General features: G+C 43.9%; 5 protein-coding genes across 7 annotated transcripts; 3 read left to right on the forward strand and 2 right to left on the reverse strand.

The window, feature by feature from the left end:
- The first annotated feature begins 2,119 nt into the window (after nt 1-2,119).
- LOC128408388 (netrin-4-like) lies at nt 2,120-53,225 on the forward strand. Its single transcript, XM_053378033.1, has 10 exons — nt 2,120-2,871; nt 12,305-12,846; nt 23,113-23,376; nt 37,319-37,445; nt 38,890-39,078; nt 44,927-45,140; nt 45,455-45,591; nt 46,627-46,695; nt 48,064-48,234; nt 51,575-53,225. Exons 1-10 carry the CDS (start codon nt 2,784-2,786, stop codon nt 51,709-51,711), a joined length of 1,938 nt encoding a protein of 645 aa, XP_053234008.1. The 5' UTR covers nt 2,120-2,783; the 3' UTR covers nt 51,712-53,225.
- Nucleotides 53,226-57,340: 4,115 nt separating this feature from the next.
- On the reverse strand, nt 57,341-67,687 carry CHCHD4 (coiled-coil-helix-coiled-coil-helix domain containing 4). The gene is made up of 3 exons (XM_053378039.1): nt 67,556-67,687; nt 63,114-63,212; nt 57,341-58,530 (listed from the first exon to the last, which is right to left on the reverse strand). The coding sequence occupies exons 1-3, from the start codon at nt 67,575-67,577 to the stop codon at nt 58,232-58,234; spliced, it is 420 nt and encodes a 139-aa protein (XP_053234014.1). The 5' UTR covers nt 67,578-67,687; the 3' UTR covers nt 57,341-58,231.
- A 288-nt stretch (nt 67,688-67,975) lies between these two features.
- Nucleotides 67,976-81,673, forward strand: TMEM43 (transmembrane protein 43). The gene is made up of 12 exons (XM_053378038.1): nt 67,976-68,355; nt 71,215-71,364; nt 72,687-72,821; nt 74,074-74,168; nt 75,010-75,059; nt 75,895-75,964; nt 76,330-76,400; nt 76,633-76,754; nt 77,365-77,439; nt 77,561-77,662; nt 79,483-79,600; nt 80,926-81,673. Exons 1-12 carry the CDS (start codon nt 68,344-68,346, stop codon nt 81,126-81,128), a joined length of 1,203 nt encoding a protein of 400 aa, XP_053234013.1. The 5' UTR covers nt 67,976-68,343; the 3' UTR covers nt 81,129-81,673.
- A 778-nt stretch (nt 81,674-82,451) lies between these two features.
- XPC (XPC complex subunit, DNA damage recognition and repair factor) lies at nt 82,452-104,868 on the reverse strand. 3 transcript variants are annotated; one of them, XM_053378035.1, is made up of 16 exons: nt 104,479-104,868; nt 102,551-102,755; nt 101,217-101,359; nt 100,799-100,913; nt 99,643-99,727; nt 97,768-97,925; nt 96,510-96,627; nt 95,555-95,644; nt 93,145-94,098; nt 91,073-91,233; nt 90,391-90,472; nt 89,338-89,472; nt 88,533-88,702; nt 87,188-87,281; nt 86,272-86,361; nt 82,452-84,854 (listed from the first exon to the last, which is right to left on the reverse strand). In XM_053378035.1, the coding sequence occupies exons 1-16, from the start codon at nt 104,594-104,596 to the stop codon at nt 84,630-84,632; spliced, it is 2,943 nt and encodes a 980-aa protein (XP_053234010.1). In that variant the 5' UTR covers nt 104,597-104,868; the 3' UTR covers nt 82,452-84,629. The 3 variants fall into 3 exon arrangements, with proteins under 3 accessions (XP_053234010.1, XP_053234009.1, XP_053234012.1); XM_053378034.1 differs by having other exon boundaries at nt 89,338-89,523; XM_053378037.1 differs by lacking the exons at nt 102,551-102,755; nt 104,479-104,868 and adding an exon at nt 102,382-102,485 and having other exon boundaries at nt 89,338-89,523.
- Nucleotides 104,869-114,584: 9,716 nt separating this feature from the next.
- Nucleotides 114,585-117,031, forward strand: LSM3 (LSM3 homolog, U6 small nuclear RNA and mRNA degradation associated). Its single transcript, XM_053378040.1, is given in 5 exon segments — nt 114,585-114,611; nt 114,613-114,717; nt 115,690-115,800; nt 116,241-116,336; nt 116,664-117,031. Coding segments are annotated over 5 exon segments (420 nt in total). The 3' UTR covers nt 116,745-117,031.
- The last annotated feature ends 26,550 nt before the right edge of the window (nt 117,032-143,581 follow it).

Consider the following 143,581-nt stretch of genomic DNA (forward strand, 5'->3'; position numbering starts at 1 on the left):
TCAGTATGCGTGTATGCAACATGCAAACATAACCACACGCATGGTTGTGGAAACATTTTGTGACTGTGGGTAAGCCAGGGGTGGGGGAACTTCAAATTGGCAGGGCCTGGTAGTAGCCCTCTAGGGCTTCTGTAGATACTCTTCCCAGGCCACAACCTCTCTCCTCAGGCTACACTCATCACTGGCCTGCTTCCCACCCCAAATATTTGTGCCCAGCAGGAAGGTGACCTTGAGCTCTCATAATGCCTTCTGCTTGTCTGGGTGAAAGCTAGAGAGGGTGAGTGTGAAAATCAGATAACCACTCTCCCACTTTTGCCTCTGGCTGCACAGACTTGGTGCCTGCCAAGATCCCCTGCCCCTTATTATTGTTTAGGGAAGCTTTTAATGTTTAATAGGTTATTGTATTTTAGTGTTTTGTTGGAAGCCGCCCAGAGTGGCTGGGGAAACCCAGCCAGATGGGCGGGGTATAAATAATAAGGTATTTTTTATTATTATTATTATTATTATTATTATTATTATTATTATTATTTGTAATAAAAAATAAAGGTTGGCCTTGCTTGGAAGGGGCTTCTCTGTTGTGTGAGGGTTTTGTTGTTGTTGTCTGTGTTAGAACATATGGACAGCCTGCTGAATCAGTCCAACACCCTTTGGCGGGTAGGTATTTTTGAAAGCAGTTCTGAGCACCATCAGTTTGTTTTGTTTATTTTAATTTGGCAATGCCCACAACAGTTTCTTACATTTCCAAAGCTGTCTCCATACGCAAAAGTGGCTGAGGATGCCTCTAGTCTTTTTGCTGTAAGCGACTGTCCTGGCTCTCCTTCTGGAACTTTGCAAGGAGAAAACACGGAGGACAGATTACAAAGTTGTAAAGGGCTGGGCTGAGTTTCAATATCGTGAAAGGGCAGCTAATGGTTATGTATTTTACTTGCAAAGACACTTGTGGGATAGTCTGTCTCAGATGCAAACAAACAAACAAAAAACCCCACCTTGGCTGGTCTTGGGAAGGACACACCTTGACTTGGAGTAGGGAAGTGATATACTGTTTTGCCTCTGGCAGCAAAATAACTTTGCATGTGCCTGTAAACCCCAGGGGGATGGAGAAACCCCGGGCTGCACTGCAACCAGTCGCCCAAAGCATTGCTTAGTTTCCAACCAGCTGCAAAAATTCAATCTTACTTTTCCCTGCTTAAATCCAACTTCTACTTCTCCTCCCAGACAGGCTCTGGCAGGTTATTAACGCTGCTCGTTAATCAGCATCCATCCTTAGTGGTCGAAGCCACTAAGCAGGACAGCACATGTCCGATCACAGCAGCAATTTGTTAAACCCTCCTCCTCCTGGACCACTTTGCCTCTGTCGCCTGCCCGCCTCGGTGCTATGCGCAGACGGCGCCTGCTGCTGTTCGCCGTTATGCCTGAGGGGGGCGCTGCGGAGACACGAATCGACCCCGAGCCTGGCCGGCGCGAAGGGGGGAGCGACGGAGGAAGGAGCGCTTTCCCCGCCGGGCATTTGGTTTTAAAGGCCCAGGACAGGAGCAGCGTCGGAGCCGGAGGCTTGACGGGCTCTTGCGAAGTGGGGGAAAGGAGAGGCTCTGCGAGCGAGCAAACGCGGACACGTGCGTCTGGGGAGCGGCGCAAGCAGCCGAAGGAGTGCGCAAGTGAGATGCAAAACACAGACACGCACACGTATCAAAGGACAGGAAGAGGATCACATGTCAGAATAATCCCTTTTGCAGCCAGACGGGGCTAGAGGGGACCGAGGTGGCCGGCAGAGGCGATCGCCGCGGGGTTGGAGAGACGCGAGCAGCTCGGCGCAAAGAAGCCTCGCCTCCAAAAAAAATTAGCTCATCGTCATTTTTTATTTTATTTTATAGAAGGCACTGATCCAAGGCACCTGAAAGTGAAGGAAGGGGCTATTCACCAATCCCCACAAAAGCCACCCAAGCCCAGCGCTGTCCTGAATAGTAGTAACAATACTACTACTAATAATAATCCATTTTCTTTTAAAGACTGTGGAATACATAGGATCGCCTCTGAGACACCGGCGATAGTCCCAAGGGGGTGGGGGAGAAGGCCGTGCTTGGGCGACCGAGGAGGGGGTGGTTGGGGGGGTGAGAGGGTGGCAAAACAAAGGCGGCTTTGCCCTCGATTGCACTCGCGTTAGAGGAGCGCCAAAGCGCGAGTCAGTCCGGCGCGAGGAGGAGAGCCGAATGGAAACATTCGGGCGGCCAAGGGAAGGTCCGAAGTGAAATCGAAAGTTGAGCGAACTCCGAGGGAACTTTCGCCCTCCGAGCCGCGTCGCCGCCTTGACCCTGCGAAAGGTCGACGGGCGAGGAGGAGGAGGAGGACTAGGCTTGCTCCGCTCGGCTTGCTGTGCCAGACGTGTGAACTGCACCTCGTCTCCGGGGGGGGGGGCGAAGTTGGGAGGGGGCGAAGGGGCTCTATCTCGAAGCAGCCAGCCAGCGCTCTGACTGAATCAACTGGGAGGCGATGGGCGGCTGAGGTGGACGCGCCGGGGGAGGCGAAGCGGCCGCGGAGCTGGGAAGCACGCCTTAGATCCGAAGGGGAGAGAGAGAGGAAAGATACACAGAGACACGCGCGGCGGGTTCCCACCCACCCCTTCAGGGAAAGAGAAGCACGAGGAGCCCGCAGTCATCGCTGCCCTGAAGGAAAGTGTTTTTGTTTTGTCTGCTCTGCCCCCGCCCCGAAAAGAAAGGTCATGTGGGCACCAAGCTTGTAGAAATATCACCATTATTATTATTATTACCCTCGCGCCTCCGGAGAAGATGGATTTCCTAGGCGGAGTCATGCAGCATAAAAGCATAACGCTGATCGTATTCCTGGAGTATATTATTTCTGGCCATCCTGGAGCAGGTAAGCGGAATTACGCATAGGTTCCCAGTCAATGGTAGGGGAGAGCTTTAAAGCCTCTTCCGAGTGTTTATTTGTAGGAAGAGGAGAAGTCGTCCGTTTTCTTTTTAGATGTCTAGCCCACTCTGTCACCGAGTCCAGAGGCAGGCAATACCTGTGTCTCATCCCCGCCTAAGTCCCGGTTGTTCCCATTTCAAAGCCAGGAAACTGAGGCACAGAGAAAGGTAATTCTCCCAGAACCATGCTGCACTGGGATTCAGACCAGGTTGAAATGGGATTACTGGGAATGGTTTTTTCAACAGTGAAATCTTATGCAAGAAATTTTGGCTTGCACAAATGCTCAGATGCCGGGCTCTACTATAAGGAGAGCCACACAAGATTGAGAGTTATGATTCAGTATTCGCACGCTGTCTGTTTGCAAGTACTTGAGATGGGCTGTGACTTTGGGTGTATAATGTATGTGCATATCAGTGCTTTGAATTTGGACTTAGCGCATAGGATAGTGTTGGGAATAAACATATCCTAATAAGAGCAGCTTTCAACTCATGCCACAAAACGTGTCTCGCTCACCAATATGCACTGTTTCTCAGGAAGAGCATATCTATGTTTCTAACCCTCTCTGGTGAGGACTGAGATGCATTATTGACGTAGAGCATGAACCTTCCCCTCCCATCTGCATGTAGAAGCCCTCCAGTGTGCTCCTGTCTGTAAGCATGAAGCTGTGCCCTTGATGGGTCTACCTCAGTGCCAGCGACGCGGACTTATAAAAAATATTGGGGGGGCCCGGGAAAGCTCATGAATAATAAATAAGCTCATGAATATGCAAATAAAGTGGCGCCGCCTCCTCGTGAGCGAATAGGGGAGAGCGTGCTGCGCCTATTAATCAGCTCCAAAGGAAATTGGGTGGAGCTTTTGCTCGGGAGGGAGGGCAGGAGGCATGCAGCCCGCCCCCCCTGTGCATTTTGGGCTGGGGGAGGGGCGGCGATGGCGCTCTGCTGGAGGGGCGCCGGAGATTATTGGGGGGGCGGAGCCCCCCCAAACGAATTTTTGAGGGGGCTCGGGCCCCCTCAAGCCCCATGGAGTCGGCGCCTATGCTCAGTGCTATCTTACACTGACTGGCAGCAGTCCTCCAGGATGTCAGACAGGAGTTCTTGCTCAACCTGACATGGGCATGCTAGAAACCGAACACAGGACTAATGGGCCGAGTTATGGGTGGTGTCACTCCTCAGTGATCTAAGGAGAGATAACGATGGTCGTTCACAATTTGTGACCCAAAACACTGAATGCAGTCATGTTTTTGGCATTACAAGTTGTTCAGGAACATAGGAAGTTGCCTTCTACAGAGTCATACCATAGCTAGTCCATGTTGCACAGTGATGTCTGCTTGACGCTGACCACCAGTGGCTCTCCAGCCAGGACTAATAATAACAATAACAATAACTTATTTATACCCTGCTCATCTGGCTGGGTTTCCCAAGCCACTCTGGGCAGCTCCCAACAGAATATTATTAATAATAAAAAAGTGATAAAATATCAAACGTTAAAAACTTCCCTAAAGAGGGCTGTCTTCAGATGTCTTCTAAAAGTCAGATAGTTGTTTGTTTATTTCTCAAACCCACCTGGAGATGCAGGGGACTGAACCTGAGTTTTTCTGCATTCAAAGCAAGAGCTCGGCTACTGAGCTAGAACAGTGTTTCTCAATCTTTTCCCCCGACCGTGACCCCCTTTCAACCTTGTTTCCTTCATGTGGCCTCCCCTGCTCTACTGGTAGAAAGGTAGCTATATTGTTTGTAAACAGAGCATCTTCTATTTATATTTTTTATAATTATATAATTGCACCTGGGGGCACCCTTGGAATATCTTTGGAATATGGCCCCCGACTGAGAAACACTGAGCTAGAGCCCCACCACCTCCACCTGCAAGGGAAGATGTTGCCACTAGGGTGAGTGTGCCGTAATGCACTTAGCCATTCCCAAGAACACAAGGCCCCCCCCCACTTTTCATTGGCCAGTTCCACTTCTGTGGGAGTGGTCAGCGCCCTAAGAGCCTAAAGAGACAAGTGGACTGGTGGATAGAGCATCTTATCATTAAGAGTAGGTGGGCATATTGGCCGACGGTTGGCGCAGCAGTAGCGAGAGCTCAGTGGCTGTGGGGATCCTCTCCTCATACACAGCGCTGCATTGGGTGAAGCCCGATTGTGGCTTAGTTTTCAGACAGTATGGCTCTTGATCAAGGAAAGCTGCATGGTGGTAGTGAGCCTGTTGTAAACATTGAGTAAGAAAGGAAATGAACTCCAATTTGATGCTCTTTAGCAAGGAGTCCATTTACTCTACCAAACAGTAGGGCAGGCTATGTTAGTTTTGACCATGATACTCAAATTGTAGAGGAAATTGTTGAGAGGCAATCAAGGGGAATTCCTGGTTCTCAAATATACTTGTGAAAACCTAGATATCAAGGTGCACGTATGAAGTTTCAGATATATCCAAATTCCATTCAGCTGCATTTTTTCAACTCCAGATCTCTGTAGGGCTTTCTATCCGCTGCACCACACCAGGCTGCATCTTCCGTCTATATGCAGCTTCATAGCCCATGCTTGCTATTTTGGTTCTGTTGAAACAGCAGATAGGATGCAACCCCCCACCCTACCCCTTCTTGCCAATGATTACATTGGGTGGTGGATTATACCCCTTAGCTTGGTTGTTCCTTCTTCTTTCCCATTTGTTCAACAGCTCTACAAACCGGTGAAACTGGTGTGTGTTTTGCTTTTTACCTCAGCGATGGCAAGCAAAGGGAAGCATTTAGTAGTTTGGTTTTGTGTTAGTGAAAAGCATAAAATAATCTTGTGATGTACAATAGATGACAGATTATGAAACAGATGAATGCATCAGACAGTGGCTTCTCCCATTATCTATTCTCATCAGAATTGTTGTCACTTTCCATCAATCATACACGGCAACGATCAAATTACCCCTGATCCACTTTATTTTCAGCCATTTCCCCTTTATCCTGTAACCAGTGTAAAAATGTGTTACCATATTAACATTTAGCAGCTATATAAAGTTAGAAACTGCCCAGTCTTCATACATTAGGAGTAGCATGCCTTGCTAGGTTTGTGTTACTCTGTCCTGGACTGTCAGATGTTATTGAAGATGTGCCACTGTGGGACTGCATTGTGTTGAGAGCTAAAACCTCTTCACTGACCCTAGTGACTCGGATGACCTCAGCCACTGAGAATCAAGCCCGGCCTTATTTGCATAGTTCCACCCTTTCGTGATCTTATGGCCAGCAGCAAATTTCAAAGGGGATTAGACAAATTTAGGGAGGATGAAGCTACCAGTGGTTACTAAAGCCGATGGCTATGTCCTACTTCCATGGTTGGAGGCAGCGTGCTTCTGAATTCCAGTCGCTGGAAATTGCAGCACGGGAAGAGTGCTGTTGTGCTCAGATCCTTCTTGCGGTTTCCGCACAGGCATATGGTTGGCCATACTGAGAACAGAACGCAGGACTAGATGGGCCATTGGCCTCATCCAGCAGGCTCTTCTTATGTTTTTATGACCAAACCCTGGCTCTCCCTGCTTGATCCCACTGGGTGCAAAGCTTTTGTACAATAGTGATGCAGTATTGCTGAAAGACTGACAATCAGAAATTGAGGGATGAAGTTAAATCCAAATGGTTGATATCATTGGGATCATGCTACAGTAGTTGGTTACTAGACTAAGTAGCATGGCTGTTTCCACACAATTAAATATGTTTGGCTGCAGTAATTCCCCCCTCACTTCCCTCAAACAAAGCAGAAGCAGAGTGGAAAGTGGGAAACCATTTCAGATCCATTTTAATTTTTCTTTAAGGGTGAAAGGTTAAATCAGGCAATAGGAGAGAGGTGATTAGATCAGAGGACTTTGAACTAAGAAATAAGCTAGCATTCTGGTTATATGCCTCCTTCAGAGGTTAGATAGTAGGCTTATATTTCAGCAGTTTGTGGTGAAGCTTTAAACAACCTCACTTTCCCATTCTACATTTAAATACCCTACAGTCTCCACTGGGAAGAATAGCTCTCAAGATAAGTTTAGTTTATGTTATTTCATATCATAAGCTTTCTATTTTAAGTGATACCACAGATCCATCCATTCATTCGTTGGTTTTGTATGCTGCTTTTTCCACACACACCAAAAATGTGTGGCATCACTGTGTGGCAGATTCTGACCTTGTTTAGCCAAATATTCAAAGGTGACCTCTTTGGACCTTCTTCTTCATCATTCAAAGGCCTTAGACTGAAGCAGGCATGGACTGGGATAGTGGGAGAGAGGGCTGAACACCTGGACAGAGCTTAGGTGTTATATCACTATAGAGTAGTAAATCACATCTTCTGCTCTTACCTCTCTTACCAATATTAGCTAGATCAGCCTTCACAAATCTGATGCCCTCCAGATGTTGCTGGACTACAACTCTCATGACTGATGGGCGTTGAAGTCCCAAGAACATCTGGAGGACACCAGCTTGGTAAAGGCTGAGCAAATTTTCCCCCAGAAGCTTCTTTACACAGTAGCACATAAACTATGAAATTTGTTACCACAAGATGTGTTGATGGCCATTCAAAAGGCAATTAGAATTATTACGGGACACATGGTGCATTGCATAATTATATCAGCAAACAAGAAAGATTACCATTTCAAAGAGCCTATGCATTTCAACAGTTATAAAGGAAAGGGATAAAGGGAAGAGGCAGACTGCTTTAAGGAGTTAGGCTTCATGGAACAGATTAGCCTACTAAAATGTATATATAAAGAGGAAGGGACACATATAAAGAGCTTTTCCATTGCACCGTTTAGAATTAAAACTAGCAGCAGCAATTCTTTTTTCAAAGAGTTGGTTGTAGAAAGACTCCCCTGGTTTTCCATTGCTCTCAAGCAGAACATGAAGCACCCTCACCATGGGTGTGGTGTGACAACAGGAGCCTATGTACCATGGGCGTAGCCAGGATTTATTTGGGGGGGCAGGCTTTATGTTGGGGAGGGGAAGAACCGAGATATCTGCAATGCAATTGGTCAGTTAGTTAAGTATTTCTATTTACAGTATTTACTTTATCTTGGGGGGAAGCAGTATTCCTACACCCCCCCGACTACACCCATGCTATGTAGCAAATGTGCTTGATGTCAGCAGTTATTGAGGAGCAGTGGTGGCCCTGGCAGTACTCTTGGAGGACATACCATTATCAACATCCCATCCAAGAGGATGAAGGAGAAGCCAACTGATCGCGATGAGCCATAGTTTGGATCTGCCCAATTCTTTGCATATAAGATTTTTTAGGAATGGGAGCAGGAAGGTCATGGATGCCTACTTCCAGTTGAACACACATACTTGGAAGAGATTCTTCTGACAGCACAGAGGAAGAATGGCAGAAAGTAGATTGTGATCCACTCCACTGGTGTGTTGCTAGCCAATTTCCAATGCTTCACCTAACATTGGCTGGTTACTGGGATCATTGCAGGGCTAGGTTGACCTCAACTATGGTAATTCAGCAATACATTTCTTCTGTCCTTAAGCAAGCGTGCCTAGTCAGGATCCCTTAACACAGAATAGTTATGCCACGCGTGTGTGTATTTTTGTGTAAAATACACTTTACTAAATTCTAGTAAAGAATTTAAAGTGCTTTCCAGTGGCATTCCACTCTTTCAGTGGAGCAAGAAACCTGGCCAGTCTTCTCCCTATATACTGGTTTGTTTATTTTTCCATAGTGCCTGTGGTTTGGTTTGGTTTTTTCTTATTTCATAACATGGCATCAATGGGTGAAAGGCACTCAATAGCAAGGGCAGACCCACTAACTTGAAACATCAAATAAGGATAGGTTTGCATAACTACTAGCTTGGAACATGTGGCGCTTTCAGTATATCATGCAAAGGTTGCTGCAGACCCACTTTTCAACCCACATGCAGCCAGCTGAACTCGGTAAGGCAAGGCACACACACTATTGACTTAAAACACAGCTGGGTCATTCTTTTTCTCAGTGTGGTTTGAAGCTGGTTTGGGGGCAAACATATCAAAACACAGTATTTTCCTAGATCTGGATTGTGGCTAATGCCATGTGTATAAAGGTAAATGTAAAGGGACCCCTGACCATTAGGTCCAGTCGTGACCAACTCTGGGGTTGCGGCGCTCATCTCGCTTTATTGGCCGAGGGAGTCAGCGTACAGCTTCCGAGTCATGTGGTCAGCATGACTAAGCCGCTTCTGGCAAACCAGAGCAGCGCACGGAAATGCCGTTTATCTTCCCGCCAGAGCAGTACCTATTTATCTACTTGCACTTTGACGTGCTTTCGAACTGCTAGGTTGGCAGAAGCGCGGACCGAGCAACGGGAGCTTACCCCATTGCGGGGATTCGAACCACCGACCTTCTGATTGGCAAGTCCTAGGCTCTGTGGTTTAACCAACAGCGCCACCCACCTCCCACCCCCATCCCACCCACGCCATGTGTATACCACGTCCCAAACCAGCCAACCTACTTTCAGCCATCAGCCATCTGAAAGGTTTGCCCAGCTTTTCAATGACTATGTCACTGCCAGACGCTCCAAACATTTGCCAGAAGCCCTTCGACAAACAGCCACCTTGCTGAGCGACTCCCATGGGATAGCAGGGTAAATGCATAAATAGTTGAGTGGCATCGATTATTGCGCAACGCCATCTATCAAGAGCCAGGCACCATCCACCTCAGTGACATACAGCCCCCTGGGAGCGAGAGGAGGAGGGCGCACTGCAGCCTTGATTGTTTAGCCTGGCATGAATTATTCAAGGAGTCCCTTTTGGCATTCAGGGTAAGTCCCTGGTTGCCGGAATGCTCTGCCCCTTTGCCCGCCATGCCCCACTTCTATGACCCCGCGTTTCAGAGAAATAAACCAAGTGACGGATGGGCTGCCTTCTTGGCACATTAATTGCTTCCAATGCAAGACTCTTAATCAACTGCAGGTTTTGATCCGACTCTTCCCACCCGCCCCCCTCTCCACTCATTTGTCACATGTGCTCTCCTACTCTGCCGTTCCTAATGACACAGCAGTTCAGACAGGAACCATTTATTGATGTTGCTGCATTAGCAGGCACAGCAGATAAGCCTCCTTGTCATCACCACTGATTAGAAAGCCAACTGTGCTCTTCCCCACTCTGCCTGCTCCATAAAATGCATTTAGAAAATAGGTGGAGGGGGGAGTGGAGGAGAGAGAGAGACAGGCAGTGGGATGCTTTCCGATTCCATCTCTAGGAATGAAAAGAAGCAGAGTTCCATTTTAATTTTGAGCCACGGGGCGAGCGTCATCTGTATTCATCTCCTGTCATTCTTGCATTCTGAGGATTCATTGGAAACCAGGGCAAGTCTACTTTTGAAGCAGAGCCATGCAAACAGAGCAATTCCATAGTTCTTGGGTTAGACCCAAAGGTTCCCTTCTGCACGGGGAAAGGCGCAGCTGATCACCCAAGGCCTGTTTTACAGCTCATGCTGGAGCAGAAGAAGGTGGGAAGTAGATCGGGATCTATTGGCGATTTGCAGCACAGCAGCAAGGGTTTCTGACTCGCAGTGGTTGGACAACAGCAACAGCACAATGACTCCCACCACAGCAAGTTGGACTGCTGAAATGGGAAAGAAAAAGAAAGCTTGGAGGAACCAGACTTGGATTTTAGTGTTCAGAACTTGGTTCAGTTCTGAACACTGATCTCACTGCAAGTTCAGAGCACTCAAGTTATTCAATTCTAAGTTCTTCAGTTCCTTTTGCACCTGGCTCTGGTTGTTTGATCTCTAGTGAAACACAGAGTAGATCCCACAAGGCTGAAGTCTGCCTTCCCCTGGGCTAGAGGACAGTGCAAGAAAAGTGAACCTAAATCCAAAGAGGCGCTTCCATTTCCACAAGCAGACATTTGAGAACCACTATGGGATTCTTCCACTAGTTCAGCCGTCCCCAGCCTGTTGCTGGACTACAGCTCCCATCATCCCTGAACATGGTTCGTGCTGGCTGGGGCTGATGGGAGCTGGAGTCTCAACCATCTGGAGAGCACCAGGTTGAGAAGAGGGTGCTCCAGTGCTTGCACAAGCAACTGCAGAAGACAATTAGCTGCTCTCCCTCTCCCCAATTCCAAAAACCTTAAATCCAACCCACAAATTTTAGTTGATACACTTTAGACATAAATAGTGTGTTCTGCCTTTTAAAAAACTTTCTGTAGGTATGAAAAGCATAAAGCCATAGAACTGTGAGAAGCCCTAGTTCAGCATGATATTCTGCAGCAGAAGCATCCTGTGAAATTGTGACAGAGGTAATGGAAACGAGCATGGAAATGGATTTGGAACAGGAACAGAAAATGTGTAGCCTCTGGTTAGAAGAACTGGAAGTGAATTCTGATTTTGACTACCTTTAGAACGGAGCTATCAACCACTGCTTTGCTACTTCCTACTTGTATTTATTATTGGAACTCATTTTTTCATGCACTTAGGGCCATTTGATGCAATATTTCTTCTGATGGCTTTATGGCACTGTTGAGGCAGGCTTGATCATTTTCTCTCAGGTCAAGTTCAAGCATTCAGGTCTTGTTATCAGCTGCTATATGAAGTACCACTGGGCTGCCACTGTCTTAGGACTGTTGCCCTAAGTGTGGCCATGTGGGGGCCTCTCTAGCTTGCTCCTCCTGCTGGCAGCTGCTTCTAATAGCAAGTTTTTGTGTGTGTGCTGTGTGACTCATGGTACAAGTGCTCCAATTTTCTCCTTTTTCTGTCATCCTGCCCTGTTTTCAGGAGGTCTCACAGCCACAGTAAATTATGCACATTCTTCTCCATAGCAAAGGGTTTCAATCAATGCATGCACCATTTTTTTAAACAATGATTTGAGACGCAGAAGGTAGTTCTGTACGAAGACATTTAAAAAAATGTTTATCCTGCTGTATTTTATCCTCTGTATTTGTTTTTAAATGACTGGCAAGCTTGACTTGCATTATGATCGTATTGTGCACCAATTAATTTGCCAATTAATTTCTCATTTCACAACTGTTCCTTGCAAATATCTGATCTTATCAGCCGAATTGATCCTTGGTTAAGCAAAATCTCTTTTTGGCTTTTCCGCACATTTGATAAAACCGATTCAGTGGATAGGATCGGATTTTCGCAAGGCACAGCTGTGGAACGAAAATATGTCTCAGACCCAGGCAAATCAATTGGTACACAATGCCATCCATCAAATTTGGGTTAAATGAAACTGATGGATGGGCCATAAGTTTCTTTGAGACTTTTTGTTTGTTTGTTTTGCAGAAAGCAAACAATAAATGCAAATAATAATAACAGTTAATAACGGTGTTAAGTGCTTGGTAGGGAATCCAGGGCTAGGGAGGGACTGGGTGATACACAATGGGGCAGAATATTGATTTTATGCAGTTTTGTGTTGTTTTGTTCCCTGCTGCTCGCACTGCAGATTCAGCGAAGCTACGAGCCTTCCGATGCGACGGGCACTCCTGCAATCCTGCCGTGGGGAACCTTGCGACTGGAAGAACGCCAGTCACGCTTACCACCTGCGGTCAGAACAGCACAGAACTTTACTGCTTTTACCCAGACCACCATCTTCTCCACCACGGCCCCCAAGGGTGTGGACAGCCCAGGTGCACCAAGTGTAACGCCAACCAGCCTGATAACTCTCACCTTCCTTCCGCTATGACGGACGACTTCTTCCTAAACCCTGCCTCCTGGTGGCAATCTGCGCAAGGGGTGCACAGGGAGGAGATCCGGCTGGATTTGGAGACGGAGTTCTACCTGACGCATGTCATAGTGGTGTTCAAGTCGCCTCGCCCAGCGGCCATGGTGCTGGAGAGGTCGCAGGACTATGGGCAGACGTGGAGGCCGTACAAATATTTCTCTGCCAACTGCACGGCCACTTTTGGGCTCCCAGACGATACCACCCAGGAAGGGTCTCTCTGTACCTCCAGGTATTCTGACGTGATGCCTTGCACTAGAGGAGAGGTAGGTGACAGTGACTGAAATATGCTTCACCTTTCTGTGGTCACTGAGAGATTATGGTAAACAAAGGTTAGAAGCTGCTGTGGAAGAGAGCAGCCCTGGTGTAGTCGTGGGCAACACATGTCGTGTAACCTTTGACAGCCCCGGATATGGTCCTATCCTTCCCTATTTGTATCATCCAGCCAGTTTAGCAGAGTTTGGGTGAGCATTGCTTCAGAGAGATGGAAATGAGCATCAAAATGCACATTGCATGAAGATGTTTCTTGTGGAACTGGAACTATGGTTTTTTTTTTGTTTTTTTAAAAAGGCCTAATCATATAATTTGTTTTCCAAAGAAAGAGAGATTTTAAAAATACACACTCAGAGAAACTGTTCTATTTTCAGCTGACAGTTTTTCTATATAAAGCAAAGTCATTTGTCATGCTGTCAGTGTGCATAGAGTACTAAGAACATTGCCAGTGCCTCGTTTTCAGAAACCTGGATCCTACACTTCTACACGTGTGTGTGTGTGCGTGCATGCCAGTGACTATTTTATGCAAGTCTGATTGACGCACGATCATGCCCACGCTTGTTGCTGCTGACCCGGAAATGGCTAGAAAATGGGGCAGAATGGAACTGGGCGGGGCTTATGCATGCTCTGCCAACATGCCAGGAGGTCATGAATGGAACCCCTGCGTAAAATGGTTGCCATAGCTATCTAGCTATCTAGCTATCTAATATATCTATCATCTATCATCTCTCTATCTTAATGTTTTATTTTTTTTCTTATTATAATATATTTGTTTATGGGGCATAAAAAATATATTATAACAAGAAATCTCTGTAGCAGAATCCTGTGCAAGGCAAGTGGGCGATTCATCTTCTAATGGTACTGACTGACAGCTGGAATTCTCTTATAATTGTTTAGCATAGTATATCAGGCACGTGTGGCTATGTTGACATATCCCGCTCTATGGCATCCAAGTGATTTTTGATGCCTCATGAACCATGTTCAGGTTTTCCCACTTGTGGAGCCTCTATTCAGGTGGCATCATGCCTTATGAGCACCCAATTTAGATGTTCATAGAGGGAAAGGCAAAGGACTGGAAGCCACCGCTACCAACGTAGCCTATCCCTTACAGTTTCACATTACTAGCTCACGCTCTGGCTCCACTGCCTTCCGCTCCTTCCTGATCAGAGCAATAGGGGAGAAACCCAGTAAGTCACCTTGCCTGAAACTGTATGGGAACTCAAATGCAGCCAGGCTTCAAAATCCACACTTCTCTGGATTTTATGATGAAGCTCTCTAACTAAAAGAAGTGTGAAATAATTGTGCATATCAGGAGGACGCATTCTCTCCCCCCCACACACAGTTTTTTTTTATTTTCCACAATTTTAAACTAACTAACAAACATACATCATAACTGTGCTTAATCCAATCTTAATAACATTGTTAGGTGACTTCCTCAAATTCCCTTGACTGAATTTCAATATATATCATTGTAATGGTTTTCCAAAACAAATTCTCATAAAATTTACTTAATCCTCTTAATATCTTTGTTTCTTTTCATCTTTAAACATAATATTCTATAACTTCACATATTTATATCCTTAGCCTATCTAATTTTTTGCAAGTATTTATAATTAATTTATCTTAGCATATTTAAGTAAATAATCTTTGAAGTTCTTTCATTCTTCCTGGTGCTCCTCCTCCTTCTGGTCACGGAGTCTTCCAGTCAGGTCAGCTAGCTCCGAAAAATCCATCATCTTCATCTGCCATTCCTCCACTGTTGTGTTTTCCAATTCTTGGCCAATAAAATTAAGAGGATGCGTTCTTAAAGATGCACATATTAGCCAAAAGATGCATATATTAGTCAAAATAGCGTACAAAAATGCACTCTATCAGGGGAAATTTCTTGCAAAAATGTGCAAATTAGGCAAACTGGTATACAACAATGTGTATATTTAGGATAAATGCTCACCGAAATGCTGGCGAATTTTCATGAAGAATTTTAAATTAATTAATAAATGGCAAACTGATGCAGAAATGTGGTAAACTGGATTTGAAAAATGAGAAACTGAATTCAAACAATTGTTAAGAAGTAGGTTTTTTTTCAAGGGTGCTGAGAGTTCTTAGGAGATGCCCTATTTGCTGCCAGAGCTACGAGCCTAGGGTGCCCTGGGAAGTAGGATTGATCATTAAGACACTCTGGCAACTGTCTCTCTCAGCCACTCTCAGCCCCCATTAACAAACTACAGTTCCCAGGATTCTTTGGGGGAAAGCCCTGACTGTTTAAGGTGGTATGATGCTGCTTTAAATCTACAAATCTTTGTAAAAACAAACAAACCTCAAAACAGTTTCCAAAAAGATTTCAGCCTTGAAAGTAGAGTTATCTTGATGATCCAAACTGGTTGTCCAAATGAGTTGCGTGACTCTCAGCTTACTTCCCTTTCCAAGGTGTAGGATACAGCAGTGTAAGCAGTGTAAGTACTTGTTTTATTTTTCATCTTCTGAATGCCTTCCTAAGACGTGGAAATAGTTACAAAAAGTGGCACCGCATTCCTATTTTACAGAAAACAAGAGAGGCAAATAAATTCAGTGGTGGAGCAAGTTCTGCTGGTGGAAGAGAATGCAGGCATAGATATATGCATACTGAACTTCAAAAGCTTGCATTTTTCATTTCTTTGTTTTGCTACCCATAGAAGTTGATCTAATAAAAAGCCTTCATCTGGCCTGCTTTAAGAAGATCTTCAGTCGCATGTGCCCCAGTTTTTAGTTTTACATTCACCTGCATTGTGCCAGTTAAACAGAAGGTGTGATCAAAAGCAGACACTTAGGTTAAAATGCTGGTGCAGATTTGTACCAAGGCTAAGGTCTCAGATTCAGTGTTCAATTTTTTTATTTTGATTTTTGTATCCTCCTTATCCTGCGCTGGAGGGATTTGGGAAATTAGAAGCATGTTTTTAATAAAGCAGAGCAGCCGGAAATGAAAATAAGCCTGCAGGAGGAAGAGTTTGGAGCATTGGAAGGGTGGCAATTGCAATGCTCCCCTTTGCCGTCGCAGGAACTGTAGGTCAGAAAAGTCTGATCCACCAAGAATTTATCGACTTGCTTCTCTATTTATGTTCCTGTCAGAATCTATAGGAGGCCAAACTACCAAAAGTCCTTTCATTCCATGTGAGCGTCTCTTGTGACAGATGACACCAAGGGAGTGTGCTAGAATGATTACTGGAATGCACTGGGGAAAGAGGAATTGTGTATGCCTGAACAAGGTAACCCGTTGCTGTGGCAACAGGTTAGATGTGCCCTGCTTGATGGACCTGTTCGATGATGATAATAAATAATAATAATAATAATAATAATAATAATAATAATAATAATAATAATAATTTTTTATTATTTATACCCCACCCATCTAGCTGGGTTTCCCCAGCCACTCTGGGCAGCTCCCAATAGGATATTAAAAACACGAGAAAACTTCCCTAGACAGGGCTGCCTTCAGATGTCTTCTAAAAGTCAGATAGTTGTTTATTTCTTTGACATCAGATGGGAGGGCATTCCACAGGGTGGGCGCCACTACTGAGAAGGCCCTCTGCCTGGTTCCCTGTAACCTCACTTCTCGTAGTGAGGGAACTGCTAGAAGGCCCTCAGAGCTGGATTTCAGTGTCCAAGCTGAACGTTAGGTGTGGAGACGCTCCTTCAAGCTTTGCTAGACAACCAATGTGGTTTGGTACCACATGCTCTCTTTTCAAACCACACCAGTGGATCAAACGCTAGATTTTTCTAATGCTTTCCTTCCATAAGACTCAGATTCAGATCTGGTTCAATCGTAGCTGCCTCAGAACTCACAAACATGAAAATAAACCAGCAAAAGAACCTTTTTCTGGTTCTAAATCTTCCATGAAGCCACTGCTAGTTGAAGGACAAGAGCTCTCACACTTAGAGCCGGTCCTGCCATTAGGCAGTGGAGGCAACTGCCTCAGGCAGCATATGATGGGAGGTGGTGGTATCCCTCGGCTCTTCCTCCTGAGCTTCCTGACAACCCATTCACAATATTAAGTCCCTGTCTGGAAGCCCCCATTGCTGTGATTAAGAGGGCGGGGATTCCCATAATTGCAGCTACATATATTTAAGCTGTTGTGATGATAGTCATCATGATTTGGGAAAATGCAAGAGGTTAAGCCAGGACACCCCCCCCCCGCCCCCCCAAAAGATGGCAAACTCCAGGGCCACCTATTGAGTCTAACATGGTCCTGGAGTCAGCAGATCTGCTTTGGCCACCATGACAAAGAAAGCTCATCATTCATGACTCTTTAGTTATTCCAACTTCCAGCTGGAAGAGATCGGGGAAGGGATTAGTTGCTCATAGAGGCAAGTGCCCAAATGTTATGACTAGGGCTGTCTGTTCAGCATTTCGTTGAACTTGAGCTGCAGAGGAGATAAAATGCAGAGGCAGGGGAGGGGGAAGCAGTTAACTCCAGCAGAATAAACATGCAGATAGCACCGCCAGGTTCTGCTTCCCCAGAGGAAAGGGCTGTAATGCAGTGTGAGTGTGTTGGGGGAGTGCGCAGAACCAGGCAAATATGGTTTTGTAGGGGGGAAAGCAGAATGGAGAACAACTCAGAGGCAGCTACGATGGAAGAGGAATCCTCTTCTAACCTGCATTTTAATGAGCCACATCTGCAGGCTTGCATTCTCTTTTTCTTCTTCCTTCTGTTTTTTTTCAACTTGTAAGCTAGCCAGGAAAAGGCACTGTTTTTCTAGCATTATTTCTGCACTTCCTGACATGCTGGACAGCAGATACTGAATAGATTTATCATCCTCTCGTCGTTATATAAACGCCCAGTGAAGCTCCTGCTTCATTGGTCAGACCTAAATGGGAAGGGACCTGGGGAGCTATCAGAAATTGTTGACTTTTAAAAAAAAAAGTTACTTCTTTTTTATGTATAGATTTGACATTTATTAGGCTACTATCCCACCCTTCTTTTAGAAAGTAGGAGGATCAGAGGGGTTCGAGTAATCCTGGGTCCAGGCACTAGTTAGCATCAGGTGCTTCCAACTCCATTCAAGGCACTCAGAAGAAGCACTTTTCTGAATGGTCCTCTCTGTAAGGACAATGGCTGATAAGCTTTCTTCTTTTCCCATCTGAGTTCATTCTAGGAAACTGGTTCAAATCTAACTGAGATTGGCAGGCACCGAAAGCAACTACTATCTGATGGCAGGGTGTGAGCACTGAGCTTGATGGTTCACAATCCCAGGGCCCAGACATCCATACCGCATTATCATCACCATGACTTTGTCAAGATAAATTTGCTACTTTGTGACAAACTCAGTGTATTCATACCTAGTCAAGTCAGTTATACTGTTGTAACTCCATTGTAAAGATGCAACAGCAGGTGGCGCTCTAGAGCACAAAATTTATCTACGCAATTTTACATAGGGGTTTTTTTCTTGTTATAACGATCTAATTTATGACTTATTTATAGTGGTTTTCTTCCTGTGTGTAGATCCAGCCATAGAGTTCATTCACAAGTTCTGTTGGGTGCTTCTGAGGTGGGGAGAACTAATGGTGTGATCCCAACCCCTCCTCTGCATTCACTGTGTGCACCTGTTATCAACTGCTGATGGTGCTGAAAGGAGCCAATCTCTTTTGCTGTCTCTTCTGCTATCTCTTTGCTGTGTCAGAAGGAGGGGACAAGACCATCCCTCCAGTTGTCCTTCCAGCAGTGGCCTCTCCATGTCAGCAGTTGCCAGCAGGTGATAGAGGGGTTCGCTCTAAATTTTATTTCAGCTTATTAATCATCATCATCACAATGTTCTGGTCTTTGATTGCTTTTATTTTGCATTGATGCAGGCTAATTGCTTTATGCAACTTTGTATTAGTTGTTTCATTGCCTAGAGATCCTGGTGATTAGGATAGGGAGGACATAAATTTAATATGGTAAATGAATAATAGTGCCTGGAATCTTCTACCTTGGATGGATGGCGGCTAACAGGTTGAGGTTGAATCCTGACAAGACAGAAGTACTGTTTCTGGGGGACAGGAGGCGGGCAGGTGTGGAGGATTCCCTGGTCCTGAATGGGGTAACTGTGCCCCTGAAGGACCACGTGCGCAGCCTGGGAGTCATTTTGGACTCACAGCTATCCATGGAGGAACAGGTTAAATCCGTGTCCAGGGCAGCTGTGTACCAGCTCCATCTGGTACGCAGGCTGAGACCCTAACTGCCTGCGGACTGCCTCGCCCGAGTGGTGCATGCTCTGGTTATCTCCTGCTTGGACTACTGCAATGCGCTCTACGTGGGGCTACCTTTGAAGGTGACCCGGAAACTACAACTAATCCAGAACGCAGCAGCCAGACTGGTAACTGGGAGCAGCCGCCGAGACCATATAACACCGGTCTTGAAAGACCTACATTGGCTCCCAGTACGTTTCCGAGCACAATTCAAAGTGTTGGTGCTGACCTTTAAAGCCCTAAACAGCCTCGGTCCAGTATACCTGAAGGAGCTTCTCCACCCCCATCGTTCTACCCGGACACTGTGGTCCAGCACCGAGGGCCTTCTGGCGGTTCCCTCACTGTGAGAAGCCAAGTTACAGGGAACCAGGCAGAGGGCCTTCTCGGTAGTGGCACCCTCCCTGTGGAACTCCCTCCCACCAGATGTCAAAGAGAACAACAACTACCAGACTTTTAGAAGACATCTGAAGGCAGCCCTGTTTAGGGAAGCTTTTAATGTTTGATGTATCACTGTATTTTAATATTCTTTTGGAAGCCGCCCAGAGTGGCTGGGGAAGCCCAGCCAGATGGGCAGGGTATAAATAATAATTTTTTATTATTATTATTATTATTATTATTATTATTATTATTATTATTACCTTATAGAAGGTGCAGTGTGCCTTCATTGTTCTAATTTTCTTAAAAGGAGGATCTTAAGATCTTTTATTGGGTAGCCTGCCATAGGAGATCATGTGTAAGAAGTGCCCTGACTTCATGACTCACTCATCCTTCTTGACTCTGGGCATGAATTCCCGATAAGAGGAGCTTTTGTTGTGGCCGCATCATTTCACGTCAACTCCAGACTGGGAGATCAGGCTGTAATAACAGAATTATCTGCATTGGGGAATGGAGAATCAAAACACGGACCCCACGAATGGCAGGAAATCAAAAATCTGAGACATTGTCTCTGGAATGAAGATGACCCTCTTGGCCGGAGATAAAATATCAATGAGATGAAGAACTGCCAGCTGCTACTGAATAGGGTGGCGGAAATACATCCCCTTCATGATGGTTGTCAGCTTGCATTTTCTGTTGCTCTAAGGCACTCCTAAATTCCTTGCTGCTAAAAAAAAAAAAGATAAAGGGGGTCAGGGCAGGCAGGGATAATAATATTCCATTTATGATGAGTTGCAGCTGAGCGACTGAAAACAATAGCATGTGAGAGGTGAGAGTGAAAGGAATTCTCGCAAAGCACAGAGCTCCAGCATCAATTGGGATTATGCAAGAAAGACAGAGTTTAGCTCTCTTTTCTGTGGGAGCATTCAAAATAATTCAGAGGACACCTCCATTCTGTAAGTTCTTGAAAGTTAGCAGCCGAGCTCCAAAGTCCTAAGAGGAACTGAAATGAGGCTGGAGCTAGGATGGTGTATTGGGGTAGTATACATCAGGTTGAAGCCAAAGATGTCCACGGTTCGACTCCCTGCTTGCCCCACTTGTTGTGGGGAAGACTCTCACAGCAGACAGGCAGAAAAGGAGGGAAGGTGAGGGAACCACGACAACTTGGCAATCCTAGCTGGGCTAGATCTCATAGGAGAGACCAGTCAAGCAACACCACATAAAAAGAGCAAAAGATAGTCAATCAGAGGCAGAATTGATTATTGGGCCGGCATGGTGGGCAGGAAGCCAAAGGTTAGGTGCAAATGAGATAAACAGCAGCAAAGTGAGCTGGCGGGAGAGACCAGAGCAAGTTGTCTAAGCAGCCAGAATTTTACTGGCCTGCCTAGAATTGTCTCCTCTTGGCCAGTTGCCAAAATGAATGTATTTGTTATGAGCAGCTAACATCCCTGCCTTCCTTTCCCAACAAATTCATTTTTACAGTGGTCCGTTGCCCCCTTCTACTCAGCAGCATTCTACGTCTTTTGCTCAATTCAAGAGAGCTGAGGAAACTGCTCATCCCAGAGCTTTATTTCTCAAGCAGAAAGAGGCCGTGAATTAATCATAGAATTGCACTTTGATGTGGGAAGCGGAAGTTCCATATAAGGATATTCAGAACCGGTTGGGACAAGCCTTTCATACAATAAGCTTTGTTGCTGATGGATCGATATCCAACAGCTCGTGGGGACCAAGAGATGGCAAAATAATATGAAATATGAAAGACAAGGCCAGAAATACATATTTCCAAAGTAATGGAAAGTACTGGAAACCTTTGCTATCTGTCTTCTTCTTTCTATAAACTAGAGTCAAATCAACTGTTTACTCAACTTAAAACAGATCTTAGGAAACATTTATAACAGGGCAGAACAATGAAGGAACAAATTTGCCAGTTTTTAAATGTTGCATTTTCTTTGTTGTTGATTTAATTTACAAAGAACCATATAGCACAAAAAATATTGTTATTGTATTGAGGAATGCTCTGAGCAGCTGGCATCCTGTTCTAAAAATATTCCTCAAATGATAACATCTCAGTAGAGTTTCAAGGCCCTAATTGCATCTTTCACAACTGGGAGGACTTCAGAAATGTTTCTGTCTCCAAACAAGTAGCTTGGTTCCAAGAGGGCAATGCCACTGCAATGGTCCATAATAATGTGCTATATGGTTTTTTGTAAGCCTTGCTGAGATGTACACTTGTCAACTATAATGCTGTTTTGTCTACCTTATTATAAACACCTACTTTCACTGCAATGATTGACTATGCTTTTGGGTTTGGCTGTGATCTTTCCAAAGCCTTCTCTGATATTGATTTCTCAGGTGATGGCTGAGAGGAAGATGTGTGTCGGTACCCAAAGACACTTCTTTCTTCTGTTAAGAGACACCAGAGACTGTAAACCACCCTGTGATCCTTGGATGTAGGGCAATGTCTAAATCATCACCATCATCATAAGGCGAATATAGAAATCAGGGGTTGTGTTGGTTTCAGTGGGTGTCCTTAGGTATTTCATGCCATCAGCAAAACACCAGAAATTAAAAGCAAGCAAAAAATGTAAAGAAATGCTAGTCCACATACACATCTCAGACTTTCTTGATGGCACCTAGAACCACAAAAAACTGTTTCTTCTAGGTGCAACAGTGAATAGGAAAAAAAAATTGTGCATGCGCTCCTGATACCCAACTTCAGGTGTTGATTTCAGGATCATGTGACTATTTGGGGCTCTTGGATTTTGAACTTCAGAAGAGGAAATCTCAGTTCCAGATATATTCTCTCAGTGGCTTTTGAATTCATATTGAATTTCAGTGCTTCTCTACCAACAATGGAATGGTGCTATCTGAGCTAAATAAGCTTGTCGGTTAGCCTTTGTTTCCATTAACCAAGCTCAGGCAGGCACGTGGATTGAGTAAACTTGGTCACTGGGCTTTAATTCTGTCCATCGAAAGAATGCTGGGCACCTGTGCTAAACAGAATGGGCTGTTTGCACATGGTTCCTTTCCTCGGGGGAATGTGGACAGCTGGCCGGAAGGGGCCTCTGTTGTTTCTTGTGCTTCCATTGATCAGGGAATGTGTGAACACCTGCACTGGGCGGCCTAGGCTGGGCAAATTGCCCATTGCTCCCAGGAGCAAGGGACATCTCCAGTTTGAACCCTGGGCCACTTGCAAATCGGTGTCCTCTAAAGAGATGGGAAGACGATGGGGAAAAGAACAATAAGGTGATGTCAATGGAAGCCCTGATAGAGCTCCAGACAGAGTGTGTTGTTGCCCAAAACCCAGGATGAGAGAACTCAAAGTACTTTTTGCTGGCAGGACTCAAGACAAAGCAAAAATAAAGGTTTCTGAATCTGCAAAGTATTATCCATGAATAGTAGCTTTGAAACTAATGTAAACAGTGGTTTTTAGCGTTCTGCCTTGAGGGAACAATTGTCCCATTGACTTTTAAGCTGTCGTGAAATTCTTCTGTTCTAACAGGGAATTTTCAGCATCCTCCCTAAATCACAATTCCTAGGATCCTTTGGGGGAAGCCATGTGAGTTAAATTGCTAGAAAAACACTATAAATGGGCTGCATAGCTAAATAAAACCTCTGTTGATCACATGTGGAAAACTCGACTTCACGGTAGATTGTTTCCTCTCTCTCTCTCTGCTTCCAGGTGATCTTTCGTGCCTTAACTCCTGCTAACAAGATTGAAGACCCATACGGTCCTGAAGCACAAGACCTCATGAAACTCACCAATCTGAGGCTCCTCTTATTAAAGAGACAAGAGTGTCCTTGCCAAGGCTCAGGGCTGCTGGAGAAGCCCCACAGATTCTCCCATTATGCCATCTATGACCTAATTGTCCGAGGCAGCTGCTTTTGCAATGGCCATGCGGAAGAATGTCAACTTGCCAATGGGACAGTTGTTGTGGACAACATGGTAAGTGTTCAAGTTATGCCTTCTTAAAAACAACATAAAACAACTCTGCATATCTAGTGCATTAGATTTATCCTTTTGCATGGCTAATAGACCACAGGTTGTTGAATGTGGCCACAGTGTGTATCTCCAAACAATTAAAATACCTGTTTCAGGCTTCTCTTATCAGAACCTAGGCCCGGCTCAAATGTTGCTGTGGTGACAGGCCTGCTGCAGAACTTCCACACAACCAGGCTCTGTGCCACAGTGGTAACATTTATTTTATTATAGCTTTTGACACCTGAATTCTTTTCAGCGTTGAGCACAAATGAAGTCAAATCAGATATTACTAAAATCACAAAAAAAATAAAATAGCCAAGGCCCTCTGGTCATTGGTGGGGTCAGTCTAGCTACAGTAATCTGAACAATTCATCTACTGTTGAGACCTTCCTGTAGAACAGGCTTCCCTAACCTGGTATTCTCCAGATGTTTTGATGTTATCCAAATTTCCTTTAGCGTGGGATGGGATGGGATTTTTCTGCACATGCAAGTTCCATAAGAGTTACCAGGTTGATATACCTTGGTACTTGTTACTTGTGCAGAAAAGGACAGTCATCACAGGATGGCAACTCTGTTCTAACATAATGTCTCAATCCCATGGAATATCTGGTGAAATTAAGTTGGAGAGATGTCTGCTTCTGAGGCAGTATGCCCATGTGACTTTAAAGCTGCAGTTCTGCAATTATGAATGAAGAGCTAAACATCTAAGACATGTGCTTTCATTATTCCTGGCCATACTCAATGGATGTGAAGTGTTAAACTATTAATATTTAAACACTGATGAAATACTAACAATGCACAGGGCACTGGATATTTCAAATAATTCCCTTTTTTGAAATGAAGGAAGGAAAGAAAGACCTGGAGGGAATGTTAAATCCTCTTCTGATTAACAGCGGCTCTCAATTCCAACCTTATTTTAGCCTCTAGAGAAATGCCAGATTTACAAGGAGTCTGGGAATTAGTCGTTTTTTGGATAAGCTGGGAACAAGTTTATAATTACATCTAAAACAAAATGACAGAATGAGGGCAAATTTGCAAAGCTCATTTGGGTTTTGTGACTTACATTTACCTACATGTTCAAAAATTTTTTTTGTAAGAACCCTTTTCTCAGTGTTTATCTTTCCCAGCAGTTTAAAATGAAGTTGATTAAAATGGGTTTGGCAGGTGATGATGAAACTAGCGAAAAGCCTATTGCTGTGTCAGGTGGGATGCTTGGAGACAGAAGCAGCGCTACTGCTAAGGCCTTCTAAGCCAGGGGTTGAGAAGAACCTCATGCACGCCAAGCCCCTTTGGCCTATCCACGCCCACCTCCCGATCTCCGGACATCATACATGGAAGACTGTTTAAAAACCCAACAGAAATTAACTGGACAAAATAAATACAAAAATAAGAAGTGACATAAGAATAACTAGGATGGAGCCAGATAGATCTTTTGGGGCAGGTACAGCCTGGGCACATCCATGAACTAATGCCAAGAGTAGCCACCATGGACCTGTTCAGATGTTGTTGGACTACAACTCCCATCAACCATGACTGTTGGCTGGGGCTGATGGGAACTGCACTCCAGCAACATCTGAAAGGCACCACATTGGCTACCCCTGGGCTAGGTCCTCCTTATAGATCTTGCAATCCAGTCGCAGCCTCCCTCCACACACATCCTTACTCAAATGGGGAAATGTGCACACAGCACCAAGGAGTGGTTTTTGCCGGTCTCTCCTATTGGGCTCTAGCACCTTTCCCTATGCCTGCTGCTCACCTCCCTGCTTTTCGCAAGGTGAGTTTACTTGTCCTTGAGAGAAGAAAGGAAGGCAGAAGAGAGAGGGAGTTTCCCCCCTCAAGCGTTCTAGCTGAACACTTGGAGAACCCCTCAGGGGTTTCCGAGCGCCCAACTTAAATGTTTCTGGGGCACAATTAATTTTGGGGTAAACACAAGATTGCTTCCCCATCCCTCCTGCTGATATGGTTTGTAGCCCCCAGAACCTATGTGAGTAAATCTGTTAGGCCTCAGATTGCCAGAGGCCAAAGGAGAACTTCCCTAGAACGAAACATGGAACAGTGTCCAAATAACTTTTGTCATGCACACACAGTTATTATACAGACATGACCTCCTGCCATGCCTACTATAAATACAAATCAGGTAGAAAGAAATATCAGTAGTTTAAACAAAGAGAACTGAAATGAGGCAAATAGGTGTCTTATTTTACAGAGGAAAAGCCTCTATTTTGAAGGCCTGTCAGAGGACAGTCTTATACTTGGAGTTGTCCTCTGCTTGAAGAGCTTTCCACTCCAAATCCGGTTTAAAGATCAGGAACCATAAAAAGGGAGATCAAGAAACCTGGAGATGCTTCTTAACAGTTAGCCACACTTGGTCAGCAAACAGAGCAGGCACATTAAGTTCCCTGTTGTCTTTGCCACCACGGTGAAATACCGTATTTTTCGCTCTATAATACGCACCCGACCATAACACGCACATAGTTTTTAGAGGAGGAAAATCCGTAGGCATGCCACCCGTACGCATTCCCTCCATAACACGCACAGACATTTCCCCTTACTTTCTAGGAGGAAAAAAGTGAGTGTTATGGTGCAAAAAATACGGTACATTGTATTTCTATTTCAATAACAATAAGCAAAATTTTTACTCTCTTTTTGTGAAGGAAATCCACCCCCACCCCCCAATTTCTCTCAGCAGTGCATGAACTGGTCATTCTAGACACCAGCATACCCTCCATTTCCCCCCCAATGAAAATAGTGATGTCCTTATTTTATAATGATGATGACGCCCCAGTCACTCTGGGCAGCTTCCAACATGTATAAAAACATCATGAAACATGAAACATATACAGGGCTGCCTTCAAATGTCTTCTAAAGATTGTATAGTTATTTATCTCTTTGGCTCAGGTGCCACATAACTCCATGCGCTCCAATATTTCTCCATTGAAAATAGGGACGTTCTAAGGAACAGCGGGACATTCTGGGATCAAGTCAGAAACTGGGATGGCTTCTGTAAATCTGGGATTGGAAAATAGGGACATTTGGGGGGGGGTCTCTGCCAGTCAACCTTTTGGTTTTTCAAAACAGACAGGGCCTTTCGTGGGAAGAAAGGGGAAAGAAGTTCTGAATTACAAGTTTGTATCAGGCCCAAAGAATTCGTGCTTTAGCCATGGCTCATGGTTATCAGCTGTGCAGTGTGGGCCAGAAAAACCGAAATGCATAAGGTTCTTGCATGACAAGCATTTGAATCAGAGCTCCGGGTATGTGTGGAGGAAGGGAAATGGAAAGAAAATTACACACTGCAATGAAGACAAGGATGGTAGGGAAGTAATGATAACTAAAGCCCCTCACCCTGAGATATTTAGAAAGTTCTCCAGATTCAGGTTCCAAAATCAGAATCCAGCCCATTTAACCAGAAGCGAGCAGCACCAATTAACAGCTGAACTCTGCCAGTTTCCTTGTTTGGCTCTCTAAAGAAATCTAAAAGCCAAAGTAGTTTAGAATCCTTCAATCTTGGTGATACATGACATTACAGAGTCCAGGATTCCTTTCACAATGTAGCTTCATATACCTCTAGGTTTTTGTAATCTTGCCTTGCTTTCTTCTGAGGTGGAAATTCCTTGCTTCCATTTCATTGTTTTAGAAGTCAGGAGGACAAATAACAACTGTATGAGTTCCACAATATTTTAAGAAAAATTCTGAACCACCACAGCTCTGGCATACATCTAGGATTCACCCCCGGTATCCTAGCAACAAAGGATGTTATTAAACTCCACCCACAGGAAATATGGGTCCACTTAAGGAATGAGTCAATAAGAGGAAAGCAAACAGCTAAATATGCAAGTGTTGAAGCCTCACAAGATGAATAACACATTAAATTAACGCAGCTGGTTGAAGAATAAACACACTGCCCAAGAGAAAACACATTATGGCCCACGCTCTTGGCACAGTGATTGTAAACCTTAGCTGGATTTCTCTTTTATATTTTCCTCTAAATGTTGTGCCACTAAATGACTTCATCCAGCATGGAACGGAATTCTTTTGTTTAACTAAAATTCATAAATTCCCCAGAATTTAATAGGAAGAATGCATCCAGATACATTAAGACTTTTTTTTTTTAGAATTAACTTTGAGTTTTCAGCTTGTTTTCTTGAATGTGGAAAAATACCTCCCATTTTTGTCGCTGGTTCATCTTTGCCTTTACTCTGAAGTTTCACTTGCAGATGTTGTGATTTGATCAGATTGGCTGTGATGACCTGCTTGATTTTGTCATCAGTATTGCATACAGCGCATATGATGTGATTTCTGCATCCTTGGGACTGGATCCAATTGGTTTAAGTTTCAGGGTGATAGATTTCCAGTAGGCAGTAGGAGAAACATTTTCGCAGTAAGAACAGTTTGACAATGAAACCGAAGGTCTTGAAGTAGAAGGTGGTCAGGCATCTGTTGGAGATGCTCCAGCTCTGGATTTCCTTTACTGAGCTGGCCTGTACCATCTCTATGATTCTATGATGTCATGGGACACACATAAATAGAATCACATAAGTGGCCACAGCCAATAGCATTAAATAGCAGTAGATTAAGCTGTGGATTGTTTGTTCATCCAATAGAGGTTGGGTGTTTTTTTTAAAGAGGTTCACAAATTGTTGCAAGTCAGGGTAATTACCACAGGAGCTCTCCAATAGGTAGCTTGTGGTATTTGTGCAGCAATACATTGCAGTTTTGAGTGCAAGGAAGGTGTGGTGTCCTCACTACAGGACAATTTAAGAGGAATTGAGATGTTTGGACCTACTAAAAAAAAATGAGTAACAACTTTGCATTCATTGTACAAAGACACCGTGGTTTGGAAAGGCCATGGTATATAATGGATCATGACAGTCAATGACAGCAAAAAAAGGAAAGGGCCTCATATCTGAAGCAGTAAACAACACCATAGAATTTCATATAACCAGTCCTTAATAAAAATCCTAGTCTATAATCTCACTTTTGATGGCACAAGCAGGGTAATCACTTAGTTTTGTTAATGTTTATATACCAAAGAAAATGGACAAAAGAGAGTGTCATTATTAAAGATGTGAAATATCCCTTGAAATCAATGACTGGGATATCATGGAACATCTTATTTTAAGCAAGCAAGAACACTGCTTGTTAAAGATATTTAATATATCCAAGATTGGCTCTGAAGGAAGTGGTCCTCCCTCTGTCTGATCAGGCACCTAGGGGTACTTGTGGAGAGACAGGTATTAACAGTGGTGAGGAGCACCTTTTGTCAACTTCATCAGTAATATAGGTTTTGCATCTTACTGGAGTAGGAGGAGTTTACTAAGCTAATTCATTCTTTTATAACTTTTAGGATTGACTACTGTAGAGTAGAGCTGCCCTTGAAGGTGCCGTTGAAGCACAGCACTGCTTTTTGCCACTTCTTAGACTTCCACATTTGCAATGTTTCCAAAGCACTTTCCCCAAATATAATTTTATTTTATTTATTATTATTTATTTATTAAACATACTTGTTGCTTATCAAGCAACTTATAGCAAAAAGAATTTATATATATATATAATATTAATATATAATATAGGGGGAGGCATATAATACATTAATATTTAATTTAACATAACATTTATGGGGGGAAAGAACATTCCAGCCTTATTAATAATAGCAAACAACATTAATAATACTCAAATAATAAACAAAGCAATACTCTGGCCCACTAATTGGCAAATAAACAAAACCCTCAACCCTGCCTCCCTAGTCCAAAAATCATTCACCTCAAACCAATAATTCCCCCCCTTTAACCTCCTCACCCCACCCATAAGTCTGGTGTCAAGGCCAGCTGTTACAAATCAGTGGTGGGTGGGTCCAGTGTCCTCCAAGAATGGTCCAGCATCTTTTTTCTCCCTTCATGGGGGAGCAATAGCAAAGCAAAGCAGGAAGATGGTAACAGAGGTTTTAACTGCTCCTCAAGTTGCCGGTGTAATGCATTTTTGTATGTTATCTTCATGAATTTGTGCATCATTATACACCCTTTACCCTATCATACGCACACACACACACACACACACCAACACCACTATTCATTTGGAAAACAACATTGTGAAACAACATCGGAGATCTGCAAATTTTGAAGAATGGCTGTATTTTGATTTGTGTATTGCTTGAGAAAGGGCAACTTGTGTAGGTTCGCCTTTAAATGCAAACTTAATCAAATGTCTCCCCCATCCCTACTCACTGTGGAACATGAATGGGAGAGTGCTAATGCTATCACATTCTGCTTATGGGCTTTGTTCTTATATGCCATCCACCTCATGTAGAATTGTTGGTTGGGGTAGCTGAGCAAAAACCTGGGTTGTGTAAGGTAAAGCTAGTTTTTCTCTATCTCGGCCTTCATCTTGGTGACTTGGCTGTCGCTTTCCCTTGCAAACATTATCTTCCTCTCTGAGAAGTTTTGTTCTGTTCCCTCTCATAATCCCACAAGCAACTGAATTTGTACACTATCTGATCTAAGCTTTGCCAGTCTGTGTGACCTCCAAATACCACAGGAGCTACTGTGTGTTGTAGCTTGCAATTCACCGAACATGTTTTTATTGGGAGGGAAGTTTGACTGTATATGCCAATTAGCTGACTAACCCAAGAAATAAAGAGACATTCAGCTTGTGGAATGATTCAGACTAGTTTCTGCTAGGGTGAAAAGACTCTGAGTTGTTATATCTGAAAAGTTGCCCACATAAACCTTTGTCCATGAAGAGGAAACTTATTTGTTGCATGAAAATACATGTAACACTGGGGTTTTTTTGTTGTTGTTAGGAAAAACATACTCAGAAGAAGATTCTTTTTTTAGTGGAAATGTAGCAGTTGGTAATACAGATTTTAAACCCTTCCTCTGGTGGCTGTTTCCCCACTCCAGATCACCACCTTTCCCAGACTGCTTTTATTCCCATGGGAATCCAGATTAATTATAAATGTGCATTTGATTTCTATCTGGAACAGGTGGAAAGCAGCTGGAAAAGTGTTTGTTAGAAAAACCCGCAACCTACATACTAGCCTGGTAAAAGAAGGACAGTAATGGCTCCTCATGATGTTCCTAACAACCAGGTGTAGGTTTATGCCTTATTATAATGTGTGAACAAGCCCTGAACAAGGACCAAGTCCTTATAATTGTAATGAAAATGATAGGCACCAGAGTCACAGTAGTGTGGCTGAGTAAAAAAAGTATGAGTTCTTCTTTGGCAATTACTTGTAGCTGAGTAAGATTGTCTTTCATGAACATGGTTTTAACAGTGAGTCCGTAAGTGACAGTGGAGGCCAATTCTGGATCCACACATCCTTCCACAGTGGGGACATAGGTTTCCGGGTGGGAGTTGATCCCAGTGAGGGTTTGCCAAATGTGCCTTTTTCTTAGCTCGTTTCTCCTTTTCGGCCTGAGTTTGTGCTTCTTCAAAGTCCATGACACCTTTGGTAAAAGCTGTTCTCCAGTTGGAGCACTCACAGGCCAGTATTTCCCAGTTATCAGTACTTACCGGTATGTTACTTTTTTGCCTTGAGAGCATCTTTAAACTTCTTTTGTTGTCCACCAGTATTTCTCTTTCCATTCTTGAGTCAGGAATCAAGTAGTTGCTTTGGAAGACGATAATCAGGCATCCAAACAACATGACCCGAAAGTATGAGTAGTCCAGTCACCATGCAGGAATGTACCCAAGCTGGAATTAGAGTGGTCCATCCATTAGCAGTTGCAAGGTTACAAACAGTTACCAAAGTCATTTAGTCCAAACAGAAAAGAAAGCAAACGACCAACTCATATTCAAGAAACAAAACAAAACCAGGGCATAGGAGAAGTGAGAAACCATATTGTGGCCATTTGGCTGCAAAGGCAACCAGATACCAAGCAGAATGTCCACTCCAAAAGAGCTATCAAAGCCTGGAAAGCTATATAGAAATTTCAGCTAATAAGAAGGCCAAGGCGAAAACTAGATCTGAAGTAGCACATGGACACAGGATGCCCAGTAATGTTTGTATGCATCCAAAGATATATATATAGGCACAAGTCTTTGAAAGATAATATAGAAAATGAGCCCACAGACTTAAATTTGTGCTTTTTAACATAGTGGGTTCTGTGAAACTAAACTTCCTTCTTTTGTCCTGTCATCATTCCATACATTGGAGTCAGAGCCCAGATTCACTTATTTTCTTTCCTAATATTAACTTTTAGGCAAACCCTCTTATTGCCACCCTTAGCTCCTTCAGGAACAAAAGTGAGATATAAATTGATTAAATAAATAAATATTCAAAGGAATGTCTATGGGACATTTAAAAGGGGACTGATTTGATTGCTTAACCGCTTGGCTACTGGTGGGTTTGGGTTATTTTAATCATTTAATTGCGACCTTGTAGCTACTTTCATCTCCTGTGGAAAATCAGCACTAATCCTGCTGGTAGAGAGACATCTGATTGGAAACACTTGTAAAGGCTAATAAACTGGTTTAATTGGCCTTGTGTCTTTGTTAAAGGAATTTTTTTGCTATTAAACACATTTTTTTTAAAAAAATGAAGCAATCAATTTAGTTTGGAACAGTCAAAAAACATTGGAAACAAGAATTGTTCTAGAATCTTCTGGAATGACAAAATGTCAAAAACTTGGTGGGTTATACCTACATTTCCCCCCATTGTACTCTTCAACTAATGTGTTGTATCGGGGTCATTGTTACCTGTTGCTTTTCTCTGCAGGTGAATATGACTGTGTAGGTCAGGCATAGGAACAGAGCGAACAATCCCAACCCTGCTTACACACATAGACAACACATTTACTGAATATCTGCTCAGGGCTTCAGACAATGCCTGATTCTTGAATATGTAAAAAGGCCCAAAGTTTCCCTTTCATTCATCCATGTTAGAAGACAGGAGCTCAGGTAACACTTCCATCCTGTCCTACTGAATATGCCTTTTCAGCTGGAAGAAGTTGCTGCCCAACTCCCGGGCAGGTGAGAAATTGTATTGGTTTGCATGAAACCCAATATGAATTCTTGCCCGTTCCTTGGGGCCTGCAAGTGACTTGCTGATGATGATATGCAAATCTCTCTGTGTCCAAAATTGCTTTGGCAGCAGTACAAAGTGAACATGTAGCCAAATGACAAACATTTTCAGTGAATCGGCATCAGATGCCCAGTTCTGGAAAGGTTCCAGTACCCAAACTTCAGTCAATGGAACCTACCCCCGCCCCCATTGACTAATGACAGCCAAGAAATAGCACCAATGGTAGCAACAACAGTAGGAATCATCAGCAGGATAAAAGAGGCTAAGTGAAGAAACACAAGAGGAAGGAAGGATAAGATGAAACCAAATGGAAACACAAGTCTGCGTTACAATAGCCTGCGTCACAAATGTTCCAGCCAATCTGCTCCTTCCCACCCCCACCATGAAACTGTAGTTTCCATTCCTTTACCATCATGATTATGATGGCTGGGAACAAAAGGAATTCTTGATCGAGGTCCAGAAATCAAAACGTTGTGACAAGAGCAGATCACAGGGAGCACATTAATCCTCTTCTTGCTCAATTCCATTTGCTGCCAGTTAGCTTCTGGGGATTATTCAAGATGCTGGTTATTATATACCAGTAAAATGCCTATCGTTATGGTGAGTGTGTGTGTGTGGAAGGAAGGAAGGAAGGACATGCATATTTCAGGGATGTCATGGGTGGAGAGCACTGGGTCTCTGCTTGCCTTGACTTCAACATATATAGAGTAGGGGTCTGACACCATCTGCATAGCCCTTGCATCTGCTAAGCCAAATCCTGGTTCTATTTCTTGGGTGCTCTAAGCCAACCCCAAAAAGTCAGAGGGAATCTGATAGTTAAGGCCTGAAATGGGCCGGGCTAGAGTATACACATGTAAAGGTATAGGTAAAGGGACCCCTGACTATTATGTCCAGTCGTGGCCGACTCTGGGGTTGTGGCGCTCATCTCGCTTTATTGGCCAAGGGAGCTGGAGTACAGCTTCCGGGTCATGTGGCCAGCATGAGTAAACCGCTTCTGGCGAACCAGAGCAGCACACGGAAACGCTGTTTACCTTCCCGCCGGAGCGGTACCTATTTATCTACTTGCACTTTGATGTGCTTTTGAACTGATAGGTTGGCAGGAGCAGGGACCGAGCAACAGGAACTCACCCCGTCACAGGGATTCGAACCACCAACCTTCTGATTGGCAAGTCCTACGCTATGTGGTTTGACCCACAGCGTACATACATGCTAAAGCATACCCAGGGATGACCTGTCCTTTTTTGCCACCTGAGGCAAAATGGGAAGGTACTGTCCCCATCCCCCCAACCATGCCTGTTGAACCAGTGCCTCACTTGCTGGGGTCACATGGCTGCAGGAGTGCCTTCCAGTAGGATATCATAAGATCTTGTTGAACTCTTTTGAGAGCTCTGTAAAATCTCACAGTATAGAAGTCTTGTTCAAAAAATAGACTAAACCCATGTAGCTTGTGGGTTGGGCCTACTGTTGTTATCCTGCCTCCCCACATCCCAGCACTCAAACATAAAAAGAAATCTGCCAGATTTTACCAAGTGTTCCCTCTTGTCCTGCTGTGGTAAACTTCAGTGACATAGCTGTCAACTTTTCCCTTTTCTTGCAAGGAATCCTATTCAGACTAAGGGAATTTCCATTTTAAAAAGTGAAACGTTGACAGCTATGTTCAGTGATCCTTGGATGAAGTGAGGTATAGAAATACAATAAATAATAATATTTATAATGCTGTTAAGTACAAATTATGTAGGAATGTTAGTCCTATCAATGCTGCCAAATTGCTTCCCAGTTTTATATCACCTGCAAGCAAGCAAGCAAGCAAGCAAGCAAGCAAGCAAGCAAGCAAGCAAATATCGTTTTTGGTTTTTTAAGCCACCAGTTCTTCATCCAATCAAAAAGATACAGGAATATTTCTCTTTCAAAGTGTCTGTCATGCCAGACATACAGAGGAATGAAGTCTACATGGTTCTCAAGGCTGTTTGTTGTTGTTTTTTTAAGTGATGCATCTGGCTTAAAATGTTTTACTTCTGAATTAACCAGAAAGTCCCTAGCATTCAACAGGACTGAGTCATAATTTTTTTCCTTGGCACGGAATTGTGGTTTTCTTGTTCCTGTTTTATCCCATCCAACTTTTTTTTCAGTCCTGCACTTGTTATTAGGGATGGAGGAGAAATTTGATTCAGTTCACAGCTGACAACAAACTTATTTGATTTGCACTTTCTGAAACAATATGCAAATCGAAACACATCCATCCTTTGAAACACATTCTGCTCTGAATTTTGCAGTTCTCCAGCCAAATGATGTGTACAAAAATGCATATACTTGGGTTGTTGTTGGTGTCTGTCTGTCTTGAGAGACAATGGAGTGTGCCTTCAGGTGTGAAGTCAAGTCTCTGTGTTAGCAGCACCAAAGTGACCTCCCTAGGGAGCAAGACTGCGCAGTGTGTATGGAGGTCCTGGGCTGCCCAGACAACAAGACCCCCATCTCAGCCTTGCTGATGTGATCCAAAGGAAAACAGAGCAATACATTTGGCACCAGCTTGGCTGCAGGAGTTGCTGGAAGGAGGCCTACAAGGCACAAGTAGATAGTCATGAAAACAACACATGAAAATGCATTATATCAGGAAACTTGACTTTCTGTATAGTAGGCATAATTGTTTGCAAACATGTATTATCCATGCTAAACTTTTTGAGAGGGGTGGAATTGATTTAGAAATGTAGAGAACCAAACTTAAGACTGGAAAAGTGAGAAACTGTGAGAAACCAAAATCGACCCATTGACCCATCTCTGCTTGATATACAGTCGTACCTTGGATCTCAAACACCTTGGCTCCCGCACAAATTGGCTCCCGAAGGATCTAAACCCAAAAGTGAGTGTTCCAGTTTTCGAGCAACTTTTCAGAAGCTGGACATCTGAAGGGGCTTCTGCGGCTTCTGATTGGCTGCAAGAGCTTCCTGCAGCCAATCAGAAGACGTGTTTTGGTTTTCAGACATTTTGGAAGTTGAATGGACTTCCGGAACGGATTCCGTTTGACTTCCAAGGTATGACTGTATAACTTATTTGGTTTAAAAGAAGTCTTCACACACTGAAATACTAAGGTGACAGTGATGCAGTTGTTCTTTCTTTCTTTCTTTCTTTCTTTCTTTCTTTCTCTTTCTCCCTTCTCAAATTATAAGCAGGTTCAGGGTTTTGAACACAGGCATTCTTCTACGATTCCCTAGAGGCTTCCTGTACAATGTACTCTGTCCCCTCCATCCTCCCCTGAGGCTGACTACAGCCAAGTGCAGAGAGGGAGAGAAATGCATACCCCGAAGTCTCTGCTCAGTCTTCCGTGAGGAGGCAGCAAACTGCTCTGGGCACAGAAAATCTGCCAGCTGGCTCTAGAGGAGCAGTGGCATCAGCCATGTAGCCTGTGTCCTCATATCTGATCTGAAGGGATTAGGAAAGAGGGAGAGGGGGGGGGGATTGCTGTAGGGAGCAAGCTGGTGAAGGGTAGCAGAGAGGAGCGTAGAGGAGATGTATCTATAAATTTATTTTTTAAGAATATGTCTCACCAGTTTCTCACCTGCAACAACATGTATAGGCCTTGCAGCAGATGAAACACAATTGCCCCCCCTTTAAACACCATAGAGAACTGCCAGTGGCATTAGTAGCAAGATTAAAGGGATTTAGATTAGATTCATGCCTCAGTCAGAACTGAAATCTCAGGCTCCACTTTTGTATATAATATGCAGTGAGGCAGAAGCATGGCTGCACGGCTGCAACATCTGGTACCCCAACCCCATGTGCAAGAGAGGGCGGTGGAAGGAATTTAGGGGTGCAGGGGGGGTGTTTGATGACTGGAAAATTGAACTCAGTGGGGCCCATTCAGCTCAATTTTCATTCATCTCACAACCAATACAGAGGGGGGTGACTGGGAGACCTCTTCCATATTTTAAAAATCACATTTGAAAACAAAAGAGAGAAAGACATTTGAAAATGTGAGGGAAAAGGAAAATAAAGTGAACTAAACCACAGAGCCTAGGGCTTGCCAATCAGAAGGTCGGTGGTTCAAATCCCCATGACGGGGTGAGCTCCCGTTGCTTGGTCCCAGCTCCTACCCACCTAGCAGTTAGAAAGCACGTCAAAATGCAAGTAGATAAGTAGGTACCACTCCGGTGGGAAGGTAAACGGCATTTCCATGTGCTGCTCTGGTTCACCAGAAGCGGCTTAGTCATGCTGGCCACATGACCCAGAAGCTGTATGCCAGTAAAGCAAGATGAGCACCGCAACCCCAGAGTCGTCCACAACTGGACCTAACGGTCAGGGGTCCCTTTACCTTTTATTTATTTATTTTTTAAGGCTTTCTGCAATGAAAACAAACGCCCACTAAATAATTATTTTAGGCTGTCAGTGCCTGTGTGTCCTGCTAAAACCCAAGTAGGCTTGCTCTCAAAGAGGTGGCCAGGTGAGAGCTAGTGACACACTTCTGCATTAAAGCATTAGGTGCAGATTCACATTTTTGCAGATTTTTCAGACCCTCGAGGTTTCATTTCTTCTCAGAAGGAAGAATAGGTGCACATTTCTTTCAGCATGTCACCTGTAAGCCTGTAGCTAGGCCTTCTCCAGTAGAACCAGATCAGGCTGTTTCAAGATATTGCCACTGCCATCCATCTTGGAACTGCTGGAAGACGCTGTGGCCAATGGGGCCTGGAGCTTTGGGCTTGGGAAAGGGGCAGGAGTCACCGTCGTCTCTCTACCCCTTCCAAATTTTGGACGTCCAAGTGGAGAGGGTTCCAAAGAGCAGCCCTTTGGGATGCAATGAATGCGTGTTCTTCCACCAAAAAGACCTCTTAGCTAGTGCATTTTAGCGCTTTATCGTTTTCTGAATGTGTGTGTTGTTGTTGCTTTCTTTGACAGGTCCATGGGAAGTGCATGTGCAGACATAACACTGCAGGACAGCATTGTGAGAGGTGCGCGCCATTGTACAATGACCAGCCATGGGAGCCAGGCGATGGAAAAACGGGGACACCAAATGAATGCAGAAGTATGTGGGTATGGCGAAGAGAGGGTAGAGATGAAGGGTTGCAATGTAATCCATCTTTCCACCCAGCAGCAAAGCCCGATAACAGCCAATTCATGGAGTTGGGATTTACGATGCTCTAGCGACAGATGGGGAACGGGATTGCCAAGCAACTGCCTGAAACTCCTTTCAGTCTCTCTCTATATGTGTGTGTGCATGTGTGAGCAAATGTGGTTGGCCTATGTGATATATTGTAAAATAGGGTACAAAGAGCAAAGCTCTGGTTTTCAAAGAGATTTTGCCCTAGCATTGCCTACTAGAGTTTTGGCCTACGATGAGAGTAGGGGAAAATATATAGATTTTAAAAAGTCCATCTGTTTCTCAGCAGGTACCATTGTAGATTTATTTATCTATTATTATTTATTGGATATATATACCGCCCTATACCCGCAGGTCTCAGGTCGGTTCACATAATTTAGAGGCTTTCTAGTTTTATTTCATTTCGTCAAAAGAGTAGTACTTCATTTCAAGGTGCTTTTAAAAATGGTAAAGGTCCTACCATCGTTCCTCAGAAAATAATATATTCAGAATGGGTATGTTAGTTGAAATAGTGATTGAAAAGAATACATTGGATAAAGCAAAACTCCAGTTACAGTGAGGTTTTTAAAATCAGAGTTAAACTCTAGAGGTTTAAGGTTTCCATAATCAAAATTCTAACCTCTAGGGATCCTTTTGCCTTAAAACTATGGCGCAGTTAGTGGCCTAGATGGAGATGTGTCTATCATTGCCCAATTTTACTTTTATTGGCCTAATGTACAAGTCACTCTTCCAAAAAAAGATTCTGGTTTAAACTAGTTGAGGTGGAGTGGGGTGGGGTATTTGAGGGACGAGGACTGAACATCACAGATACTTCAGGCTAGATGCAGCCCCAGAGACAATATTTACATCCCTTTTATCAGAATGGGGTGGGGTGGGTGAAGCTCTTCTCATGTTTTACATCTTATATACTAATAAAAGGCAACAAACTTTATGTGGAATCAGTTTTGCAAATATGATTACAATAAGTGCTTGGTTATCAGCACAAAAGAGGTAGGTTTATCACTTAAATTACTCAGTCTCTTCCCTACCCCTGCAAATCCTGCCTTTTCTTAACTCATACTGATTGAGGGAAATGTAAAAGGAATAATTTGTTTGTTTGTTTCATAGAACTCGTATAGTCCTTAGTTGTAAAATAACAGCAACAATAACCCTCAAAGCGGCTGACCAGAAAACACCACTCACGTCGCTGGATTTTCTTTACACATCTTCCCAGCATTTCCTTGCTCTTAACTAAAATGTTAGGACTAAATAAATCCATGCGAGGGAAAACCCCACATTTAAGTTCTATTCACTTGTACCACAGTGTGAGTAAGAATCATGTTGCTCCTTCTTCTTTTCCCTCTCCCCCTCACCCCTGGGCTCTGGATAGAGTGTCGCTGTCACAGTCATGCTGAGAGCTGCCATTTTGACCTGAGCGTCTGGTTGGCATCAGGAAAGCAGAGTGGAGGTGTCTGTGACAACTGCAAGCACAACACAGAGGGCTACCGGTGTCAAAGGTGCAAGCCTGGTTTTTACAGAGACAAAGGGAAACCCATGTCTTCGCCGGAGATTTGCAAACGTAAGTGAGGATGGGTGGGTCTGCCAATTTGGATTTCACTTTTTCTTTCCATCATAAATTTATTTCTTCACATTTCTGCAGCAGGCTGAAGTGCTGTTGCTTTTAAAGTCATGAAAGTTCATTGGCATTATAATGTGAATTTCTACGATGATGATGATGATGATGATAATTTATTCCCCGCCCATGTGACTGGGTTGCCCCAGCCACTATGGGTGGTTTCCAACATAGTATAAAAACACAACTAGCCATCAAATATTAAAAACTTCCCAATACAAGGCTGCCTTCAGATGTCTTCAAAAGGTTGTGAAGTTCTTTATCTCCTTGACATCTGATGGGAGGGTGTTCCACAGGGTGGGCGCCACTACCAAGAAGGCTCTCTGCCTGGTTCCCTGTGCCTTCACTTCTCACAATGATGGAACTGCCAGAAGGCCCTTGGAGCTGAACCTCAGCGTCCAATGTGAACAATGGGGTGGAGATGCTCCTTCAGGTATACAGGGCCCGAAGTACACATTTTTGTATGCACTTTGTGTGACTATTACACACCTTTCTGCAAACAATTTCCCCTAAGGTGATGTATTTTTGTATGTTATTTCCCAAACACATGCATTTTATGTACCCTTTTCCCAAACATATGCATTTTAATGCACATTATTTTGTTGGAAAACTGAATTGCAAACGAACTGATGAATGCTTTGGGATTCATGCAGCACCTGAAAAAAGAAGAAAATTCTGAATTTCAGTGCAGGGCAAGACAGGCTGCTGGGCCACTGTTTGATTCGCTAGAAAGCACATCTGTCATTTGAAGTACAATGTCAGTCTACTCTTTTAGTATTCCTGTATCTGTCTCCACCCTACTGCCTTGCTTCTGGTCTTCTGCTGCTACTTTGGTAGACCTGATCCAGGTTTCCTTTGAACTCTTATGCTTCTTGCGCTGTAATTTCCGCAGGGCCCCAGTATTGCTTGAATGGCCCTGTTCACAACACTTCCTGTTTCTGCTCTTTTGTGTTTGCCTCTTCTGAAATGCTAGTGCTGGCTCAGCCTCTGTCCCCCTCCCTGCCCTGTTCACCAACTTTTAACCTTTCGTGAAAGCACAAGGAACGAGGAGCTGCCGAGCTAACCTGTTGGTGTACCTGACCATATTGCATGACACCCAGTGACTTCTCCTGTAGCTCCTTTCTCTTAACTCTTGAGAAATCTTAGGGAAAGTAAGCTTTGTAAAGCCACCCTACCACAAGATTAGATTTCAAACCTCATAGCAGTTGAAAGATTTGTGCCTGAGTACCAAAGTGGGGTAAATGTTTAAGTTAAAGAGCAGAAGGGGAGCAAAACCATTATTTCCTAAGGAATCAACTACAAAGCAGCCAACTTGAATGAAACTGAAGCTCAGTTTTCCAAATGGCTTTTGATCTAATATGGCTGCCTTAGGTCTAAGACAAATGTTCTCGCAAATATTTTCTTCAGCATTCACTTCTGGGAATACTGATGCTTCAATGCTTTCCAGATATCCTCTGAATATTTTCTGAATATTCAGGGAAAATCACAAACAGTATTTGATATCCAGTGGGATTTGATTTCAGTATTTGATCATTAACATTATGTGATAGTCAGCAAGTCTAGTAAAATTATTTGGTAATATTTGATTTGATGGTTTGTTCTTTATAGTATTTGGTGGCTGACAGACAAGTTTTTTTTTAAAAAAAACGTAATTTTATTAATCTAGATTTCCAAGATAGCCTATAAAAGAGAACCATAAAACAAATATAAAACAGATCAAAAACATCAGAAACAAAAGCAGTTATCGAGCCACATTTTAGACTTTTTTTTAAAAAAAAAAGATTGCTCAAGATTTTAACTGACATGCAAGTCTTTGACATGTGCATTAGTATTTAGTACAGTCATACCTTGGTTTTCAAACAGCTTAGTTCTCAAATGTTTTGGCTCCCGAACACCATAAACCCGGAAGTGAGTATTCCGGTTTGCGAACTATTTTTGGAAGCCAAACATCCGACGGGGCTTCCACGGTTTCTGTACTTTGATTTCCGAACGTTTTGGAAGTCGAACTGATTTCCAGAATGGATTCCATTCGACTTCCATAGTACAACTGTATTTGATTACTTCCAATATGTCACAGTTTGCCACCTGCCAAAATCAAAACAGACAAGATGCAAACAAGTCTGAAGTACCTGATTTGTGAAGTAAAATTTGAGATGTGATTTTTGAATTCTTACTTGAAATTTCACATAGTAGTAGTAGTAGTAGTAGTAGTAATAATAATAATAATAATAATAATAATAATAATAATAATTTATAATTTATACCTCGCCCATCTGGCTGAGTTTCCCCAGCCACTCTGGGCAGCAGGTTGAGTTTGGCAATATTTGAAAAATATGTCAGATTCAAATTATTCCTTTCAGTTTTCCAACAAGTTCTGCTCCCTGTTCGCGCATTCTGTGGAAAAAGTCTCTTCTGTCACATATCAAGCATGCAGAGCCTACGTATAGCGAGTTTGTACAAACAAAGGTTCCTTCACAAGTTGTGCTGAACGTGTATGTGGGGGGAGAGCTCCTGGTTGCCATCCTGTGCCCCCTTTCTATGTGTGTTGACTGTGTACAATTCTACTCAGTCGCAGCCAATGGAGCTGCACAGGTGAGGTGGCAGTGCCACATAGTGAGAGGTGGAGGGGCAAGGCATCAGAAGTTTGGCACAGTGTGGGCACAGCACAGACACAGTGGCAGGAACATTGGGTTGTCTCCCCCATAATGCCCGCACTGTGCCAAGCTCATTTTGCCCTGCCCTTCCACCTCTCAGTAAGAGGCTTTGCCACACCATGTTCAGAGACAGGAGAGCAACGCAGCCTTACCAGCTACTCCTGGTCCTACTAACTGGGCATTAATCAGCCTTCATCCTACCTCACAATTCCGATTTGTACCACACCCTGTCCTGCTGACCTTCAGCAAAAGACCAGAGGGTTTGCGATGTACCAGTAACTCATACCCTCAGCTTATTTTGGCTGAGAAATGCCATGTTAAATATCCACCGGCTTACAAAATAAAAATAATTTTAAAAATGCTGCGGATACCAAAGAGGAAAATAACAAATTTGTCACAGCAGATTGCACAGATGTTTGTGGGATGAGCAATGGAGTTCTCAGCCCCATTGTGAGAAAGGAAGAAATGCTTTGGGGAAGGGAGAGAGGGAACGGAAACTGCCATTGTCTCTCCCGTGGGCACTGGGTTGGAGAAGGAAAGGCCGAGGGGGAAAGCTGAATGAAATACCCCATTAATCCCTTCGTGAAAAGCTTGCTTTAAGAGTGTTCTTCCATCCAGAGCAAAGTCCCTCGGTTAAGCTGAAAAAGGCCCTCAGGCTCCTGAGAAGAAAAGCGAAGAGGACTTTCTGCTCAGAAGGAATCTCTCAGCATTAGTCACAATAATCGAACACATTCTCTCTTAATCACCAGTAAGAGGAAAAATGTGTTGTATAACAGTCTGAATGCTCTGGTGCTAGCCAAATCCTCCTCCACAGAGTTCTCATTGGTAGGGATGCACAGACATTCCTGCAAAATGAATTGAAAGGAAATAAACCAGCCCAAACAGCAAACACATAAACATGCCTTCCCCTTCCTGTCACCTCTGTTCATCCCTGAACTTTCTTCAACTCTTTTGGTATTTTGCTGGGTGGAAGGACAGACATGCACATTAGGGCAGATGGGGCATTGCCGGCTCACCTTACTTGCAGCCAGTCAGCAAGTGGCTGGGCACACAGCTTTGGTTTCTGTAAGGTCTACAACTGACGACACAGGAATGCATGATCAGATTTCCTGACTTTTTTGTTTTAGCAGTGAAACAGGGCTCCAATTTTTATTAGAGCAGGCATAGGCAAACTTGGCCCTCCAGATGTTTTGGGACTATAATTCACACCATCCCTGACCACTGGTCCTGTTAGCTAGGGATCATGGGAGTTGTAGTCCCAAAATATCTGGAGCACCGAGTTTGCCTATGCCTGTATTAGAGCAACACTAGTGAGGGACAGGGGGCTTAATTTAGAGCCGGCCCTACTGTTAGACAAAGTGAAGCAGCCACTGAAGAGTGGTAAATGCGGAGGGGTGTCGTTCCTGGCCGGCCTGCTGCCCTCTGGTGTGGTGGAGGACTCTGCCCCACTGTCAATGTCGAAGTAAGAACCAGCTGCAAGTTAGGCTGGCTTTTGTACATGGAAAGGGAGTGACCACATCTTGCCTTTTATCTCAGTCAGCAAAATGTCTTGGGCTGGCCCTGGCTTAACCCTCTCCCACATTCCATTTCCCATTCTAAATCATGCCCACCAAGCTGCTACTAGACCTCATGGCGGGAGGGGCTAAACATAGGACTGATTCAGGAGCATGTGTTATTTCCTGTGGAAGGCGGACACTTCATTGGGGGAAACAGCATGGAGAAATGGAGCAAAAGGTCCTCTCCCCTTGAAAACCACACGGGGGGCAGGGAGAGAAATATCTGGAGATCCAATCACAGATCTCCCATTCCATGTGAATTATGGCCTTCAAGTTGCAATTCTGCTAACCAGGGATTTGCTTAATTTCCACTAACACCTTCAATAGGATTGAAGCCACTTAAGTGCATTCAGGGTACCAGCCAAGGCATGTCACTTTCTGGTTCACTGTGTTTTTTTTATATTCTGTTGGAAGCCACCCAAAGTGGCTGGGGCAGCCTAGTCACATGGGCGGGATATAAGTAGTAAATCATCATCATCTGAAAATGCATCATTTGAAAATTGATTGTGTAGGAGCAAGAAATACAGAAAGAAGAAGGACACCCACACCCAATCTGACTGGCTTGACACAAATAATCCTGAAGTGCCATTCCACATATGGCTAAGTGTACTAGGTAGATGAAAGCCATTTTCTTTTGTTGTAGCATAGGTAGGAAAACTGGAGCAAACAGCATTAAACTTGTCAGAAGTGTGTTCATTCCTCTACCCTTGGAGTCCATGTGTCAAACATTTCATTAATGCCAAAGTCCAAATTTGGGCGAACCATTCCATCAACAAGTCTCCAGTGTTTGGCGATAATTAATTTAGCCACCACAATTAGGTATATACAGGCAGTGACTGTTGTACATGTGTCCGATTGATGCTTGAGCATGTGCACGCTCATTTCCACGGACCCAGAAGTGGCTGAAAAAGGGGGTGTAATGGGGAAGGGGCATAATGGGGCTAGCTTATGCATGGTCCACCGATGCAGGCGGTGGCCAGGATTGCAACCTGGAGCTAGGTTTTTACTTAACACTGTTACAGATCGAGAATCAAAAAGAAAAAGAAGAGCAAGGTCAGATGAAAGTTTCCGATTAGTTATGCATTCCGTTTCTTGGAACACTTACTGCCAAAACAAAGTAGCTTTGGGATAGGACTACCACATATGCAAGAAGAAACCAGGGGCCCTTGCACCCTCTCCAGACTCTAACATCCTACAAAGTTGTGATGGATATAAATACCAGTCCTGAGGAAGCTTAATCGTATTTTCTTTTACCTTGGCTGAAACTGACTTGAGGGGGTCCAGATTGCTTGCCAGCCTTAAATATGGGTCCACCAACATCAACCCTCACAATTTGTTTTTTCATTCCATCATTAAAAGCTGGTAGGGTTTGAGAAAGAACTCTGCAAAGCTTAAGAATAAGGCCTGGGTCTAATGTCTCTTGGTTATAAATCGGTGATTCAAAAGAAATTAAAGGGCAAGCAGTCTATTCCGAGAATGTTGTGTTTATGCATCTGACATACAGTAAAGCCCTTGAGGAGATTCTGTGCCTGCAGGTGACTGTCGGCTAATCCTCTCCATTCCACACTGCACTTTCTCATTCAGCTTGCTCCTGCCACCTCATGGGCTCAGTGAACACGACGTTCAACCAGAGCTGGAGATGCCACCCAAAGACAGGATTCTGCTTCTGCAAACCAGGCGTTGCAGGCCCCAAATGCGACCGGTGCCTCTTGGGCTATTGGGGATTTGGAGAGAATGGCTGCCAGCCTTGTGACTGTGCCAGAGACTGTGACAAGCACACTGGAGAATGCCTCAGCAAGTAAGCAAACTCCTTATCACAAACTGATAATGTGCAGAATCCCTAGGCTGGTTCAGTCCTAGCTCTGGATTAGGATATTGTTGCCTATTTGAAGGATACAGAAAATATCAATGCATCTTTCTGCACAGAAATCACTAACGATCGGTTCTTAGAAATGTTCCTTGCTTCACTTTGCTTATCAAAACTCTGGAGCTAGCATTACCTCTCTGTCACTGAGTAGTAAGTGAATGAAGCAGAGGCTACCTTATGACTAAATATCACATCCCATGATCTAAGTGCCATTTCCATTTGTTCTGTTGTCCTCTTCTTCCCAGTTACGACAACCAGGCTTTTTTCAATATTCCCATTGGTGGAAGAATCCCTGACCTTATTCAAACACCAGCCAATGAGACTGAAGATGAGTGGCAGTGGAATGACCACGAACAAGGGTTTTCTGCACTAAGACATCCAGGTATGGATTTATATCATTGCACGACAGACGCCAGTTATTATTTTTACATTTTAGTGGAGCGTTTTAGATTTACAGAGTATTTGTCATAAGTAATTGTCTGTAGTGACTGAAGGGTACTTGAGTCTGATCTCTGACTTGCTTTTTATTTAGCATATATATTAATTGTGTAGGGACGCGGGTGGCGCTATGGGTAAAACCTCAGCGCCTAGGACTTGCCGATCGTCAGGTCAGCGGTTCAAATCCCTGTGGCGGGGTGAGCTCCCGTCGTTCGGTCCCAGCGCCTGCCAACCTAGCATTTCGAAAGCACCCCCGGGTGCAAGTAGATAAATAGGGACCGCTTGCCAGCGGGAAGGTAAACGGTGTTCCGTGTGCTGCGCTGGCTCGCCAGATGCAGCTTGTCACGCTGGCCACGTGACCCGGAAGTGTCTGCGGACAGCGCTGGCTCCCGGCCTATAGAGTGAGATGAGCGCACAACCCTAGAGTCTGTCAAGACTGGCCCGTACGGGCAGGGGTACCTTTACCTTTACCTATTAATTGTGTGATAATTTCCATGCAGAGTGTTTTGCTTCCTACTTAGAAAGCTTGGCTAGATAGGGTGGTGTTTCACTTTTGCCATTTAAGCATCATATTTGCAAATAAGTGATTTCTCTTTAAAATGTATTTTAATAAGACATACTCACCTTCTTTTCTGGATCCATTTCAATCGGGGTTTAGGCCTGGTTTTGGCACAGAAACTGCTTTGGTGGCCCTATGTGATGGGCCTCTGTCATGGCCTTTTAAACTGTGTGTGTAGTATGTATTTTTGTCCTTTTATATTCTAAACGGCCCTGTGATCCTTACTTAAAGGGTGGTATAGAAATTTAATAAATAGATAATAAAATAATAAACAATAGCAGCAAAACATTCCGATATTTGAAAGCATATGTGCATGTGTACATGAAAATAACTTGATTTCTCTCTTTGCCAAACTCACCCAACCCCACTTTCTTAATGTGACCCTCCTCCTTCAACACTGGCCTGCGATTCCCTGGCTAGAAAAGTGTGTCTGCAAAGAAAGGATACTAGGAAGCGTCACCAATTTCTGCCAGATGAAATATGCTTACGGTAAGTGAGTAAAATACCTTCTCCCATTTAAATAGTGGGAACCAAATGAAGCCCCAGAACCTCTTTCCTGCTGCTCTTCATCTTTCAAAACTCCAGAGTCTGTAGCAGAAAAGCCTAACGTCTGCACAAAGGAAACTCGGATATTTAATGCCCCCATAAAAATAACAATTATAGATGATGTGCATCTTACACGTATTTTACTTACACAATTGCATAAATAAATGGAGAGCGGGAGAGTGCCAACTTAAATAAAATATTGGAGGAGGCCAGGTAGGCCCTGCTCTGCATAATCAATCACAAGACGCACGCGCACCCACACACCATTTGAATGGCACTGCCCATCATTTTTCAGGGGGCAGCCCCCTCAAATATTTTTTTGGGGGGCAAAGGGACCTCAGCCCCTAGGAATTGGCTCTTATGGAAAGCCGAGTAAACTCACTTTCTATTTATTTTCCTCCCACCTAGCCAAAGCTGCGTTCAGAGGCTTACCTGGCTTTGTGAAGGTGGTACTGAGGTTCTGGGATACTGCCAGACCCTCTGTGCCTACTTCCCAGAGCTGGAAAGGAGGTGGGAGGGTTCTAGGACCCTGCCACAGCCCTTCTGCCTCCTTCCAAAAGGGGCAAGCAGCCCTCTGCCTTGCTGGGTAGGGGTGGTTCTGTTCCTGGCTTCACACATCATTGTGTTCATGCTTGGACCACTGGAATGAAACCCTCGCATAAGATGTGCGTTGCCTGTATGAGATTGAATTTCTATAACTTTATCTAGATATTATGTTATGGGTTGGCATTTGTGTTTTATGTTGTAAACTGCCCTGTGATCATTTGATACAGGGTGGTAAAGGTAAGGGTAAAGGGACCCCTGACGATTAGGTCCAGTCGTGGCCGACTCTGGGGTTGCAGTGCTCATCTCGCTTTAGTGGCCGAGGGAGCCGGCGTACAGCTTCCGGGTCATGTGGCCAGCATGACTAAGCCGCTTCTGGCATACCGGAGCAGTGCACGGAAATGCAGTTTACCTTCCCGCTGGAGCAGTACCTATTTATCTACTTGCACTTTGAGGTGCTTTTGAACTGCTAGGTTGGCAGGAGCAGGGACCGAGCAACTGGAGCTCACCCCATCGCGGGGATTCGAACCGCCAACCTAGGCAAGCCCTAGGCTCTGTGGTTTAACCCACAGCGCCACCCGCTATAATGTGGTTTCTCCCTAAGGTAAACTATCCAAATTCTATGACAGATCTCCAAAGGCACTCTGCTAATGCATTCGTGTATTAACTAAGATGTGCTATAGCCACGCCTTCAGGTTCTGCCAACCGACACAGCAAAATAAATTGCCCAGTGTGTAAAATTGTGTTTCCTTTTGTGCTCTTTGGCAGTAATAAAAGCAAAGATCCTCTCTGCTCATGACAAAGGAACCCATGCAGAAGTCATTGTGAAGGTCAAGAAGGTTCTGAAATCGGGAAGAGTGAAAATCACGAGGAGTAACAGAAGCATCTATCCTGAGTCTTGGACCAACAGAGGGTGCACATGCCCGATTCTTAATCCTGGTAAATATTCTGTATTTATCCCTGGCATGTCCATGTAGGGCAGGAATTATCTCCAGCCTGAAACCCTGGAGAGCTGCTGCTAGTCAGTGTTGGCAGTTATGAGTTAGATGGAGCAATGGTCTGAGGCATTATAAGGCAGCAATCACAGTTCCTCGATGTTCTTTCTTTTCCCCAGAAAATGGGCATGGTAGTGCCAACCCACCCTCAGTGCTCCATGCCCCAAAACACTTTACTGATCTTGTGTGGGTTGCCCTGTCACCACAGAGTTCCCACCTGTTCCAGGTTAGGTCAGTGTGAGATAATGGTAAAAAGAAGGGACCATATCCAGACAATGTATTATTTGCTTCAGGTGGTTGGTTCTGTGACATAACCATCATTGAAGACCTGCAATTTGCATTGAAGGGAAAGCTCCCATTGGAATAAGTGGGAGCTTTTTCCCTCTATGCAAATAGCTGGTGTGGGGACTGCAGTGGGGGCAAAGAGTTAAAGCTCTCCTATGCCACATGCCAGGGTTCTGCTCCATATCAGGCGTGGTTCTACGCCTGTAATTTACTTTTCAGAAGCCAGTCACAGAATTACTAAATACATGATGGGTGCCTCGTTTGTTTTGGCCCTTAGTGCCAGAGTCTCTTGCATTATTCCTTCCAGTTTCACCACTGTGCTTTGTAATTTGATGCCACATAGGTCCTATTGTCCTTTAAACGAGAGCCTGGGAACATGCTTTGGATTGTTTCTTCCATTTAAAGTCCAAGTAATTAGAGAAGGAAGTAGTTTACTTCTGGGCTTCATCAGATTAGGATGAGCAAATACGTACTTCTGAAGGTCGCAGCAGTCTTGCCCCCATCCCTTGATAAATTATATTGTGCTTTTTTATTGTGACTAAATTAAACACACATCCACACTGACTGAAAGGAAGTGTTTTGTCTAAAATGTAGGGTTTATAACCTAATCACTCACCATGATTAACACGAGAAGACTTTCCCAGCAAACGCCTAGAATACCACCACTGTTTCGATTTCCCATTTTCTTTCTGCCCCATAAACTGAGGCTGGAGACGAACAATAGCTTTCTTAAAAGAACTGACAACAATTTGAAAGAGGTCTTGCTGCTTAGGGTGTATAAACGTACCCTGTTTTCATTTATGGCAAGGAGGAAGTTTCAGGGTTTTGTACCATTTAAAAACCTGTGGACCAGTTAGATCTGAGTTGACGTGGGACAAAAGTAATGAAGGGAAGCCTCTTTAAAATGGTTGGTATCCAGCCTAACAGTAGAGTGGTCAACTTCCATATCCTACCAATTTATTTATTTTATTTATTAAATTTATACACCACCATTCATCTAAGGACCACAGCATGGTTTACAAAGGCTCTTCCTTTATACACCTATGGAGTAGACAGTGATCATATTCCTCTCCCTCCCATTAAAATCTTCACTTAGGAGAAATCCAAACTGAAATGATGATACAGAAATGTAGAGAATAAACTCAAGGTTGGAAAAACAAGAAAGTGAGAGAAACTGAAATTGACCTATTTCTCCACCCTATTTCCAGACAACCAGTTTATTGAGCTTTCATCCTGATCTGTTTGCACAAATTCTGCAGTTCAGATGTCACCTGCTATTCAATGCCCGCCCTGTGGAACGCCCTCCCAGCAGATGTCAAGGAAATAAGCAGCTATCCTATTTTTAAAAGACATCTGAAGGCAACCCTGTTTAGGGAAGTTTTTAATATTTAATGCTGTATTGTTTTTAACACTCGATTGGGAGCCACCCAGAGTGGCTGGGGAAACTCAGCCAGATGGGTGGGGTATAAATTTATTATTATTAATTATTATTATTATTATTATTATTATTATTGACATGTGGGCTAATTTAATGCACATGCATACAAGCAGCGGAACAGAAAATAATTTGCAAGTCCAGTTTTTACTATATTTGCATTCCCTTTCTTCCTGAATGTCCACAGAGTGTCCCTTCCTGTCCCTTTTTGTTTTGTTTTGAGCAAGGGGAAGGGCGTCTTTGGGAAAAGACAAGGAAATAATCCACACTCGCCCCTGCTAGTCCCGTCTGGCACTGCATTCATCAGGCGTTTCTGCTGTGCGCAGCAGTCTGGCTCCCTGCCCAACCATCTCTGTGCCATTGTACGGCATGTTCTTCCCTAGCTGGTGACAGGAAGTCCATATCTAATCTCATGGCATTAGAGTATAATCATAAAAACTTCATTTATGGTGTGGTGCAGTGCAATTGCAGTGTGGGTTTATTTTTAAGTAAAAATAATAACAACAACTGCCTTTGTCACCAACAGAGATATAGCACCTTGAAAAAGAAACTGCCACCTTTCCCCTGCTCCCTAAATGTAAAGTCTGATTGGGAAAGCCATCAGTTGGCATCGTTTTAACTGGGCAATATATTACTAGAGAAGGCAGTCCTTTGGTCCATTTAGCTCAATATTGTTGACACGGCTTGGCAGTGGCTCTCCAGGGTTTCTGGCAGGGGACATTAAATGTAAGAAACACAAACAGTACAATTGCATTTTAGCTTGAAATTTAGGTAATTTCAATGACCACTCACGAAGCTGTGTTAATGATGCATGAGCACCCTTACATTGGTAAGTGAATTAAGGCCTGTAGTGGGATTATGCCCCATTAATCTCAAGTCAACCTACCGTGTAAATGCAGTGTGAAAATATCACGTAAGTTTTCCTCATATTATTTTTGAAACCTGTAAAGACTTGGGAGCCATGGCATCGTTTTCCTTAATATAATTAAGACTCTTTCTTATAACTAGTTACATCATGAAATGTTTTGGCCATTATGTTTATTAAGTTTTGCAGATGGTGATGGGCTCCTCTTTGATGAGGGTAAATAAGACTGGTTCTCCAATTCATTTGAAGAGGTCTCTGCTGTTGTGGGTTATAGTGGAAGAAATGGGGGAGAATGGGTTATTACTACTTTTCAGGGCCAAATGAGAGTCACATACCCCATACTAAGTGATTCTGGCACTAGCCAGCCCAGCCACCATGTCCAGGCTGTGTTGGTGGGGCATCTGTTATTATTGTCAAAGATCCTCTACCTAGCTGACAATCAGGCAAATATATTGCTTGCAGTAGGGATGCACTGACTACCCTTTTGCCTTTATTGTGAAGTTACCGAGCAGCCTTCAAGGAGAAATTATCTCTGTGCTAGCATCATTTCTCAAAGCAGGAATATGATCCTGTGTGCTTAGTACTCTTCGCAGCAGAGGGAGGTCATTTTGGTTGGTTTTTTTTTATTAATGTGAAATCTGCTGGTGGATTTAGAGTTTACTCTTTTTCTAACACCTTGCTGTTCTTCTTCCAAACCAGGTGTAGACTATCTGATAGCAGGACAGGAAGACATACGGACTAACAAACTTCTCGTGAACATGAACAGCCTGGTGAAGCCCTGGAAAGCTCACTGGGGGAAACTAGTCGCAGACATGCTTCGAACTGGATGCAAATAATACCTTCTTTCAAAGCAAAAGCCACAGACTTTGCATATGTTAGTAATATTGCAGTGAAAGGCCTAAGTAGTTCTCTTGTTGTCTATCAGAACATTCCTAAGGGGAATTTAAAAACAGAATCTCTCTCTCCCCACCCCCGTCATATTTTGTGTTTTAGGGAGGCATCTTGTGCCTTGAGTTCTTTCTTCCAAGAATCAAAGGACAATGACAAAGGACAACGACAAACAATCCCAGCCCACACAGACTTGGGAACCTCAACCCTTAACTTTGTTTGCCTAGGAATCACAGCTTATAGCTTGCCCACATCGTTTATCCAGAGCTAAGCCCCACCCCCCAAACCAGTGTCAAGATAACAAAATGCATCGCACGTTGATGCTTTCAAGTCCCATCCTGATACTACTAACGCGTAAACTTACAGCTGCTTCACTAAAGCATTTGTTTCAGGGTGGGTGGGTTGCTTTTTTGAAGCAACCATAAAGGATGAGCAAACAACTTTGTCGAGCTTTGGAGCGACAACATGCTCAACGGTTGGCCTGTCACATGACTCCCGCTTTATTCGGCAATCTTTTCAGCTCACTAAGCAAGCTACAGTTAGAATAACATATGCAGCCTTTGGGGGTCCTTAAAGAGTGTGTACGTGCGCCCTCAGAATTTGCACTGGGATGGAAAGATTCTGTAGATTTATGTTGTCTGTGTCCGAACTTTGCCACCAGAGAAGCAAACAGGCAGAGCCTGTGAGATGGTAGAAGAGGCTAAACGCCTTCTCAGGACTTAGCCCCTTGGGGGATTCTGGGAAGTGTTTGCACTGCATACGGCGGGGCATGGCTGGGGTCTGATCCTGCAGGCAGGAGTCTCAATGGACTTCACCTTATTTCTTTCACAGAGCTTCTGGGGGAAGTGGTAGGTGGGGAGAGTTGGATTAGAGATTACAAGGACTGATGAGTGGAGAGTTGGATTAACATCATTTGCCTTCTCTAGGGCTGTTCTCTCAATACGTGCACCAAATCAACAATAGTCCTGGCTTTAACTTTGAGCCCACCTGCTCTCATCAAAGGTCTTCTCCCAGCTTGCCCTCCCCCCGGCATCCATTGCACCACGCAAATTTCAGGAGGATTGCTGCTAAGAAGGGCTTGTGCAGCACCGTTGATTCCTTTGTGAGAGAAGAATGCAGCCCACAGTTTCTGCATGCAAGTAGTGAAAGAAGTCCTGGAAGTTGATTTGGTTTGGCGTTGGTAAATTCACCAAACCACCGCCGAAGAGGTTGCAGGGCCACTAGTGAGACATACATTCAAGGAAACATCGGCTACCTCTGGGAACAGCCATGTGGTTATTCTGACCTGCTCTTTCCAAGATAATATTTGAGTCTCAAGTGCTGTCCTGCTAATAGTTCATGTAAAAACTGTTGGGGTTATAGCTGCCAGCAACCACTTGCCTGCGGCAATTACGTTCCATTTAAGAGCAGGGCTTCTCAAAGAGCTCTCTTCTCTAATATGAAACAAAGATGGTCAACTAGTGCTGCTGGTATTCTCTATTTTCTGTTGGTTGGTTCAAAGAAGATGGCACCATGAAAATGCTTAAGTGTTGGCCTTTAAGAAACACAACACCTTGCCCTATTGATCTTGCCTTGTTTTACTGATTTAGCTGTGATTCCTGCAGTGCAGAGGATTGGACTACAACTCTACAATTCTGATTTTATGATTCCTGAAGAGTTGAGGCACTTGTGAGCAGGCACACAACATTCATGTAACTGCATCTTGCATCACCTGCAAGGCTGGCAGGTAGCATTCAACGTCCTGGCTAGTCAAGGCAGACAGAAATCTGCACAAAGATACAAAGGCTACCTTTGCTTGCTACACTGAACCATGGTTTAGCATGTGTGTGAGTCACAGGCTCAAACCCTTTCCCCTCCTCTTCAGGCATAGCTGGCAGACTGAAAGCTTCTGCTTCTGACTAACCAGAGTTTACTGTGCCATCTGTTCCTGTGGCTCGTCATGACTATGTTAAGTTTAAACAAGCCCGCTGCAGTTAACTATGGTTTGAATTTGCCTTGTTTGAAACTAACAAGAGCTCATGGCAGTCCAAATGAAATGGCAAACCATGGGCTAAGCAAAAGCTTTCAAACTACTCCTGGCCCATGAGATGAGAGGGGACATGGGCTTATCTCGCTGCAGCCCTGTCCTGCTTGCTCATGTCACTCTAAACCATGTGTAAAGTGCAGCTTTCACCAGACCTGCCACCCCTCGAATCAGGTAGCCAGATACAGCTAACAGGACATGTTTGTCCATTGGAAGAAGCTCAAGATGCATACAAAAATATATATATACAACAATCCAGACTCGCTGCAGTTACTTTCTTCTGCAGCTTGAGAGCTCCTCACCACCACCACGGCTGACAATCCTACCGAAGGACACACTAGTTGTGCTTTCCCCTCTGTATCTACTTTTTAGTTTGCAAATCACTGCATGCACATTTATTCCTTTTAAAAAACAAGAAGTTTTTAACATCTTGCAAAACCGCTCAGGCTCATCAGTTCTCTATACAGCTAGCTTCTATTGCAATAGAACTTCTTGCAACTTCTTCTTCTTCTTCTTTGCTTGAGGTCAGTCTTGCAGAGAAATTGCTAAGTCCATACACAAAAAGTGAGTGTACCTCCATGAGCTTGAAATGGTGTTGTCTACAGAAGCCACACCTGGACCACGAAACTTGGGTCACACAGGGCAGTCTATTGAAAAGATATTACAAGGCAAGGAGACTTGCATTCCTTAGCATTTACAAAGATGTAATATTGACCAGACTGGCTTAACTGAAGGCTTCCATTTGAAGTCAGGCATCCATTAGGGGCACATTTTCATCAATTGCAATGGGAGAATAGAAGATGCGTTGCTCAGATATTACTTGTCCTAAAGATTGTGAAGTTTGTTTTGAATGCCACTCGGCTGCAAGAGAAATGGAAATCTAACTTCACTTAAACACGTGGAAAGGTTATCTGTAGGTTATGGGAAACACTGCCCAATGTGAAAAAATGCTCGTACTTAACCACAGGCCAAGGCCTTCTACATACAATTGTTCTTTTATTTAGACTCCGGTATGCATTTCAGGTAATCTATGAGTAGAAGCCATTACTTCTAGTTGCTCACAGTTTTCATTAAAAGTGCTAAAGTCAAACTGGATACAGTATTGTAAACTACATTTATATTATATTGTCTAAATGTAACACTGACTCCTTCATATTTTGTTATGACAAGAAGCATTCGGTGATGTAAAGAGGCTAGCTAAATATTGCTATAGCTCAACCATATAAAAAATGGATTAACGTAGAGCTGCTTTTGTACCTGCAGTTTTGTGGGTACCAAAAAAAAGGTGCATGGGCAAATAATACTTAGGCTCAAAATCCCTTGACTTACATGGAGCGGCAAAAATGAGTTTATTAACTGGACAGGAGAAATGATGGCAGAAGGATTGGGGGAAGAAAAAGTTATGTTCTTAGAGCAGCCTTTCTTACTCTTGGGTTCCCAGGTGTTTTTGAACTATAACTCCCATCATCCCTAGCTAGCAGGTCCGGTAGTCAGGGATGATGGGAGTTGTAGTCCAACAACATCTGGGGACCCATAGTTGAGAAAGGCTGTTCTGGAACTCAGATAACCAATGGGGGCCCCCTCCATGTGCTCTTGGACTGCAACTCCCATCCTTGGCCACTGGCTATGCCGCTTGGGGCTGATGGGAGCTGGAGTCCAACAACAGCTGGAGGGCGCCACCTTGGTGATCCCTGTTTTAAGAGGCAAGAACCAGAGAGGAATGAGGGTCTTAATGGAATGCCCTAAACTGGGCAATTTCACAACAGGCCCATGCACCACATTTTTGGACTTCTATTCGCTTTATAAAAGCAAACTTGCAATATGCATATTGTTTCACGTGCTTGTGAACTAGAATTATGCCGATTTCTGTTTTCGCAGCACAGAACGGGAAACAGAAAGTACATAGACCGGACATGTTTGCAACTGCTCTGTTGGTTACACATGCCCCACCCAAATAAATACTGGTATTTACTAAATGCTGAAAATGAAGTTCTGAAAGGTAAATACTGTACCTTAAAAATAAGCCATTACTGAAGAATCCTCTTCCTTCTCACTCCCTCCCTGCTCATGCTAGACAGGTTCTAAAATGGGGGCCAATATCTTCATATTTAAATCTGTGGCTGCCTTGAGGCCTTACAGGAGCAACAAGAGAGCCATTTTCTACGGTGGCCCTTAGGTCCTATAGCAGGCATATGCAAACTCAGCCCTCCAGATGTTTTGGAACTACAATTCCCATCATCCTTGACCACTGGTCCTGTTAGCTAGGGATCATGGGAGCTGTAGTCCCAAAACATCTGGAGGGCCAAGTTTGCCTATGCCTGTCCTACGGTGTTCAAAGGCTGGCAGGACTGTTGTGGGATGACCACACAAAGATGACCACACAGTCTCTTGCGAAAGGCACATTAATACCCAGATTCTGTAAACACTGTTATATATAATAAATCATTTTCAAAATGTGAAAGAAAGAAAAAAAGCATGAGAAAGGAGATGTGGAAATACAAAGGCTGGCAATTTGTTTGCCTTAATACCCAGCCAGCTGAGTTTCCTTTTCAGAAATGACAGATCCAGGTAAACCCCACTCTTAACAAGTGCCCCATATTTTATCTGATCACTCGAGGCTCCATCTCTTTGGGCCAACGGCTTAGGCGCCAAGCTTTTATCACTTCTGCACTTTTGGCACCTGTTCTGTTGCCTACTCTGTATGCAGACTGAGAGGCCTTTTCATGCTCTTTTTCTCTTTAAAAAAGAGTAGAATGCGCTTTCGAAATGCCTGCTATCCATCCCAGGAGTGAACTGCTGACAGAGAGCTGGTACTTCCACTCCACTTCGTTAAATGAAAAGCGAATGATAGAAATCAGGCGGCACTTAAGAAAAGAGGCAGCAACGAGAGCCACTTGCAACACATTTAACAGTCTGGTGTCTGCGCAGAGGATAATATGCTGCTAAAGTGACAATTGGTAACACTTGGAAGCTCATTAACACCACTGTAAACATACACCAACTTGGACGGCTTTGAAAGAGGCTTAGACAAATCCATGGAAGACAAGGTTATCGTCGGCTACTAGGCAGCTTAGCCATGTTCTACCTCCACTGGCAAGAGGCATTATGTCTCTGAATGCCAGTTGCTGGAAATCGTCAATGCAGAGAGTGCTGTTGCGCTCCTGTCCAGCTTTCAGGTCTCCCATAGGCATCTGGTTGGTCTCTGCAACGACAGGATGCTGGACTAGATGGACCCTTGGCCCGATCCAGAAGGTTTATCAAGTGTTTGCATATTATGTTCTTAATGTACCAGCAAGCACCAAGGTACAGCAATTGTGTTAAAATCTTTTGGAGATTTTAATTCGGCTTGATTTCAGCACACACTGTACTTGCTTGCTAAAGATATGCTTGGAGCGTAACCTCGCCTACTAGACACAAAAATCCATAAATCTAAGTAACACAGTGTAGTTCTGCTAGCGTGCATCTTCCAGGATACAGTAGCTTGGCTACAACAGCAACAGAAAAAGAATTGACTAATCAATCGCCAGCATTAATAAAAGACATGAAGGCTTCAATGCAAGTTAGAAAGGTTTTGCCTTTAATGTACACTCTAGTCACAATTATCTAGTCAGAGGCTGTTACACCAGGTAACATTGCAATTTCCTTGTCCAGGGCATCTATTTTAGCAACCTGTCTGGAGAAGTGACAGGCTTGAACAGAGAGGAATCCCACAAAGGCAGGGTTGATCAGGAACATTGAGAAACAGTAGTTAGCATTCTCCCCTATCAACTCAGTGAAATCAAGACCTGATCAACACTTTTGAAAAAAATAATAATCATTCCCCCTCCCTTTACACACACAATAATTTTCCATTACCAGAAATCAGTAGCGTATGCAAATTTCACATGCTATTAAAGCATATAAACTGTGCAAATGAAAACTTCAATCATTCTCAACAGTTTCTGAATCAATTTTAAGAGTTTTATGCCACCCACCCCACCCCAAAAAAGCATTGGGAATATCTGAGACAATCACTGAAAATCAACCCTGACCGGACATCCTTGCTGACGGATTTCCTCCAGATTGTGTGTTGGCTCCACCTCTCTACTAGTCTTGTTCAAGTCAACCTGCAAACTTAACATGACTGGAGAAGGAAATAACTATTAAAGCAGCGGCAGTGCCTGAGAATGGGTTGTTCCCCTGCTATGCACTGACCTCTTTGCAGCATTATTGAGACCATGAGGCCAAGGTGTCTTACTTCCTTGCAGCAAGTAATTTCACAGGACACAGTGCACTGAAGAGAGGTGAAGGGTGTTCCTTGAAGGATCAGGAGAAGGGGCAGAGAGGGAGGGAGGGGAGGGGAGGGGAGGGGAGGGAAGGGAAGGGAAGGGAAGGGAAGATGCTTTGCATAAGTTATAGTGTGTCTTTGAAGTTGGAAAGGAGACCAAAGCCTCCGTGGAGCTTCATTAGCTGGATCCCTTCTCTTCCTCTTTGGTTACAGAAGCAGCAGCAGCTTCTAGAGTTTTGCCCTGCTTTTCTTCATCGTCTTCATCGTCATCATCTTCTTGGGGGTACAGCTCTGGGTACTTCTGCATGCACTCCTGCATTGCACGAAACTGGTCCACACAATCGGATCCCTTTATTTCTTCCTTGCTATAATGGAAACAGGAAAAGGCGGACTTGAATTGTTCCCCGCAAGGACCACTCGCCATTCCGCCAAGGCAAGGGCAATTCCAGTTGATATCTCCATTAGGCAATATCAAACCTAGGAAGGAAAAAAAGAAATCAGTAAGCTAATGGCAGATAATGGAGATGTGACTGAACTTGTGTGCTGTAGATTCCATATGATTTCACACTGAGCCCACACAGTCAGTTTCAATTCCCCTAAAACCAATACAATCAATTGTCTGCTTACAATCAACCCTATCGTTGACAAGATGCTGTTTCTACTACTGCTAGTGACACTAGAAGCAAACATAAAAGATGCCGATGATAATCACACACAAAAACCCTTCATTGCTTTCATGTTTTTGCTCCTAAATGAGTAGCCAAGTCTGGGACTGAAAACATGAAGCCGGTGAGGGGCAACTTTTGTGCGGAACAGCAGAATTGTGTTTTTGCTTTATGAATGAGAAAACACAAGATTCCAAATCTGCAAATCTGAGCAGCCTCCATAAGCAAGTGATCACACGGTGGTCACGAAATTCTCCAGATGCAACTCACCAAGCCCTGCTGCTATGCATCCAATAGGAGCACTAATGGGGCTGAACACTGATGCAAAATTATAGGATTTATTAGTCTGAACCCTTGGAACGAGAGTGATTTTTCTGCAGTCCTACTTCCACTTACCTAGGTCTTACATCTAAGTAGAGATGCATAAGAACTATGAAAGCAGATAATCCAAGTAACTTTGAAACCGTGTTAAAACATTTATTAATGTTAAAAACCACTCATAAAATTTAAAATCTTCCAATTCCACTCTACATGTTGGGCAGGATAACCGAGTCCAAAGGACAAGAGGGCAACCTAAAGCACATTCAAGCTATTGTAAACCATTCCCACATTAAGTAGTTCACTTGGTTGTGCAAATCTGCTTCCTGAGTAGTCATGGATACATAGTTCAGACATAATGCCAAATCCGCACTTGCAGTGTGGCTGCAAGGAGGAAACCAAAAACCTTTGCATCCATTTTCAATTAAACATGATTTATTATTCTTTCCAAACCCAGAACTGTGGTCAACCTTAACTATGGTTTGGGGAAACAGGCCAAAATACAATTTATTCTGGGTTCAGACATACTGAATAACCACAGTCCATTGAAAAAGAAGAAGTAAAAGCTTCTGATTTCCTTGTAGATCCACTGGAGGAGGGAAGAGAGGAAGCTCATGACCCTGAATTTGGGAATACTCTCTGACCACAGCTGAATGCACCCAGTATCTCTCTGTATTTTCAGAATACAAATGCCTTGCAAATAGTCACTGTTTGCTTTGTGGCACATGTGGCCCTCGAGATGCTTCCATACTCCCTAGCTCCCATATTCCTTAGCTCTCATAATCCTTAGCTCCTGGCTACGCTGACTAGAGCTGATGGGAGTTCAGAGTCTCACAAAATCTTAAGTGCTACAGGTCGATTCTTTTCCTTCTTTCAAGCTGTAGATATACCCCAAATGAAAACAGGCAGATGTCGGCAGGCTAATAATGAATTGTAGGCTTGTAACTTTTGCTACGGAATGAAGTTTGTGCAGGAAGGGTTTATTAGGTGGGGGTTTTCTAAACAGCACGCAGGAACCCAAGTTCTGCAAATTATACAAGCCACGCTGAATGCAGATGAGAGAAGATGACTGGAAGACCCCATGTTGGCATCAGGTCGCACAGAAGAACTGGAGCTTGCAACTGTTGTACTGTAGCCTCTTGGCTAGGAAGAAGATTCTGTGGAACACTTTCTATGTTCATGGAACAAGGAAAAAATCTGCCAAGAAAACAACCTTTCACAAATGCCAAGGAAAGTGTTCAATGACCCAGGGCCACTTTTCTTCTATGATGGCTGTGTCAATACCTCTTTTATGCCTCTTGAACTAGAACTCAAAACTGATGCATTATATGACCACTGGCTGAAGGTTCTTGATAAGACTTTCTGCCATCTATGATTAAGGACAAATTCCCTTCTTCCAGCACAGGGAGGACAGTCAAATACAAAACACCTAAAGTGTACATGAAGCATAGTTTCCTTTGCTTGGCACTCAGGCTGCAACATTCTCAAAAGAGAACTATAAGCATTAACAATTGTTTCTTGAAGAAACAGAAGAAGTTGGGAGCTGCTTGTAAAATTATTGAGATGAGCATAAGCTGCAACCCTAAATATATACTGTACTCAGAAGTAAGTCCTATTGAATTCAATTGAGTTTACTCCCAGGTAAGTGCTGTTCGGATAGCAGCCATAATCAGATTAGTCAGTAAAACCAGACAAATTCTGCTATAACCACCCCAATTACATTTTAGAAGCTATTGCAATGGAAAGCTGGAAAGCTATACAGTACTGTCAAATCCCAGCACAACAATACAAAGAACCAGCGATTATTCTCAGAAAATAATTCCCTAGGCTACTTTGGGTGTGATCTTTTATACTGGAACAACACCACAATATTTCTCACTAAATTAAAATGAAACCAAAATGCTAAAGTTTGTGTTGAAGCTGAAAAATTTTAAATGTCATTGAAATGTCAAATTAAAAATATAAACACTGTTGCACTAAGCCTTGTGGTACATTATGGTAATTTTTCATCTATATAACAACAACAAATACCTGGTAGAAACAAGAACAATCTACTAGGAGTTTATTCTGTGCAAATCCCACTGAAACAAATGGGAGACTGCACTAGCGACTTACGGGGGTGGTCCCCCCACTTAGCTGGCTCTTAACAAACTGAAGGGTCAATTTAACTCATTTGTTTTGCACTGCTATAAATCCACTTTGCTTCACATTTGGAAGTGGGTTTGCTTTTAAACAAGATCGCATTGATTTCCCCCTCAACAAAACTGCTTTTCACCAAGACAAAAAAGAAGGGCGGAGAGGAAAATCTTCATCATTCATCTTTTTGTATTCCTGGCCAGTAGGAAATTCAACTCTAAACCTTTAGAAGCTGCCGCAGGAGTCTCAGAATGGGAGGTGCCAACAGCCTGCAAAGCCATTTCCCCCCAGTCTGTAGACACTGTGCTGGTTCTTGGCCAGCAATACATCCTGCCTGAAATGATGAAGGCTGAATGAGAGGGTGAGAGACACTCAAATTCTGCTGCTGTACGTCTTTCTGCAATAAGATGCAGATGGTGGCTGAAGCCTAGGAATTTAGGAGCACGGAAAGGGACATCTATTTCTTTTTATCTGAAGATTACAAGGTTAACCTTAATCACAACAAGCTTTCAAATTACTTGTTGGAGGACACGCCCCCCCCCAAAGAAAGCCATGCAAGTTTTTTGGATTTTTTTAGTATTCTCTTATGAAATGCATTAGAGTAAGGTCTATGAACAGCTGCTTCTAATTCAATAACTGAAGTTATGTTTCATTAACCTTTTATTGCATTTCACTCACAATTCCCACAGGTCCTGTTTTCATGTACACACTTATCCTTGTTTTATATATTCCTGATGTACACTGCTTGTTTATGTTCAGTGCACTGCTTATTTAGCAGGCAACACTGAAGAACGTATCACTTTGGCAACAGTTTTTAGTACTCCCTCCTTTGGAATGAATAAGCTTATGTCCAGACTACTGTGGGGAAAAGGTAAAAAACACCCACTCCAGGCTGACCAAAACCTTTGTCTTAGACCAAGAGTACAGTACCACGAAGAGGAGTCAGACCGGGGGCTCTGCCATTACTGTGGCACAAATGCCAAGTGAAATAAGTTAAGAGAACTTTCCACATTGATTTAGCATTGCTTTTACTGATGTAGGCCAAATGTGCTAAATAAAGTCGAGGGTCCGTATGAGACCCATGGGCTTAGGCCCCTTGAGGCTCCCAAAGGTGTCTTAAATACAAGTAACAGAAACTTCTCTATGGTGGAAGTACTGCTGTTAGTACAGCAATGAGGCTATTCTACCAGTGGCTACTCCGCACCACACTTTTCTTGCTCTCACCCCGAACTCTCTCTAAATTAGCAGCTTATTATATATATAAAATTAGTATAGATGCCTGAAAATGCTGACCAGCCCCATGAAAAATAATCCCAGATATGTGTGGGTTTGCTGAAGTTATTCAGTAATGTAACTTTGACACTTTTACTTTATACACTGGTTTTAGCTGTTGGGGAGGGGGTGGGTTAAAGTATTTTTATTACTTGTTTTACATTGTTTGTTGATTTTGCTGAAGCCCCAAGATAGCTAAAATGGGGCATAAGCTTAGAAAATACATTATACGCATTTTTTAGTTTAGCACAGCTGTTTTTACTATGGAGAAGTGAGAAAAATGTCAGGCTTTTCACTGCCAGCCACACAGTGAACGCACATTTTAAAACAAATCCACACCACAAAAGTTTATATTGAGAGATAGGGTTCAGATAGGATCGTATACTGGTGACAGCCAACACAGTACATTGCAAGGATAGCTGTCTCTGTGTGTGACTGCTGCCCCCTAGAGATTCCTGACTACATTTTTTATAATAAAGAAAACCCAATTTTAAACACATGGAAACATGGAAGAGCACACATTAAATACCCTGGATTATTACAAGCTACTGAGCAAACCTCTCTGCTAACAGGAACCAGCAATTTGTGTTGAAAGACTTATTACAATGTTATTTCAATACCAGTATACAGCCCTATTGAACATTATGCTTTCCCCTCTCTACTACTGACCATGGTCTTCATAAGGATCATTGGGGTCATCTGCTACCAGTTCAGCATTGCTTGGTGTCTCGTGGTCCTCTTTGGTCACAAATATAATTTTGTCCTTTCCTGAAAATTAAAAAAAGAGACACAAAGAGCATTAGGCCCAGAAAGAACAGTCTGTCCAGAGCAGTTGTCCAACAGAAGCCTTTGAACAATTCCATATAAAGATGCATTCCTAGTAGAAGCTCATGATTCTCTTCCAATTGGCACTGGAGAGGCTTCAATCAAAGTTGTGTGCATGAGTCTGGCCATTACATTTGGTTAAAGCGAACTGGAGGATGTTCAGAAATTAAGGATAAACATTGGGCTGGATCCAGAGAGGCCTTTGGCTCTGCTGCTTCATCCCATTGTATTTCCCTAACTTTTGATGAAGACTCGCACATAAGATTTGAGAGAAGGCTTTGTTAATTCTAAAAGACCGATTACTGTCCACAAACACTTTTTAAAAAATGGTACGAAGGGGTCAGAGATCAATTAATCTCATTAGTCAACAAAGACGGGGCAAATAGTAATGAGCTTATGATGGCAGCAGGGTAATTTAACTTCCATTGTGAATCAATTTGCTTTGATTTTATAGTGTGGCGTTGGAGCAAGCCAAATATGGTCACATGAAATAGCTATCCTGGGATGACCCTGCAATGGAGATTTTCCCCGGACACATCCCCACTGTCAGCCCCCAGAACACTGAAATCATGCATCAGCACTTCCAATGAAAGGCTTCCCTAAAGTGCTGCCTAACCCAAAGTAACTCACACAGGCCAGAGGCAAGTGAAGCATTACATCATCTTGTAACAACATTCACCTCAGTCATTTCATAGAACTGATTAGCTTCATTCAGATCTATTTTTTTTTAAAGAAAGTCAATTCTTCAGAACGATTACTGCAAAGTTTCTCTCCTTGTCAATTACAGACTTAATGTGGATTTCAAAAATTTATCTAACTGATATTTTGCTTTTGTTCTTAATCCAAAATACTAATACAGTCGTACCTTAGAAGTCGAACGGAATCCACAGTAGTACCTTGGGTTACAATACGCTTCAGGTTACATACGCTTCAGGTTACAGACACCCCTAACCCAGAAATAGTAGCTTGGGTTGCTTCAGGATGAGAACAGAAATCATACTGTGGCAGCGCAGCAGCAGCAGGAGGCCCCATTAGCTAAAGTGGTGCTTTAGGTTGAGAACAGTTTCAGGTTAAGAACGAACCTCTGGAACAAATTAAGTACGTAACCAGAGGTACCACTGTATTCCGGAAGTCTGTTTGACTTACAAAACGTTCGAAAATCCAAACACGGCTTCTGATTGGCTGCAGCCAATTGGAAGTTGCAGAAGCCCTGTTGGACATTCGGCTTCCAAAAGAACGTTTGAAAACCGGAACACTCACTTCCAGGTTTCGATTGTTCGGGAGCCAAAACATTCAAGAACTAGGCTGTTCGAAAAGCAAGGTACGACTGTAGTGTGAACTCATTCTCCAAATGTGAGTTCTCATATAACCAAGGCACACTATCTATACATAATGGAAATGAAATACAGGCGTGGCCGTTTTAGATGTGTCCGATATGTGCATGAACACACACACATGCATCAGGCTGAATCTGGAAGTGAGCCAAGAACGTAACAAAAAGGAACAGGGTGAGGGCAGGCCTGGGTGTTTGCACGCTTTTTCAATGAGCGCTCCAATTATATGCGATTTCACACAAGCACACAATGACCCAGAACACAGCCCCCATGCAAATGGGGAGTTGCCTGAACTACCAATAAAGTTACAGTTCAAGTGCCATGACAGCATCTGACAACGATGTGGAACGGACTCCCTCAGGAAGCTGTGGACTTTCCTTCATTGGAGGTTTTTAAGCAGAGGTTGGATGGTCATCTGTCATGGATGCTTTAGCTGAGATTCCTGCCTTGCAGAGGGTTAGCGTAATAGATGACTCCTGGGGTCCTTTTCAAACCTACAATTCTATAATTCTATGTACAGTGGTACCTCGGAATGCAAACGGGATCCGTTCTGGAGCCCCGTTCGCATCCTGAACATAACCTAAGACGTGATAGCGCGTCTGCGCGTGTTGCATTTTGCCGCTTCCGTGCATGACGTCATTTTGACCATCCGCACATGCGCGAGTGGCGAAACCCAGAAGTAACATGCTCCGTTACTTCTGGGTCAGCGCGGAGCGCAACCCGAACGTGCTCAACCTGAAGTGTATTTATCCCGAGGTATGACTGTACTACTACGTGTCTCAAATACACAGCCAGTGTTCGAAACTCCCATTGTTCTAGGCACATTTTGCGACAGGGAATTTCATTAATGATAGCACTTTTTGAGCTCTGGGCAGAGTATTGCACCCAAGATTTGATTAAAACTGCAGAGCGGAAGGAAAGGAGGACCTTTTTCTGCCTCCCAGCTACTCTCTGAAAACTGGAGAGGAGACCCTCATAAGAATATTAGGGGGTGGGCAGGCAGGGGAAGGACTAGACCATGTGGAAAATGAACACAATATTTTAGCTGCAGTTCATTTTCAGCTTTGCATTCTTGTTACAAAAAAGAGCACCTAGACATTCCCTTGTTGTGCCCATAACGTAGGTTTAAGGTGCCATTTAGCTCCTAGCTTTCATACCTCAGTTTCCAACTTTCCTTCAGCCACCAACTCACAGCAGTAGTCTCACAGCATTAGACAAAGCAGACCCCCACAAACATAATTAGAAGTATTGATTTAAGACTTTAAGTGACTTTAGCTTAATCGTAAATCACAACTCACTGCTTTCGCTTAAAAATTAGTACCACTTTATTACTACCATAGTTACCTAACTATTTACCTAACTCCTTATTAGACTCAACTATTAAATTGCAGATGCTGCAGTTTACAGTTCTGAAAGTTATGTAATGATAAATATGACAACATATTTATCATTGCATAACTGGACAGCAACTGCTAGACAGTGTCATAACTTCATTCACTATTCTGTGGGGGAAGGAAGGGAAAACTGAGAAAGAGAGTGGGGGGAAAGACTGAGCAAGCCTCATTTTGTTAACTGTCAGTAAAAGGAACAGCATCCTACCATGAACATCAAAAACTATATACTACTACAGTACAGTGGTACCTTGGGTTAAGTACTTAATTTGTTCCAGAGGTCCGTACTTAACCTGAAGCTGTTCTTAACCTGAAGCACCACTTTAGCTAATGGGGCCTCCTGCTGCTGCCGCGCCTCTGGAGCACAATTTCTCATCCTGAAGCACAGTTCTTAATCTGAAGCACTATTTCTGGGTTAGCAGAGTCTGTAACCTGAAGCGTATGTAACCCGAGGTACCACTGTTTATAAAATAGCTGTGGCCTAACACCAAAGTTCCTTGCTCACAAATAAATATAAGCTTGTGTTCAAATGTTGTGTTTGTCTACTAATAATCTACATAATAATAATAATAATAATAATAATAATAATAATAATAATAAAGGTCACAGGTTCCCCATCCCTGCAGGACAGAGATGCTGCCAAGTCAGAGCAGACAGTGCTGGGCTTTGGTGAACTAACAATAAAGGCAGCAACGTTAAGTTCAAAACAACAGAGTTCAGTCCCTGGGATGTTTCGTGACCAGCAAACTTTGCAAATACCCAAAAGCCCTTGGAAAAGAAGGTGTCCTGATAATCCACGTTTCCAACACCTGACTCAGTTGCAGATACATTTAATAGGTATATCTGAAGGAGTGTCTCCACCGCCATCGTTCAGCCTGGACCCTGAGGTCTAGCTCTGAGGATCTTCTGGCAGTTCCCTCACTGCGAGAAGCCAAGTTGCAGAGAACCAGGCAGAGGGCCTTCTTGGTTCCACAGTCCCTGTGGAACGCCCTCCCATCAGGTGTCAAGGAAATAAAAGAACTATCTGACTTTTAGAAGACACCTGGAGGTAGCCCTGTTTAGGGAAGTATTTAAATGTCTGAAGTTTTACTATGTTTTTATATGTGCTGCAAGCCAAGCAGAGTGGTTCGGGAAACCCAGCCAGTTGGGCAGGGTATAAATAAAATATAATCATTATTATTCATTAAAATAATTTTTTATTATTATTATTATTATTATTATTATTATTATTATTATTATTATTATTACCACCACCACCAGACGAGATGAGCCCTCTTAAAAAACCTGCCCACCCGCACTCTCCGTGGCTAAAATGTGGAAGAGCAAGGTTCAAATCCCTCCTCAGCCACATGGCTTCCCATCCCGTGACCTTGGGGACGGTCACTCTCTCTCAGTCCAGCTCGCAGGGCTGTTTCGAGGGTAAAGAAAACCGAGAAGGGGAAGAAGAGGGCGGCCAAAGCTTGCTCCTTCCCAAGCGCCTCGGGAGAAGGAGCCGGGGATGAGACCCCCATAAGGAAACGCAATGCTTGCTCTCTCTCTCTCTCTCTCTCGCCCCCAGTACCTTCTTGCCTGCAGTAGGACATGGCTGGGGAGAGCTCGCGAGCAGCGCGTTGCTCCTTCCGCGGCGCCGGATGGCCCAATGAGCGACCCGTCGGCCCCGCCAGCACCGCCACCGTGAGCCGGCGGCACAGCGGACCGCGCGCTTTCCCCCTCGCGGCGACCTCTCACCCGCGCCGGAAGGACCCCGAGGATGAGGAGGAGACTAGGAGCCCGCCTGAGCGCTGAGTTCTTTCTGAGGCGCGCAAGGGGAGCCGGGCAGGGGCGGAGCCTTCCCTCCCGCGTTCTCTAGCGGGGCCTCAAAGGCATAACTAACGGGAGGAGAAGAGCTCGGCGTGGTCGGCTTATCCCTGAAGTACTACATGTCCCGGCGTGCTGTGCGCGTAAATCCTCCTTTTCTCCACAAAATATGCTTCGTCGGCCTGTGTGATAAATGACCACCGCCCCCTTGTTATTATTACTTAACGCTTGGAAGTTCAATGATAGTCCCAGCGGGGGAGGGGGAGAGAATAAATAAATACGCGTGGCCACCCCTGTCCCGTTGAACGACTACATTTCCCAGCATGCTCCACGGCCGCTCTCTGTTCCCTGACATGCCCGCGAAGGCTCGTTGGAGGGAGTGCGCACGCGCGATAGCCTCGAGCGTCCTGCTCGGCAGCGGAGAGGCGGGGCACCCCGTGGGAGTGACGGCTTAACCCCTGCCTGGGTGGGGATTCCTGAGGATTTGCATTCCGTTCTTTCCTTCCAGTGTTAAGGATCTTACGGCGGAGTTTAGAGACTCGCAAGCTCAAGATGTCTCGAAATGTAAGTGTGTGTCTCCCTTTCCTTAAAGGTGGCCCTAGGAATCATGGAATTGTTCGGTTGGAAGGGACCACGAGGCTCCTGTAGCCCAACCTATCTTTGCAAGGCAGGAATCTCAACTAGATCTCTGCACTCGCGGGTTTAGAGACGGGGTGAGACACACCAAAAATTTGCGGGCATCCCGGGGCTGCGATCCTACGCACTCTGGCTTGGGAGGCAGCAAGCTTCATTGAACACAGCGAGACTTACTTCCGAGTAAATGTGCACAGGATCGGGTGGCGTGAGATCAGCTGGCTTGTCAGCGTGGGAACGAACAGCTGTGCTTCCCACCCCTGATGCTTAGACGTTAAATAGATACTGCTTGCAGGACTTAAAATGGAGAGGAACCGTTTTCTCCTCCGTAGTTTCTATTGCTACTGCTACGGAAATACCGATTCCTCTGAGTCTGAGACATTAGGTGTTGTTAACTAGCATGTGCCTTAAGATGCTGTGTGACTTATTCTGCATCCTCTTTGCTGCCAACAACTAGCGCAACTATTCCCTTGGAAAAGGGCGTCTGCTTATGAATTGTTTCAGGGTGTTGTCACTCACCAAGTTTGAAAACGGACCTTTTTGGGTTACAGTGCGTGCAAGCATACAGTTTACCTTGGCTGCAGCACATGCTCAGATTAAAGGGGACTCGCTTCTACTTTCCACCCCACAGTAACAACCTTTTAAAGTAAATGGACACAAAAGGCAGGAGAGAAGCTTCTAACAGCATTCTATCATTTACCAGGGCAAATTTGACAGGGCTTACTTCGGCTTGCATATGTCTGTGCAGTTAAAATGACACCATTGGGTTTAAAATGATTAAAGCAGGCATAGGCAAACTTGGCCCTCCAAATGTTTTGGGACTACAACTCCCATCATCCCTAGCTAACAGGACCAGTGGTCACTGGTCAGGGATGATGGGAATTGTAGTCTCAAAACATATGGAGGGCCGAGTTTCCCTATGCCTGGATTAAAGGGTGCTAGGCTGCAGTCAACAAGTATTTAATTCAACAACAAAAACAACCTCAACAACCACCAAGATCTCAATCAGGAATTAATCAGGGAAGACTGGCAAAACTGATGAATTTTACTAAAAGGATACATAGCCAAGCTAGCTGGCACCCCAGATTAAACCTGTAGGCTGAACCTCATGTGAAATGCACAGTGCAGTTCTATGAATGTTTATGAAAAAGTAAGTCCCACTGTGTTCAGTGAGACTTGCTCCCAGGTAGTTGTGAATAGATTTGCCACCTTAGTAGAGTCTCTTCTGAAAGTATTGGCTGGAGGGAACTATGCTATTCTGGTTGCCAAAAGCACCAGATGGGGCAGCACAGTGACAAAAGGAGGTAGAGGGATGCCAGTACACTTTCAGTAAGTAGGTAAGTTTCATCCCCTGGGCAAAACTCTAAAGCTGAACAAATGAGCTGGTAGACGAAGGCTGCAGTCTTCTACATGCTTAAAGGTAAAGGTACCCCTGCCCGTATGGGCCAGTCGTGTCCGACTCTAGGGTTGCGCGCTCATCTCGCTTAAGAGGCCGGGGGCCAGCGCTGTCCGCAGACACTTCCGGGTCACGTGGCCAGCGTGACAAGCTGCATCTGGCGAGCCAGCGCAGCACACGGAAACGCCGTTTACCTTCCCGCTAGTAAGCGGTCCCTATTTATCTACTTGCACCCAGGGGTGCTTTCGAACTGCTAGGTTGGCAGGCGCTGGGACCGAGCAACGGTCTACATGCTTACTTGGGAGTACACCCCACTGAACACTTTTGAACTTACTTCTCTAAAGAATTTGTGCTTTGTTTCTACCAACTGTGCTTTGATATCAGTTCTTCAGAACCAATGATTGAGCATGGTCTTGTTTTAACTTCTGCCCTATGGTTAAAACAAGCAGAAGTTAGCTGAGTAGCATGTGCACACACAACTTATTTGCATGTCATCCTGGGAAGCAAGTGTGTGTCTGCTTGGCTCAGAAAGCCAGTTGCTATGGGCACCTGTAGAAAATATTTTGAGTAGACACACCCTAAAATGTGTTTCAGTGTGGGCAATTGATAATCCTTCTGTGTCTCTTCATAGTGTTATTTTTAAACTGCGTTATTTAGTCCTGTGCCCTAGCACACATTGAGAAGTAGATTATGTGAACAATGTTGAATGTTTTAGACTAAGCATTCCATGCTTCTTTATTCCCCCTTAACCTTTAAAAATTCCAAACCAAAGTATTTCCCCAGAACCATGAAGGGAAGGATTACTTGAAGTGTTCCTTCATGCATACAGGCCAAAGTGTTGAATGCTACCTGCACTCAGTGGTGGTGGTTGCATATGCACTGTTGCAGAATTCTGATCCTTTTTCCAGTTGAAAAAGAGCTGAAAGTGACCACTCTGTTTATGGACTGGAATAGCACTGCAGTGTCAGTAGTCTTAGAACTGCAGCCTTGACTATTTCCTTTTCGAAATGTGCATAGGTAGTTGTAAGTGAGCATTAATAATGTATTCAGTAGGGTGGGGTGGAAACTGAGTTGCTGTCTTGCAAGGTAGGTTCTTAGCTTATGCTTATCACTTTTTTGCCAAATAAAAACTGGTATCTACCATCGTTGCTGTAGCAGACTATTTTTCCCTCCTGGGAAAATCCCATCCTTGCTATTTTTAGTACCTATTTTCGTGGCACTAATGGACTATATGAAAATATGATCTCTATTGCTTGTAAACTGTCTGTGTAGAGAACACATTGTCAAGAGGCTGACGCCAACCTGCTGATTTCTCTTTTGGGTGTTGAGCATGCCCTGGTAGGAACTCTGCCCAGAAGTAATTCCTTTTGATTTTGTTTTTTCTTTTATAACAGTTTTCTGACACCGGTAGCAAGAAAGAACATGTTAAAATTACAAGTGAGCGCAAGCCTGGATTTCTGGAGCGCCTCAGTGAAACCTCTGGAGGGATGCTCATAGGACTTGCTGCATTTGCCCTCTCTTTTTACGTTCTTTTTACCAATGAGGTAAGTCAAGGCAGGGAGGATGGAATTATTTTTTCAAGTAGCTCAGGGGTATAAAATATTAAGGCCCTTTGGGGATCCCCAGTAGGACTCATAGACTGGCTGGCAACGGTTCTCTAGACCTTCAGGCAGGAATCTCTCCCAGCCCTGCCTTGAGATGCTGAGGATTGAACCTGGGACCTTTAGATGGAAAAACAGATGCTGTGCCACCGAGCTACGGCTCTCTTCCTGGGCTCCTTTCTAAGCCCACTTTATTGAGTGGATTCTTTCCCTCAGTAAAGTTACCTTTGGAAATAGCTTTTAAAGATTGAGCTCAAGCTTCCTCTGAAGAATTTGCAGCCCTAACTTAATTATTTTGCATTTGTGCAGCTGTGATAAGTGCTAATGTATTTGCCTCCAGAACCTCACAACGTAATTTTGGCATTAATTTTGCATCTCAGAAATAACAACAACAAAAATCTTTACATGCCATTATCTGGAATGTCACCCGCAGAGCTTTTCAAAATGTCTTAACTGCTTTTACTGGCAGAATTACAAGGGAGTAGGTGGTTCTGCAGGGACGCGGGTGGCGCTGTGGGTTAAACCACAGAGCCTTGGACTTGCCGATCAGAAGGTCGGCGGTTCGAATCCCCGCGACGGGGTGAGCTCCCGTTGTTTGGTCCCAGCTCCTGCCTACCTAGCAGTTCGAAAGCACGTCAAAGTGCAAGTAGATAAATAGGTACCGCTCTGGCAGGAAGGTAAACAGCATTTCCGTGCGCTGCTCTGGTTCGCCAAAAGCGGCTTAGTCGTGCTGGCCACATGACCTGGAAGCTGTACGCCGGCTCCCTCGGCTAGTAAACTAAGATGAGCACTGCAACCCCAGAGTCGGTCACGACTGGACCTAATGGTCAGGGGTCCCTTTACCTTTACCTAGGTGGTTCTGCATTGCTCTGCAACTGTGGTACTTCCTCTGTATCTCAAGCCTGAAGTCATCCCATAATTCATCCAGATTCTCCCCAGAACACAGCCCTGCTCACCCTGACACACTTCCTCACTGTTCCCATTCAAGTGCTCTTGCTTGCCTGAAATGTGTCCTTAAACCAGAGTGCTTGCCTCAATGGTGGGTGGAGAGATTGGGGAACACTGGCATGTGGCTTTTGCCTGGCTGTCATATAGCTCCGGGCACCCATTGCTCTGCCCACTGCTGGGATGCAGCCCCTGGAAGCTCCCCCACCTCTGCTTGCAAGGATTTTCTGTAGGTCAGTTTTAGCACAACGTTCCACTGTCTTGTCGCCTCAAAGTGTGCTCTTCCCACTCCCACCCCTCTCGCATTTTGCCATCTGTAGGGGCGAGCTTTGAAGACGGCCTCCTCTTTAGAAGAAGGGCTTTCTCTGGTGGTCCCTCTCGACGACATCCATAACGTATTACAAGAGAATGAAAGGAAACTTGTGCACCTGTCGGGTCCCCTTAGAACTTCAAAGGTAAATAAAGTGGTGTTACCAGAAGAATTTGTAGATTGTCCCCCACCTCCACATTGCAGTGTTTTGCTTTTTTAAAGTGCTGCTTCAGTTATCCCATACATTTGGATGCCTTGCCTGAAAAAGCTTGTGCTTGTTTATTTCACCCTATTGTATGTATGTGTGTGGGGGGGGTTATGTACGCATGAGAATCTGCAACTTCAAATGCGATCAAAGGTGTAAGTTAGAGTGAGCATCTGGAATGCACAATGCTTCAAAAGTTATGGCTCATGCCATTTTGTGTTTTCTGGAAACACTGCTCCCTAATGCTTTATGGAGGGGGCAAAGTACAGAGGTTAATTTCTCAGTGCTACGGCACACAAGTCTAGATGCCTGGAAATCTTGCCCTCTGGCTCAGAACCTTTCTTACTGGGTAACTGCCTATAGTGAAGGAAAGGTCCTCTGAATATGTTTGAAAGCACTCCTACACTGATGTGTTTTAGGGATCAGTTACCAGCAGCCTTAAAAGCAAGTTCCTTTTATTAAGCCATAGTAAGAAAAGCCCTCTGCTAAGGACTTTGTAAGACCGTGCATTACAATGTAATGATGCCATAGTATCATTTAAGTAAGGCTTAAGTGTGGGCCCCTTTGGTACCCCAAACCCCGCTGTCTAATGTATGTTAAAACTCTGTGGTAGCATCATGAGTTGTGACATTTTACGCAATAGAATATGCCAGGCAGTCAGGCCACTTAGCTAGGATTCTGCATTTCACAGGTTAGTAAATGGGCTTATGAGTTGGCTTGCACTTTTGTGTTGGCTTGTCTAAGAACGATCAAGTTGTCCTTCAAAATCCAGGCAAAGGTTGCTTTTTTCCTGGCGTACTTCCTGTATTTCCCATGCTTGTTAGCAGTTCTTCTCAGAAAAGGCATTCACTTTATCTGACAACCCTACCTAGAACTGAGTCTGACTTGCCCTGATAGGGCTTATGTAGGACCCCTGGCCAATCGGAAAAGCCAACTGGGGCCAGCAGAAAACTTTGGGCAGAGTCATCGTTTGTCAGACCTTTTCAGCAGGCTACTAAGGAAGATTTCTGACTCTGAGGGACCTTAGCTCTAATTTGCAAACGCCCAAAACCTAACAAGTTTGTAGACATGCCATTGCGCCCCAGATTTAAGTAGTACCTTTTGCTTCTCTGTCTCTTCACCCGCCCAAAGTCTTGGGAAACCTTTGTAAACTACAGATCTCCTGATTGGAACTTTGTTTTGCATTTGATAGCCTTTATATGATCCCAGCTATGGACTTTCTATCCGGGCTGTGAAGCTGAAGCGTAATGTGGAGATGTATCAATGGGTAGAATATGAAGATTCCAAGTAAGATGAACTTCTTAATGATTTCTCTGCCATGGCACATATGTGTGGGAGTGGGGCGTGTGTTTGGGCATAGGGACTTGTACTCTATAATCCAGAACACATCTTTATGTTCACCTGTAGCTTTTCCCCATAACTTTCTCTTTTAATTATTTTCTGTACTCTACCCTTGAGGTCTACAACAATTATTTGGTCAAGTCTTTTCTTTTGGAATGCAGTATATACTTTCCCCCCATGGTGACTGATTATTCAAATCTATAAAGAGCAAATGAACACAGAACTATGAGTCACTTGTTTATAGCTGGCTTCTGTTGTGGAAAGTATGAGACACTGAGCTATAGGAAAAATATTACCACTGGTTCTCATGCCTCCAACCCTTTTCCCTACCTTACCTTGGCTGGGTTTTGTGCCAAAATAGACAATAGTCAGTTGGCGTGGATGCTGGCCTCTTGCCTACTGCTCCAGATTCCTTTGTTACATCAAACCTGGACCCATTTTACGGAATATTCTACTCTTCCCTTCCTTGCAGTAGCCTCGCTATTGCTTCCCTCTCATTCCTGTTGCTAGCAGGACACATCTCTGTGCCAGATTAGCTCAGCGGTGCGCAGTTGATGGGAGTTAACATCTTGGCTACCCCTGATCTAAACAGAGCTTTCCATTATCCCACAGAAGCAGCACTGTTGGACCAAAGGTCTCTTGGACCTGATTAGTTAAAATGTTACACTGGCATTTGCTAACATTTTTTCTGTGATTCATATACAATAAAGCTGTGTCAAATATAGAGTTCTTGCGGACTGCACTTTGGTGTGTGCTTAACTTCTCTATCTCCCCCCACCCCCCGTAGAGAATATGAAGAGAATGGTGAAGTGAAAAAAGAAACCAGATATTCATATAGTAAGTTGACTAGCACACAAATTTCTCCCATTAGGATTGGTAACTGTGCCTTCAGACAGCTACTTGACAGGCATACGTTCAACAGGGACAGCTCTCACCATCACTTTCCTCAGCTCTAAGGTGGGGGAAGGTGTGCTGTGTTGTTGCATAAAGTGATGGCGAGACCTGCCCCTCTTGAATTTATTTCTGCCGTGCAACAGCTGTCAAACAATGGCAGGAGAATGGCAGCAACCTTACCCTTCACTTTCGTGGCATTATTTATGTGCTGCAGCTATATTTCATGTGTCCTTCAAGGAGCTCAGAATGGAATAGTTATCCAGTTGGGTTGCCTACAAAGATGTGGCAGGCAAAAGGTGGCTGAAGCCTAATATGCCTTTTTTTTGTGGGAGGGGGGAATACCTGCATGAGTGATTTGCATGTTATGCTAAGACTACCTGGGCTTCAGTGCTCAAAAATGCAATGAATGAGTCTGCTTTTCAGGAAATCTTAAAAGTTGTGGCTTGAAGATTCCCAGTAATTCCATTGCCTTCTCGAAAATGGATGAGATTTGGGCCCCCTCCTCCATATTCTTCCACATTGCATATTCTGTTGGCTTGCTTTAGCTTCTTCAGCAGACACAACCTTGTTCTGTTCAGATCCCTCACCCACCCTGTACACCTCTCAATTACGTTGTTCACTTCCTGGCTTATAGTCCAATCCCATTTGTTATGCACTTTTTTAGTATGCAAGTACCCCTTTCTGGTTGTACTCCGTATGCAAATCGATGTTGGGGGGGCATTCTAAACTAACATCTCCTTGGTGTCTTTTTCTATATACTTTCTTGTTTCCCTTTTAGATACTGAATGGAAATCGGAAGTTGTGAACAGCAGAAATTTTGATCGGGAAATTGGTCATAAAAATCCTAGGTAAGCCCCATATTTCACCATCTCAAATAACCTTGCCCATTATGAAACGGGTTGAAATGAATGATGGCTCATTCACTTACCGTGCAATCCTAACCACGTCTACTCAGAAAGAAGTCCTAATGAATTCAGTGGTGCTTCCTCCCAGGTAAATGGGGTTAAGATTGTAGCTTAAATCCTGAACTAGATACTGTTAGGTATTCTGCAATCAGAAAAGGATGGCATTGTAAATCACTTAGCAAATACATTTGAGTAGGTTTCCTGACACGGCGTGCTTGTTTTGCTATATAGAAATCTTTGCTAACCCTCTCTGTGCCATTGTGTCTATTGAGTTGGAATAAACTTTGCAATTACTTTTTTCCATGCAGTGCCATGGCTGTTGAAACTTTCACTGCAGTTGCTCCTGATGTCCAAGTGGGCAGATTCTTTCTTTCCAAAGGTAATAACTTTTAGTTTTGGTGTAGTTAGACTATGCTTTAAGATCATTCCACATTGAGTAAATTATGGAAAAACTGATAAAAGGACATTTTGACTTTAGCAGTCTGTTTCCAGTTCCAACTGGGTTTTGTTGAACCTCTGCAGAGCGGAAATCACTCAAGACATATCCAGAATGTCTGTTTGGGTTATTGTAGTTAAATATCACAGAACAGAGCATCTCCTTTGTTTCCTAGGCCTTGTTGAGAAGATTGATAACTTCAAACAGATGAGCTTGGCAAAACTGGAAGATCCCCACGCTGATGTGATCCGCTCAGGGGATTACTTTTTTCACAGTGAGAATCCTCGACGTCCAGAAGTAAGAAACCAATTTACAATTAACAGTTCAAAAACTGACTAAAACTCTGTTGCCTTCCCACCACCACTAATAACTGCAGTTATATTGTATATACTGTTTGTCTTGTCATATACTCTTGTTCCTATAAGGTTACAATCCTATACAGCAGGGGTGGGGAGCCTTTTTGGCTGCATGGGCCAGATGTTTATCAGAATCTGCCTGATGGGCCAAATTTGACTGCCCACCTGTCAATCACCTGATGTCACAAATGACATCAGGAATTTAGTGCTTTGACGTTCCAAAATTGGGGCTTCAAAGCACTAGCAGGTAGCTACAAACCCATTTGCATTGAAACAGCAGCTGAAGCGGAGAGAGAACAATACTCAGATCAAGTAAGATCACCCTGCCTTCACAGAGGTGGAGGTGGGGATCCTGCTTAGTGCTGGGTTCAGGTACACGAGAGAGCTTCTTGCAGGGAAGTTCTGCACTACTGCAAAATCAAGAATGTTGCTTGGGAAACTTACTTAAAGAATGGGAATAGCATGAACTCGGATAATGTAGATTTCCAAAATCTCCACTGGGAAGCTTCTATTACCAACACCTTTATCTTGTTTGTTTCTCCCACTTTCAGGTAGGAGATCTTCGTGTTTCTTTCTTCTATGCAGGTTTGAGTGGAGACTCATCCCACCTGGGTCCAGCAGATACGGTAAGTGTTCCAGATCTCTCCTACTCCTCCCTGTGTGAAGAAATAACACTTCTGTGTAATGAAACTGTTAACATGCGAGGCTCTTTTTAAGACACTCATTTTCAACTCTGGAATTTTTCAGGTGACAGTAATTGCTCGTCAACAAGGGGACCAGTTGGCTTCATACCGAACCAAGACTGGGGATATCTTGCAGATCCTCTATCCCGATGAGCTCTCTGCTGAGGTAAGAGTTATAGATACAGGAGAACATTGAAAGAATGGTCTTCTCCTTGTATGTGTAAGTGAGATATGCAGAAGAATCCAGTTTACTTTCTTGGGACTTTGTGTCTTTGAGGAAGAGCTGTAGCTCAGTGATAGAGTATGTGATTTGCATGTGAAGGGTCCATAGTCCAATCCGTAACAATATCACGTAGGGATGAGAAAGACCATGGGTAGGCAAACTAAGGCCCAGGGGCTGGATGCGGCCCAATCGCCTTCTCAATCCGGCCCGTGGACGGTCCGGGAATCAGCGTGTTTTTACATGAGTAGAATGTGTCCTTTTATTTAAAATGCATCTCTGGGTTATTTGTGGGGCATAGGAATTCGTTCACTTTTTCCCAAAATATAGTCCAGCCCCCCCCCCCCACAAGGTCTGAGGGACAGTGAACCCTGCTGAAAAAGTTTGCTGGCCGCTGAGAAAGACTCTTGTCTAAAACCCTGAAGAGCCACTACCAGGCAGACAAATGCTGAGCTACACCTGCTGCAGAGAACTGGGGGCCAGCCAGATCCTGACCTCCCCCAACCACTGCGGGTCATTTGCACCCCGCCAATAAGCTGACATCACTATGACTCGCAATTTTGGACCCGTTCAAGGTCTAGGCATTGTTTCCAGGCGAAGATGTGTCAATCTTTGTAGTAGATGGAGTAAGAAATCAGAGAAATTTGGTTGGCAGGGAGGGTAGGGTGTCATAGGAGTAGGTATGTAGCAGGAGCATTTCTGCATATCATTGGTCTATGGCTGCTCCTTGGTTTCTTGGCCAGCCAGGAATTCTTTCTCTCATAGGATATACGGGAGGAACATTGCATTTCAGTAAATGAAATCGTGGGAGGTGTTGGAAGAACAGTAGAATAGTTAATTCAAACGCAGAGAAAAGTTTCCAGACTTCTTAAATTTGCAGAGTTATATCTCAGAAAGAGAAGTTGTTTATGATGATGAGGTGGTACACTATCCAGAAAGGATTTTTTAAAATGCACACACCATTAAAAAAAAGTATAGTATTTTTTGTACTAAGTGGTGCTACATGGTGTTATATCTTTATCTTCTGTTCCAGCAATATGTTTTAGCCACCTCACTCCACTCCTCTTCCCCACACCCCCAGGTGGTTTCACACATTTTCCCCCAATATCCTACTTTCATGAAGTCCTTAAGACAGGCAGGAAATCACTTCCCACCCCCCATCTGTTAAAAACATAGAAGCTGTGTGTGTCTGTGTCTGTGTGTCTGGCTGGATCTGCCTTCCACAATGGGCCAACCTTCCAGGCATTTGGGACTCTGATCTCCTTCAGCTGGACTGGTGGTATTTTGAAATCCAAAACCTCTGGAGGGCAGTGTGGAGGGGAAGGCCAGGCTAGATGGAGCTGGGTGTGTGTGTCCACTACATACTTGATCAGCATGATTCCAATCAAGCATTATCTCACACCCTGACCCAAAAGAGCAATGATGTAATCTAGCAATGTAGATCAACTTAATGGAATGTTATTTCATTATGTGTTACAAAGGGCAGGAGGGTCAGTATTGCTGCTGCTGCTTCTTTTTTAAGGAAAAAATGTCAGTTGTTTGCTTCCATCTCTGTTGAATATTGTAAATAGCATGTATATAGATTTATATTGGCTGCATTTGGACATCATGTTCATGCATGTAACACTAAAGCACGGTTTCGTGTTGCATCCAAACATAGCCATTGTCTTACGCATAAAAATTTCAGAACGGTGGTGTGTAGAAGTAGCAGAGCTGGATCTTATAGGAAAGCTTGGTGTACTCACTGAACACTGAACACATTTTAGGAGGTGTTCCAGAAAGAACATGAAAGTAACAACATGAAGACCTGGGGCCTCCGTGCAGCTGGATGGATGTCTATGTTTGTAGGCATCAGCCTTATGACCAGGATTTTTTACACCCTGGGTAAGTTTTGCTGGTAGCAACCTGACTTGATTGATAAATAAATAAAGCATTTAATCAAATTATTATTATTATTATTAATTTAATTAATTAATCAATCAATCAATCAATCAATCAATCAATATATTGGATCCAAGCAACTTCTGTACTAGGGAACTCTGTCATTATAATAGTGCAGCCAGTGCTATTCTTCTAGAGAAAGAGAGTGCTGGAACTCACCATGAATGTCTCCCTTGTTCTCTTATAATGGCAATGGTGCTCACCTGAGAGGTGCTGGAATTGAATTCCGGTGAGTTCTGGCTGGGAAAAAAGCCCCGAGTGAATTGATCCTGCTCCTGGGCTTGAACATTAACGGATGAATTGTAACTCAGTTCTCCCCTTCTTGTGCTTTGTGTTCTCTCTCATGCTGATGATCCAGGACCCAGGATTAGGGAGGTGCTTCCACAGGACACTCTAGTTTAGAATACGGTTTGCTAAGAGGGGGAAGGAAGGCACTTGCTTGTTTTCGAGGGGAGCTACAGTAAGGGGGTGAAACTCAACAGAAGTGAATGAGAACCATGTTCCACACAACAGAAAATATGTTGAATCCTACCTCTTCTGCATAATCTATTTGAGACTCTGGGTTCTCCAAGTATTTGCTGTCCTGCTTTCTGAAGTGGGTGGATGCAATCGTAACCCCACTTGCCTGGGAGTAAGACCCGTTCAATTCAACAGGGCTGACTTCTGAGTGGACAGTTAGGGATGGCAGCCTTATTATTATTTTTCTTACATTAATATCCTACCTGCCTTCCATCATGGAGCAGCTTATTTGTGGTCCCCCACCAGGGAGCTCACCAGGTCCAGACCTTTTCAGCTCCGGCAAGGAAATCGCCTCATGTGCCTTCAGATGATACCCAGGGACTATACAGAGGATGCTGCCACCTGACAAATCAGATTTCCAAACTTACTGGAAACTATTTTGTTTATTACATTTGTATCCCACCTCTGTTTCCACTAAGGAGCTCAGGGTGACATATATGGTATGCTTTCAGTTTACAAGTGACAAGCCCAAGCTTATTCTGTGGCCAAGTGGAGACCTGAGCTTTGATCTCCCTCGTCCAACTTCTGCACTGTTAACTTTCTGTCCTCTGTGGCTTTTCAGTGCTCAGAGGATTAGTCCAAAGTTTGTTTTTTACTGACATAGTGGTGGGTAATTTGGGGAGGAAGAAGATTTATGAGAATGCTGGATGAGGTTTAAAGCACGGTTTAGCAGCAACGTGTCATCATGCTGATCTTTCACCAGTGTGTCACTGCTTCATGTCTTGTTTACTTCTTCTTTCCCATTACAGTGGACTGGTTTCCAGTAGTCCGGGACCTGGTCAACCTTGGCCTGAAAGCATTTGCCTTTTGCTTGGCTACTTCTCTGTCCCTGCTGACCATTTCGGTGGGCTGGCTCTTCTACCGGCCTCTCTGGGCCGGACTGATTGCCCTGTTGGCGGCGGTTCCCATTGTGATTGCGAGGTCCCGGGTTCCACCCAAGAAGCAGCAGTGATACCGTGGAGAAGGGGCCTCAGGGTGCACACCCGAATCTCTTTGGAGACGCCCGGAACTTCTCAAGCAATTGCCACTGTGTATGTGTGGGTTTTGTTTTCTGTTTTCCAAAACGAAAACTCCTTGACTTTGCAATCCAGACAGTACGACACCAAAGAGTTTCATGATGGACCTAGATGCTGAACATGTGTACAGTTTTTATTACGTAACCAAGTGAAAAAGTGCAACTTGTCTTTTTTAAGTTGATGGAAACAAAATGGTAGAAATGGAATAGAATTTTTGTGTGCTGGATATCAAGCACAATCAAGCGAAGCTGACTTTGCAGCTTGATTAAAACAGTCTGGCGACCTCATAAGGAAAGGATAAGTGGTTTGTTGTATTGATGAAGACCACATCAGGTTTTTGAAACTGTGTAAATCATTAGGGGTTTTTTTGTGCCTTTTCCTTGCTTATCTCTGTTAAAGTTATATACTTTGATGCTAGGAGCTTGCATATGATGTAAGGGGTAAAATGGCCATGTTAAAATGTTTCTGGACTGTTCTCCCCCCTTGCATCCCAATTTTAAGTGTGCCTAGAGCTTGCTCCCACTCACTTTTTCTGTAGGCTGGTAGATGCTAAGTGAACTGAGTAGGGATTTGTACCTGTGGTGATTCTCCATATGAAGAACTCGCTTTATTTGAAAAAAAAAATATTAATGGTTTAATTAGGAAATTATGACTTAAAACCAAAGCTGTATCAGCAACCTCAGGTGGTAACCTTTCTTGCATTTAAGCAGAGGAATGTATTATTTTCACTGAAAGGTAGTAATCATTGCAACATGATATTTCTGCATGTAAACCTCTGCAAGTACTGTTACTGTTTTGTGTCCCATGCCTCTTATACTCCTGCAGCTATCCTTTGTAGTTGGAGAAAAGGGGTAAACTCCATACATTTTACCTAAAATGTCTGAAGAGTTAATCCCATTGTCGTTAGATTCCTCATAGTGACTCCTGGAGGGGAGAGTCACATTTTGGGAAAACAGGTGATAATTATTTTAATATTGTCTGGTCTTTTCCTATTCTTGGAGCTTGGGTACTGCTGTGCAAGGAGTCTCTGGTCATTGCTTGAATAGGCAGATGATCTCAACCCAGTCCCGGCAAAATGGAACTGACTATATCTGCTATTTAAGAGGCTTGAGGAGGTATTGCTTAACGTGTTGTTATTATGTCAACTGTGTGCTAGATAATTGCACAGAGGAAAATATTAAGCCAGGTTTTTTTGTAAGCCAAGGAGTAAATTCCAGACAGCAACACTTGAAATGCTTGGGTGGTTGTTTTTTAAAAAAAAAGATGGGTCGCAATGCTGGCTTTTTATGTTTTGGGTTTTTTTTAAAATTTGGGTGGCAGTGCCAGACTTTTATATTCCATGAATAAAAGATCAATGAGTGCTGGTGTGTGGTTTTCTTTTTAAACCAGGATTTGGTTTTAAGGATGCCCATTAAACGAGAGAGGAGAATTGCATGCCTGCAATTAAAACATCTTCAAGCACCTTGTGGGACAAGCAGGAAACAGATTTGTACAGCATTTCTGGCTACCATGGACGGCCACAAAACTGGCTCAGTTGATGTGTCACTTTTCGGAAAAATTGAGTCTCCCGTGAATTAATAGTCACAGTGCAACTCTTTCATAATATAGGCAAATGAAGTTTATTTATCCTTTAATGAACCTGCTAATGTAGGTAGTGCATTTTTCCATTGGGAGTTCACACAAAGGATGCATCTTTTCAAATGGTTCCTACTCTTGGCAACAACAGGAACTTACATAATGAACCCAATCTTGTCAATATTTATCCTTCCCTTCTGCCTTGAATTCTATATTTAGAACATGTTGCCAATATGGTTCAAGTAGTCAATATAGTTTCCTCCTGCTGTTGCTGGACTTAAGGTTCCATCAGGCCCTGCCAGCATAGTCAACTCTCAAGGATGTTGGGTGTTTTATTCCCAATAACATCTAGAGAACCATCACTTAGCAGCTTCTGGGGTACAGAAATCCAGCCTACAGTGCGCTGCAGAGAAATATGAAGCAGGTGTTTGTAGCATGCGGCACCCACCAATGGCCATCTCTGGAAAGAAAGAAGACTCAATAAAATAATATTAAAGCTTTTATTTTAAACTAAGGATTCGGTACAAAAATATTTTTTCCTGAATATTTTTAAAGTGCTAAATACTAGTCCAAGGGAGTTTTTTAAAAAAATGCAAAAATTTTCAGGTCAGTAAAAATGTGTATTTTTAAAAGCTGTGTCAAGTGGTATCATTAACATTTCTTTTGTAGCAAAAAGTGTGTATAAGTGAAAGCACTCTATAGAAGAGGCAAACAAGTCATTGTACAGTGATCATTAAGTAACGGCAGAATGCAAGCATACATTCTTATATGTCAGTTCTGTTTAGAATGTGCTCACTCAGACCATTTCAGACTGGAGCCATCGTAACTTTAGTTCAGTGCTCAAAACAGACATGGCTTATAATGAGGCTTATTTATGAGGATGCAGAAGGAAAAGAGACAAATAAAAAACTAAATGATTCTTGAGAAGTCCCTCTACCCAAAGCTCCTACAGTACTTTTTTAACTAGCAAAAAGGTTCACATTTGTGTCTCTTGCACAAGCTCTCTAGAAATAAGGGGGGAAAGGTGCAAGAGCACAAGTAATGTTTTTTCTGACACACTCTCCACTTGCTTCTGTGTTGCTTGTCCTGGCAAATTTCACGGGGGACTGTGCCCAAAATGTGGATGACCTGCACCTTTTCCTGAAGCCAAAAAGTTTTAAACTCTTCACAAGCAAAGGACATCACCACCACCTTCAAGCCACTGATGACATACTTGGGACCTTTATCGCTACCATGTAAGTCGTCTTTCAGACAAACAGAAGGGATGAGGACAGTGAAAGGGACACTGCTAACCATGGGGAAACCAAGGAATTGCAAAAATGTTCAAGGGGAAACAGCATTCGCAAAGCGTCTGATAGCCCCTAAGATAGAGATGGGGAACCTGTTAGACTGCAACTCCAGCCAGCAAGGCCAGGGGCCAAGGATGATGGGATTTGTAGTCCCAGCTACTTCTGGAGGGTGACAGAATCCCCCACAACTGGTCTAAACCAGCCTGTTCCTCGTAACTCCACAAATACAAAGGAGCAAGGCTCACTCCTCTGAAGAGAGGGTAATAAAAACATATCTAATGCTAAGCTCTTTTAGCCAACTTGGCACAATCCACATTTGCAACTGCAAATGGAGTAAAATGTGTATTCTATGGCCAAGACTTATAAAGGTTCCTATGAACTCCCTGATTTATTCTCACCAGAAGTATTTTCACACACAATCAAACAATTGTTCTCTTAACATATTGAGTCAAAACCCAAATCTCCATCTTGCAGCAAATAAAAAAATATATTATTTCCTAAACCTGAAGCTATTTACAAGTTGGTTTCATAAAAAAAGACTCTTCGTTTCTTTGCCACAGTGGCTGCTTCCAGTTACAGCTTCTCAAATGGGAACAAGTATTTTGCTTCTCCTTTCTTTTCCCTCTTGCTCTTTCTGGTCCTTTTCCCTCCCTCCCTCTCTTGTTCCAGTTGCCGATTTTGGGGCCAAGAAACGTCCACATCCCCAGCTGGTGTCTCTGAGCTTGGTTCTCCGCCTCCTTCATCCTCATCAGAGGAGAACCCGCCTCCCGGTGTCACCATTGCTCCTGCTGCCTCATTCTGGAAGAGAAGCAATTGTTACTAGTAAAAGAATATACGTACTGCCATTTATTTTGAGAAGGAACACCAAGATGGTTCACAAACAAGTAAAAGCCAACAAATGGTGGGATGTTAACTTCTGCTGTGAAGAGAACCTCATTTGCAAAGGAGTTTCAGCTGGCTGTGCAAAAACATCTAGACCAAATTCCAATGTTTAGATGATGATCTTGGACAATTGCATTGACAAGAAAGTGGAATCACTGAAGTACAAGGCAATACTTTTCAGGATTTTGCCACTGGCATGACTTCAGGCAAAAAACCCTGGAGGTGAGAAGAACATGCTCTCTCATCACTTGTCCCATATGAACCTCCTTCCTTCTGTGGAAGGCTATGCCCTTTTCCACAACAACTAAACCAAATGAGCCACTGTGCATTTCAGCATCATTAGAGCAATTAAACACACCCCTAACCCACTATACATTCTGAAGTTATTAAAACAGTAAAATCTGTGTATTGGTTGCCAGCTAAGCATGGCTGATTTAAAAACCCCAAAGCCTTAATTGTGATGGTTTCACAATTCCCACCACTCTTTATGGCAATTTATTCTTACCTGTAACATCCCAGAAGGTGGGTGCATGTGTGAAGAAAGGGGCAGGGGGAGCTCAGTTCAGATCTCCCCATTTCTGAAGTTAAGGAAGATTGATTTCCCGCCAGCTGTTGTAGAATTAACTTACTGTCACCTGCTTCCTTCTTAAAACTTTACACGGTTCGTGGCTATTTTGGTCAAGTGGCCTTCAGCATCTTGATCTAAGCCACTGTTGAGCCCCGTCATCCAAATGGCCTGAAACAAGCTGCAATCCTGCTCACTTCTCAGAAATAAGCCAACCACACTTATGTAGGACTTGCTCCTAAATAAATGTGTACAGGACTGCGGGTGGCGCTGTGGTCTAAACCACTGAACCTCTTGGGTCTGCCGATCTGAAGTCAGCGGTTCGAATCCCCACAATGGAGTGAGCTCCCATTGCTCTGTCTCAGCTCCTGCCAACCTAGCAGTTCGAAAGCACACCAGTGCAAGCAGATAAATAGATATCGCTGTGGCGATATCGTGTTTCCGTGTGCTCTGGCTTCTGTCACGGTGTCCCATTGCACCAGAAGTGGTTTAGTCATGCTGGTCATAAGACCCAGAAAGCTATCTGTGGACAAATGCCAGTTCCCTCGGCCTGAAAAGCGAGATGAGTGCCGCACCCCATAGCCGCCTTTGACTGGTCTTAACCGTCCAGGGGTCCTTTACCTTTTTTTACCTACAGGACTGCACACACACCTCAGTCTATGTATGTATACCTTGAATGTAAACTCCCCAAAGTTACTGTTAGCATGAATAATGTCAGCAGGAACACCCTTATAGCAGTAAAAATAGAGACTAAAGGCCTTTTATTACCTTGGTAGAGTAGCGTCTCTTCAGTCTCTCTTTGATCAGAAGCCCTTTTGTCAGCAATTTCCAGTTCCCCAGGACTCTCTTCTCCCGCTTCTGTTTTTTTAAAATTCACTCAATCAGAAATCAAAGGATGGACACACACACACCAATCCAATTATAGCTGGCCTTACATTCTACAAAAGAATGGCATGTAATTGACAGAACTCCATCTGCTCACAGGGAAGAAAGAGGATATCAAAGGCATTTATACAATCTGTGATATTCGCTGGTTATATTTATCAATCGCCTCTAGGCAACGTACAATGCAATGTAAAAAAACAACTATTAAAATACCAGCAGAATACAATCAACTCAAAATAATGAAGCTGATCAGCAAGAGAGAGAAAAATAAGCATCGACACCAATGCAATCATATGAAAATGAGAACATCAAATGTAAACTAAGACTAAGTATCAGATTAAGCAGAGGCTAAAATGCAAGTGAGCATTTCATAGTCACTGGCCATGCTCAGTCCTCCTTTAGATGTTTTTTGGGGTTCCTACCCTTTAGGTTTTTTTTAAAAAATGCTGCAAATTTTGGGATTCCTGCAAGCTCACTGATAACCCACCTCTTGTGCATGGAAGAATTCGTTTTGGGAACATAAGCCCTGGCAGCCACACCAGATTATCAGAAATTGAAGGAATGATTGCATATGCTGAGTGCTCCCTAACAATGACATTAATGGAGAAGTTCAATAGGAACTCCATTTGTGCAATAGATCCTTAAACATTTGTAGTTAATGGCTACCACCTATCGAGATAGGAGGTGCTATAAGACACTGTGGAAACTATCAACAGCTCTCTATTTAATTAGATCTGTAACGCTGCCAATTTCTGGCACTGTCAGTTCCTGCTGCTCCAACTCTCCGAGTGATTCTCACCTCCTTTTCCTTCTTCTCTCTCTCGGCTTCTTCATTCTCCCACGCAGCAACAAGCACTTCTTTGTACTCTTCGCAGATCACATAACCTTCGGTGCTGGCGAAGAAAAAGATGACGAGAACTTGTCATTTGTGCACTGAGCTGGGGAAGTTTTAAATGATCCTAGGAAGACAAATAGCCAATTGGATGCTGTCTTGAGTGTTGATGAGCTCCATTATATCAGCACTTTCAAAGTGACAGGGGAAAATGGTTAGAAAATACCTGGGATCCTGTGAGGGGCTGAAAGGTGAGACGCAAGAATGATAAGAAATAGGAACAGAGGAAGGTGCCGTGTGCCGAGTCAGACCATTAGCTCAGAAACTGGCAGCAGCTCTCCAGGGTCTCATACAAGGGTTTTTCTCCCAGCTCTACCTTGAGATGCCAGAAACTGATCCAGGGACCTCCTGCATGCAAATCAAAAACTCCACCACCAAGGTAAAGGTAAAGGACCCATAACAGTTAAGTCCAGTCTTGAACGACTCTGGGGTTGTGGCTCTCATCTCACTTTACTGGCCGAGGGAGCCGGCATTTGTCCACAGACAGTTTCTCCAGGTCATGTGGCCAGCATGAATAAGCCGCTTCTGGTGAAACCAGAGCAGCGCACGGAAACGCCGTTTACCTTCCTGCCGGAGTGGTACCTATTTATCTACTTGCACTTTGACATGCTTTCGAACTGCTAGGTTGGTAGGACCACCACCGAGCTATGGAACTTCAAATAAATAAACTTCACTAGTTTCCTCTATGGAAAAGTATTTAATCATTTAGCTCAGTGACTCCCAAGCAGGGAAGCACTGGAGGTGTCCTACCAGACTTTGAAAAGCTGGTCATCACTGGATCAAGTTCGTCAATTTTGTTGAACAAAACAGATTAAACTGGATTTTGAATAAATGTGCTATTGCCTTCCTTAGCGGGTTGTGGAAACTGCTATTCTGAATAAAGCTTTTTCATAGGGCAGGGGAGCCAGGGGATGAGTTTATGGACCCAAGGGGACAGTGGCCCCAAAAAGTTTAGGAACCACTGATTTAACTTAAGCCAGTTCCTATTGTCTGCATGGCATGGGTTCAAAGACAAAAGACGCACACACAAACACAAAGGAAGGTAGCACAAAGAGAAACAGGTGCTCAGCTCCCCTTCTGCTAAGGGCATAGCAAGGTGACGGCTACATCTCAGTCAACGCTACGATTACTGCAGGTAAGCCATGTAGGATGAAGAGATCCAGGGCATATTCTCCGCTGGCAAACCAGATGTCAAGAACAAGTGATGAAGGCCACCCCAAGCCCGATTAAAGTGAATAGTAGTGGGACGTACACTGGGTGCGAGTAGCCACCATGAAAATCAAATCCAGTAACAGCTGGGACACAGTCAATATCTAATTTACGCGCCACTCTATGGAGGTTGGGAAGCTTTAGCTGCACACAGCCTATGGGCAACATGCCGGGTTGGAAGAGATACACATTCCCAAATTCATTCCGGGGAACCTGAAAACAAAACAGGAACGAAGAAGTGGGGGGAGGGGGAGAGAGAGGAAGAAAAGCACAATTATTCTAATACTTTTATGCAGAAATTGGTTCTTGCTCAAGTGCCAAGCACAGGACTGGTACCAATTAAAATGAGAAACAGTAGATACATCACAAGGGTGAGTATGTTTTACAAGAACGCGAGCTGTAACGCAAAACTTTCAGTTAAATTATACAACCCAGGAGAGAAAGATTTAGCTTTACCAAATTACCCACTCAATTTACCTTTATTCTTCATTTTCATTAATGGGAAATTCATTTCATTTTGTGCAACTTTCCCCCCGCCCCAAGCCAGAAGCTCAGAACAGTGCACAATATAGAGAAAGCCATCATCACAAAGTATTTCACAGCACCATTAAAAATCTAAAAACACAAAAACTTCAAAAACTGCAGTCTAATATCTACAATGGTTAGGTCCCCAGGAACTTAATTCCCAAAGATCTGGATGACTAAATAAGATCAGCAATGAGGGGGGAATCAAATTTTCCCAGGGAGGAAGCTCCAGGGTCTTGGTCCACCTCTGAAAAGGCCTCATCTTGTGTAATCACCACCCGAGCCACTCCCAGGGTGATCGCATGATCTATCCTCCAGCTTACCCTTCCATCCACGGCTACAGGGGGCTGGTATTCCTCCGTCTGCCAGAGGCCAAACAGCGGCAAGTCCTTTTTGTCTCTGTTTGCCGGTTCTGCCATCCGGGCTTTCCTTGCTTGGTTGGAGTAGCCTATAACCATCTGTGCAAACACAACACGAGTCCAGTATTCCCATCCGTTCCCACTTCTTGCCTGCAAAGTTCACAGTGTCGACCCAACCGTCCCCCCTCAAAGTGAGGTTTGTGAGAGCCCCTGAAGCTCACTCATCTCACTAGAAGGGAGAAGCACCCGCTGTCACTTCTGATGTCACAAAGAAGCATGGAAAGAAGATACACAAGCCGCTCGTGAATGCTCTCTCGCTGTTTCCTTGCAGCAACATCCCAGGCCACCACCAAACTGCAAGGCTGCAGAACGGCTGCACTCTATTGATTCATAGCAATGGTAATCCAGAATTCATCTCTCCAGGGTCTCTCAAATACAAGTCTTTCCCAACCTGGTTACTTTGGGTTGTTTGCAATTAGCTTTTACTCAGAGTTAGACCCATTAAAATTAATGACCATAACCAATGCAGGTCCATTCATTTCAATGTGTCTACTCTGAGTAAAAAAATAATAATCCCCTATCCTTAGCTTTAATTGGATACAAATGAGATGGGGCTAATAATTACGATGGTTATACGGTAACTCCAGGATTGGAGATAGCACGGCTCTGAAAACAAGTTCCTGGGGAACCAAAGTAAGAGAGAGCCATTGGTTCCCAGGTCTTGCATGTAGGCTTCCCATGGGCTGGCCACTGTGACTGGTTAATAGGCCAGGGATGGGGAATCTTAGGTTTAGACTACAACTCCCATCATCCCTGGCCACAGGCCATGCTAATTGGGGCTAATGGGAATTGTAGTCCAACCATCTTTGGAGGGTGGCAGGTTCTCCATCCTTTGGTTTGATCCAGCAGGCCTGTTCTGTTCTTCAGCTCATAAGGGCTTGTGCATGCATCTCTCATTCTGCTACTGATCTATAGGTGCCCAACTGCAGCCTCAGAGTGGACCTGCTGTCATCTTACCTTATAAGGCACCTCGCCAATCCTGACCACTCGAGCTTGCTTCAGCCAGGTGTCTTTGGAGTGGAGCGTATGGATACAGTCTCTGAAAAAGTCCAAATGAACTGTACCCTCAAATATTCTCAATGTGAGCACACACATACATTTTTCTTTTTAAGTATATTGGGCGCTTCTCTGCCAATACAACCCAAATTCTGCAACCACTAAAACAGAGTACATTTGCACAGATCAAACAGTTTTGCATAATTCGATTTCTGTGTGTCGTCATGGGAGGGAAAACAAGCTATGTGGGTTACGAAAAGCCTCAACTTCCAACCAACAGATTCCCCCACCCCTGGAGTTCATCAGGAATTGCCTATATACGTGCAACTCTATCAAGTCACAAGGGTGAGAAAATGTTCCTTTTCCTTAAAAAAGAAATAAAATAAACTGGGGACACTCATGAACCTGAATTCAGCACTCAGAAACAAATCTTGGCCAGCAGCTGCTAAGCCGGTCAACTTCTGCTAGGTCTAACCCTAACCTTAACCCCCTTGTCTGTCTGTGGACCCTGGTTTGTTTTGTTTTGTTTTTAAAAAAGGTGAACAAAAGTACTGGCAATGTGAAATCTGGTATCTGACCACAGAGCAATGTAGCCACATGAAGTCACATTTCATGCCATACACACCTGGCAGATGACTCTCACCTGGAATACACAGCCTCCCCACGGCAATACCCTAGTATAGCAGCTGTCTCTGGATAGATGGCTTCATATTTAAGGAGATGCCTCTTCAAGGCATAAAGCGGGTGGTTCTTGTATTCACCAATGGCTGTCGGCAGGGGCTGGTCTTGAAGTTTAACTAGAAACTGGGAGACATGATGTAAGTGGTTGACTTTAGAGTTTACACTGCACAAGCAGATTCTTCAATTATTTGGAGGACAAACGTAAAGACAGTATCAGGGCCAGCTTTCACAAGATTACTTGATCCAGAGGTCATAAGGGAGTCATCCTTGCTCTAACAACAAAGACAGAACTTCTGTATCAACCGAACCACGTCCTCCAGATGGAATACTTTAATTAATAGAGTCCGTTCACACACTCAGCGGGGAGTCATCATCTGATGAATGAATATGCAACAAACCCACTAGGGATAAGCAGAAGATCCACAAGATAGTTGTCACAGTGGCCACCAGGTTTTACAGGTTTTTAAAAACAAATTCATGGAGGACAAGCTGACTCAATGACTACTAGGCATGACAGCTGCGTAAAGGTAAAGGTAAAGGTACCCCTGCCCGTACGGGCCAGTCTTGACAGACTCTAGGGTTGTGCGCTCATCTCACTCTAGAGGCCGGGAGCCAGCGCTGTCTGCAGACACTTCCGGGTCACGTGGCCAGCGTGACAAGCTGCATCTGGTGAGCCAGCGCAGCACACGGAACGCCGTTTACCTTCCCGCTGGTAAGCGGTCCCTATTTATCTACTTGGACCCGGGGGTGCTTTCGAACTGCTAGGTTGGCAGGCGCTGGGACCAAACGACGGGAGCGCACCCCGCCGCGGGGATTCGAACCACCGACCATGCGATCGGCAAGTCCTAGGCGCTGAGGTTTTACCCACAGCGCCACCCACGTCCCATGACAGCTGCGTACACCTCCCCTATCAGAGGCAGTATCAGTTACTGGGGAACATGAGCCTGAAAGGGCTGTGGCACCTATAGGCTTTCCAAAGGCACCATCTGGTTCATCACTGGGTGAACAGCATGCTGTTATCCATATTGGACGTGAAACTGTTCTTATACACCAGGGTTACCCAAACTTGGGTCTCCAGGTGCTTTTTTAAGACTATAACTCCCATCATCCCTAGCTAGCAGGACCAGTGATCAGGGATGAAGGGAATTGTAGTCCAAAAAACCACAAAACCAACTGCTCAAGACCCAAGTTTGGGAAACCCTGTTACAGTGGAACCTCGTGTTATGGATGGGATCCATTCCGGAGGCCCGCCCATAACACAGAACTGACACAAGCCGAAGTGCTGTGTCTGTGCACACACGTGGCGCGATTTAGTGCTTCTGTCCACACGCGAGTGGCGAAACCTAGAAGTAACACGAAAACACATAACCTGAAGCGGACGCAACATGAGGTATGACTGTATACATAAAACGATTTAAAGTGCTTTCGTTGTTAAATTGCTTAGTGATGTCTTATAGGAAACAGTTCATAAATGGAAAGAAATTGATGGAATTATAAATAACGCTGGACTCAAAGAGGCTTTTGGTCTGACCCAGCAGTGCTCTTCTGATATCCTTTGTTTGCGAGAGCCAGCTCTCAGGCGCTCTTCAAGCAAGCAGAGAATTCCAGAAGCCCTGCTGCAAGCACAAGCAGAAGGGGCATTGTTAGAGGAATCTCACCCTAAACGACTGTCTGCTCATTAAGACAGCTGAAATAATCACATACCCTGCCATGGCTCTGGATTGCTATGACCATCCTAGGCCTAAAATCCTGTCCGCACCCTCACATTGCTGAATTAAGTTGGTACTAGCTTGATAACCCTGCCACACCTGTATCCTCCGTTTCCGTCTATCTCCTCCCCAAAGCCAAGCTTGTGCCATTTAATGAAACCCAAAGGCACTTGACTCATAGACTCATCTTCCCATGTATTTCTACACCCACCATGTTTACAAAGACCAGGTATCAGAAGTAGCAAGAGAGGGTGGAGGATCTCTTAGTCAACCAGGACATAGCTTTGTTCATGGAGGAGGAAACCCACCAGTTCCCTTCTGTTACCTCCCTTTCTTCCTTTTTCTCTCGCTCCACAAAAGGGCTTCTGTACGGTTCCAAGGTGTCCTCCCACCACTCGGCATCCACACGGCACTTCCTCGTTGATGTCATCCACGCCGGGTCGTATCTTTGTGTCACGTCCTTGACGCACCCGTCGTTATCAATGCCGATGATGTAGCACACGGGCTTGGTGGCGTGTCTGAAGCACAGCAGAGGCTGCCCAACGGTGCCATGGACACAGTCCACACTGACCCACTTGTCCTCCCGTTCGAGAAAAACCTCCAGCCACTGGTCAATGCCTCTCTGTTGACCTGGTCTCACATCACCTCCTTCATCCTCATCGCTAGAAATTATTTTGTTCCTTTTCTTTGAGGGGTTTGAAGAGCCTGGGGTAGCCGCTTCCCCCAGCGAACTCTCAACCGCCCGAGAGTTCTTGGGTACATTCAGCACCGCAGGCCCAGACTTCCGCCTGTTGTTAAGAGCTGCTTTTGCTTTTGGGGTCCCTAGTGACGACCTCTGTTTCCTCTTGGGAGTTTCGAAGTCCTCATCAGAGATGCTACTTTCATCCTCGTCTTCCTCTGAAGCATGGAATTCAGAATCCCTGCCGTCATCGCTTCCACTCTCCTCTTTATATGATACTTTTGAGGCCACTTTTCGTAGGCGGTCGTTTTTGGTCCTCCCCATCCCTCCCTTTTCCCTCAGGTTGCTCACACCAGGTTCCTTTTCTTCCTGAGCACTCCTAGGTGGAGTAGGTTTATTTACTGTCCTTTTGGCTCCTGTTGGGGATGATTTCCTGTCAGCTTCCTGGCTCCTTGACAGGACCTTCTCTTGGCCTGCCTCTGGCTTGACCTTACTAGGCCCTGCACATTTTTTCAAGGCACGTTTAGGCTTTTTGGCAGAGCCACCTGATTCCTCGGAAACTGCACTGGGAGAGCGCTTCTTGGAGGAGCTGGTCTTTCCCTAGGGGGGGAAATGAAAGAAGAAGACTATGGGCCATCAAAAGACAAGGCAGATGAGACAAACACTCTGCAGTGATCCAATAGTTTTGGTCTCAGTATGTTAGTTGGTAAAAGAGAGCTGCCTTGTTCTGAATTAGCAGACCTGTAGAACCTGAGCCCACAGCCCTACATAATCTACTATGGAGATACTAAGCTGTAGATTTTGCCATGTACCCTACTGGAGACAGTTCTGAGCAAATATGTGTGTGTACAAAGGCACCTCCTCTGTTCAACAGGCCTCTTACTTATTCACTATGCTCATTTCCTACCTTTCCTGCAATGAACTCAAGGTAGCATGCCTGGGCCTTCTCCCACCTTTTATCCACAGAACAACCGTCTGAGGTAGGTTAAACTGAGGACTGGTTGAGCTTCATGGCTGAGTGGGGATTCGAACCCAAGTCTCCCTAAGTCCTAGTCAGACACTCTAACCACTACACCACACTGGCTCTCTTGTGGGCAAGCTCGTAACATCATGATCTCTATTCTGTTTGAGGTACATACACAGAGCAAACACATAAACGAGACCTGCATTTCCAGAATGTGTTTTTGTACTACAGTGGTACCTTGCTTCTCAGACTTAATCCGTTCCAGAAGTCCTTTCCAGAACCAAAGCGTTCCAAAACCAAGGCACGCTTTAACATTGAAAGTAATGCAAAATGGATTAATCCGTTCCAGACTTTTAAAAACAACCCCTAAAACAGCAATTTAACATGAATTTTACTATCTAACGGGCTGATTCATAAAATGAAAGCAATAAACAATGTACTGCAGTCACAGAATCAATCAAACAGTAGCTGAACTGGGTTCCACATAGTCACAAAAACAAAACAAAAAGAGTCGCAAAAACAAAAACGCAAAATAAATAGCAAAAACAGACAGACCTCAGCGTAACACTCAAAACGGAAATGTGGCACTCAAAATGGAGCGTGTTTGGCTTCCGAAAAGAGTTCGCAAACCGGAACACTTACTTCTGGGTTTGCAGTGTTTGGGCTCCAAGTTGTTTGAGTGCCAAGGCGTTTGAGAACCAAGGTACCACTGTACTTCCAATGTGCTGTGAGGGAGATAAACAAGTGATCTTAATAGTGAACACTCTGATGTTTGCACCACTTGTCCATTAAACGGTTACGCTGATTAACATAGGAAAAAGTCATATTGTGCAAGTATTTCAGCTCCCTGGAATGCTTGGGTTAACCCAGGCTTTCTCAACCTTGGCCCTCCAGATGTTTTTGGCCTACAACTCCCATGATCCCAAGCTAGCAGGACCAGTGGTCATGGATGATGGGAATTGTAGTCTCAAAACATCTGGAGGGCCAAGGTTGAGGAAGCCTGGGTTAACCCATTTATTTGAGAACTGCTGCTTTACAGAGTCATCCTATGCATGTTTGTCTCACTGAGAGCCCTCCAGGAGACACACCAACCTTTTCCGCCGACACTTTCAGAGGAATGGGCTGTAAAGACAACACAAGGCGGCAAAGTAGCTGCAATGCTCGCAGAATGAGTAAAAATATCTATTTGGAAAAATGAAAAATATTATTGTTTTGTTAGTTTGGATTTGGAGTTATGTGAACGGAGGTTTTCCCTCCCACCCACCCACCCTCCACCCCACTTTGTTTTTAACCAAAGGATTTTAACCCACAGGACTTTGTAACAAATTTCTAGTCTAAAAGTGATCCAGAACAGCCTTTCCCCACAGCAGATTGACATACTGGAGACTGTGACCTCCTCTCCATGTTCTGTGAGGGTTGCCGAAGCCCCCTATGCCCGTTGGGGGTCGATGTAGCTTCCCTACCAATGTAAGCTAACTAGGAAAATAGAGGGCTCTCCACGTATGCCAATGAATGACAGAGGATGTAACAGATTGCACATTTCTTGTTTTTACTCGAGTATTTGTGTATCAATCAAAAAGCGGTTTCCAAAACCCCAACAGCAAAATTTAACAGTGCCCATATAAATTACAACATTGGGGGGAAATGCAGCAAATCATCCTGTAATATCAAAGCATTGTGAAATTTACATAATTGGTTAGCGTCAAAATGTAAAAATCCACAGATCTGCACAGCTAACCAGATCTATCACAAGCCTGGGTGAATAGATAAGAGTGTATCTTGAGGGTGATAGAAGCTGGTCAAACATGGAGATATCAATTCCACTAAGGGGAGGGACTCCCTTCTACTTTGTGGGGGTGGGGATATATGCATTCACAAATTCCTCTCCCAACCCTACCTGGAGACTGAACTTTGGAGCATCTGCATGAAGAAAGCTACTACAAAGCTGCATCCCTTTTTTCATGGGGCCACTGATTGGCTTCACACTTCCCCCACCACAGTGACTAAGAGAGCAGTCTGACATGCCCCAAAACGCCTTGTCACTTACATGAACCAATTCCTCCTCATCTCGTGCAGCATACACAGCAAAACGCCTCTCTAGGGTGGACTGCCAACTTTCTTCGCTATCAGAGAGCTCCCCATTGACAGTGAATGTCGCAACAAACCTTGAAGAAGGAAACAATATTCTATTTTTCCCCCCTACTTGCTTGGCTAATAACATCTTAATAGCTCACCCCCACAAACAACCTTCAAGTCTCTGAAGGGCTGTCACGCCCGGAAAGTGAAGCAGAAGGCAGGATCAAGACCAATGGACGGACATCGCAGGGACTCTCTGGTCCTGAACGGGGTAACTGTGCCCCTGAAGGACCAGGTGTGCAACCTGGGAGTCATTTTGGACTCACAGCTGAGCATGGAGGTGCAGGTCAATTCTGTGTCCAGGGCAGCTGTCTACCAGCTCCACCTGGTACGCCGGCTGAGACCCTGTCTGCCCGCGGACTGTCTCAGCAGAGTGGTGCATGCTCTGGTTATCTCCTGCTTGGACTACTGCAATACGCTCTAAATGGGGCTACCTTTGAAGGTGACCCGGAAACTGCAATTAATTCAGAATGCGGCAGCCAGACTGGTGACTGGGAGTGGCTGCCGGGACCACATAACACCGGTCCTGAGAGATCTGCATTGGCTCCCAGTACATTTCTGAGCACAATTCAAAGTGTTGGTGCTGACCTTTAAAGCCCTAAACGCCCTCGGTCCTGTATACCTGAAGGAGCCCATGATACCCCCATCATTCAGCCTGGATACTGATGTCCAGCGCTGAGGGCCTTCTGGCGGTTCCTCACTGCAAGAAGTGAGGTTACAGGGAACCAGGCAGAGGGCCTTCTCGGTAGTGGTGCCCATCCTGTGGAACACTCTCCCATCAGATGTCAAGGAAATAAACTACTTTCTGACTTTTAGAAGACATCTGAAGGCAGCCCTGTTTAGGGAAATTTTTAATGTTTGATGTTTTATTGTGTTTTTAATATTCTGTTGGGAAGCGCCCAGAGTGCCTGGGGAAACCCAGCCAGATGGGTGGGGTATAAATAAATTATTATCATTATTATTATTACTAATGGTAAGAGGCTTGGGTGGTGGTGACTTGGGTGATTTACATAGAGGCGGACAACCATGCGTAACTGCAGCCGACATGAATGCAAGGGGTTGGGCTGGATGTCCTTCAGGGACCCTTCCCACTCTATATCACATGTAAAAGCGCAACGCCATCAAAACAAAACAAAACAAACCTGGATTAAGAGAGAGAAGCCCCTTACCACTTGACAAGATTTGACAGGAACAGGCGGTCTACGCGGCCCGCAGGCACTTTAGTAAAATGAGTGGGGATGATAGAGAGGCCGATCGCCTGGAGGTCCGGCTGAGAGCAGATCCTGTTTCTATGGAAGCCATTGGCTAGCAGGCACAGTAGGTGGACCTGTTGGGAGAAGGAAGCAGCTCCCAGGAGAGAGAAGTGGCAACGGATAGTCATGCTAGATAAGGCTCCCTGGTTTTGTTTCCATGCCTCAAAAGACAGGCCTAGCACTGACCCAATACACACATGTCTGCCACTAGGGAGCCAGGAAAGGTTATCGGCAGCAGCCTCCATGAGGAAGCGTCTCTCTGTGAGCAACTCTGAACATGGGAGGAGAGGCTGTTTTCTCCGAGATCTGCTATGGCCAAGAAATTCAGGAGCTGCCTGCCAGTTTGGAATGTTTGAAGAGTGGAAGTGGGGAGAGAGACTTCTAAAGAACGCACACCCTCCATCCCAACCCAAATGTCTCTGGCACCTTCTGCCGGGAGACAAAAGCTTCCAGAAGTATCAGCTGCCTGGGTGAGGAAGCCTTGCCCAGTGAGGGCAACATCCTGGTCATCTCTTTTACTGTATTTTGAATATAATGTCAGCTGGCCTAGAGAACTTCAGTTACTATTGGGGTTTATATATTTAAAATAAGTTGTTTTTGTTTGTTTGTTAAGCTCCCACATTTGAGCATTGCCAGGGTTACCTTCACTTTTTGAGGGTAGAAAACTGGCTGTGGAATTTTTCTGTGACCAGTTGTCCTTTTCAGATCCAGAACACACCTTTAATCCAAACATGCATCCAGGGACCCATTTCTTCATCTTTTCCGCCTGTTTGTCTGGTGGTGGTAGTGCTGCTGTTTCAACCCACTTTCAATCAGGCTGCAACCTGATAGTGAGTCCTGATGCACCAGTTGGACTAATGCCCCAGACAAGGAACAACCTCATGGTTGAGGCTGGAAGAAGTTCTTCCGTCTCTGCCTTTTATAAGATTTACAAATCCCATCTGTCTCATCTGGTGTCTGCTTGCTAAATTTATCAGCAGCAGCCTGTGGTTTCTTTTCTTTTTTATGTGACTGCACCTGGTATAGGGTTTTTCTAACTGTTCAGCTTATGGTTCAAATGCGCTCATTTGCATTTTGGTTGTGGCTTTTAAATATGTATCTGTTGTTTGCATGCTACTTTGGTTGAAGGAAAATCTGCACAGAACCGTTTTTAAACAGACATAAATAGGCAAGTTTAAGCCCAGTCAGACGACAGCTGTACCAAGATTTCAACCATTGTATATAAAGGGGAAACTGGTTCTTTGAGCAACATTAGCTGTATTCATATGTCGTAGTAAACCGTAGTTAATAGTGTACAGTGATTGCGGAGATCACTCTGACTTTGCTTCTCTACAGTAACAAACCCTGATCCAGGTTTAGTGTTATATCCGAACTGGGGTCGTGGTTCGACTTCACATTGTGGGTTGTTTGGAGTAAAACTATCCACGATTCCTGGTTCAGATGTAACATTAAACGAGGGGCTGCCATTTGTTGCTTCTGCAGGGAAGCAGCAAAGCAGAAGCCATCTGTATGTTCACGGTAAACCATGAGCTATGGTTTATTGTGATGCACAAACCTATTTGCTGTGTTCTAAACCAACTACATCCCTGCTTCCCCAGAATGACTTGGGGTGTCAATATTGCTCTTGTCCTTGTAACAACACGCAGAATTACTATTTGGAAATACAAACGTGCCAGGATTTCCAATAAACTCTTCTGCCAAGTGCCAGAACAAGGTAACAGAATGGAAGCAGAATTCTTGAGCCCTGCAGTGTCTGCCTTCTTCCAACACATCACTATTCAGGCGTATTACCTTGTGTGTGTCTTCATGAACTCCCTTGTTGAAGCGCTTCATCATTCTCCGCAGATACGTCTCAAACTTGACCTGCCTTTTCTCTCTGCAAGAGGACCAAAACAAACCAAAGAGTGAGTGCCATGCAGTGGCCTAACTTTCCAGCTTCTGAGCAGGAACCTGGAGCCAGAAAACAAAGCAGCGCATTCATATGCTACTGTGTGCATGAGGCTACATACACTATAGCTCTGTTGAGGGATTATACCTGAACAGGAAATTTCCCCTCGTGGAGGAGAAACGGGGCCCTGCCTGCTAGCCCTGTCGCTCCTACCTTCTCTGTTCCTGACCATCTGTTGAGTGGGGAAGGTTCAAAGGGGGATTTTACTTGCGTTTGCCTGAGTGAAAGTAGAACTCTCCATGCAATTGGGGACCCTGATAAAGGGAAGGCCAGGGAACAGAGTGGGCAGGGGCTGTCAGGTGAAGCTTCATGTCTCCCACATGCTATGCTATTTCCTGCTCAGGCATAACTGGGTTTGTGTGTGCTGCTGGTTGTGTGAATTTATTTCCTGTATTTATATTCTTCCTTCCTAACCAATTTAGGCTGCCAAAACAATATATCAGAACAGCCTATTACATTTTTAATTCTTGTTTTCTTGTAAGCACAGTAAAAAGAAGTGGATCCAGCTGCCCAACACACACACACAAACCACAAACAAAAGGCCAACCAAGAGCTACCAAAAACTTATCAAGCAGAAACATTTTTACTTCACATCTAAAAGGCACCTGATGAAGATAGCTTAAGGGTCAGAGCAATTTCTGCTTGTGCAACGTAACATCTCCTGCAACCCCTGAATTCCCCCTGCCCCCCAAAATCTGCTCTGGACCTTCCCCCAACCCATCAGACTAGATCTGAGGATGAAGTCAGGGGCAGCAAGAGGAGAAGAGGGAGTGGAAGATGTGTAGCATGTGCTGAAGTCATTTGGCTCGCACAATGCTGAATTCACTCCTAAAGTCCTGGTGCCACAGTGGAAAAGGCCCTGCCTTTTCTTAAGCAAGGCCCTCAGTAGAAGAAGGTCTTCAACCAGGCAGCCTTTTTTCATTCCAGTGGTGCAGGAACTCCAAAGGGCAAATCAGCCACAAAGCCCTGCTAATACCAAACTCACAGGCCTCAACTTACCTTCTCTCTCTTTTCTTTGCCTGTTCAGGTGTCTCAATTTCTATCTCAACTGTTTTGTTGGGTAATGCCGGTGCAGGAAGTTCTTTGAGTATCTCTATCTCAGGCTGATGAAGTTCTGGAAGTGAACATCCCAGTCTAATTAGTGTGTCTCCAATAATATCCAGTAAGATGACGAGCACTTAAATTCTAACTCAGGGCTGCTTCTGAAACTTCTCAGCCCTGGAGCTTAAGCCTAATGCAACATGCAGGGTGGCAGAACCTGAGGTCTCCCTGGGAGGATATTTTGACGGGGGGGGTGAAATTCAGCTATGATAAAACTTGGGTGACTTTGGCATGACAATAACGTGTCCAAATAATGATAAACCAAAATAACCAAGGGAACCAAGATTTACACAGCAATTTAAAAAAAATGCATTACCTTCTACATCTTCCCACTCATCCTCACTTTCATCATCTTCATCATCATCGTCACCATCTTCTTCTTCATCTCTCTTTCTCTTTGTGATGGGAGATTCTTTTTTTGCCTTTGTTTCCTTCTTTAGAGGAGTGCTCTGCAGACCACTAGGATGTGGGGAAAGAAACAACCACAGAGTTGAAGGGGACCTCAAAGGTTATTAGTCCAAGCCCTTTCAATGAAGAAAATCCACTGTCAGACAGCTTGTACCTCCAGGAATTTCTTCCGAACATTAGCTAGTTTAAGGAAAAACAACCCGCATAGTTAAGCGAGCACCTGAAACTGACTTTCTAGAGAATGAGTATCTGATGGCCCCAGAAAACTGTATTTCTCTTCCTCTCTCACACACATGCTCCAGGTTTGTGTATATTTGCTCAAATTTAATGGGGAAACAAGGCAAGATTCCTCACCCCCACCCCAGTACAAGACAGAAGATTAAGCCTTGACTCTTTACAAGGCCTCTTTCACAGCAGAAGTGGTTAACTCTTGGTGAGCAGAATCAGGAGGACCACACAACTCCCATCATCTCTTGGCACCAGCCTTACTTTGTCGGGAGCTGGAGTCCAAAGGAGGCTGCACAGGTGAGCCAGCCTCGCCTTGTAGGAAGATCCCTGAACCTGTTCACCTTCCCACTGAAATTTACACAGTGGATTCAACGATAGAAAACCATCCACAGTAATCTGGCATTCCAAAGCTCTGTGTGTCTTCGTCAATATGAACAATACAGTTGTACCTTGGTTGTTGAAAGCCTTGGTAATCTGACGTTTTAACTCCCGAACGCCACAAACCCAGAAGTGACTGTTCCGGTTTGCGAACGTTCTTTGGAACCCAAATGTCCGACGGGGCTTCCGCAGCTTCCGATTGGCTGCAGGAGCTTCCTGCAGCCAATCAGAAGCCATGCTTGGGTTTCTGAACATTTTGGAATTCGAAAGGATTTCCGGAACAGATTCGGTTCCACTTCCAAGGTAGGAAAGAGAACAGATGCATCTACTCTTTAGCATCTCATCCACAAGTCTGTTGGTGAAATACCAAGTCTGAGAGAGGATTAATTCACAGTAGTGATTTACAGTTGTTTAATTTTACATATAAATAAATACGTGCCCACCCAAACAAAGACCAAACATTTTACCCACGCATCAGCATCAGGTTTTCTATGGGTTCAGAGGACAAGGCTAAGAGGAAGCCCCCAAAAAGAAATCAATCATATAATTACCCTAAGGATGACATGAGCGGATGTTCGGATTCAGGAAATAAATAAATAAATCAGCTCTCAATGAAAACCCTGAGCATTGAGTTACCTGCATTTTACCCTTTTTTTACAGGACCCTTTACTTTCTACCACTTTATTCTTTTCCTCCTTCACTTTGGGCTTTGGTCCTTTCTGATTCGAATTTCTGCAAGGTGGCTGAACGATATCCCTCTCCTGCTCCTTTTCCTTCTTTTTTCCAGAAGCTGTTTTGGGCAACCTTTTCTTCTGACTGGGTTTTTCCTCTTCAAAATCATCTGTATGGTAAGAAAATGTGACGATGGTCAAAAACTGTTAGGGTGGGGGATGGGAATGCAAGCTTAATCCGAATTAAACACCCAAACTGGTTCCAATAGTCTTTTCCATAAACCTTTATAATGTCTTCGTCCCATTAGATCGTGAATCAACACTACTGTGATGCATCATGAACCCAAAGTTTAAACCTGTTGTTATTATTTTGCTGCTGCTACTTCTACTTTGTTATACAACAACATGGGACAGCTGCATATTCCTGCATTGCAAGGGGTTGGACTAAATGATCCTTGGGGTCCCTTCTAACTCTACAATTCTATGAAAAAGACAGGAGGGGAGATATCCAAAGCTGCCTATCCATTTGCAGAATGACTTTTAATGTAGCAGAGGAGTCCACTAAACCAAGGGGAGTGGTGATTTTCAGCTTTAGGTCTCTGTGCAGCTTCCCACACTATGGGGGGTGGGGTTCCTCCAACCTTCTGGAACAGATGTGGGTGTCACAGGGGGCTACAGTATAAATGAGGAATTGCCTCCCCTTCCCTTATGTTAACAGATACCTCCTTGGGTTAAAAGCCGTTCTGCAAATGGATAGGCAGTGCTGGGTATCACCAAGCTTATTTACAGAAGCAGAATCTTAAGACTGTGGCAAAACACTTCACTGAATTATTTTACTTTATATAAAAGTTTCTAGCCCACCTTTCTAATGCTCATGCACTACTTGGTTAGGTAAAGGTAAAGGGACCCCTAACCGTTAGGTCCAGTCACGGACAACTCTGGGGTTGCGGCGCTCATCTCGCTTAATTGGCCAAGGGAGCTGGTGTACAGCTTCCGGGTCATGTGGCCAGCATGACTAAGCCACTTCTGACGCAACAGAACACCGAAACCAGAGCAGCGCATGGAAACACTGTTTACCTTCCTGCCGGAGCGGTACCTATTTATCTACTTGCACTTTGACGTGCTTTCGAACTGCTAGGTTGGCAGGAGCAGGGACCGAGAAACAGGAGCTCACCCCGTTGCAGGGATTCGAACCGCCGACCTTCTGATCGGCAAGCAGGCTTAGCAAATAAAAAATCGCAACATTATGCCAAATAATGCAATGCAACATGCAAAATACATCCCCCCCCCACCTTGATCATACATCAGGATATTTTGCTGTTCCTAAGGAGAATGTTCATGTTTAGGTAACAAGGGTAACCTCTTCGTGTGTGTGTGTGTGTGTGTGTTTAAACGAGACAACTAAGATGGTAACCACGTGACATAGTTGTATAAGATAGTATCAGGAACATGAGAAGTTTGATTCATAAGCAAGCTGCCGAACTTTGGCCACTCACAATGGAATTCCAGCCAGAGCATGTGCAAAACTGTTAATTTTTACATAACCCAGGAGTGGGCGAGGCGCAAAGGGAGAGCAAGCCCAGTGAGCCGTTGGTAGCTTCACGAAAGCTCAGTCGGTGCTCTTAAGTCGGTGCTCTTAATCTCATGGTCGTGGGTTCAAAACCCACCTTGGGCAAAGGATTCCTGCCTGGCAGGGGGGTTGCACTAGAACTAGACTCACGTGGTCCCTTCCAACTATGATTCTAAAGCTGCAATCCAAACTCCTGGGAGTGAGCCCCGTCGACTTCAATGGGACTTACTTCTGAGAAGCCACGGTTAGGCTTGAGCTGCAAAGGCTGTCAAGGAGCAGGCTGTCGGTTAAGGTAATTCTGCATCCCTCCGCCCCCCACTCACCCTCTTGCTGCTGCTGCTGCGTTTTAGGACCGGAGGAGGAGGCGGAGGCTGCAACTTCTCCCTTGAGCTTCTTGCCCACCCCCGGCAGCTGCACGACCCCCTTGCGCTTCTTGGCCATCCTGATCCACGGCAAATCGGCCTGGAGGAGCAGCGGGAGAAGCGCGCGCGAGAAGCCACCGGCAGGCGCGGATGGAGACACAAAGGAGAAAAGCCAAAACAGCAGGGAGGGCAGGAGGGAGGGAGGGAAAGACGATCTGCGGAAGAAGGCGGCTTAAAAACAACACGGGGAGCAGGGTTGTTACATCTGTTGTTCTCCCTTTCTCTCGCAAGTGGCCCCGCGCGATGCTGGGCTGGCAGCTTGCGTTGCTCCTCCTTCCTGACGTCCCTTCCGTGCGGTCTGAGCGGCGTGCAGCTTGCAGCCTTTGGGGGGGAAATGAAGATGCCGTTCAGGATTCAACAGTTTGGCCCTCCTCAGAAGCGACAGGGCAACTGATAAGCATTGCAATATAGGGATTTTGGCAATGGGACTCTCGGGCGCTTTGAGATCACAGGGCAGGCCGCCACCTCTCAGAAATAAGGAACATGGTTTGAAACTTGTGCCGCTCTATGGAAAAATCCGTCCCCTACACACACGCACCCAGTATAAAACATGATACAATTTTAGTGGCCTTTTCCCAAATCAGGCCCTAAGTGCTCCCGCTCCAAATCCATAGTAAGGTACATGGCCAAAATCAACCTTCTTTTATGTGTGTCCTATTTTATATTTTATGGGAACTTCCCCCAACTTGCAGCGCAATGCTATACAGTATATACATCTTGTGTCACCAAGGAGTCCAGCAGCACAATCCTAACCATGTCTACTCAGAAGTAAGCCCTACTGAATTCAATAGGACTTACTCTCCTTAAGAGGGATTAGGACTGCATATGTATTATGCCTGGCACAAGGCTCTTGTTTTTTTCTGCAACACAGCTACTCCTCTGGCAAGTCTATACATTTTATACAGAAGTACCGTAAGTCCCAGGACGCAGGTGGAGCTGTGGGTTAAACCACAGAGCCTAGGACTTGCCGATCAGAAGGTCAGCAGTTCGAATCCCTGCTACGGGGTGAGCTCCCATTCGGTCCCTGCTCCTGCCAACCTAGCAGTTCGAAAGCACGTCAAAGTGCAAGTAGATAAATAGGTACCGTTCCGGCGGGATGGTAAACGGTGTTTCTGTGCGCTGCTCTGGTTCGCTAGAAGCGGCTTAGTCATGCTGGCCACATGACCTGGAAGCTGTACGCCGGCTCCCTTGGCCAATAAAGCGAGATGAGCGCCACAACCCCAGAGTCGGTCACGACTGGACCTAATGGTCAGGGGGCCCTTTGCCCTTTACCTTTACCATAAGTCCCACTGAGTTTGACAAGGTTTACTGCCAAGTGAGTGGTCTTAGGATTGCAGTGTTATGGATTTCAGGCTTGGGAGAAGAAATTTGGCACCAGCTTACTCCCTTTATTTTAGTTTGTGAAATAAAACACAATCTTATACATGTCTGCTCAGAAAGTATGCGTGTGTAGGATTGTAACCACCCAAGCCTAAATTCACTTTCTGGGGAGCAAGCTGCACTGAGTTCCATTGGACTTATTTCCGAGTAAAGAAGCTGGAGATTGAATTGTAAGGCGAGCTTACAAAGATGAAGCTAATTCTGTGATGCCAACATCGCTAGTTTTGTTTCCTTCAGTGCTTACAAGTTTTCAAGCCGCACAGGGTGGTAGGCAACATGCAGACATGTGATGAGCAGCAGAGCAACTGCTTTGGATGTAGAAGATCCCAGGTAGGACTGAAAAAAACTGCTGGACAGCCATTGCTGGTGTTGAGGCATCTGATCATAGCCTGCATTTTTAATCAAGGCTTATATTTTGATCAGATTCCTGTATTCTAAAAATGACCTTAAAGAAATATATATTTGTAAATGTTTGTATCTCTCATGCCAGGCAGAAACCATACTCTGGCAGCTGTTTATCTTCTTGATCAAGGGCCCCCCTGATCTATAGCAGTGTCTCAGGGTTGTAAAAGGAAATTACAGGCTAGGAGCAAAAGGTCACACTGACCATACAAATTATAGAATACAATCAAGGTTGCAAAAATAGTAATAATTATGGTGCCTCCCATTAAACTTGAGCCACATCTTCCTAAGGTTAAAAGGGCAAATAAACAGCAGCTAGACTAGGGAAGAGGCAGCTCTCTGAAACTGCTTTGAATCTTTGAAGCTTCAGAGAATTTAGAGAACCTAGCTTTTACTAAGTTCCTTTTTACTTAGACAAGATCTTTGCTTCTAAAAATCTATATATGTTATGTTATGAAATATATTGGCTTAAATGTAATTATGCAAAGGATTTAGAAGAAATGTTAAATAGAATCATAGAAGAGTTGGAATAGACCATGAGGGCCATTGGGTCCGGACCCCTGCCAGACAGAGAGACGCCATCGGAGCACTCCTGACATATGGTTGTCGGGCCTCTGCTTGATGACCTCCAAAGAAGGAGATCTTTCATTGATAATGTGTGGGAAGATGAAATGTTAGTTAAGGCGCCTAGTCTAGGGCAAAAGGTTATCTGGTAATTAAGGTGCCTGGTCGAGGTAAATGTAAGATATATGACTACTTATTTGCCAATTATAAATAGAAGGAAATATAGCTCTTTGTCTCCCATAAAAGGTAATAGGAAATGGGTGTATCTTTTATGATTGGTTCTAGCAAACAGCCAATAGGAATTTTAACCAGGCTGATTGGACAGAGGCAGCCAAAGGAGGAGAAAGGGGGCTGGGCTGAGGGAATATAAGTGCTGACCATCAGGGCTGGAAAGGCAGAGCTTGGTAACCGTATACCACTGTGCCTCTTATTTATTTGTCCGACAAATAAATTATTATTTTAATTTCTCTATTGCTGCGTTGAATATTTCATTCCAGCTAAGCGTTAACCACAAGCAGGGTGCTACATTTTATGGTGCCTCTGTGACTCGGATAAGTGGTCTGCTGGAACGCAGCCCCATCGCCTTACTGGGCAGGGTACAAGAGGGAGGACCACTGACTGCTTACCCAGCGCGCACTGGAACATTTTTCCAGGGGAACGCAGAAGTCTCGTCTGTCTGATACCCTGCCCACCGACGGCGACGGACCGGGGGGAACCAGAGAAATAAACTGGGAACCAGCTAAGGGTAAGTGCACAAAGGGTTTGGCCCTCCAATTAATTAGGAGGAAGAGAAGTCCTGATCAAACTTCTGCGTCTCAGTAAGGGGAAACTGAGTACGCTACATGGCTGGGTACATCAGATGGTGATCTGATGTAGGGAAAAGGGAAAGGTTGGGAGGTAGAGTGTGGTGAAGTATCCAGCGCATTGTATGTGTGAGAAAGTACAATCTGTAAGTGTGGAGTGGGTACTACTTCGTTTCCCAGTAAGGCGAGTGTGTGAGTGACTGAGTGGATACTTCACAGGCCCATATAATGGGAGTTGGAGGTTCAAAGGGGGGAAATACACCTCTTGAATGTATGTTAAATAATTTTAAGAAAGCCTTCTCAGGGGCATATGGAGTCAAAATGACGCCAGAGCGCTTGAGAACGTTATGTGAATTAGAGTGGCCGAAACAAAATACTGAATGGCCATCTCAGGGAACCTTTGATATAAATTTAGTAAGCAAACTTTGGACTAACATCGCCAAAGAAACGGGAGGGTGCCCAGAACAATTTTCATATGTAGATTCTTGGCTGAGCACATTAAATAAAAATCCTCCATGGATAAGGGAATGCAAAGTCCAACGATGCAAATTATTGGCTGTAAAAGCCGAAGCTAGGAAAGGAATCTTGCCAAATAAACTCAAACCCATTTTTGAGGGACCAGAGGAAGAGGTGCTTCCACCTCCACCCTATGCTCCACATCGAAGGGAGCCTAATCCAAACATTCCACCAGTTGTAACCCCAAGGCAAGAAAGTGGAATGAATAATGGGGGTGGAGTCACAGAACTTGATTCCTTGATAGATTATGATAAATATCTTCAGGAGGCCTTGGAGTCCTATAATAAAGCCCAAGCAGAAGTGGTTATTCCACCTGTGAGTCCCAGTAGAACTCCATCTACAGTCTCCTTTAGTGGACCAACTAATTGCCCACCCCAAACCCCTGTACATCCAAGTCCTAGAGAATTATTACAGGAGTTACAGGGAGACCTTGATCGGTCAGCAAGCAATAGAGCAAGGCGTATAAAGCTGCTAAAAGAACGCCTTGGGACAGATACCATCCCCTATGATTTGAGGCCCCTAGAGCAAAGCGAAGAGAAAGGTCACGTAGTAGCCCCTCTTAGAAGAGTATTTGATGCACTTGAGGAGCCTGTGCTGGTTAATGGGCAACCCAGACCACGGCTACCTCGAACTTCGACCCTCCAGTACATTCCATTCACAACTACAGATCTGATGAATTGGAAAACACACCCCATCTTTCGCAGAAAAACCTCAGGCTATGATGGACTTGGTGACTTCAATAGTAAATACTCATAGTCCTACTTGGACAGATTGCCGCCAACTCCTGAATACTCTGTTCACCACTGAGGAAAGAAGAGACATAATAATAATAATAATAATAATTTATTATTTATACCCCGCCCATCTGGCTGGGCCTCCCCAGCCACTCTGGGCAGCTTCCATAATTGAAAAGGCACAGATATATTTGCGTGAGCAGGCCAGAATGGGAAATATTTTTAATATTGACCGTCATCTCCAGGATAACTTTCCTTTGGAAGATCCTAATTGGGATCCAAACAATGCAATTCACCTGGCCAGGCTTACCACCTACCGCCAGACGCTTGTGCAAGGTATCCGCAGGGCATGCCAGAAGCCCACTAATATGTCTAAAGTCTCAGAAGTAGAACAGAAACCAAATGAGAGTCCGGGAGACTTTTTAGAGAGGCTGCAGGAAGCCTATCGTATATGGACTCCTTTTGACCCTGAAGCCCCTGAAAACAGCAGAATGATTACTGCTACATTTGTGGCCCAGTGTGCTTCTGACATTCGTAAGAAAATTCAGAAATCAGAAGGATGGGAAGGGATGCTGATGAGCCAAATTATGGCCATTGCACGCCGAGTTTATCGGAATAGGGATGAGGCTGAGAAACAAGAGAAGAAGAAGTGGCAGAAAGAAAAGATGGTAATGCTGGCCACAGCAGTGATGTGTTACCCATAACACTGTTTCGTGTTCAGTGTGCACCCACAAAAAGACTTAAGTTGTCACCTTTTGAGCTCCTGTATGGGAGGCCACCCTCCTTTGTTCAGGATATTCCAGCTGACCTCAAACAAATAGGAGACCATGTGACACAGGGACAAGTGCAATCTCTCTCCCGTGTTTTTGTCTCTCTCCCGTGTTTTTGTTGTTGTTTATCTTAACAGGTGGGCCCTCAAGCACACGCCGTGCAGCATTGCCGAGCCGATTCATCAGTTCCAGGCTGGCATAGCGTATGGGTGAAAGAGTGGAAACGATCCACTTGCACCTAAGTGGCGTGGACCTTACACCGTCTTGCTCTCTACTCCAACAGCGGTGAAGGTAGCTGAGGTGACCCCCTGGATTCATCACTCCCGTTTGAAGAAGTCCAAAGGCAGTTGGACGTGCAAAGGTGACCCCTCTAATCCTTTAAAACTGACTCTCTCCAAAAACCCCTGTATCTAGCCCTACGGGGAACGGGCTAGGTCACGGGCAACATTAGACGACTGGCCTGCTGCAGCCACAACCTGGAAGCTGGCTGACCTGCGCACGCCTGAAGCTTGAGGAGCATCTGAACCAGCGATTGTGAACAGGAAGATTCTCTTATACAATTGATTGACTGCCCCCCCCCTGTGGAACAATTATCAGGGATATTACTCATTGGGGATCCTTGGGATATATGTTTTGGTCTTGGTGGTTCCCCATTTCTGTCACTGGAGGAATTATATTGGGGCTAATATTTTTTTTTTGTTATCACAATAAGGTAATCTTTTGTGGAAGGAATGCATATACTAGACATCAACATGATTTTATTATTAATCCTGATCCCTTGGGAAGGGGAAGGGTCCTTGAATTTGAGCAAATTTGCTAAATATGGATTCCGCCATGACCACAATATGTGGGTAGGCTTAGCTGAGATGGTAGCCAATGTTACAAATAGGACCAATTGCCTTGTTTGCTCTCTTGGGCCAGATGATTCAGAGGGAGGTATGCCCTTATTACCAATACCATTAAATGCCATTGGTATGGTAAGCGAAATGCCACACCAAACAGAAGTACAGAATTTCCCCGGATGGAACTCAACTAAACCAATACGAGTTATACCTGTACAAGGGGAATTCTGTGTACATAAATCATCAGAGGCAGCTGATTCTACCATGATAGGCTCTTCTCATTGCCACTATACTTGGGATTATATTAAGAATAGTCAAACCTGGGCAAACGGTACTACCTATCGAACTCGGAATACCTTGCCCTGTGCACCTCCTTTTATTCATGCATGGAAAATGGTGTGGAACATAACTGTGACAGAAAAAGGCAATCTAACTTACTGCACTGTGAGCTCTATGCCCCTTTTGATATTTCGCCTTATGCACTCCACATACCAAAAACCTCAGACCCGATGGTTGTGGTGGATATGTGGAGAATGGGCATACAAGAAACTCCCTTCCAAATGGAGTGGGACTTGTTTCCTGGGATGGGTATTACCACCAATGTGGATTATGCCCACTAGTTCAGCCAAGCGTACACGAAGAAACGCTGATATTTCTCATATAGCAGGAGGAAGTACCCAAAGTTGGAGCGATACTGATGATTGGCCACCAGAGCGCATTATAGCCTATTATGAACCTGCCTCCTGGAATCCTGATGAGCTCATACAAGGGGCACGGGATCCTATTTATAATCTAAACAGAATAATTCGATTGCAAGCAGTAGTGGAACTTGTAACCAATGCAACGGCCCAGAGTTTGAGACTTATTGCACAACAGTTGGATGAAAGTAGAGCCGCCATTTTGCAGCTGAAAATGGGAATGGACTATGTACTTGCCAGGCAGGGAGGCCTATGTGGAATCTTGAACTTGACAGGGAATGCCTGTTGCTTTAACATTTCTGATAATGGTGAGGCAATCCGTGTGTTGGCCACAAAGATGGAGAATATAGCACATGTCCCAGTACAAACATGGGAAGGATGGGATATGGGATGACTCAAAGGGATACTATTGTCTTGCTTGTTTTTCTTGACGGTAGTAGTAATGGTTTTATGTATGGTGCCATGTATCATTTCATGTTTTAGAAGTACAATTAGCAAGATGATTTCAAATGAAACTCTACCTCATATCATGGCCCTATACAGAGCTTTACCTCAGGAATATGATGAAGGTCAAGCTATCAAGGACACTTGGGAAGGTCCTTGAGCTTGAAAGGGGGGAATGAGGCATCTGATCATAGCCTGCATTTTTAATCAAGGCTTATATTTTGATCAGATTCCTGTATTCTAAAAATGACCTTAAAGAAATATATATTTGTAAATGTTTGTATCTCTCATGCCAGGCAGAAACCATACTCTGGCAGCTGTTTATCTTCTTGATCAAGGGCCCCCCTGATCTATAGCAGTGTCTCAGGGTTGTAAAAGGAAATTACAGGCTAGGAGCAAAAGGTCACACTGACCATACAAATTATAGAATACAATCAAGGTTGCAAAAATAGTAATAATTATGGTGCCTCCCATTAAACTTGAGCCACATCTTCCTAAGGTTAAAAGGGCAAATAAACAGCAGCTAGACTAGGGAAGAGGCAGCTCTCTGAAACTGCTTTGAATCTTTGAAGCTTCAGAGAATTTAGAGAACCTAGCTTTTACTAAGTTCCTTTTTACTTAGACAAGATCTTTGCTTCTAAAAATCTATATATGTTATGTTATGAAATATATTGGCTTAAATGTAATTATGCAAAGGATTTAGAAGAAATGTTAAATAGAATCATAGAAGAGTTGGAATAGACCATGAGGGCCATTGGGTCCGGACCCCTGCCAGACAGAGAGACGCCATCGGAGCACTCCTGACATATGGTTGTCGGGCCTCTGCTTGATGACCTCCAAAGAAGGAGATCTTTCATTGATAATGTGTGGGAAGATGAAATGTTAGTTAAGGCGCCTAGTCTAGGGCAAAAGGTTATCTGGTAATTAAGGTGCCTGGTCGAGGTAAATGTAAGATATATGACTACTTATTTGCCAATTATAAATAGAAGGAAATATAGCTCTTTGTCTCCCATAAAAGGTAATAGGAAATGGGTGTATCTTTTATGATTGGTTCTAGCAAACAGCCAATAGGAATTTTAACCAGGCTGATTGGACAGAGGCAGCCAAAGGAGGAGAAAGGGGGCTGGGCTGAGGGAATATAAGTGCTGACCATCAGGGCTGGAAAGGCAGAGCTTGGTAACCGTATACCACTGTGCCTCTTATTTATTTGTCCGACAAATAAATTATTATTTTAATTTCTCTATTGCTGCGTTGAATATTTCATTCCAGCTAAGCGTTAACCACAAGCAGGGTGCTACAGTGTATGTTGACAATGCCAAGCTAGATAATAGTCTTAGTTGGTGCAATATAAGGCAGTTTCCTACATTCCTGTGACATGCTTGTGTTCTTCCTGGAAGATGGCATCTGTCATAAATCTGTTCAGGGCCTACAACACACTTATATATTCATCACTATACCGCAAGGATGACATGTTTATGTGAATGGGCTGTCATATTTATAACACCCAATGCTTCTTTTCAGGGGGTGCTCAAGAGTATGCAATACCAGCAACTCTTTTTGTTGTTAAAAAGCATGTAACAACTTCACAGTGAATACCAGCACCTATTTTTCTAGGGGAAAAAGCACTGATAACACCACATCACCTCGCTTCAAACTCAGAGCTGTTCACTGAAGCCAGATCACACATTCAGTTTAGTCAAGCAAAACCAAAGAAGCAAAGCACCAAGACAGCTATACACACAGGACGCTGCCTGTATGACTGAGTCACATTGCCAGTCCGGCTAGCTCTGACTGGCAGCCAGAGCTCTCCAGGGTTTCTCAGCTATATCTGGAGATAAGAACCTAACAGCAGCCCTCCTGGATCAGGCCAGTGGCCAACCACGGTGGAAAACTCCTAGGCTGGACCTGAGCACAACATTCTGTTATTACCTTTTATGTTTGTGGGTAGGGGAGGTTTTTGGTTTGGTTTGTTCTTGTTCTCGTTAGGCATTTTGTGTTATTTTGTATTTTTGTGCTGTGAACCACCCTGAGATCTTTGGATAATGGGTAGTATACAAATTTAATAAATAATAATAATAATATTAATAATATTAATAACAACAACATGAAGCGCACTCTCCCCTCCCATGGTTCCCCGAAAATGATATTTGGAAGCAAAGCTGCCTCCAACTGCGGAGGCCAGCGTAGACCTATTCTCTTTCGTGAATTTGTCTAACATGCTCTCCCTGGGACCTTTTGCATGCAAAGCTGTGCACTGAACTGCAGCTTTTCCTTTCGTCTTGAGTGTTTGAGAGAGATGATACACCCATTCTGTTTGCTGCTGCTGATCAGCGATGGCTCGCTCGCACCTGAGCGCACCTGACTAAATCAGCTCCATGTGAAGGCGAAGTAAATAACCACCGCGTCGCAATCAGAAAGCACGCGCTCCAGATGCGGCCAATCGCAGGGCTTCTCCGAGCTTTGCGGCAGAAGTGTGCACGCGCAGCTATCGTCGTCTGAGGGGGTGGGGAACATAAGGCTCTGGTAGAGATAGGAAAATATCAGAATGCATGAGATTATTAACGTCTTGGTAGTAGCTTTTATATATAAAAGATGGCAGGCAAATACAGGTGTGTGTATGTGTGTGTGTGTATTTGCCTGCCATCTTTTATATGTATACACACACACACACACACACCTGTATTTGCCTGCCATCTTTTGAATAGAGGGTGGGGGCTCGCTCGCCGTCCGACCACAGCTAAGCTGAAATCCTTACACTTTTCATTGTTCGCGCTTGTTTCTGAGGCAGGCATGGGTGGGGGGGAGCAAAAATAAAATGGTGCTGAGTTGACCCGGAATCTGAAGTGCTGCATGTATGTCTACAGTAAGTCTATACTTAACGCTTGTGCGTGAGCGCTCGCCTGCGTCAATTGCTGCGGGCGTGGCATAAAGTCTCGCGAGAAGAGGCTGGAGTTGGCTTTGAAAAAATGGCGGACGAGGTGGACCAGGTGGGTGATGCTGCAGCCGGGGGAGGGTCGCCCTTGAGGGGTCGGCGGGACCCCGTGAGGTGTCGCCGTTGTGCTCTGAGGTGGTGGGTCTCTGGCCTGGCTTAGCCTGCCGAGGTGGGTCGCTAGTTGGACGCAGGTTTCTGCTCCCAGTAGTGAGGGCGACGTCCGGACTGCGCGTTTCATCTTCTCTTTTTTTGTTATTTCGCTTATTTCTGAGAGCGTAATAACGGTAAAGTTGACCTTTGCCCGCCTGTCCCTCCTGGGAAACCCAGGAGGGGGCGGGGTATAAATAAACAACAATAAGTCCCTAAAATATTACATGTTTTCGTAGTTCTCTCCTGGTAGCTACAAAGTTGTGGTCTGAAGGGCCTCTGCTTTATTCTTCCTTCGTTTCCCCTTCTTCATGCTGTTTTCATTGGCACTGCCGTGCATAGTTAAACTTTGCTGCTATCTTTGGATTATTTTTTTTTAATAAAAAACACACCCACAAAACAAAACTTTATTATCAGATGTCACCAAGTGAGGACATTATGCGCATTATTCTTGCTACCTAGTCCGAGAAAAGTGACTATGAACAATCTGTTATTGATTCTTTGTTATTGGAACAGTTTAAACTGGTGAGCCCGGGATATTAGAAAGGGTATCATAAGTAGTTGACTGTTTCCTGATATCTCACAGATAGCCTTAAATTCTCCTAACTCTGTAGCAACTACTCTATAGCCTGAATAGCCTAGGAGGGATTTGCAATTCACTATTTGTCAGTCATTTTGAAGAGTGCAAACAGGTAGCTTTTAATTCTCTCTGCTCTTGTACTTGAGTTTAGACATTTCAGTAAGGTTGAATAATTGAACAATAAACAATACGGAGCAAATATCATCTAATGCTAATCTCAGTGTAGTTTTTCCTTGGAATAAATTGTATCTAACGTTTTATCAACTGTATTAAAAAAACATAAACACTTTTCTCTTATAGCAACAAACCACAAATACTGTAGAAGAGCCCTTGGATCTCATCAGACTCAGTCTTGATGAACGAATTTATGTAAAAATGAGAAATGACCGAGAACTTCGAGGCAGATTACATGTAAGTAAAGCTATATAGAAATGGGGGTGCTTGTTAACAGAACCATGAAAATGTGTTTTGGGAGGTGTTAAGTTATAATGGTATATTTATGAAACAATGTATAAGTAAATATAAGAATGGAGCAGTGCTGTTACAGTTGTATGAATAAATTGTTATAGTTTTATAGATGTTGGATCAAGCAATTCCATATTTGTTCAAATTGAAGCAATATAGAAACAAATGCTTATATCCAGCAAAGTTACACTCAGAGTATATGCACTGAAATTAATGGATTAAAATTAGTAATGTTTATTAATTTCTGAGTAGGTTTAACATTAGATATAATCCAAAATACTAGTAGCAGAAGTTTTCAGATCTGTGTATTTGAGCTACAATGTTTAAGAAATATACTGCCACAAGCACAAAAATTAAACTTATCTAAACTACTCTCGCTTCCACAGGCTTATGACCAGCACTTAAATATGATTTTGGGTGATGTTGAGGAGACTGTGACAACAATAGAAATTGATGAAGAAACCTATGAAGAGATTTATAAAGTAAGAACTTGTTAATACTTAAAGCTCCAAATGCTCTTTCAGATATGCAATGATGTCTAGATGAATATAAATTAAATATTTTTTGCTTACGAGATCAGTATACCTACTTGACTTATAACATTAAGTAAATTTTAACCAGAGTAAAATCTAAAGCATTGTTTTAACCATAGTGATTACTTCATTGTAAAAGTAGGACACTTAAATATAGATTCATTCCCCCAAAATGTGATTCTTGTACCATATGAATTTATAATAATTATGCTAATCTTTGCAACTATTTTTACATTCTCACTGGATGTAGCCTGTACTGCTTTTTTTCATTCACAGTCTACCAAAAGGAATATTCCGATGCTGTTTGTCCGAGGAGATGGAGTTGTACTTGTAGCTCCTCCACTGAGGGTTGGCTGAAACCATGGGAAAAAATGGTCATCGTTTAGAAAATGTTGGACCTCTGGACACTGTCTTCTGATACCCTTAAACATTAAGATTCTGCCCTTAATTCTGAAAGACCATCCAAACCTGATTGTTGTGAAGGCGTAAGATCATTTGGCATATAAGTTGATATAAGGGTTTTTTTTCTGAAATAACTTAAGTGCAGGTGTCGTTATGTTTCAAATCAGTGGATATAAAAATTTTAGTTGCGCTTGTGGCCGCTGATCTTTTTAAAGAAATAAATCTGTTTGGGTTTTTTTGTATGTATGTGTTTATAAGCACTTTTCCCATTTAAAATGTGTCTCGTTATTGCTGCATTATTTGCTTGGTTACCATTGACAGTATCTGGTACAAATGAGACAGGATTGCACTGAGTATTTTCTGTTTACACCATGCTATTCCAATGACTTGAGTGGCCTACATGCATGAAGTGTGCATGCTTCAATAATGGTAACCTTTTGAGGAAGAGTTCTAAGTTGCTGATTATAAACCTATGCAAATCTTAGTGGGGAAGTGGACCCCAGAGTCCAAGAAACTGTCATTGTCTCATCACCCACAGTTACATTTGTTGTTTTTTAAAAATAATATTTATTACTTTTGAAAATTACAGAAAAAGAAGAAAAAAGAAAAATAAAAACAAGAAAGAAAGAGAAAAAAAAACAAAAAAGTGAAAAAACACCACAATACAATACAGTATACAAATATTATAAAACCCACCCCAAACCCATTGGATTAAACACATGACTTAAAACAAAAACAGTTTAAAATACATCTCTCCTTTTCCATATTCTGTCCTTCATTTCCTTGTTTCCTCGACTTCCTCACACCTCCCTTTTTGTATTCCAGTTCTTCTAATTGTTTCAGCAAATCCTTTTCATCTTTCTCTGTTTTTTATCATCTTGTAAATAACATTTTAACCTTATTTCCCTAAATTACTTATCTATACTTAACTTCTAACATTTCCCTAAATCCCTATAATATCATTCCACGGTTTTTCTAACAGTCATTAATTTTACAAAATTTCTAAATATGAACTTTAACTTCCCAGTCTTCTTCCACCCTCTCTTTTCCCTGGTTTCGGATTCTGCCAGTCCTTTCCGTCAGATCCATGTAGTCCATCAACCTGGAGATCTTATATCCGAGGCTCTTAATTCTTTTCCAAGTCCCTTCTGCAGATCTTCTTCATATTCTTTAATGCTCAGGAGCAAATCTCGGGAAAACTCCAACCAAACAAAACTTTTCTTCCTTCTGAACAGCTCAGCCAAGTTTCCATAATTGAAACTAAAGTCCATAAGGTATTTCAGGACGTATTTCAGGATTCCTCCAAATCCATAGGCCCCCAAAGCTTCAAGTTCCTCCAGGCCCAAACCCATGCCCCAAAAGTCAGTTCGTCCCTGAATAAAGGGATCTTTCCAACTTTTGTTCTTCAGTCCAAGCCAGGGTCCAATTCTCAAAATCTGGCTTTTGCTAGAATCAATCATGCAAGGCCTCAATTTATAATCCTCAATTTGCTTCTGTAGAACTGAGGATTCTGCTTGAACTACCTTAGGTTTCGCAACGGCATCCTTCTCCTTTTCCTCCACCATTTCTCCTACCAAGGTATATTCCTGTTCCAAGTCCTGAATTATTTCTGTATTGTTGCTTGCTTTTTGATTCAAATTGGTCACTTTCTGTTCCCGGCTGTCAATTTTGGAAATCATGTCATCTGCCTTTTTATGCAGCTGTTCAATTGAATAGTTTATCTTATATAATACAGTCCCAATACCTTCTCCTATCAGCATTTTGAATAGTCCAAGGTCAATCTCTGATTCTCAGAAACTTTTATCTTGTAGCTGGAGCTTACCCTGTTACCTTCCTGTAACAGTTTCACATGCTCCCTCTAGAGGGAAACAGTCTCAACTTGTATCAATTCTTTCAAACACAGAAACAGTTTCAATTTTCAGTTATTTTTTTCCTCCCTTTGATAAACTCAGAAGAGATCAATGGAAACAGTATCGTTCCAATTTTAAGTAACTGTCAAATCCGTTCTGTCAATGAATCTTCCCCAAACGTCATCCGGCAGACCGTTCCCAGGTTCAGAGCAGTGGTAATTTGCTTTTCACTCTCTCCTGCAGGTTCTCACTAGGTTCACGACTTCCCCCCTCTTCTCCTGCTTCCAAGGGGGTTTTGTATTTTTAACCGATGGAATTTAATCCTTTATCAAAAACTTTCAGAGACTTTAGTTTGTAATGTCTTTGCTTCAGTCTGTTTACAAAAGCGGAAGGCGGACTTCCTGTTTAGAGCCTTCCTGCTTCGTTGCCAAATTAAAATATTTGAAGATCCAAATTTTCCATTCTACTTACGGGTAGTTGTTTAAGGTCCAAATGTCCACAGGAAAAAGACAGCGCTCTCCGGCAGCAGCAATGCGGCTTCACTCCGTGAAAGAAGCGGTCGATTCAAAGCACCGCGCCACTCACCCCACATCGCTCCAGATCCCCAAAACAGGGTTTCCCCGCGAGTAGGAGAGGCGCAAAAGGTGCCAGCCGAATTCCAAGTTCACAGGCTTCTCCTGCCTGTGATTTCTATGGGTCTCCGCCTTCGCCGTGGCGGTTAGACCCTGCTTTTCACGGAGCAAGTCCCTCCCGATCGGAGGAGCTCCGCCATTGCCGGAGGCGCCAACCCGGAAGTCTCCACAGTTACATTTGCACTGTGTCCACATTTGGTCATTCATCTGTATACAAGTCCCTGTTTCCACATGTGCTTTGGGCACCTTCATCCACACATTAACACTTTCAATTTTATACTTCCAGAATCTTTCTCAATGTATCCCATCCACACTACTGGGGTGTGCTTGATGGGATATTTGTGCTAAGACTTCCTCCTTCACCATAAGTGCTGGAATCCTGAAGTCTGTTACGAGTTTGCACCCAGGTATTTGTTTAGCTGTGTGTGTACCTTTGTTTTATTTCTTTTTTAAATAGAAGTTTTCTAATATACCAGACTTTCACAAAAGGGGTGGGTGGGTGGAGTGTGTTGCTCAAAACCAGGGGGCCTAAAGTCCGGTGTGGGTATGTGTGTAGGTATCAGTTGATTTCTCTGAATGCACCTTTTAAAAATACCTAATACCATATTTGCACAAAAAGATGATGGCCTCACTCCAGAAAATATTTGGAGTTGCTAGCATGAAATGCTTCCACTTCCTTTCTTCCCCTTTTCATTTCCTGTCTTCTGTAGTTGCAAGGGCAGTTTTAATTTTTCGTACAGCTGGTTTCATGCAAGAGCAGTTCTGTGCAAAAGAGCTATTTATAAAATCCCAATGTTGTGAATGTGCCTTCAGCAACAGCTGGTGGAAAAGGGCAGGCGCCATCCTTTCCCTTGGGGTGAAGGAAACAGGGAGTGGGTGGTGTGGGAAAAGATGACACTAGAGAAATGTCACCAAACATGTAAAACCCACACTCAGTGCATCCACAGTCAGAAAAAATGTAATTTTATTTTGAATTATTAAAACAAATTTAGTGTGTGTGTGTGTGCGTGCAGGCTGCCAAGAGGGTGTTATGTGGCTAAAAAAGGTAAAGGTAAAGGACCCCTGACAGTTAGGTCCAGTCGCAGACGACTCTGGGGTTGTGGCGCTCATCTTGCTTTACAAGCTGAGGGAGCCGGCATTTGTCTGCAGACCGTTTTTCCGGGTCATGTGGCCAGCATGACTAAGCCATTTCTGGCGCAGCGGAACACCGAAACCAGAGCAGTACATAGAAACACTGTTTACCTTCCTGCCGGAGTGGTACCTTTTTATCTACTTGCACTTTTTGGCGTGCTTTTGAACTGCTAGGTTGGCAGGAGCTGGGACCGAGCAACGGGAGCTCACCCTGTGGATTCAAACCGCCGACTTTCTGATTGGCAAGCCCAGGAGGCTTCATAGTTTGGACCACAGCACCATCTGCATTCCACCCACTCCAGTGCGGAAGAGCCCTAGCTTGGTGAAAATATGGGTTGCAAGCAGTTGAAACAAAGCAAGTATGTTAGAAGCTTTCATATAATGAAATGGCTTGACTTGATACAGCAGTTGCTAATTGGCGCTATGATCGCTTAACTTTTTAATATTGGCTTGTTAAGTGTATCCTTTTTGGCATCTGGCAATATGTGCTTTCATTTCCCACAAATTCTAGCACCAAGAAAAGTCACTTTCATTCTTTGCCTATGACATTGTATGGCTTCTGCCTTTGCAGCTCAGCAAACCTTCACTGAACACTAGATGGTGCTGCCTGCATTAAGATCTCACTTAATCAGTAATGTGACTTGCTTGATAGTTATCGGTAATGTAACACAATGTACTATGAGACCCAAGTATTTTCATCAAATTAAGTCATTTTGTTTCTAATGAAAGGTTCATAATGTGCAGTCCTAAGTGGGTAGTTGCAACATGCTGAATAGTAATGCTTAAAGAACCAAATGTTTCTCAATACCAGTGGCTTTGTTAAGAAAAGAATCCTGGTTAAGTACCATTATATTTTATCAGCTTTATTAAATGTTACGTTGCCTGGGATAGTATTACTCTTCATGTCCCCAGTTGCATACTGATTCCTTGGGGGAAGTGGGGGTAGGAGGAAGAAGAAACTAAAAAGCATGTGGGGGATCCATTTCCCAATGTATTTCATAGCTCTCAAATATTTGGAGGTTTTTGTTAATGCTGCCTAACTACAAGGATTGGCCTTCTGATTCATCACAGTGCTTGTACAGCAAGGCAGCGCCAGCAGTCCAGTACTTTGATTGGGGTTGAAATGGATCTTCAGGGTACATCCTTTGTTCTGTGGCTGCTGAAATGAAAAGGGTAACATTGTCTTAGTTATCAGCCTTGGAAATAAGGGCTACTTAGAGTAACCCCCCCACCCCCCAAAAAAGATCTTCTGGACCCAAATTACTTGAAATGTCTATCCAAAAGATCATGACTTCACTCTGACATTCTCAAACTGAACTCAGTTTCATAATATAGCTCTACCTTTTCATCAGGGGTTACTAACCTGATTTTTGTCCAGGGCTGCATACTTCTAGGGCAGTGATGAAACACCTGTGGTCTGCCAAGGGCTCAAACATAAGATTTGGCTGTATATATTGTGTAACCACAAAGGTGCAATTGCATCCAATCTGCAGAGATGCTTGAAGTAAGTAATCTGATTGAGTAACATGACAGATTTGTATTAAACAGCTTCTGAAGGATGTGTGTTGAACATGTAAGATGCAGCTGGACACAATTTTCATGCATATGGAAGAGAGGAGGTTCTCGAGTCTAAATTACCTCACTGGAGCTGTTTCACTTGCACACAGGAATCGACAAGGCATGGAAGCTCTTAACGGTGGTTTGGGCCCTCTATTAAGTGAATATACTGCAACAGCAAATTTTCTCAACAGCTGTGCTACCAAAGAGCCAGCTTAGCTCAAAACTCTGGAAAACTTCCAAACAGCTGCTTCATATAAAAGATGTACACTTCATCTACTATGTCAGCTATTCTTAGTGAAGATTATATGGCCAAATTTCATGTGTGGAAAAACCCAGTTAGTTGCCGCTTTGATTCAGAGTACTCGCACTAGAGTCAGTGTGGTGGAATGGTTAGTATGTTGGATTTTTATTTGGGGGAGGGGGGAGAGAGAGAGAGAACTTGAGTTTTGATTCCCGTTTGGCTTATTCAGTCATCTTGGATTAGACCAACAGAGTGACTAACCCGCCCCATTGGGAGACTGTGATGCCATCGAATAATCATGAGTAATAAGTTTGCATCAACACACACAAATGGCTGGTGATCCAGGCCATGAATGTTGGGGGCAGGGGCCATTGTTCAGTGGTGCATGGTCTCTGACATCTCTATAAACACCCAAGAGCAAGCTGGGAAAGGCTGTTGCTGAGCCCTTTGGAGCAATGGCTTCTCAAAAAGAAGGAATACTATCCACCCTGCTTCTTTACTATTTAGGCTTCTCCTGAAAGTATCTTAGTTTTCCCGAGAGAACCAAAACCTGGAAGCTGTATAATAAACAGCAAACTAATTTTTGCATGCTTTTTTGAGAGTAGAATTCAAGAGCTTGATATTAAAAAACACACACACAAATGCAGCTGTACACCCATGCTTCAATTTGCATAATAAATCATTATTGTATTAACACACTAATATCTGCAGGCGCATCCTAATTTCCTCCAAAGCCCTAATGTAGCAAGTGCTACTCTGAGCATAGATCCCCACTTAGATCAGATGGAGGCTGTCTTTGGATATTCCAAAGTGTTGGTTAGAGAGACCCTCGGGAGGGCATGTTTTCAAAAATCAATTAACCCTCAGAAACCTCATTTAGATAACGAAGCAGATGCTATTAATCCCATAGTTATGCCTATGTACTCTGGCATTAGATGAATTAGATATGCAGGTGAAAGCCAAAAGAATACTGCAGCAGTTTGCTCATGGGCAAATCTAATCTTGTTCTGATTTTCTGTTTGTCTCAGCCTTGACCTGCACTCTTCTATAAGGGATGCTTTTAGAGGTTTCAGAAGGAGACAGGTTTAACATCAGTTAAGAAAGTAAAATACCTGGGGGTTAATATGACTGCTAAGAACTTAAACCTATTTAAAGACAATTACGAGAAATGTTGGTCAGAAGTGAAAAAGGATCTAGAGATATGGTCAAACTTGAAGCTTTCCTTGTTAGGTCGAATTGCTGTTATAAAGATGAATGTATTGCCAAGAATGTTATTTTTGTTTCAATCATTGCAAATCTTGGACAAAATGGACTGTTTCAAGAAGTGGCAGAGAGACATTTCTAGATTTGTCTGGCAGGGCAAGAAGCCCAGAATAAAATTTAAAATATTAACTGATGTAAAGGAAAGAGGTGGATTTGCCCTGCCAGACCTTAAACTCTATTATGAATCAGCAGCATTCTGCTGGTTGAAAGAATGGCTGCTTCTTGAGAACACAGACATTTTGGATTTAGAAGGTTTTAATAATGTTTTTGGGTGGCATGCATATTTGTGGTATGACAAGGTCAAAGCACATAAAGCATTTAAAAACCATATTGTCAGGAAAGCATTGTTTAATGTCTGGATAAGATATAAGGACTTACTTGAAAATAAAACCCCAAGGTGGTTGTCACCGATGGAAGCAAAGGCTCAGAAAAAGCTCAATATGGAACCCAAATGGCCGAAATATTGGGAAATTTTGGAACAAGAAGGAGACAAATTGAAATTGCAGAGTTTTGAGAAATTAAAAGATAAAGTGCGAGACTGGCTTCACTACTATCAAATAAGGGAGGCTTATAATTTGGACAAAAAAAATGGCTTCCAGGTGGAAAAATCAAAATTGGAAACAGATCTGTTAGATCCCAAAACAAAGATACTTTCAAGAATGTATAACTTGCTGTTGAAATGGAATACTCAGGATGAAATGGTTAAATCGGCTATGATTAAATGGGCACAAGATGTTGGACATAACATTATGTTTGCTGACTGGGAACAGTTGTGGACCACAGGTATGAAATTTACGGCATGTAATGCCCTAAGAGAGAATATTATGAAAATGATAAACAGGTGGTACACGACACCAGTCAAGCTTGCAAAAATCTATCATTTGCCCAATAATAAATGTTGGAAATGTAAAGAAAATGAAGGTACATTCTTTCACCTTTGGTGGACGTGCCCAAAGATTAAGGCTTTCTGGGAGATGATCTATAATGAAATGAAAAAGGTATTTAAATATACCTTCCTGAAGAAACCAGAGGCCTTTCTCCTGGGCATAGTCGGCCAATTGGTGCCAAAGAAGGATAGAACTTTCTTTATGTATGCTACAACAGCAGCAAGAATACTTATTGCAAAGTATTGGAAGACACAAGATTTACCCACCCTGGAAGAGTGGCAGATGAAGGTGATGGACTATATGGAACTGGCGGAAATGACTGGCAGAATCCGAGACCAGGGAGAAGAGTTGGTGGAAGAAGATTGGAAGAAATTTAAAGACTATTTGCAGAAACATTGTAAAATTAATGAATGTTAAAATGATGTTGGATTGAAATTAAGCGGCCTTAGTAACAAGGTTAATAAGAATATGTAAAAATGGATTGATAACGGATGAAAATATATAGTTATAATATGTTGAGATATGGAGTTAAGATAAATGAAAGAGGGTAAGGATTTGCTGAACTAACCATGTGAATGGGAATACAAAAAAGGGAGGTGTGAGGAGGTCAGGGAAATAAGCAAACGAAATTTAAGACATGAAAAAATTGATTTGTTTTTAATTTTTTCTATATATTTTTTCTGTATTTTGTATCTTTTTTTCTATGTATTTTTTGTATTTTCTCTTTTTTTCTCTTGTTTTTTTTATTATTTTGTAATCTTCTTTTGTTTGTAAAACTTCAATAAATATCTTTAATATATATATATATATAAGGGATGCTTTTAGATTTGTGGGTAGCTTGCTTCCAGCAGTGCCCAGTTTTGGCTACTGTGTGGACAACCAGCATAATGATCATTTAGAACATTTTGGAATGGATTCTATAATTATATAAATCCTCCACATAGAGTATCTCAGTAATCCTTCCAGCAAGTTTGTAAGGTTTTTTTTTATCCCTGTACTTACAATAGATGGGCTGAGGCATTGGGAGAGATGCCTAGTTTGTCTAGTTCCAGTTACAGAAAGGTAGCTGTGTTGGTCTGCCATAGTCAAAACAAAAATTTTTTTTTCCTTTCAGTAGCACCTTAAAGACCAACTAAGTTAGTTCTTGGTATGAACTAACTTACCAAGAACTAACTTAGTTGGTCTTTAAGGTGCTACTGGAAGGAAAAAAATAGTTTGTCTAGGGCAGAGTGGGACTTGCATTGGGGCTTTCCCAGATGACATTCCTAGCCAATATTCTGTGGCACCAACACTAAGAACTGATATGTACCGGTACTTGAAGGCGGGGATGCAAAACTGGCAGCCTACGCAGTGGCGGACCTTGAGGTCTCAAATTTCAGCAGCGCCCAGATTCAGTGTCCCCTGCCTCTTGCCTTCCATCCTCCATCATAGTTGAAGAGGCCCCTTCAGCGCCATCTCAGCTTGGCACCCAGTGCAACTGAACCAGTTATGCTCCCTTAAATCGGTCTCTGACCTAAGGGGTACATGTGGCCGTTGGCCTAATTTCAAGTAGGTAGTGAGGATGGGGAAGGGGGGAGGTATCATGTGGACCCCAAAAATCATCAAAGAAAATGCAGACAGAAAAAACCTCTGCTTTAGATTATTCAGTTCTCTGTGGTTCATCTTTTGTTTCTGATAATATAAAGGTTAGAGACCTAATAATATGAGGATCCTGGTTATGCCTGTTTTTCTTAAGCAGAGGCCCCCAAATTATTATCTGCGAATCACTGATGGTTTGTACAGCTAATAGTTTTGTATTGGGTGCTATTTTCAACCAGAGTGTCTCCTCACAAGAATACCTCCCCACCACTGCAGCTTTCCTCCTGAAACCTGGCAGGATTCAGACCCAAAGGAAGGGTGCCATTGCCTACAAATTTCAGCCAATTCTATCAAAATTAAATATCTAGATGTCTCCTTAAAAAAAAAGATTTACCATGCATAGCACAAAAGTTTCTGAACCTATTTGTCTGCAATTTGGCAGGCCTTAACCACTCCAGAAGGGATAATATGCCTGCAAATTTCATCCACCTGAAAAGGAAACAAGGTGATAGCTGTATTTAACTTTCCCAGTAGGTTATAAAGTTCCCATGGCTTGTGAAGAAGACTTGGGCAGCCCCTGAGCTGAACAGGGCTGGGCAGGCCTTAAACCACTTCAGACTGAGGTGGGTTGTTTTCCTAATTGCTTTAAACTGAATTTTGTGGTTGGCGCACACCCGTGGCCTGCAGTGCTTCCGGCTGGTAATGCTTCACTGCGGTGCAGCACTGTGTTCACCAGATGGCAATGTTGCACAAAGCTTGCAAGCAGCAGGCCGCTCTCCTAGCGTGAAGCACAGCCTGCCTGCTCTACACTTCAGCGGAGCCGGAGGAGTTGAAATGCATGACGAGGCTCAGGCGAGGTCTTGTGGGCTGCAACTGCTGTCTAATCTTCAGGCATAGCTTTGGAATTGGCTTTGGATCATGTGGGATGTGAGTGAAAGCTCTGATGCGCGGAACGCAAAGGGGCTCGTGTTCTCAACCGCATTGTGAAATCCTCTGTGGCAACTTGTGGCGCACTTTAGTGGAGCGGCACTGGGTAATGCCCACGCATAAACACTGCAGAAAGCTGCTGCTAGGAGCCTTGAGGACAAAAATCTGTGATCAGCCCATCCAACCTGATCTGAAGGGGAAATGGCTGGTAGGAGAGGAAGATGTAAACATATATGTGAACCCACGCTTAGCTTCAATAGCAGAGAGCCCCAATTAAGCTTAATTCAACTGTCTGAAGAGTGGGGTGGGGAGTTGTGACAAGTGTTGAGCAATGGCAAAAGAGTGCTCAGCACTGAGACAGGCAGGCTGCTCTTTAGCATGGCTGTCAGTGTGCCAGAACCTTGATCAATAGTGGTTACAATGCATACAGTACATTGAATGTGTATTAGAGATATTTAATCCACATTAGAATCCACCAGACATTTAATCCACATTAGAATCCCCAAAGAATCCTGGGAACTGTAGTTTGTGAAAGGCGCAAGGCTTGTGGTTTAGTGAAGGGTAAACTACAGTTTCCAGGATTCTTTGCAGAATACATGGTGTGGATCCCCTACGTTTGCCCCATGACATTATGGACATGGAACTGGAATCATATGGGCAAGGGGGAACGGGCTCCTTTTGAATGCCTAGAAAACAAAAGGGGCAGTGTAACGCCTATTCCTACAACAGACTGCGGAGAGGATAAGTTTGAGTGTGGAAGCTGGGAAATGGCTGGGGAAGGAAGATAAGGCAGAGTAGACATTAAGTGGAGAAGGCAGAAAGAATGAAAACTGAGAAGTAGATATACGGTACTTCAGAAAGTGGAGGAAGGCCAAAGACCAGCAATAGAAATTATTAGGATGAACAGTATCAAGAAACGAAGGAGGATTAATTTTGTGTTTAAACAAGCATGCTTTTTAACCAGGTCAGTTATGCTGTTTACTGTGAGCAGCATTTTCAAGGGCAAATAGCAGCCAGGCAGGGGCAATTCTCAGCAGCAAACCTGTGCCAGTTGGTGGGTTTCCAAGCTTCTCAAGCGCTTTTTCTTTAACATTAAATACAACCAGGCTCAGGAACCTTTCTTAAACACAAGAATTATATTGTGTCTGGTTGGCTGTGGGAGAGCCTGTCTGTTTATCCATAACTGAGGACGACAGAAAGCCAGAGCTGTGCACCTAGAAGTCCTGGAAACACAGTGCCAAATCTACAAAATTAGCCACAAGGGCAACCAGTCTACCATACCACCAACCTCCCACTCTCCTGCAGGCAGGCCAGAGACACCTGTAAAGTTGCAAATAGAGTCTGGATGGAAGGAGGGGTCTTCTTACTGGTGGACTGGGCAGAGATAGCCATGTCATATAGCAAGGTAAGGTAGTGTATTTTGAATGTTGTTATTATTGAGTGGAACCTCTTTCCCTGCCACAGTAACTCATTTGTCTTTCTTCCTCTCCCATCCGCCTGGGTCCCATGCATTACACAGACTCACAAACGTGGGGGGGGGGGCAATCCAGAGAGAGGGAAGAGTCACAAAGCATAGATTTCACAGAATCGTACCGTTGGAAGAGACCCTGGGGATCATTTAGTTCAACCCCCTGCAATGCAGGAATATGCACCTGTCCCTTACAGGGATTGAACCTGCAACCTTGGCAATATCAGCACCATGCTCTAACCAACTGAGTGCACCAGCCGAGTGCTACACTTTTAACATTTTGGGGGGAGGAGGGAGGTGCTGGTACTGTGTACCCTTGAGTACCCTCAGAAAAAAGCACTTGCTGCAGCAGTATCCACATTGCCGCCACCCTAACCTGCCACCCAGGATCTATGTCCTCTTTTGCTCTCTCCCCCTCAATCTGAGCCTGCAGAAACATCCAAAGCCTCCTGCTTTTTCAGGGCAGTTATTTTCCAAGGCTTCCCTGGGTCAGGTTTCATCTGGCTCAAGCTGTCTTTCTCCCACAGTTTCCCCCCTTTGTGCCTTTCTTGGCTCTGGGTGGTTCTTCTCTAGAACAACTGACAAATCACTCTGGCAATGACATCATCACCTCAATGGATTCTGTGTTGTTTTCTTTCTTTTTTTAAGAATGTAGTTTTCTTTACAAATAAGAGGCTTTGCTAATTAATGGGATTTGGAAGACTGGATTAAGGACAAGAAGTTCTTGGTGCATTCATGCTGCCAGGCCCCATATACGTGGGTAGACTTTTATGGGCAAGTGTGTGTGTGTGTGCGCGTGTGTGTGCGCGTGTGTATTGATGCCTTTCTTCTTTCCAAGATTTCTATCCGTTTTAGCCCTTTTTACTTTCTCACTTTAGAACCTTGCATTGCGCACAAACTCCAGGGGAGAGTCATGGTCACACAACCTCGCGTCGTGACTCAATGTCCCATACATTTGTTAATTGATTTAAACGCATGCCAGTTCTAAGTTGTGTCTAAGTAGAGCAAGGAGTACAGCCTCTTAAACTGAAAAAGACGCAGTTCCTTTCTTGCTTTTTAAAATAACCACGCTGTTACTTCCTTTGGGGTTTGCCGTTTCCGCTCGTCATATGCATCAGCGTATCAGGATATGTTTTCTGAGCAGCACTCTGCTAAAAACCAAAGCGCAAATGGAAAGAATCGCTGTGATCTTTTCAAGCGCTGCGGTGGCCACCTGATGTAGTCTCCTCACCACAACATCTGTCTCCTTCCAGATGTGTCAGACGGAAACCCTCCTTGCAGCACATTAGGGACATGAGGGACAGTAGAGGATTAGACTCTCAGGGTTCTGGGTTCAAGGCCTCCCCCCCCCCAGATTCCTGCATTGCAGTGGCTTGGGCCACATGACCCTCATGGTCCTTTCCAACTCTACAGTTCTGTGATTTCTCCCCACATTTCTCCAGAGGGGGGTCTTCCACCTTGCATTCCATCACAGAGAAGATTGGCAGCAGTAATGTTTTTGAATACCCATTGCTGGAAACCACAGGGTCCTGCTTTCTGGTTTCCCACAGGAATTCTGCAGTGCTGCTGTCCTAGGATGGCCTCACTGTACATGCACTTTTCCCCCTAATACAACCTAACATGACACAACCTACCACAACGCTCCTCGTGATGTTACACTTCTGTATGGGTAAATTTATTTATTACTGAGCAAAGTTTTGAAAGCAAGCCTGAGTACTGAAAGGTTGTGTATTGTTGTTGTTTAGTCATTTAGTTGTGTCCGACTCTTCGTGACCCCGCGGACCAGAGCACGCCAGGCACTTCTGTCTTCCACTGCCTCCCGCAGTTTGGTCAAAATCATGCTGGTAGCTGCGACAACACTGTCCAGCCATCTCACCCTCTGTCATCCCCTTCTCCTTGTGCCCTCCATCTTTCCCAACATCAGGGTCTTTTCCAGGGATTCTTCTCTTCTCATGAGGTGGCCAAAGTATTGGAGCCTCAGCTTCACGATCTGTCCTTCCAGTGAGCACTCAGGGCTGATTTCCTTAAGAATTTCCTTAAGAATGGATAGGTATGATCTTCTTGCAGTCCATGGGACTCTCAAGAGTCTATTATGTGTATTAGTGGGGGGAATTGCAGAGGAGAGAGCGGTCCTCAGAAATGCTTGGAAACTGGAAAGATTGTTATGTCATAGACTGTTGATCATCCCAAAGGGAAACACATTTCTTAGCCAGCCTGCTGTACAGAGCTTTGCTCCCCCCACCCCATATATGTGATTTCATAGTCCTTGCATCCCCTCCGCAGTCAATGGAGCAAAATCCCTGACCCCTTGAACTTTGGGAGGCAGGAGAAAGAGTACTGCTCCAGTTGAGAAATTCTGGCCCCATCTCTAATTATTGCCACTCTTGATCTACATGGCTAGATAAGCACAATTGTTAATGTTATGGTAAAATGATCTTTGTCTCAAAAAAAGCACAACTCCTTCCTTCTGCCAAATCCTGAAGGCACAATATCTTTGTTCTGAAGTTCAGCCTTGATTGCCAATCTCTAGCTACTCAGAAAAGAATGTTCTACTTAATTCCCCTCTAAAAGTTGCTCTTCGGAGCGAGCCTGAACTTTGAGTGCACCTGTGAAGGCGCCACTTGCCTGTGTTGCTGCTGGAAACTGTACAGATGGAGTCAAGGGAGGCGGCAGAAACCAGAGTGGGAAATTAAAAGGCTTCATTTCAGAGAGGGAAGGAGAGTTAGTCAGTGCCTTTGTCTCAGCATGAAAAGAGGCACTTGTAGGGCTATTGCTGGTGCCTTGTTTCCTGCGAGTTCAACTTCCAAAATAAGGCTTGAATTCTATGAGCAGGGATTCCAGAGTCTGCAAGTGGAACCTATTAGAGAAAGGGCCTGTGCTTTGCTCTCATGGATTCTGCCCTTGAGTTGCAGCTTTTCATTGACTTCCCAAAGGATTTGGAATCTTTTGTGGAGAGAGATGGCGACGGTGATGAAGGAAGCGATTGACCACTGCTGTTGGAAAGATAATCGTGGAAGAGACTCAAGCCCCATAAATATGGCCAGGCAGCACCATTGGTGTTTCTGCTTCTATTGCCCATATATAGCTTTCTGGAACATTAGGAGAGTTATAACTCCACTCTAGTTATAATCACATCATAGAGAGAATGTTGCTGTGGACTAGTTCCTTGATCATTGTTTAAGCCCATTTATTTCATGTATTGTTATGGAGTTGTGAGTCACTTTGGGCGGAACCCAGGAGGTAGCATGGTGAATACAATAAATATAAAAACAGTTTGTCAAATCACAGCCTATATAGGTTTCAAAAACAAGTGAACATCATGGGGGGGTGGGCTTGAATATTAATTCCACCTTCCTTTGAGGAGCTACATTCCAAACCATGTACAGTGGTACCTCGGGTTACAGACGCTTCAGGTTACAGACTCCGCTAACCCTGAAATAGTCCCTTGGGTTAAGAACTTTGCTTCAGGATGAGAACAGAAATTGCATTGCGGTGAGAGCGGGAGGCCCCATTAGCTAAAGTGGTACCTCAGGTTAAGAACGGTTTCAGGTTAAGAACGGACCTCCAGAACGAATTAAGTTCTTAACCCGAGGTACCACTGTAGCATGAAACAGATCATGATTGCATTTCCCCCTCTGATTCTTTTTCTGTGTAACTTGGAAGAAGATGAATACTGTAGCTTGTTATTATTTAATAGGTTACAGTTTTAGAGCATTTACCTGCCGGTTTCAACTTGCTGAGATTAAAGTTATTGACATCTTTGGTCTCTAGGGTTGGGGTTTTCTGTGGCCTTGTTGATCTGCAAAGTTCTGAGTCCTCAGTAACGATTACACTGTTATCTCAAAAGCACCGTGCTGATCCATCACAACCTTTTCACATGCCCGGTTGTAACTGCTGGCAAAGCCTGGAAGGCACCAAGGCCTAAATGAAGGTAATAAAAGTTTTACATTTCCAAGGAAGTACTCTGTTTTCCTTCAGTTACAGCTTAGCTCTCTTCTCCCCTCCCTTTCAAAGCATATACATCACTCCCCATACTTCATTCCTGTTATCTTTAATTATCGCCTTTCCAACCTGTCTTATCTCTTCTTCTCCCCTGCACCTTCCATCTCAATTCATGTGCACTCACAGCTTACCTGCTGCAGTCCACTTAAAGCATCCTGTGAGTTAGACTGCAATCCTAGCCTCACTTACCTGTGAGCAAGCCTGATTTAATTCCATAGGACTTAGTGCTCAGTGGGCATGGTTAGAATTGCACTGTAAGTCTGAGAAATTTGGGCTGAGGCAAATGTGATATTGGCTCCATTTGAGTGACAGCTCAAAGACTGTAGCCCAGCTCGAGGGCATGTGCTTGTTCATCTTTCTAGCTGCTTTTTCAACAAAGCTGGTGTGGGGTGCAAAATAAACTTCAATATGCCTGCTTACTTTCTTGTTCTTGCATAAATTCTCCACTCCTCTCTTAACTGTGGTGAAGGGCAAAGGTCAGCACCAGTCTCAAGCACACTTAATACTAACCAGGGTTCCTCATTCAACCAGGATTTGAAACAGCATTTTAACACTGAGTTCACGTCCAAATTAGACAGGAATGCTGGACTGCATTAACTGCTCTTAAGGTCAGTGCCTTATGTGAGAGGTGAAAGAGGTCACATTCCAGAAGCAAGTTCTAGGTATTTTGGCAGCAGTTGAGAGGGAGGTTTATATCTGCGCTGCCCCTTTGTATCTTTTTGCTGCCACACAGGCCAGCACAGCTATCCTTCCAGAGTTTGTCCAATATTTACACTAGGGAGAATAACGTGGGTGTGTTTTTTTCATAATAAGCTGGTAACTTCAGTTCAGAGTAAATGAATGACCCATGCCAAACAGGATTAGTTAATAGCTGAGTGAACTACAGACCCAAGTCTTGTGAATGCCAAAAGAGTGTTGTAGTCATTTAGCCCTGTTGGCTGAAGTTCAGTTCGTCAATAAACAAAGTCCAACACCACTCATTTTATCTCACTGTAGATTAGGCTTCTCTTTGACATTGCTCCAAAATACAGAGATTTGCCTTCTTTGGAATCTGGTATGTCAGCGATAAAAAATATTGATGGGTATCCAAATATTATGGTGACGTTGGTCATTCAAAATGCACCTAAACAACAAGAACTTAAAGGAGCCTGCGTTCGACACACAGCTGCATCATATATATCTATATATGCCTTTACCAAAATCAGTTCTGAAATTGCCACATGGCACGGCAATGTTATGCAGTGTGGCACTGTTATTTTGTCGAGTTGCACAAGGAAAGGACAGCTCACGCAACTGGTCTTTCCCTTCCCTACTTCCCCCTTGCAGCCCCATATAATTCCTTCCCCCAAAGCCTCTCCTCAGGGTGGGAGACTATCTGATGGGGCTGGCCCACCCAGGAGGCAAGGTGAGGCAACTGCCTCAGGTGGCAGGTTCCACAGGAGGAGCAGCTCTGGCCTCTAAGAAATACATCACCCATTCCTGCCGCCACTGTCACAGTAGCGATGCTCCTCAGAGGCCAGACCTGCCTCCTCCTAGGCAGCCCCCCACCATGTCATTTCCACAAAGATCTCTTGGCAAATAGAATACACTTCTGGGGCAAATGGTGGGGGCTGCCTTCTGGGTCTCCTGAGCTCTGCGCCCACCCAGCGTGATTCAGAGTGCCCCCCATGACCTTTGATCCCCACTTCAGCCTGCAGGGAAGGATGATTTGCTCCTCCCCCATTTATGATGTTGATCGTCTTCCCTGACTTGGGGGGATGGCGCCATTTTGTGGTTCACTTCAGGTGCCAAAAGGGCTTGGGCCAGCCCTGCTTTCTGAACATTATAGGCTGCATCTTATCAAGCTGCTAAGGGTTGGAGATTGCCCAAAATCAAGTGGGAGAATTTTGCACTTGGATACAGCCCATGGTGTGCTTTTTCTGTTTGGTTTTTACCTGACCATTTTGTTGTGCTGGTGCAGTGCCATGATTTTATCCACTGTTTTGTTTTTTGTTTTTGTTTTTCTGTCTGCCTTTTTTTCTGTTGGTGGTTGTACTTTGCAAGTTGCTATTGTAAAAATACTGTTTTAATTATTTCAATTTTGTTATTCTCGTGAACCGCTTTGAGAACCTCGCTGCTTGAAAACATGGCATGCTCTGAAGAAATAAACATGCTGCTTTTCAAGGAAGTCAATTCATGCCATTCACCTGTTAATCATCAAGTGTACGCTCATCAAGCACAGAGAAACTGCACGATGTCCTTGGATAAGAAGATAGGAAGCTGCCTCTTTCTTCAGCTCAGATTATTTGTCCGTCTATCGCGGTGTTGTCTCCTCTGACTCATGATGGATCACTAGCTGCTCCCACATAGGCCTTCCCCATCACCTACTGCCCGATTCTCTGTTTAACTGGCGATGCCAGGATTTGACCCAGGAGCTTCTACAGTGCAACACAAGTGCTCCCTCACTGAGCTACGCTCCATAGGAATCAAGCCCAAGGGTTAGATGCATTATCTATGTACTATTAGCATATATGTCACAATTTGTTCTCCAGATTATGGGAAGGTGCCAGAAGCAATGAAACTTGTCCTCGGCTCCTACTTGGCCCCACTTCAGTCCTCCAGGCACTGCCTGTCTCTATAGAGACAAGGGCTAAAAAACTGATAATGTGACTTTTCTATGCACGCGTAAGCGAAAATGGTTGGAACTGAGCTTAAATTCATTTAACTGGAGATATTAGGCATTGAACCCGGGACTTCTGCATGTCAAGCATGTGCTCTATCTCTGAGTTTTTTTCCTTCTAGCATCCCATAATATGCAGCATTATACTGACCAAATCATTATGCAGTAATTCAAAGCAGTGACATATTCACTGAGTCTGCATCTGTATAGTTTCTGGCCTAGGATAGTATCAGCTCATCCTTCAGGGATAAAACAAATAGCCAAACCAATATTGGAAATAGCTACTTAAATGATGCATTAATAGCAGCATTCTTCCCATCCTTAAATCCTAAAACGGGCAAGGAGAGGGAAGCATCTTCAACCTCTTAACAGTCCCACAGACTGGAATTAGTAGCTGTTAGATCAAATTGCTCAGATTTTCTGGCTAAGAGGCTCAATTCCCACACCACATGTATCCCAGATGTTTCTTTTCAGCAGTACATTTCTCTCCTACCACAAGCTCAGAAGCTCCCAATTTAGACACTTCAGCTCTCTCTCTCTTTGTCAGTTTACATATGATTAAAACCTGTGGGATTTTTTTTTAGCATCTCTCTCCCACACCTTTTCCAATCCTAAAAGAATTCAGCCTCTGTATGAGTCCTGTAAAACCATGGTTACAACCAACTTCTTTCAGAAGCGTGAGTCATCGCTGCTCACCATCACACCGACATTTCTCAATCCCATCCCACATTGCCGCTTTTAGACACTGGAGTGACTCCACCAACATTGTTCTGCTGTCAGGTTCTGCTGGATCTGTGACACCTTCAGGTTTAGGGGGGGACTTCACCTGAAACGCCCTCAGTGGACTCACCTCCCCTTCCTCTTACCACCTGACTGGGCTCTTCTCCTCACAACTGTCATAGCTGCCCATTTTCTTGCCCTGTTTCTGTAAGCAGAGGCGGATCTGCTATGAAACGAATCCCAGGGGACCCCAGAAGCGACTTTACTCCATACTGCGCTTTTTTAAAATCATTTTTTGTTGTGTATATTTCAACAATCCCAAAGCTTGAGCGTCAGCAGCACAGATGTTGTAAAGGTTGTTGTAAACAACTCCACTGAAGAAGATAACAGTGGTTACCCAGACCTTGTTGCTGGTTGCAAAGTGGGGCCCAAAACAGTTCAAGCTTCTTTATATAGTTTATTTTGGGGTTTTTGAGTTTCCAAACACTCACAAAGGAAACAAACAAGATATAATCAATAAATCTGCTTTGACTTCCCTCCTCCCCTTTCATGGGTCCTTATGTCATCCTTTTCTCCTGCATCTCATCTGTTACTCCAGTTCCATCAAATAATAATAATAATAATAATAATAATTAATAATAATAATAATAATAATAATAATAATAATAATAATAATAATTTCTTATGCGCTGCTCATCTGGCTTGGTTTTCCCAGCCACTCTTTAATTAAAATCTTTAATTAAACCATAGTCCAACTTTTAGCTACAAGTGTCATATCAATCCTCCTAATAATTTTACTTGTTTACAATAATTTTTGAATAAATTATATATTTTCCCCATTCCTTATTAAAATTTTGGTCTTCCTGGTTCCTAATTCTTCCAGTTAGTTTTGCCATTTCTGCAAAGTCAGTCAGTTTAGTCTGCCATTCTTCCCTGGTAGGAACTGTACTTTCTTCTCAGCCATAACAGTTGAAGTTTCAGGGCTCTCAAACTGTAGGTCCACCACTGCCTTTAAGCCCAATCCACATCACTGCCCAGGAGGCGAGAGGACATGGCTAGTGGAGAACGCTGCTCCATCTTCTTCCACCTGTGACTGCTTGCGTGCCGGAAGAGGGCAGGTGAGCAGACAGAGACAAGGAGGAGGAGCCAAGAGGTTTAGGAGAGCTGGCACTGGGCCACTGCTGGCGTGTGGGCCTCGGCCGTTGCCCAGTGATGCCACCCCTAAGGCCAGCCAGGTTCTGGATCTCAGGTGGTGTAGCCGGAGTCAATGAGTTGATGAGAAATTGCAGGGGAATGTTACCAACACGGTTTAGGGACTGGTGCTCAAGCATCTGAACAAGACATGAAAAGAGGGGTTTTAAAACATTGTATGATTCTTTTAAAAAAGGAAATTAAGAATGAAAAATTGTAGGTCTGTTCTGATTTGGAAACATTCTATATTGTTTAAAAAACAACAACAACATGTATTTAAGGCAGAAAGATAGCCAAAATGCAAAATACTGCCTCTAAGTTGAGAGTTTATGCAGCTGTTCAGTTGTGTGGTATTTACTCCAGGATTAAATTTAAGCTTTACCCAAGGGGAATTGCCATCTGTCCACATGTTACGCTAGAGGTATCCTACGGTTACTCCTTCAAACCTTTTCCTTCACTTAATCATTTCTAGTTGTTGGCTGGGAGCCTTAGAGTCAGAATGTGTTTATTTGTTTAGAACAATTCTAACCCTTCTTTCATTATAACATTTATGTGGCCCCATGCAAACATTATATCAAGCATCCGGCTACTTTTTGTGTGTGTCCACACATAGCATGTGTACGTGGTGAAGGGACAATTCCAGGCATGCCATTTTGTTAATGATCTTTTCTTAATAAATAACTTATTTATTTATAAAGCAGTTCTTTCTTTTAACTTTGTTTTTTAAGGTAGAGAAAAAGTATTTAAAAGATCAGCCACACACAGAGAGAGAGTGTGTTAAAACGCCATTGTATCATGTAGCAGCAGAGGGAGAGGTGAGAAACAGGACTATTCCATTGGCTCTGCTGAAAAACAGTTCCATCAGGTTTTTCTTCCAGTAGGCATTGTGGCGCTGTGGTCTAAACCACTGAGCCTCTTCAGCTTGCTGATCAGAATGTCAGCAGTTCGAATCTGCATGTTGGGGTGAGCTCCCATTGCTATGTCCCAGCTCCTGCCAACCTAGCAGTTCGAAAGCACACCAGTGCAAGTAGATAAATAGGTACCACTGCGGCAGGAAGGTAAGTGGCCTTTCCGTGTGCTCTGGCACTCGCCACAGTGTCCTGTTGTGCCAGAAGTGGTTTAGTCATGCTGGCCACATGACCTGGAAAGCTGTCTGTGGACAAATGCCGCCTCCCTTGGCCTGAAAGCAAGATGAGCGCCACAACTCCATAGTTGCCTTTGACTGGACCAGGGGTCTTTTACCCTTTTATCTATCTGGCTAGAGCAAAGAAAGAGGCATTGGGAAGCAAAAGTTCTCCAAGAGGCTAGCAATTTTAGCTCTTCCTGTCCTCGAACTGTTGCCATTCCAGCAGGAATAATAAGAAAAAGAAAATCAGAACTTTGAATGGTAAGAACTAATGTCCCAAGTTGGCTTTCTTCCCCCAATTCCTTTTGTGCCATATCTTCTAGATCGTAAGCCTGAGGGAAAGGGCTGGTTTTTTGTTTTTTTTAAAACTGATTTGTGTGAGCCACTCTGGGAGGCTCTCAGACGACTATAAAAATGATTCGGATGAATAAACAGATTGGCACCAATTAGAAAGGCAGCATGTGTTTTTTAATCCATTTTTAAACTCTTTCATTTAAGCAAATATTCAATGTTTTTTTTTAAAAAAAAAGGGTGAAAAGGTATTCTAGTGCAAAATAAAAGATCATTTTGTCTGTTTTTGTACAAAGCAAACACACTGATAAAATGGCACTGATGGGAAAGGTAATAGGGAACGCGTCCCAGTGTTGATGCATTGCAATAAGTTCACCCACCCGTACATCTCTACACGCTTTCAAACCACACCTCCTTAAAAAGATGGAAAAGTCACGCTGGCAATTTATATCTGGGAACATTGTGCATTCCCCCACTCCATCCCCCAGTCAGATTTTATGGGGTCTGAAAAGAGGCAAAAGAACAATGGGCAAAATTCAAGAGAATAATGTCATGTGGTTGGCCTGGTAAAAAGGAAGTTGTTATGTACTGAAGTTCTCACCCTGGGCCAGCAGGGGGATACTGTAGATAGTTTTCACTCAGGTCCACATATGCAAATAAGGGATTGAAGGTGACATTCAGTGATTGGATAGTTACTGAAAATGGTTACTGTTGCGTTCTAGTGGAGCTGCATATAAGCATGCTGGCTGAACCCTTCAGTTCAGTTCTGTTCTGGCCTGTGAATAAACAAGAGCTGTTTAAAGAATTTCTGTGTCGTCTGATATGTTCACCCACAACTTAACAGAAGTGAACAAGAATGGCTATTCCAGAGTGAACCCTTGGCTTCCTAGCTGTGCAGGCTGCTTCTGAACACAGAGTTTTATAATGTGAACATTGACTATGCCCCACATATATTGGGTAAAGGATGGGGCATACATGGCCCAAATAAAATAAACATGCAGCTCAAGTCTCCAGTTTCTGAATGCTCAGCACGAAGTGACTTGAGAGACTCCCTTTCTAATGCTCTGCTGCTTCTCCCATTAACTTTCATTCCCAGAGGATGTTTGTGGAACAGATGAAGATTTCATTAGCTAATATGTGCATCTGCATAATTTCATCTTGAAGGTTTCCTCTTTCTAAGTATGTGATCAGTGCCAATTCCTTAGTGGTCACCATTATCATATCTCTGATGCGAATAAAGATGATCAAGTAGTCACACGCACATCTAGATCAGGGACAAGGAACTTGTGACTCTCAGAAGTTGTTGGACTACAACTCCTGGCAGCCTCAGTTACCCTGGCCCAATGGTCATGGATGATGGGAGTTGTAGTCTAGCCACATATGATGGGAGAGTACCAGGTTTCCCATCCCTGATCTAAAAGATATTGATGGTGATTTGGCAGTTCTTAAGAGCTACCCAAAGCCTGGCTTGATGGATCAAATCCAGAACAATGACGTGTTCAGAAACAAGGAAGCAGGGTAACTTAAAAGTTCAGTTACTGATGATTTTTATATTTATATTTACATCATTAGTATTATTTTTTCACAAATGTTTGCTTTCAAAAGGCTGTATTTTTAATCATGCATTTTCATCCGTGATGCAAAACTGCGTACATAAATTTGCACCCAGCACCCTGCATAGGGAGGTGGGAGCACCTGCCAGAGTGGGGCCTAGTGTGGAAGTGGCTGGGAGAGAGATAATCACCCCTCCTCTGCTCTTTCATTTAAAATTGCAGCCTTCCAAGGGTGCTTTAAAATAAACCCAAAACCTGCCAGGGCTTCATTATATTACATTTTAGCATCTGTCTTGCCGCGTATCCTAAAGCTGCGTAAAACAGGCCCCACAGCTCCTGACACCACGATATCACCACGATATCTTCATGCTGGCCTGGAGCTTCCTCCGTATTTTTCATGGGCCAGTGAGATCAAGCAGCCCTGCTCTACTCCACAGGCCTCAGGCTCGCAAGCCAGGCAATTTCCCTCAGTGCGACCTTGAAGGAGTTATTGAATCCACAGGAATACTTTATACGGATTCTGACTGGAAGGAGGAAACGGCAATTATCAGTGGCATGGAATTAAAGTGTTATTGATTTACCTATTGCCTCCCATTCATTGAAAGCCCAGCCTCAGCACAGCGGGGTCTTGCTTGGCTCAGCACTTATGCTTGGCTCAGCCCTTTTCTCTATTCATTCGGCGTCCACCACACAATCTTGTTCATGCCAGCCTCGTCAGCCGCCTTTGTTCGTGCTTTAGCGTCGCACTTCTCCCAGCACATCCGAGCGGCGGGGCGAGCATCCGAACCGGCCGTCATGTCAAGCCCTTCCTTTAAGAATGAAATTAACTGTGTGCGGCACAAATGTTTCCGTGTCGACTCAAAGCGAGGATCTGACAAACAGGTGGACTGTTTGAAATGCCATTCATTAAAAAAAAAAGCCAAGTTGCCAGTTTTTAATTTGGTTAGGTGTTGCAAGGGCGTTCTGCATGTGAGCTAATTTGCAGCTCTTTCTCACCTGTCAGGAAAAATGTCAGGATTTGAGTGTTCAGCGTTTGCAGGCTTCAGCTTTTGATGACAATGGGGATCTAGGAGGAGATATCAGTGAGGCAGAGAGGAGAGGGAATCGTTAGAAAAAGCACGTGTCTGTCATTGGCCATGAAAGTCACACGTCAAGCATCCATCCTCACTCCCCATAAAGTTTCGTACAACGTACCTCATCCTGAAGTCATTTACACAGTGTATTTACCCACTCCACATCACTGGCTGCTGTCAGTGGACAAACATGTGACAGAATGAGGCCAGGGAATGGAGGAAGATGAAACATACAAATTTTCTCTTTGAAACAGACCAAAGGCCTATCTCCAGATTCCCATGGTGGCCACAAGCAGGATATTGGGTAGCCCATAAGCAGAAAATTAACGCAATAGACCTCCCACTGCAGCAGGGATTCAGAGGCATCTGGGAAGTCTGTCAATTTCAGTTTCTCTCACTTTCTCATTTTTCTAATGTTAAATTTAGTTTTCATAGTTCTGCACCTCTCTGCTAATTTTTATTTAAACATCCCCCTGAAAATCCATTTGCATGTAGCATTTTAGTGCAAATGTTTTCTGGTATACACATTTTTGTACACCATTTTGCCTAATACACACATTCTTGCAGTACGTTTTTTTAATAATATTATGCATTTTTGTATATTCACTAATGCTTACATGTTTATGACCACATTATCTTAGTAAATACATTTATGTATACATTACCGGGCTGGAGAACTGCATTGCGAAATTCAGAGATGCACGCATTTTGAAGGGTACCTACACTTTGGTTTGCATATTGTCTTGAAAAGCACTGGTTTTGTGGGCTCACCTTCAAACGTATCATGAATCAAATTCTTCCTCCACCTCTAGTGGTGGTATAAAGACTACTAGACATTGCACTAGGTGTTACAGAGTGGGAGAGGGGGACTTGGCACCAGCCTACCATTTTCATCAGCGGCCTGTGTTTCTTGTAACATTTAGCTCCACTGGACTGGGGGAAAAGCAAGATGTCAAGCCTGGAAGTGTAGGTTTAGGACCCATTCATATGAAATCTTGTGAATGAATGAGAGCAATGAAGAGGGTGGCGAAGGAAGAATTAGGTGCACTATCTTATCCTCGGCCTCATTTTTTTGTTGGCACTTTGCATCTGCAAAGTGGGATTAAGAATGTCCTCTGTGCTGCCTTCTTAGATCTAAAGGCAGCCTTTGACAGCGTTCCTAGAAATATTCTTTGGGAGAAACTTGCGAAACAGGGCATTGATAGAAGACTCTTATGGCTCATAAGCCAGCTCCACGAAGGTACCCTCGCCAGAGTGAGATTCACTCCAGCGGGCGACCTTACAAATTCGATACCAATAAACAAGGGAGTGCGCCAAGGATGTATATTGGCTCCCTGCCTATTCAACCTATTCATCAGCGACATGCGAGCACCCCTAGTCAACTCATCTCCAAGTACACACGCGCCTAGACTAGCGGATTACCGCTGCCCACTCCTTTTATATGCGGACGACGCGGTAATTCTATCTTATACACGTGTTGGACTAAACAGAGCTCTGAAGATCTTTGCCACGTATTGTCAACTCAATCAATTAACCATCAACCATGCCAAGTCCAAGATCCTGATCTTCTCCAGAAGCCGGAGATTATACAAATGGAAGCTTGGTGGGGCAAAAATAGAGCAAGTCCTAAAATTTCAATACCTAGGTGTTATTTTCCAATACAATTTGGGGTGGAAAGCTCACATTCAACACCTACTTAATAAGGCCAAAACCTTGTCATATGCGCTCCTCCGATTCTTCTTTTCGGACGGAGCTTTGCATGTTCCCTCGGCCCTAAAGGTGTTCAAGGCAAAAGTGGTTGCCGTGCTTGCTTATGCTGCCCCGCTCTGGGCCGTGATGACAGATCTCGCTCCCCTTGAGACTCTGCAAAGCCAATTCCTACGTCGGCTCCTAATGCTCCCCCTGTGCGTAAGCAACGCAGCCATGCGACTAGAATTGAAGGTCGCATCCTTAGAAACTTGCCTGTGGAAGCAAGTCTTCAATTTCTGGTTATCATTGTGGCATAGATTACCAAACCATTACCTTGCCCAATGCTTATGGCGAGATGAATTCTCTAGCCTTTGGACTAGTAGAATTCATGCCAAACTCCTGAGTTATGGAATCTCTCCCTCAGATTCCCTAAAACTAGACCAAATCACTGCTCAGAGACTGATCCGCCAAAGACTGGATGACATCGATTTACAGCGAAATTATATGCTGGGGGGAGGTGTTTGTTCGCCCCAGAACATTGGTATCACTTTAACTTACTGCGTTCCATCATACCTCTCCTCCCTTTCGACTGTTGCCCATAGACTGGCCTTCACCAAAGCGAGGTTTAACGTTTTTCCCTCTAATGTCCTGAGACATAGGTTCTCAAAGGGCCAAGCCCCCGCCGTGTGTGAATGTGATAAGGTGACGCCGGAGTCGCTCCAGCACATTATGTTCACTTGCCCCTTGTTTAATGTGCCACGGGCAAATTTGTTGGGATCAATCATACAGAAACTAGAGGGTACCCCACCAAAATTCCACCTTGCCCAAATCTTGCAGGACAAGGATACCCACACAACCCTGAAGGTGGCTAGGTTCCTAGTTGCTGTCCTTTCCCAAAAGCGACGCCAAGGAGCTCTACAAGCTAATTAAGGCGTAGCATGCCTTTCCATT

Source organism: Podarcis raffonei, chromosome 2 (genome assembly GCF_027172205.1).
Source record: "Podarcis raffonei isolate rPodRaf1 chromosome 2, rPodRaf1.pri, whole genome shotgun sequence".
Lineage (NCBI taxonomy): Eukaryota > Metazoa > Chordata > Lepidosauria > Squamata > Lacertidae > Podarcis > Podarcis raffonei.

Excerpts from the sequence above, each read along its gene's own strand:
- LOC128408388 (XM_053378033.1), top strand. The coding sequence starts at position 2,784 with ATGGATTTCCTAGGCGGAGTCATGCAGCATAAAAGCATAACGCTGATC. Across the intron at positions 37,446-38,889 it reads GACACCAAATGAATGCAGAA|AGTGTCGCTGTCACAGTCAT; the intron begins GTATGTGGGTAT and ends GGCTCTGGATAG. Across the intron at positions 45,141-45,454 it reads ACTGGAGAATGCCTCAGCAA|TTACGACAACCAGGCTTTTT; the intron begins GTAAGCAAACTC and ends TCTTCTTCCCAG.
- CHCHD4 (XM_053378039.1), bottom strand. The coding sequence starts at position 67,577 with ATGTCCTACTGCAGGCAAGAAG. Across the intron at positions 63,213-67,555 it reads GTCCTACTGCAGGCAAGAAG|GAAAGGACAAAATTATATTT; the intron begins GTACTGGGGGCG and ends TTTAATTTTCAG. Across the intron at positions 58,531-63,113 it reads TGATCCTTATGAAGACCATG|GTTTGATATTGCCTAATGGA; the intron begins GTCAGTAGTAGA and ends TTTCCTTCCTAG.
- TMEM43 (XM_053378038.1), top strand. Across the intron at positions 75,060-75,894 it reads AGAAACCAGATATTCATATA|ATACTGAATGGAAATCGGAA; the intron begins GTAAGTTGACTA and ends TTTCCCTTTTAG. Across the intron at positions 76,401-76,632 it reads CAGATTCTTTCTTTCCAAAG|GCCTTGTTGAGAAGATTGAT; the intron begins GTAATAACTTTT and ends TTTGTTTCCTAG.
- XPC (XM_053378034.1), bottom strand. The coding sequence starts at position 104,596 with ATGGCCAAGAAGCGCAAGGGGGTCGTGCAGCTGCCGGGGGTGGGCAAG. Across the intron at positions 100,914-101,216 it reads TGAGTGGGAAGATGTAGAAG|AACTTCATCAGCCTGAGATA; the intron begins GTAATGCATTTT and ends GTTCACTTCCAG. Across the intron at positions 87,282-88,532 it reads GGTGGCTACTCGCACCCAGT|CACCGAAGGTTATGTGATCT; the intron begins GTACGTCCCACT and ends TTTCTTCGCCAG.